Genomic DNA, 144,179 nt, shown 5'->3' on the forward strand with positions numbered 1-144,179 from the left:
CCTAAAATGTTTAACAACTGCAATTTTAGTGTGAAAACCTTTTCCACTGGAGCTTTTTTCCAAATTGTCTGGTCTTACGTCCTTCCTGCCTCACGTGCATACAAAAATGATATGACATGTTTCAATTTACTTTGAAAGTGACTTTCCATGGTTGCCTCCAACCCCTATCATCACTTAAAGAGACCATAACTGTCACATTAATGGTTACTGAAGTACAAGCTAAGCCTTTATAAGCAAAAAAAGACAAAATGGCTGTGAGATGGCTAATTTCATACATGTTTCTGGTACGCCAATATTTATTGTATAAACTGATCAAAACCTAACCAAATTACAAAAATCAAAGTGGAAAAGTTAGTACAACAACATTTAGCAGTATTAAGCAGTATTTAAACTTAAAATGAACTTGGCAACATCTTCCCCTTTCTGATTGAGGAGGAGTCAGTCTGGACTGTACAAAATGTTTTGAAAATCTAAAAACAATTAGGAATAATTTGTGAAGAAATACCATAGGATTTCAGGATTGTAGGACAATGTTTTGTTAAAACAGTTTTTCTTCAATCTTTAACAAGTCCTTGCTTTTGTAGAATAAGGCTGCCTGGATGAACAAAATCCTTATTTCAGAGGGTGGCCAACAGTAGCTCTCCGGATGTATTTTGCCTACGACTCCCATCAGCCCCAGCCATTGGCTATGCTGGCTGGGGCTGATGGGAGTTGTAGGCAAAAAAAACATCTGGAGAGCTACTGTTGGCCACCCCTGCCTTATTTAACCAAAATATACACGTTTTCAATTTCATCAGTCCAAGTCACTTCTGCTCTCCTGTTTGATTTCCCCATCTCGACCAATGTTGTCTTCCCCATCACTTTCCTTGTCCCAGTCTTTCATTGAGGCTCCCATCATGAAGTTGTCTCGCAAAATACTCCATGCTGGCCCCTCTTCAGATTTAGCGTCACCCTGAGAGTTGGGAAAATGAGTATTGGGGGAAAAGATAAATAAATTAGGATTATCAAGCAATCCCCCCCCACAACTGCCTTGGTTGTACTGAGATGTATTAGAACTAGAGTTATTAATCTGTTCATAAATTATTATTATTATTATTAAATTTATTTTATTTGTTTATTTCTTCACATTTCTATCTCGCCCTTCCCAAATGGGCTCAGGATGGGTCACATCAATAAAACAGATTACCTAATTCTAAAACAACTAACTAAACATAAAACCAAACAAACCAGTTAACTAATTAAAAATTCAGATGGTGACCATTACGAAAACCTAGTCCCTGGCTGAACAGTAACAATGAGTAAATGTAGTCATAATGAAGCACTACTCCAGAGTGGGCCAGTATGTGGCAGGGAGACCATACTGATGGTCGTGATGCCCACCGCCTCAACTAAAAGCCTGGTGGAACATTACAGGCCCTGCAGAATTGCAGCAGGCTCCGCAGGGCCCGGATCTCTAGTGGGAGCTTGTTCCATCAGGTATGGGCAAGGGCAGAAAAAGCCTTGGCTCTTGTTGAGGCTAAGATTTTGGATTTATATCCCGCCCTATACTCTGAATCTCAGAGTCTCTGAGCGGTCACAATCTCCTCTACCTGTGAGGTAGGTGGAGCTGAGAATGCTTTTACAGCAGCTGCCCTTTTAAGGACAGCTTCTATGAAAGCTATGGCTGACCCAAGGCCATCTCAGCAGGTGCAAGTGGAGGAGTGGGGAATTAAACCCGGTTCTCCCAGATAAGAGTCTGCGCACTAAGCCACTACACCAAACTGGCTCTCGAACAGGGGTGTCAAACACCTGGCCCGTGGACCAGATCAGGCGTCCACCAAGGCTTTGATCAGGCCTGTGGGGCTCTTTTCTCCCCCCTCCTCCCCCTCCTGTTCTTACCCTTTAAAGCTCCCAGGCTAAGACTCTTTCAGTTTCAGCAAGTTATAATAATAATAATAATATTTAATTTGTATCCCGCCCTCCCCACCGAAGCAGGCTCAGGGTGGCTCACAACATAAACACTTCAACAATCAAACAGTACATATTATAAATACATACACCTTATAAATCATACTTCTATAAAATTATTCATTTTTGTAGTTAAAAACCTTCTAAAATTAGATTGGTGCTAAAATCTTGATGTTATGCATCGTACAGTTTTTCTGCGGCGACGGTATACCTTCAACAGTAAAACTGATTGCTGTGAAATTATTAAGTAAAAGCTAGCTGGAAAAGAGAAATATCTTTAATTGGGTTTGTCTGTGTCCATTATAAAGTTTATATCTCCGCTACCTGACATATTTTATGACACTCGTGGTCCGGCCCCACAAAGTCCCATTTGTGTCAGATCCAGCCCTCTTAACGAATGAGTTTGAGACCCCTGGCTAAGAGGATATCCTCTGGGCCAGGGACAACCAGAAGATATTGCTCAGCAGAACATAAAATTCTCTGGGGGGAATATGGGGAGAAGCGGTCCCTTAGATATGCTGGTCCCAGGCTGTTAAGGGCTTTAAAGGTTAACATCATCACCTTGAAATAGATCCACTACTCAACTGGCAGTCAGTGCATCTGGCAGAGCACCAGCTGCATATGCGCCTGTATAGGGGTTGAAGTCAGCAGGCGTGCTGCCACATTTTGCACCAGTTGGAGTTTCTGGATCAGATTCAAGGGCAAGCCCACATAGAGTGAATTGCAGTAATCTAGCCTGGAGGTGACCCACTGTGGCGAGATCCTGTGCGGAGAGGTAAGGAATCAGTTGACTGACCTGCCGAAGTGGTAAAAGGCAGATCTGGCAACCACTGTGACCTGGGCCTCCACAGAAAGCGAGGCATCCAAGATCACCCCAAAGCTTCTAGCCATCAGCACTGGCACTAGTGGTGCTCCATCAAGGGTCAGGAGTCCAATTCTAGAACCAACTCCACCCCAGCTCAGACAGATTAAGTTGCAAACTACATTGTTTGAGCCACCCAGCCACAGCCTCCAGTGCCCGTTCAAGATCTACCAGGCCAGAGTCCAGATGGCTGTCCATCAACAGCTAGAGATGGCTGTCATCCACAAACTGGCAACTTCCCAGCCCATACCTCCATGCCAACTGGGTGAGGGGATGCATATAAGATGTTAAACAACATCAGTGAGAGAATTCCTCCCCGCAGCACTCCACATTCCAGTGGGTACCACTGGAAGACCAACTCACCAATCACCACCCTCTATCTTCAACCTTGGAGAAAGAAGGAAAATCACTGCAAGGCAGTCCCCTTAACACTGATGTCAGTGAGGTGGTGGGCCTACAATTCATAGTCGACCGTGTTAAACGCTGCTGTCAGATCTAACAGCAAGAGCAGTCATGACCTGCCTTGATCCAAGTGTCTCCGGAGGTAATCTGTAAGGACAACCAGTGCCATCTCCACCCCATGACCTTGGCAAAACTTGGACTAGAATAGATCTAGGATGGATGCTATAGCAGCGCCCACCTCACGGCCTCACTGGATCTCTATATTTTCGTCTCTTCGGGGTATTTTTACTTGTTCTGTTGATGGGACCCCAGCAGCTTTGTTTATTCTTCCCACAAAATATATAGGCTCACGAGAACTTTAACTTAAACCACAGATTTATTGTAACAAAAAGTCTTAACTGGGGATATGGGAGATATTTTCACAGGCTTATACTTTGTTCTGTTGTTTCAGGCTTTACATTCACTTTTACTTTCTTGGGATCTTTCACAGTTACACAGTTCACAGTTTCCCTTCAACTCACTCTCCACCTCTAGCCAAGGTCTGGCCTCTTGGGATTGATGTGTCTAGTCTCACCCCTCGACTGGAGTCTCTCCTCTCAGCCCTTCTTGGTGTCTCAGACCCACATCCACTCCCTCAACCTCCTCACTAGATCTTTAGAGTAGTTTCCCGGTGTCTGTGACCATCCTGGTCTTAACTGACTCACACACACACAGCCCTCTTGGCTGGTTTTGTCCAGCTGGCAGTCTCTGGAAGACTTCCCCGTCTCCGTCTCCAGCTTCTTCACAGGATCAACTGCCCTCTTAGCCCTTCTGGCCGGCACTAACTGACCCTCTCAGTCTCTGTCAGGTCCCCACTGACAGACTTCTCTGACAGGCCTCCACTCTGTCAGACTCCAACTGACTGAACTCCTGCCTCAGCAGTTTCTCTCACTCAACTAACTTTTTTTTCCTCCCTGAGAGCTCAGAGCACTTTGCCCCCCACCCTCAGATCACCTGACGCAGCCCTGTGCGTCTTCAGCTTATGCTTAACCCATTGCTTTCCGTCACAGATGCTTCATCCAGATAGGCCTAGAGCTGTTCAGCTGATGCTCACTCAGCCCAGCAATAGTAAGTTTGACACTGGGAAGTAGTTGGTAAGGACCACAGGGTCCAAAGATGGCTTCTTCAAGAGCATTCTTATCACCTTCTCCTTCAACCTCACTGGAAATATTCCAGATGACAGCAACAAGTCTTTCACTGAGTCCCGAAACCTATTCCCACGGGCCTTCACCAGCCAAGACAGGCATAGGTCCAGAAGGCAAGTGGTAGGTCTTACAGCACCAAGGACTCTGTCAACATCCTCTGCAGAGAATTGGTGAAATGATCCAAACGGGGACCAAGGACAAGGGTCTCTGGTTCTCCTACTGTTTCTATTGTGGGTGAGAGCTCCCGCTGGAGCGACAAGACTTGATCTGTGAAATGGCTCGCGAATGCCTCACAGTCTATAACCAATTCCCTATGATTCTGTCTGCCTTGTGGCAGAGTAAATAATGACCAAATGGTACTAAATAATTGGGTCATGCAGGAGCTCGCAGATGCAATGGAGGCTGCGCAGAAAGCTTTCTTCACAGCATTCACTGCCATCTCATAGGCTTTCATAAACATCCTGTAAGACTTCCAGAGTTGGAACATGGAGAATTGACCCGCTTCTTTCAGGAGGAGCAGACTGGAGCCTTTGTTTTGGGCATAAAAGGCGATTCCAACGCCTGCTGCCTACATTTTTCAGTGAGGGAAATGTCTAAGACATGCTTGAAGAATTTTGAGGGGGTTTACTTTGGCTGACGAGGATTCCCAGCGGGGTTCCTTTTCGGCTTTGAAGGGAAGATAAATGGCTATCATATAAACAACTGCTAAAAATACAAGGAGGCAAGGTGGAACTAAAACCGGTGGAAAAACTGCAGGATAAATTTAATTGGTACCAACTGCAACAAATTAAAAGCTTGGTGGAGCATGATATTAGAAACACAGAAATAAGACAAGATCAAACAGAAATGGAAAAAATGCTGTTGGGCAACAAAGAAAAATTGATTTCAAGGATTTACAAGCTTTTATTGAAATGGTCTACAGAAGATGAAGTAGTGAAATCTCAAATGATAAAATGGGCAATTAATATGAATAAAGAAATACAAATGGAGACATGGGAACACCTATGGAAGAACTCTATGAAAATATCGACATGTTATAATATAAAAGAGAACTGTTTGAAAATGCTGTACAGGTGGTATATGACACCTAAGAAATTAGCAAAAATGAACAATCAAATATCAGACAGGTGTTGGAAGTGTCAAAAACATGAAGGTTCTTTCTACCATATGTGGTGGACTTGTGAAAAAGCGAAACAATTTTGGCAATTGATCCAGCAAGAGATTTCGAACATCTTGGGTTATAATATTAAGAGAGCACCAGATGTCTTTCTAGTGGGATTACAAATGGAAAGTTTTCCGAAGCGAGGTAGGACTATGGTGTGGTATTTGCTTTCAGCTGCGAGGACATTATATGTGCAAATGTGGAAGCAAGATAAAATACCAGAGATATGGGACTGGATCTTAAAAGTACTACACTGGAGTGAAATGGACAAACTCACTAGAATCTTAAAAGACTGTAATTTAGAAAAATTTAAAGATGACTGGGAGAAATTTCAAAAATATGTTGAAAAACAATGGAAAATGAAGAGATACTTAGTGATTTTGGACAACATTAACTGAATTTTTAATGTGAAGATAAGGCTGTAAACATTGGTTTTTGATTTAATATGTAATTCAGCAGAGGGCTAGATTAACAGACAAATAGAGGGTTAACTATAAATCATTGCATAGGTTTGGTTTCTCTTGTGCTAAGGTGACTGTAATTTTTAGTGAAGATTCTATAATTGTGAAATTCACCTTTATTTTCTTTTTGTAATTATTTTAAACACCGGCGGAGGTCATGAAACAGAGGAGGTGGGGGGAGGAGGAAAATTGTAGTGTATTGGTAGTGTAATATCTTTAAGTATATGTTTGATGAATATTTTTTCAATATATTGCAAAAATAATAAAATTGGTTTACAGTACAAACATTCTGTAAGATGTTCTTGTCACCTTGTTGCGGGTATGCTGCCACCTTCACTCTAGCCATCTCAGCTCTCATTTCATCCTCTGTAGCTCCCGGTTATATCACAGGGCCAGTCTGGCATGAGCTCTTAAAGGAAGGTTCTTCCTAATGTTGAGCCGGAAACTCTTTCGATTTTATTTCAACCCACTGGTTCTGGTCCTACCTTCTGAGGCCGCAGAAAACAATTCCACACCATCCTCTATATAACAGCCCTTCAAGTACTTAAAGATGGTGATCATATCACCTCTTAGCCGCCTCCTCTCCAGGCTAAATATCCCCAGCTCCTTCAACCTTTGTTCATAGGACTAGGTCTCCAGACCCCTCACCATCTTCATCGCCCTCCTCTGGACCTGTTCCAGCTTGTCTATATCCTTCTTAAAATGTGGTGCCCAAAATGGAACACAATACTCCAGGTGAGGTCTTACCAGAGCAGAGTAAAGCGATACTATCACATCACATGGTCTAGACACTATACTTCTGTTGATATCTCCCCTGCCCCCCTATAAATGGTATTCCTGACCCCTGCATTGCCTCCCTGCTGGTATTGAAGTGAGCACACGCTTTCCAGGTTTATACATGACACTGATTTATTCAGGAAGATGAAAAGCAAAAAAGATTCTCTCCAAATGAGATGAGTGGTTAATAATATAGCAAATAAAATTAAGTGAAAAGTGATGCACACTGGGGCAAATATTCCTAACTTTACGTATGCATTAATGGGGCTGATCAATCAGGAAATAGTCTTGGGACTGTGGTGGATAGCTGAATGAAAATGTTGCCTCAATGCACAGTAATAACAAAAAATAAAATTCTTTAATGGGGTCGTTAGGAATAGACAGAAACAAAATAGCCAGTATCTTAATACCTTTATATAGATCTTGGACAGCCACATTTGGAATATTATATACAGCTCTTGACACCACATTTCAAAATGGATATCACAGAGCTGTAAAAGGTGCAGACAAGGATAACCAACCTACCATGGGCTTAGAAGAAAGTGGAGGTGGTGGTCCTTTCCCATAATGCCAGAACTTGGTGCACAAACGAAATATTTCAGACAATGAATAGTTAGAATGGACTGGCTACACAGAGTGGCCAAAGGCTGATGAGACAGTCACAGAAAGATCTATTAGTCATGATAAAACAGAAATCTCATATTCAACAGAAGTACTTCTGATTCTGAATACCAACCACTAGTGAAAAAACAGCAAGAGGTTTTGAACTTTGGATCTCTCTAGAGTTGGATTTCTCAGGTTTTAGCTACTGCAGGGAAGAGGCTGCTGGACCAGACAGACCAATGATTTCATCCAGCATCCACAGAGATGTTGCTCCTCAAAGTGATCTTAATAAAATTTTTAAAAACCCAATCAAATGCTACAAATATATTCTTCAAACAGTTGACACCTGATGAAATGCAAAGCTCCACGGAAAATATTTGAATGCTAAAAATTTTGACAGTAAGAAGACTACATGAGGGTGGACACCAAGGCTGCTTATGCAGCTAATGCCCTAACTGTAGAAAATTTCAGCATCACAGTAGTAAAAGGTTTGTGTGTGTCTATTAAAATTAATTGTACTAGGGTATTCTCTCCTGCAAGGTTTTTGTACACCTTCACAATTTATTTCATAGGTTAAGATCTATCAGTCTCCTCCTTTGTCACTGGATACCATCCAAAAATCTATTACCTGAGGCCACCTCACTTTAATTCATTTTAGGACTGCCTCTGCTTCCACACAAAACTGAACAGAAGAAAATCAGCACCAAGTCACCCTAAATACAGCTCAAGACATAGAGAGAAGAAAGCCACTCAACTCAGGTATCCCTTCATACCTAAGTGTTTCCCTTTTTCTATATATATTGTGTTAATACGTTAAGTTTTTACTCTCAATTTTCATCAGAACTGTTTGGCTCTAGCATTCAATACTTAGAATCATAGAGCTGTAAGAGTCTTCCAGGGTCATCTACTCCAACCCCTGCACAATGCGGGAAACTCGCAACCCCCTCCCCCCCAAATTCACAGGATCTTCATTGCTGTCAGATGGTCATCTGCCTCTGTTTAAAAACCTCAAAGGAAGGAGAGGCCACCACCTCCTGAGGAGGAAGCCTGCTCCACTGAGGAACCACTCAGGGCCACAGAAAACAATTCCACACCATCCTTTATATGACAGCCCTTCAAGTACTTGAAGATGGTGATCATATCACCTCTCAGCCACCTTCAAGGCTACTTGAAGAATGACCCTTGACACTTACCGTGAGGGGTCCTTCTTTTAAGAGGACAGGAGGACATCTTGGGTGTTTCCCACCGTCCAATCAGGGAGGCAGGAATTTTAAAATCTTCCTCTTCCTGTGGCTGTGGGAACCACCCCTCTCTCAGTTTGGGTGACTCCGAGAAGCAGTAAGCAGATATTGTAACTAAATACTCCTAATATAAAAAACTAACAGTTGGTCAGTAACAATGCATTACTACAGTAGACTGACTAACAAACTCTTATATGGAAAGAACAGGAAAACAAGTAACAGATAATAGCATGGAAGAGACCTTAGATGAATGTTGTTAGATGAGATACTGAAGATACTGCCCAAGGTAGGGCGAAAGAAGGGAGGGCAAGATGTCCTCCTGTCCTCTTAGGAGAAGGACCCCTCACGGTAAGTGCCAACGGTAATTCTCCCTAAGAGGCGGAGGACATCTTGGGTGCTCCCAGAGCAGTATGTTAGTCAGGGTGGGGTCGCCCTACTCAGGCAGCACATGTTGCAGGATTCGTCTACCGAAGGCAGCATCCGCCAACGCGTATGCATTAAATTTGTAGTGATGAATAAAGGTGGAAATAGATGGCCACGTAGCTGCTTTACACACCTCCTCGACAGAGGCGTTCTTGAAGGCTGCATTGGTGGCCGCACTTCTGGTTGAATGTGCAGTGATCCCAGAGGGTACCTTGAGATGTAAAGCCTTGTACCCTTCTGTTATGCAGTGTTTAATAGAAGAAGATATTGGATTTATATCCCGCCCTCCACTCCAAAGAGTCTCAGAGCGGCTCATAATCTCCTTTACCTTCCTCTCCCACAACAGACACCCTGTGAGGTGGGTGGGGCTGGAGAGGGCTCTCACAGCAGCTGCCCTTTCAAGGACAAGAGCTGACCCAAGGCCATTCCAGCAGGTGCAAGTGGAGAAGTGGGGAATCAAACCCGGTTCTCCCAGATAAGAGTCTGCACACTTAACCACTACACCAAACTGGCGTAACTAATGGCCGACTTGGACATCTTCTGACCCAATCTGGGAGCTACTATGTTAATGAATATGGAATCTGACTTACGAATCGGTTCAGTTCTGACTAGGTAAATCTTGATTGTCCTATGCATGTCCAGGGTATGCCACGCGCGTTCCTTGGGTGCTTAGGATCCAGACAAATCTACCATCTTAGGATCCAGATGATAGATTGATTTCTTGGCTTTGATGGAACCTAGATGAAATCTTTGGTTGGAAGGTAGGGTCCGGATAAAGAACAACTTTGTCCTTATGAAACACACATAGCTCCCGCTTGACCGACAAAGCTCCAATTTCAGAGACCCTTCCAGCCAATGTTATTGCCACCAGGAAGATAGTTTTCATGCGCATCATCTTTAAAGGCACTGACATTAAAGGCTCAAATGGTGGATTTGTTAAAGCTGAGAGCACTGGGTTCAGCCATCAGGTAGAAAAGCGATGAACTTGTGGTGGAGAACTCATGGAAGCCCCTCTAAGAAAACGATGAATATGAGGATGTGACGTTAGATTAACGCTGCCCACCTGCTGGAGAACCAACGACAGGGCTGCGACTTGACGCTTGAGGGTAGCCAGCTTCAGACCAGAAAGAAGACCGTCCTGGAGAAATTGAAGAACCTTAGGAACTGTAGGCTGTAGTGGGTCCACACTGTCTCCGACACCACCTGTGAAAGGCTTTCCATGTCATGTTATAAATCCGTGTAGTGAATTCCCTTCTGGAAGCTAGAATGGTATTCGTCACCTCGCTTGTATAACCCAACTCTAACAGCGATCTCCTCTCAACCTCCACGCGGTCAATCTCAGCCATTCGGGATGAGGATGCCACACCGGCCCCTGTAACAGCATGTCTGGCCAGGTTGGCAGGTGAAATGGTTCCTCCATTAACATCTGTTGAATTGATGAAAACCAGGGACGTTGAGGCCACCAGGGAGCAACCAGGATGACCTTGGCCCCCAACAGACTGATCTTTCTGAGTAATCTCGGGATGATCGAGATTGAAGGAAAGGCATACAGAAGGCCTTGTGGCCATGGAGATGTTAGAGCATCCATGGACTCCGCCTGACTATGGTATTACCTTGTGAAATATCGAGGGAGTTGGTGATTCTGATAGGAAGCAAACAGATCCAACATCGGTGGACCGAAGTGTTCCACTATCTTCAGAAAAAGAGTCTTGTTGAGGGACCACTCCCCCGGTTGAATGTTCTCCTGGCTGAGCCAATCTGCTTTTATATTGCAAGTCCCCTTGATATGCTCTGCCCTTATCGATTTCAGGCGAATCTCTGCCCATTTGAACAGCTTCTCTGCTTCCTTGTGGAGGGAACTGGACCTGGACCCCCCTTGATTGTTTAGGTATGCTTTTGCCACTATATTGTCCATCCGAATTAACACATGCTGCCCAGCCACCTGGTTCTGAAAATGCAACAGAGCCAAGCGAATGGCCCGGAGTTCCAGGAGGTTGATCGGGAGGCTCGATTCCTTGGCCGTCCACTGATCCTGTGTGGGAATCTCGTTGAGGGTCGCCCCCCAACCTGAGAGGCTGGCATCGGAGAACAGCTGTATCTCTCTCTTCGTGAGGTAGATCCTCCCCTGACGCAGGTTGGTGTTCTTGGTCCACCACAAAAGACTCTCCTTGACGATCGTGGGTACTGTCAGTGACATGTGACGCTTCTCCATGATCTGGAGCTGACAGGGGCGTAGAAACATTTGCAGCTGTCTGGTATGAAAACGCCCCCATTGGATTGCCTTGAGATTTGAGATCAGAAGACCCATGAGCCTTGCCAAAGTCTGAAGAGACAACGAAGACTCCCGCACCACCTGTTACCCTAACATCTTGGTCTTTAATACCTTGTCCTCTGGGAGAAAAATAGAGTTCAGGTTCGTGTCGATGACCATGCCCAGATGCTCCAGTCTCTGAGTTGGGCATAGATGACTCTTGGGCAGATTGATTATAAAACCGTGTTGTTGAAGACAAGTGACCGTGCGTCGAACGTCCTGTTCTGCAGACTTCCTCGACGTGGATCTTATCAACAGGTCGTCGAGGTACGGGTGCACGTGTATTCCCCTCTGCCTGAGGTGTGCTATCAGATTTACCAATACCTTGGTGATCACCCGGGGTGCCGTTGCGAGACCGAATGGCAGGGCTCTGTATTGGTAGTGTAACCCGTTCACACAGAAACGAAGGAATCTGCGATGCGCAGGCAGAATAGGAATATGAAGATAGGCCTCTGTTAGATCCAGCGATGCCATGTAGTCCTGGTGATGTAGAGCTTCTGTTACTGATTTGATGGATTCCATTCTGAAATGACGTAGCTTGATATTCCTGTTCAGAAATTGTAAGTCCAAAATTGCCCTCCAGTCCCCATTTTTCTTGGGAACCGTGAAAAAAATAGAATAAACAACTTGACATCTCTGCTTCAGAGGGACTTGTTCTATTGCAGCGATTTCTAGTAAGTGTTGTATCGCTTTGATGGTGATGTCTCTTCGTCCCGGGTTTGAACGAAGAGGGGATATGATAAAACGATCCGGAGGTGTGCTTTTGAACTCTATCGGGTATCCCTAAGACACAACTTCCAGAGTCCAAGAGTTGGCCTGCGATGCCACCCACGCTTGGTGGAAGTGGAACAGGCAACCCCTGACTGGGATGGGATCCCAGTCATGCTTTGTTGGGCTTGGAACCCTTCTCGAATTTGTCTGATCTGTCGGACTGATTCTTCTGAAATTGGGGGTTAGGAAAGTTCTTCCGGAAATTCTGTTTGGGTTGTCCCCACGATGATTTTCTATACTCCTGCTTAGGCCTGGAGATGCTGGCGGAGGCACGCAAGGAATTAGATCCGAACCCTCTTCTGTCGGTACGTCGCAGATACTTGGGCATGGCCTTCTTCTTGTCCCGTGTTTCCACTAGGATCTTATCCAGGGTGTCTCCAAACAGTTTTTCTCCTTGAAAAGGGTAGGCTGAAACAATCAACTTTGAATGAATGTCCGCCGGCCAGGCCCGAAGCCATAGGCCCCTCCTTGCTACAGTGTTCGATTCCATCGCTCTGGCAGAGAAGGTAAGAGCATCCAGAGAAGCATCTGCTGAGAATTCAGCCGCCCTAAGAAGCCTGTTGGTGCCCTCCAGAATCCTCCAGAACCCTCTTGTCTGCATCTGGCAACAGTTGAGTTAGACGCCTTATCCTGATGATTGCTGCTCTAGAAACTATCGAGTTGGTGGCAGATGCCTTGATGGCCAGTGCCGTAGCTTCGTGGCTCCTCTTCAAGGCTAAGTCAATCTTTCTGTCCCAGTTGTCTCGGACCGAGCCATGGCCGTCCTCGGCTAACAATTCATGGAACTGTAGGGCTGTGACTGGAGCGTCCACCAGAGGCACCTGTAGCATGTCATTAGCAAATGAAGGCAATTCATACAGCTTCTTAACAAAATTGGGCACTTGTCTGTTAGCGCAAGGTTTGGCCCACTCTGACTTTAACTGTCGAAGAACTCTGGGAAGGGAAAAACCTTATCAGAGGATCAGTATTGAGGAAAAAACTCCGTGTTCCGTTTGGGCTTATTTTGGGGGTTAGTTAGAGGGCTGGATGTTTCCTGTTCCTCAGGGGACACCTGGAGGTCTAAGGCAGATAGCACTTTAGCCAGGAGGGGTTGGAACTCTTCTGCCTTGAAAAAACGTGAGGAGGGTTCTGGAACAGTAATGTTCTCTATTTCCTCATCCGACAAGAATTCGCTCTCCTCCCGGTCTCCCCCATATGAGTCCTCGGACTGACCCTCATATAGGGATCTCTCACTCTCCAAGTAATCACTGACTAAGTTCTTCTTTTGAGCCTTAGTATGCCAGGCTCGATCCCTGACTCTCTTGGGAGATGGTGCCCTGGAAGAACATGAACTAGAGGGCCCTGGTCTCTTATGGGCAGCTGCCCTAACTGCCGCGCCCACAGTTTGTTTTATTGATTCTAAAAATTCCGAAAGAAAAGAAAAAGAAGACCCCATCATGGGTACGTTACCCGAGCCCCCCTTGCATACTGAAGTCACCAAGTTAAATAGCTAGGCTTGCTTACAGATTGTGATTGTTTACATATTCTCTTATAATTACAAGCAATCTTGTGTTGGAACTTACAACTGGCTAGTAGAAAACAATACTTGGCACTCAAGTCCAGTTGCAATCTGTCCAGACCCTTGCATACTGAAGTCACCAAGTGATGGCCCAGAATCATTATAATTGTTGTGTGCATGTGTCAGGCTCCAAGAACCACAGGAGATTCAATGATGATTAAAAATTGGATATATGATATCATAACTTGTCCTTTCAAAAATAAGGGACCGGAATACAAAGATGTAAGAACTGTTTTCAAGTAGCAGCTACAAATAGGAATATGGGACCAGTCCATTTTGGAGTGGAAATGCCCTAAACTGGTTTCCCCAAACTGCTAAAGGCAACTCTCTTTTCTCTGGCACAAGAAGTGAGTCGTAATGCATGTGACTTGCACATCAGTAGAAGGCCCTTGTGGGTGGAAGAAACTTCCACATTCAGATGCAGTATACTTCTGAATTCCAGCACTAGGAGGTAACATCAGGGGAAGGCTTCAACCTCTATACTGTGTTTTGGACTTCCAGAGGAATCATCTGGCCACTACATAAGATAGGATTCTGGACAAGCTCGACACTGGTCTGATCCAGCAAGATTCTTCTTATATTCTTATGAAAGAAACAGACCTAGGGGAATGGATATAAAATCTTTCTTGCAATCAAACCTGTCTCATTGTATCTTGTACTATTCTTAAGATATTGTTTTGTTCCAAATGTTTATGGCACAAGTATCACAGGTTTAACAAAGTCCTCAAGTAATACAGGCTAAACAAAGACCTCAAAAAAAAAAAAGTTAACATTCAGCACATTCTACTGCTTGTTAACCAAGTCCTCTTTTATCCAATCGTAATGCAGTTCAAGGCTTCCTCCCAAAAAAGAGAGCGATGCATTGAGGACTTTTATTTCAAATTTGTTTGCCTGGCAGCAAGTATTCAGAAACAGCATTTAACAGAAAAGTGAGAGAAGAGAGGTAAAGAGTCAGGCTTTAGCTGAGTATGTACATCAGCCTAGATGCCAGTTCTCTAAGCGGAGAAAGAAGAAAATACTTTGTACAGTGCAACAGCACCACTGTGTGGCCATAATTCGAAAACAGTGTATCACTATGGCGTTTAGCTCTTTTAGCATTTTGTGAAATTTAAAGGGAGGGAAGGACACAAGAGGAAAACACACAGTAAAATTAATCATCCATTAAATACAACTCATCAACACTGCAGTTAAATAAAAAATCCTTTTACTTTGAGACTACAAAACTTATAATAATAGTTACGATCATTCCAGAAAGAAACAGAAGGATGCTATCGAAGTGTGTTAGCTGCATTCTTTCTTCTCTTGTGTGAATAACACTTATAAGGCATTGTTGGGAGGTTCCATGTTTTAAGTAAATGCAATTAGGGCCCAGGAGTTTCTATCAGCTCTGACTTCAGAGACCACTTTAAAACATCAAATATTTTCACATTTGAATCTCCTAACAAGCAGCTTGATTTTAAGACAGCTTATCCACGTGTGTTGATATTCCCTTTCACTCTACAACTCTTCCCTAAAGTCCCCAGCATGAGCTACTAATTCTTTTTGTTCTATGGCTCTAGTATTTCAAAATGTTTCTGTTAGTACTTCAAAAAGGGTCTTCCCTTCAGTTTCCATAAAAGAAAAAGATGGTCCCAAATTTAAATGAATTTCTAATCCCTTTGTCTACACAAAATATCCCTTTACTCCAGTTGAATACTTCCTGTATTTATGTCCAAAACATTTAAACATTTCCCCCCCGCAACCTGATGGTTTCTTTTAAGATTTCCACAAAATGTCTAAGCGGGGGGGGGGGGGGGGGGGAGGGGACGACCCTAAACATTGGGAATCTGTTCACTGACTAATCCAACAAAAGGTCCTCATATGCACAAAATAATTAAATCTAATCTATCTCAAGTATTAAATCTAATCTATTTCAAACTCTCCTGTGTCCAAAGATTATCAAAAAATTTTGTTTTCATCCAAGTCTTTCATGAATTAGCTCCTGCAACTAGAGATACATAAAAAGTTTAAGTCATCACATACCTTTAGACCTTAATACAAACGTACTCTTATGATTAATGGTCTTTGACCACAAATAAACTATCATTCATACATACCTTTAGACCTTTAACAATGTTTCTAACATGGCTATGATGCTACTGCTTTCCAAACTCAAAAATCTGATGTGATCTTAATGTACAGGCTGTATCCTACTACTCTGCTCAGATAATGATGGCACGTTCCTTTAATGCACTGGAGCCATCCTCTGATGCAAGAGACTATGTTGCCAGGAAAGGAAGATACCAGTGTTACCAAGGGCAACAGCCCTCCAATCTGATGTGTTTTTTTCTTGAGAGCAGAGACACGCCAACCCCCTGAAAAAACTATGGGCCTTCAAAGCAGTGCCACCAGTGTAGCCAAATGATGTCAAATGTGAGCCTGAAAGGAACCATTGCTTGGACCTGAGAGAGATACAGGTACCAAAGACGGGGCTGGATGCCACATTCCTCTGTGCAGTTCTCCCTTACCCAGTCTCCTCTCTTCCTTGATGGAACAATTGATAAACAATTGCTATAACCCAAATGTCCCAGTTTCCAATGTGCTAAAAAGCTGGTACTGTCTGACAGCAAGCATAGACAAAAGATCATGCCTCTAGCCCAGGGGTGTCAAGCATCCAGTTCACCCAGGGCTTTAATCAGGCCCCCAGGTCTCTTTCTCCACGCCCCCCCCCCCCGGAAAAATCAGGCCCCCTGGGGGTTAGTTGACAGGAAGGGCTAAGATGCCTAAGTAAAGCTAAGATTGAAATAATACAGCTAGTAAGATCTGTAAATAGAAACAAATAGCATACAGATAATAAAATGTTAACAGATGTGAGAACTAAGTTTGAGTCCAGTGGCACCTTTACGACCAACAATGTTTAATTCTAGGTATGTGAGAACTGAATGACTTAGCATGAGTAGTGAGATATGCTATTTGCTACTGTTTATAGACCTTGCCAACTATATTTTTCCAATCTTAATGCACTTATGCATTTTAATTCTAATTAGCCCTTCCTGGCAACTAATTCCCCACTACCTATATGGAATGCTGGAGGAAATCTGTCCAATGTATCTGATGCATGCACACGGAATCTTATATCCAGAATCAAAATTTATTGGTCTTACTTAAAGGTGCCACTGGGCTCAAAATTTGTTCTATTGCTTAAGACCAACATAGCTCCCTACCTGGAACTTTTTAGGTTTATACACATACAAAGGATTTAAAGCTCTGGTGTTCAACTTTTATATATTCTGGACCAAATGAACTACAACCAAATGATGTCAGAGTCATATGGCAGGAAGAGAGGGGGGTAGTGTTATGAAGCTCTTGAGGTCAAGCCAGGAGACCTCAACTGAGCGACACTGAAACCTTAACTGGAGTTATGCTCTAATCATATTGTCTTTAATAGGCTTCAATTTAATGCTATTTAGGATTGCACCAAATTGAGCTAGAGACAGAAAACAACCTGAGCAATTAAAAAAAGTGTACCACAGACATTTGTAGTAGGCACTACAAGGTCATTTTATTTTCCAGGGCTTTTATTGACGGGCATTTTTGTAATTCAGACAGAGGGTGGTGGGCACATCTACAAAATGGTTGCCACAGGAGGTGGCGTCAACTACAAAGAGTGAAGTCATGCATAACTTTAATAGTAACTTATGTTTCAGGCAGAAGTTCTGTTTAATAGCAACATACTGATTAAAAGCATTTTCTCCATCTTGAATCATGGATCAGAAGTCCTGCTGGATAAAAGCCCTATCTGGCCCTAAAAACACTTGCCAGGCTCCAGGAAAGGTGTTGGTGAGCACTCATGGGCACATTGAAGATTCCTGCTTTATAGAATACAAGATGGCAAGTTCCGGCCCTAGGGAGCTTACAATCTAACATCAGACACAAGGAAGATGACCAAGACAGTGGAGAGAAGATAGAGGTGAGCAAAACTGGAGAAGAATGTGTGTTCATTCAAATGACATGAACATGGTCTTAGTATGGGTGGGAAACTAAGCGGTTTTGAAAAATCTTTGCAAGTTTTTCCTGGGTTGTGCATCTTTATGAAAAAATCTTCACATGCACAAAACATTTTGCACCCCATGTGAAAGAAGATAAGAAGGAAGCGACTCTGCACCTTATTCAGGAAGGCATTCCAGAGCTTTTGGCCAACTGCAGTAAAGGCCCTTCTCTGTTCAACCAACTGATGTTCTTACCTGTTAATGAAGAGCCTGACCTGCTGAACTTCAGGTTGCCAATTACTGTAAAAAAAAAAAAGTCTGGTCTCTTCAACAGGGGTTTAATGTTTGGAAACTGACTGCTGAAGCTTCTTTTGTGGCATGGAGGTAAATGATATCACCTGGTAATCCTCTATGAAAGGTACAGGACATTTTTCTCCAGGCCAATTGGCAACTTGATTCACAATCAATACTCCCTCTAAGCTGTTGAGTCTTGTGAGCAAAACTCTGCTTTGTGAGCTATGGCATTAAAGTTGTGAGCTACTGCATAAATTAGTTTGTTCTGGGGTCATTTTTTCTGAGCTAAGACAAAAATGAGTGAGAGGCTAAAAAATTGTGAGCTAGCTCACACTACCTCAGCTTAGAGGGAACACTGTTCACAACCTAAAAGCAACATTAAATTTGCTTAATATGTCAGAGGGAAAAATGTATTTCCTATAGATGAGTCTCCTTAAATTTTGGCTGGTACCAAGGTCCAAAGAAAATCTATCAGGTCCTAGATTACCTAGAAAGAAAAAGACTGTATCCAAATTAATGAACATATGAAGCTGCCTTATACTGAATCAGACCCTCAGCCAATCAAAGCCAGCACTGTCTACTCAGACTGGCAGCGACTCTCCTGGGCCTCAGGCTGAGGTTTTTCACCCCTATTTGCCTGGACCCTTTTTAGTTGGAGATGCCAGGGACTGAACCTGGGATCTTCTGCTTACCAAGCAGATGCTCTACCACTGAGCCACCATCCCTCCCTAATGTGCATCTCAAAAGAACTGGGAGACCCTCAGGAACAGCCTAGAATGCAGTGCAGGATGCTGAAGCTTAATCTGCTAATCTGAAGAAATCACAGATCCCTCATGAACACACACCCTTCATGAACATGAAATCACAGACCCCTCATGAACACAAACATGCCTTCTGTGCATCCAAAACCATGATGTTTTAACACAGCAAAAAAATTTATCGGACTACATTTTACCAAGAGAGGAATCCTGTCTAATATATTAATCCTATGGAAAGCTAGGCAAACTGCCACCATCATGAATTGGTCCAATAAAAAGATAACTTGGCAAGAGTTTCAATGAATTGTTTACAAGTTGGGATCAAAGACCTTGTCAGTGGCAGCTCAACAAAAAAAATGCCACCTAAAATCACCACCACCAGCTGCTACTCCTGGTCACTCTCCTCCTCATCACTCAGGAGCCAGAGCAGATAATGTTCCTTTCCTTCCTCATCCCTGAGGCATCTTCAAGCACAGACAGCACAGCAAGACACACATGTCCAACAGTGTTTCTCATATTCTCAAAACACTGCTTTGTCCTCATACACTGCCAAAATAGAGACTATCCTGCCTAACACTCCCAAATGGGTTGCACTGAAGCATTAAGCTTAAATAACATGACTTCAATCAGTTATTGGAAATACTTATGTTTCTGCTACCTGATGAGAACTAATGTACAGAAGAATAAGCTAAGAACTAATGTAACACCACTTTCTCGCAGTGACCAACTTTGGTAATAGAAACAGAACCTATTCCATGTGTACAACATCTAGTGGTCTCATCAGTGCACATGCTAGGTATACAAGTAATTGGAGACTCTGCATTCTCAAATGGGGCAAAACAGACATATGTGTGTTGCCATAGATAAGTGTTTATATTATATACATACACAGGAAGTTTGTCTTGTATGAGAAGACTTTTAGAATGAAACTACTAAAGGCTACTAATGTTTTTTGACACCAACAGAAACAGTTAGTACAAATGATGATCAAAACACTGGACTTAGTCATCCAGACAGGTTAGGTCATGCCCTCTTTTGCTCCAGGCAGGGTTATGCAAATGTTTGTATGCCTTACTGGATAGAGCGGGGAGTGCCCATCAAGACATAAAATAGCCTAACAATAAAAGAAGAAGACTGCAGTTATACCCCACCCTTCTCTCTGAATCAGAGACTCAGAGCGGTTTACAATCTCCCCCCCCCCACAACAGACACCCTGTGAGGTGGGTAGGGCTAAGAGGGCTCTCACAGCAGCTGCCATTTCAAGGACAACTCCTGCAATAGCTATGGCTAACCCAAGGCCATTCCAGCAGCTGTAAGTGGAGGAGTGGGGAATCAAACCCGGTTCTCCCAGATAAGAGTCCACACACTTAACCACTACACCAAACTGGCTATCCAGACCATAAAATTCCAAACCAGAAAAACTTTAATAGTAAACTCAAACACACAAAGCAAAAGACAAAAAGGTGAAGCAAACTCAGATAAGTGATTGACTGTCCAAGAAGAAAAACAAGTGGTGGGAGAACTGAATGACTTCGCCTCACTGAAGAGAAGAAACCTTCAAGTACATCCAATGTTTTGTTCTCCTTCAGTGGCAGAAGTCATAAAGACTGGTTATGCAACCAAGCAAATCCTGGGTAGGAAAAGAGTATATTACAGTTCCAACACTTGTTGTAATATCCTCCTCCTGAAGGTAGCGTCCATAGAGCTGAATTGATCTATTCTGCAGTGTTCAACAAACACGGAAAAGGACAACCAGATTGTTGTCCTTCAAAAATCTGCAATGGGGGCCCTGGTGGAGAAGGTTGATGATGTAGCAGCAGATCTGGTAGAATGAGATGTCCCCACAGTGGTCTATGTCCCAGAATTTCAAAGGTCTCATGAATACACAGTCTTAGCCAGAGAGCAATGGTCATCTTGAACACATTTCTGCCCATGTTCAAAGTCTCATGGAACTCAAAGAGAGCATCTGATAGTCTGAAGATCTCTCAATGTAGATGCAGAGGGCCCCTTGAGACACCCAGTCTTTGCCATAGTTTTCCCCTCAGGTGACAAGGCCTGGGGCAAAAATAAGGCAAAACCAACTGCTGATGAAAATTGTAATCAGAATTTACCTTTGGGATGAATGGGTCTGTTCTGAGCACTGCATAATCTTTGTGAAATGTGCAAAGCTCTTTCCTAACTGAAAGGGCTCCTATTTTGGAGACTTGTCTCAAGGAAGTGATGGTGTTTTAGGTCTATAGACTTAAGAGGCTCAAAAGGAGGCTTGTAAGATTTTAGACTCCAGGCTGGGAATCTATGTTACACCAGAGTTTCTAATTGTGTCACCCCTTTGAGATACCGTATGATAAATTTATTAAAAGAGAGCTAAACCCCTATTTCTCAAAACAGCTACAATGGCTGTCACTTGGCACCTCAGGGTATTTGGACAAAGACCTTTCTTGCACCCCATGTGTAAAAAGTCAATGACATTCTGTAGAGTTGGTGTAAACAGGTCTAAATGATGGTCAGCTGACCATTTACAAAAAGCTGACCAGGTATAATTGTATATCCTTCTTGTAGCAAGTCACCTGGCCTGGTACATAATATCTACTATGTCCTTGGACAAACCTGAGTGCTCTAGATCTGTCTACTCAGCCTTCATACCGTCAATCTCATCCAGCTCCAGATGAAGAATAAGGTCCCTGGCTCAGCTGACAAAGGTCAGAAAACCACAGTCTTCTCAGCCAGTAGGGAGCTAGAAGGATGTTTCTGTCTTCTCCTTCCAGGTTCTCTGCAGAAGAGGGAATTGGAGGGAATGTGTATAGCAGACCCTTTAGCCAACTGTAATGAAATGCATCTAGGCCCTCTGCTGTGGTGTCTGCAACTCCTGAGAGGAACCTCAGAACCTTCTTGTTCTTGGAATCATCAAGCTGAGTCTTTTGGTAATCTCTTTGAAGACCTCATGTTTAAGGACTGGGCCAGGTCCTTGTGACTTAGCCAATCTGCTTGTGTGTTCAGACTGCCTTGAACGTGTTGAGCTCTTAAACTGATCAGATGAATCTGAACTGAACCAAAGAATCTGAACTGCTTTTGGTGCAAGAATAGAGTTCTCATACCCCCTTGACAATTTATGCGAGCTTATGCCATTACATTGTTCATTCTCACCAGGACTGAACAGTGTAGAATCAGAGGGCTGTAAGGCAAACAGGGCAAGTTTGATCACTCTGAGTTCAAGTAGATTTATGTTGTCCCTTTCTCCACCGTTGACCACTTCCCTTACACTACTCATTGAAGGCAATGCACTCCCCAACTCCTGGTATATATTAAGCTTGAATAATTATAGCAGCAACAAATCAGTACTCCATGCTTTGTTTCACTCAATGCTTCTTCCAAGCTTTTCATAGAAAAGACAAAAATATAGGCAAGAAATACTCACAATTGCAATCTGCTTTCTCTTTCTAACAAAATATACATCATTCTTGAATTGGACTTAAATTTTTGGAACACACTATCAAGAACAGAAGACTCCCACCTAGTGAAAATTTTGTATTGGATTATTCTGTTCTTTGTTGTAAAATATGCTGTTCTTATTGGATGGATATTGATGTGAGAATGTAATTTTTTGTGTTGGAAATTTCTTTAGATATTGAGGCTAAGGTTGCATGGAAGCTTGCTTTGTTTCTCTTACCATAATCCGTGATTCTCATTGGGTTGCTTAACACTCTGACTGCATGGCAGAACCAAAGGCTTCAGGAAAAGGACACCCAGATATCTTCTTAAGTGGCTGTTTAAAACCCCTTTTATCTAGGCTAGAAAATGTAGAGGTAGTAGATTTTTCTGTCAATTCTAACAGGTACTTGAGAGTGGACACTACCTTCCTGAGAAGTCTATTGACGTTTTCCCCCAGAAAAAGTCTGACCAAAGTGTCTTTGATATCAGCTTCCTCCCCTGACCACGCTCCTCTTCCTTTATCTGAAGTGAAAACTGCAGAAGTGATTACAGATTGGCTGTCATCTAGCTCAAGAATCCACACAGCATAGTATTTGTTTGCTTCTATGTACAGATCTGGGAGGCAGGAGATTCCTCCTCCTGGTCTGCTGATCTTGCTGCAGATCTTTTATGATTCTAGGACACTTTGTATCTTTCAGGGCTGGGGCAGTCATCCTTGGACAAGAATGAAGAAGATGAGGACTTTGAGGCGTGACCTAACCACTTCCTGGGTGACTTCCCTCCACTGAAGAAGGAGGAGAAGAGTTCTGTTTTTGTGAAGACCTTTGCCTGCTTCTCTGTGTGGTGAAAGAGGATCTTCCTCCAACTGATCCTTGTCTGAACTGCTTTCTTGCTCCCCCTGTATCAGGCTATGGAAATTGTGCCATTAGGCAACCCTGTCTCCATAAATAAAAGTCAGTCCACTGGAGAACGCTCCATAAAGGCAGGGAGAAATGATGGGCCCACCATATTTGGATTCCTGATGCCATTGCTGCACCAATCTGTGCAGGGGCTGCGTAGCAGGAAAAGGCACCCCTCCAGTAAAAATCCAGTTTTAGGATCTTGTTGGACCGGGGGGGGGGGTTGTCGTCTAGGACATTCAGAGGACCCTGTGGGGGAGCAAACTCATCACTTCTACCATGTTGGGTTGGTTGGGAGACATCAGCCTCACTGGCTCCAGCTGTGTTGGAGTCACCGCAGCTTAACTCTTCCTCTTCTGTAAGGCTTCGACCCACCTCCTCCTGAGCGTGAAGGAGGAGGAATGGGGAGCCTGGAGGAGGAGAAAAGGGGAGGGGGAGGAATGGAAAACTGCTATGGGAGTGAGATAGGCCTCTGCAGTCTCTGAACTTTCCATTCTGCCTGATTTTAGCATGGGCACAGCCTGTGCATTCTGGCCCTCCCCTTTGTCTTTATCAGCAAACTATAATTTGTGATAGTTTCCAGGCAAACTCTGGTTTGTTTAAAACATTGTTTGTAGGGAAATCAACGCATGATTTGCAATTTCAGAGAAACCACTGTTTGTACAATATGCCTATAATGGTAAATGACAGAATTCTCCCCTCCCTCCGAAAATAGAAGAAGGGATAAGAATCACAACTGTAGCTTGGAAATTCAGAACATTACATCTGAACTAATCTAGTATGAAATGGACCCAGTTTCTTTTGAAACAGTCTGAAGAAAAAAAGCCCTAGGCAAAAAACAAACAGCAAATTGGCTGCAATTAGTTCAAATTTACATTCTCTCTGCAAGAATATCTATATACTATTAGCAACGTGTGTTTCCAACTTGCAGATGCCGCAGATCAGGGCCACATGGATGTTAAACAGGTTTTTCAGCAAACTTGGGAGACTTTATACCATATTATAGGAATGACAACACCCACACAAGCAAACACAACATATAGCTAATTCTTGCTGAATTATCATAGCAAAGATACCGACAGAATATATAAATCCAAGCCAGAAGTTCTTAAAGTTATAGACTGGGTCCTGCAAAATCTGAGCTAATGGTGCTTGTGAATCTTTCTGCTCTTCCATCTTTCCCCAGCAGCCTCTTGAGTCTGCCAAAAGGCTGATGCTTAGAGTCATGGGAGTCCCATGTATGACATCAGCTCCATTTCCACCTTGTACCAATGGAGTTTTTTACATCAACAGGAGCTCTTGTCAGCAGAGATACAAGCAGATTCAGTGTTGCCCTACTTCACTGCACTCACACACACCCTGTGGCCCATCACATTTTACACATAGGACTTCCATTGCTTGGAGCACTTGCTTTTTAGAGTTCAGAAGGTCGCTGAAGGATGTGATAAAGAACTGTATATGTGAGTGCCCTTGTGTTCATAGGATCCAACCTTTTGAGTTTTCATTTGATTATGCATGCAAACCATACAATTCTGAACCCACTCTAACCCCACTCCCCCCCCCAAAAAAACCTTGTGAGCACAGCTTCAAATTCACGTTCTCATGATAAGAACATGCTACAGCATCAAACAGCAGTTCCATCCAAACTGTCACTTCCTAAACAGAGCTCACTAGTCTACAAATTACTTAACATTAAAAAATCAATGGTGATAATCAATGTTCCCTCTAAGCTGAGTCAATGTGAGCTAGCTCACAGTTTTTTAGCCTCTAGCTCACACATTTTTGTCTTAGCTCAGCCTGCTCAGGAAGGATGGCCCCTGAGCACAGTAATTTATGCAATAGCTCACAACTTCAATGCCAGTAGCTCACAAAGTAGAATTTTTGCTCACAAGACTCTACAGCTTAGAGGGAACATTGGTGATAATGCAGCCCTGCCACATTTCCTAAGATAGTGGAGCTGGAGGCCGTAGAAACCATGTAACAGTCCTTGTGCAAGCTGAAGGGTGAAATTACTCTTCACTGTTTGCTTGAACTAAGTGATCTTTTTTCTTTATGCAAGACATTGTGAAATTTCTTTTAATAGAATTTCAAAAGCATATTAAATAAAATCATGTAAACCATCTACTGCTGTACATTAGACTGAACATAAGAGAAACCATGTTGGATCAGGCCAATGGCCCATCCAGTCCAACACTCTGTATCACACAGTGGCCAAAAATTTATATACACACACACACACATATATATATATACACACACACACACACACTGTGGCTAATAGCCACTGATGGACTTCTGCTCCATATTTTTATCTAACCCTCTCTTGAAGCTGGCTATGCTTGTGGCCACCACCACCTCCTGTGGCAGTGAATTCCACATGTTAATCACCCTTTGGGTGAAGAAGTACCTCCTTTTATCCGTTCTAACCTGACTGCTCTATATGCACCCTGTTAGTTCACTAAAAATTGTACTAAAAAGCAACATGCTTCTGTGGCCCTTGTACTATTGTTGTTGCAAGCAGAACTGTGTTGCTAGATACAAGCCTATTCTTTGACAAAAATTTGTCAAACATCCTTCTTCAGATTCTGCAAACCTAAGTACAATTATTTAAGCTATTCCACTGAAATCAAAATGAGCCTTTCCAGAAAACATGTTTTGGACCAGGGTATTAACAGCCTTTTTGCTCATACTCAGAAGACTCATTCACCAAGAAAACTAATTTTTTTTGTTTATTAGAAACATATTTGGCATACTATTATGCTCAATTAGAAAATAAAAATAAGGCAAAGATGACCCTTTGTGGACAATAAACACTAAGTCCAGTTGGGATATTATTTTTACTGGGCAATAAATGCAAAACATCAGATAATGTCCAAACTTAGATGTAACATTAGAAAAAAATAACTGCTTGTAACTAGTCACTGAGGAATCTGGAAATCTTTATTCAGCCCCTATGCAGGACTGCAGCCAGACTCAGAGGCCAGTCATTCACTGAGCAATTGAAAATACTTTTCTCTTGCAGTCTTAGTAACTGAGCTTAGCCCAGGGAGCCTTCTGCCCATTTTTCTGGCTACTTGATTGCATGAATACTTTTTAAATGTTTGGACAATAGTCAATCCAGTTTTTGAAAAGCTGTGGGTGGATACAGTACAAAATACTCCCATTAGGGCTGAAATCTTTCCTCAATGTAATAGGTAGCTTCAGCCACTAAAACTTTAATTATGGATTTAAAATTTAAATAAGTAGGACAGATATTGAAAGGTTTCCTCCTCTGAATATCAAGTGTACAGAAAATGTGTTTGTTTTTTTTTCCTTTCAAGTCTACCTACAAAGTTTGTGTTTCTAGTACAAACCACTGTATCTCATCTATAGTTGACAAACATCCCAACTCTGACTTGGGAAATTCAGGAGATTTGAAGGCACTACCAGGGGAAAGGCTTCATTTCTCCTAGGCTCTATGGTATACCATAGAATCCGCCCTCAAAAGCTGCAGAGGAACTGTTCTCTGTAATCTGGAGATCAGCTGCAATTCCAAGAGAACTTCAGCCCCTACCCTGAAGTTGGTAACCCTAGTCTTGCCTTCTTTCAATATGAATAAGCAACTGCAACAGGCAAGGCTCAGCCAAATCAATCTCAATCTCTGCTCCGCTCTATCTCAACCCACCCATTTTCTCTGTACCATTCCATCAACAGTTACCCACAATAAGAATTCCTTGAGTTGCCATCAAATGTTTTAGAAATGTTTCAGTGATGTTTGCAAACTAATTAAGTTTGCGTCATATTTCAAATGTGTTGTACGTTTTAAAATACTAAAGATGATCTTTCCTTCTGAGTGGTAACTCCAGTTTATTAAACTGTACATTTTCGAAGAAGAAGACCACCAAAGATTCATACCCCGTCCCTTTCTCTTAATCAGCATCTCAGAACGGCTTACAATTTCCTTTATCTTCTTCCCCCACAAACAGACACCCTGTGAAGTGGGTGGAGCTGAGAGGGCTCTCACAGCAGCTGCCCTTTCAAGGACAACTCCTGTGAGAGCTATGGCTGACCCATGGCCATTCCAGCAGCTGCAAGTGGAGAAGTGGGGAATCAAATTCGGTTCTCCCAGGTAAGAGTCCACACACTTAACCACTACACCAAACTGTTATTGATCTATCAAAGGTACCAAAAGAGAACTTCAGTTTCAGTGACATGCAAATTTATTTAGATTTGGTCAAAAGCCAAGCAATTTTTCCCCTTAATCTACTGAAAATATTGCAGAGTAAAAATTTAGAACTAGCCATAATTACCTTCCGAAGGACAATGCCTAAAGATCACATTGTTAGGCATCTCTAGCAGCAGCTGAACACACAATTACCTTGGGTCTCCAAACACATAAAATCATACACTCAATTGATCATCTGAAGCCATCAGCAGCTTTTAATCAGAAGGCTCTGCTGCAGATGATGGAAAGCATCACAAGCCATTGTTTATTGCACCTGGAATCTATTTGGTCCTGGATAACTTCATCTGAAACACACAGCAACTGTTCTTTTCTGCTACTCAGTGGATAATTAAGGCAGGACAAACACAGGTTTTCATTTCAAACATAGCAAAGGTTTTATTTATTTGATTTGAAGTGGACCACCCAGGGAACAGACCTTCTCCACCAATCTTTTCCTCTCCCCATTATTTTCAGCTTCCTTTTGGTAGTGTTGCAATGGTCTATGTGTGAATGAGCCAATGCTTCTGGCTGACATTCAGCACAGATTAAGGGCCCTGCTAAATTAATAAAGCTTAGCAGTGGATTACAGAACAGGAGTACTACACACACAACTAAAGAATACGTGCCTTGGTTCAGTATTTACTTTGAAAGAGTGGTAACAAATTTTAACAGTTGTTAAGAGCATTACTATTACTCAGCTCATGGGGGAGGGGATTCTACAATCAATGACAACTCAAGAAACCTCCACAGATATGTGCCTGCTCTGCCTATTCATGCATGGGTGTTAGTTCTTTAACTGGATCTGTGTACTGGTTTTTGACCAGATTCTCATGGCCGCTCACAATGGTAATAGAACATAACATTCCATTTACAAAATAAGCCTCCTTTCAATTTAAAAATGAAAAGCATAAAATATGTGGATTGATGGTTGGGGAGAGAAGTGGTAAAAAACAAGATCTTCAATAATGAACTCAATAACAACAGCTCCTCCCCATCCTATATTGTTTAGACATAAAGCACATGAGGATCCAGTCATGATCACATATATTCACAAAACTGGAAACAAGGCAAAGTATTACCCTGTGACACTGCATTTTGAAGTCTGAGCACTTCAAAAGTGCAGTATGACTGTTGGGGAAATCCCTCTCCTCAGCTTAGGAGGGGAACTGAAGTTCACCAATCTCACCGAGGATGGAGAGGGACACTCAGTATAATGAGTGCATTCATGGGTACCTTTCATTGGAATCAAGCCCTAGTGACCTTAGCTTGAAATTGAAAAGAAGCATACATACTTTCATCTACGATTCGCACACATTGTTCCTTTGTTCTCACAGAACACATTTTCTACCAACTAGGGCAGCTATCCTAAAAAGCCACACTTGAGAGTAATTCTCTCTGGAGTTAATAGCAATTTGTTCTAGGTAAGGATTAGGTTGCTAGGTTTCTACAGGCAAATGTATGCTTTTCAGCTTATAGAGCTGGAAAAAATGGTTAGAACGTTACCTGAGAGAAATATGCGTATGTGCAGTCCAAGTAGATAAAGTTAATGAGAAACAAGATACCAAAGAAACCACTGGATCACAATAGCAGTTTCTTCTTTTGATCCAAGTCACTACTCATCAGTTTGCTGAAGGGCAACTGCTAATCAGACACAGCTGACTAGCCAAGTGTCAAACTGCATCTCAGGGTTAATCTGAAGAGACTTACATGCCAGCCTTAGGGTAGGGACACAGCAATCTTTTCTACCTCTAGGACTTCATGAAACCCATAGAACTAAGTCTCATGTGACCATCAGTGGGTGGTTGAGCTGCCGCTGGAATTCAGTGTTCTAATTATATATATCACAACATTGTTCCAATGAACATTTTTTTTCTTGTCTGCATCACTGAGCTTGAGAGTCTCTGTAGAATTCCTCTCTTTAAAAAAAAAAAGTTTAGAACATACTCCTTATTAAGGGGATGTTTGTAGATTCAGTAAAGAGACTGGCAGTACTAAGGTCTGAATTCTCTGTTCACAAGCCAGGTAGGGTTAATGAAGCCTTAATGCTTTGTTGAATATCTTAATCCCGACCTGGAAAGATCAAACTGCCTATCGGAAAGAATCCATTTTTATGCTAGTTTAGCCCTTGGCCTCCCTGGAGAAGAGTCTGCCAAATCCTGGCTGTTTTGTACCAATTCCTAAAAGAGCTGGTTTGTGATACATACCATATAAAAAGCTTGAAGGAGATGGTACGTTGCCAGCAAATTCCAAAGCGTGTGATCTCTCCAGGTTGAGATTAAGATGCTTGACAAAGCATTTGTGAAAATAAAAGAGAGAACTATGTTGCCCTCTAAAACTAGACAGGTTTCTAGTTTAGGCATAATGGAGGGGGGAGTGCTGGATTCAAAGTTGTTGTGCTGTAACGTGAGAAAAAGATGCTGGGTACAATGTGTCATGAACAAACCAAATTACAATGGTAAGAGCCATGGAGTGCAGATGGGAAAAAGAATGACTACTCACCTAAAATTGGGTAGATGGGGGAGAAAGATTAGGGACTTGCCCAGATGAAGTCATCTAAGAAAGGGAACATCTTTCCCTTATTTATTACACTTATACCTCACTCTTCTCCTGAGGAGTTCTAAATGGCTTATGTATAGTTCCCAGAGGGATTCCCAGTTTAAAAGCCATACCTGCTTTGCTTCAACTATAGAACAATATCATGTGCTTTCAGACTATTCTCCAGTATTTTCCCAGATACATTCTAAATTTACAAAACACAGACAGCAAGGAAACTAAACACATCTGCTCATATTTTGTCATGCAGCCTACAGGAACAGCAATCACCAAACTGTTAAAGGCGGCACTGAATTGCAGAAAGGAGGGAGGGTTTGGAAGGCAAACATTTTGCCTTGCTTCTTTCCCCATCCCCAGCACGTTAAAAATCAAGCACGAACTCATTCTGGTGTTCAGACTCTACTTGAAATGAGCACACCACCAGCAACCCATTCTATTGCCACGATTTCCTACACTAAATTTTAGTTGTAAGAAAAAAACTGATGATGTCCTAAAACACAGTTTCAGTGCTCCAGGTGTCAGGTACTATAAGAAGTGTTGTTCCTAGCACACCACCTCCAATGTATTAACTAGGGATTGAGAGGTCCTGGAAACTAGAGCAATGGCCAATTCTGTGGCAGAGTTCTATGGATATAACAGAGGCTCTTGCAATTGAGCCTTGGTACTAATAATGGGTAGAGAAGAGAAACGTAGCTGCCCATTATATTCCCAACACCACTGTAAATACAAATAGGGCCAAGCCAGGCTTGCAGAAGTAAAAGCAAGATAATCATCTGTGCTAAACATGAAAAAACAAGGGTTCAGCCTGATAGGAAAACCATCCTGTAGCACTAGATAAATTCCAACCAAAATGAGTGGTGATCATAACCAGACTGGCAGTACTAGAATCCTAGTTCTTGAACTGATTTGATGTTACAAGGTTCTCTCAAAAGCCAAAAGTCAATTTGGCACCAGAAAGACAGCTAACTGAATGTTCAGGGAGTCTTCAATGAATTCATTTATTTAAAATATATTAGTGATGCTAACTAAAAGCTTCCGAATAATTTTACAGGACATTTGCCATTTTCAAACTCATGTGAAGAGCATTCCAGGAAAGGCGGCGGTGGGAGGGGGGGGGGAGAGAGAGACTTCAAGATCATAATCAAATGAACAATGAAAATGGCAGGTGTAATGTGGAGGTTCCAAATAAAATATCTGTGGTTATCTCACTTCTGAAGTTAAATAAAGCAATCGTAATCGGATTAGATACTTTGGATGTCTGTTCATTATGCATTTACAAGATCAAAAGATATATATCACTGGTTGATCCAAACTACCCCTCCCTGTACTCAGTTTAAACATTATTTTGTTTCAGTCTTACTTAGCAGATATATTCAGATGAGAGGGATGAGAGGGATAAGGCAGTCACCAGAGCTTGCAGTGAACAAACCATGGTATTCACATCAATTGTAATGTCAATTAGGTGACATACAAAAACAATTAACAGCCATTTGTTCATTGAAGCAGTGAAGCACCAACTATTTGATCATCTGATCTAGTCCTGCTTTCCAAACTGGCAAACAAATTCCAAAATCACCAGGTATTATCTTAGATCAATCAATGCACAAGTGAAAACATAAACGTTTGACTGCGGGGTGACATGATAGAGGTTTACAAGATTATGCATGGGATGGAGAAAGTAGAGAAAGAAGTACTTTCCTCCCTTTCTCACAATACGAGAACTCGTGGGCATTCAATGAAATTGCTGAGCAGTCGGGTTAAAACAGATAAAAGGAAGTACTTCTTCACCCAAAGGGTGATTAACATGTGGAATTCACTGCCACAGGAGGTGCTGGCGGCTACAAGCATAGCCAGCTTCAAGAGGGGGTTAGATAAAAATATGGAGCAGAGCTCTATCAGTGGCTATTAGCCACAGTGTGCATATATGTGTGTGTATATATATAATATATATAAAATTTTGGCCACTGTGTGATACAGAGTGTTGGAATGGATGGGCCATTGGCCTGATCCAACATGGCTTCTCTTATGTTCTTATAAATAGACTTAGTGCAGTACCGCCTGTGCTAGATCTTGTGCAACACCTAGTGCTTTCCTCCATATTTATTATAGTGTTCACACAAGATCTTGCACAAATGGAAACACAGGTGGGGATATAATACATTTGACTTCATGAAAATGGCTGCCACAATCTTTTTTGTGTGTGAATTACCACTTATGCTAAGAGCTCTAGCGCAAGCAGAAATTTTGCTCTGGATCCAACACATTGTGTGGAATTGATCAGCTTCTCCACCAATGGAAAAGTGAGGATGGGGTAGAGAGCACCAAAAACAGTATGCTGGAAACCATGGCACATTTATGAACAAAAGCATGTGGGACAGCTGGCTGGACCCAAAGCATATTGTACCAAGTCCCATAACAGTAAATGGAAGCATCAGTATACACAGCAACAGTACAGAAATGAAAGAGAAATTTGAGAATGAGTAAGTAAGTATGCTTTGCATTTACAGAATCATAGTTTAGATTGTGCTGATTTTCAAAGTAGGTCTGGTAGTTCTGGCATGACTTGTTAGGATTAAATGTGTATGCATATGTAGCTTTAAAAGTGCAGAACAGAAAATCTAAATACCTGAGCAGTGAATTGAAAGAGAGAGAGTGCAATGATTATAAGGCATGAGTCAGTTTCTCTAGAGTATACCTAATGGAGTGCATATATGATCTCTGAATTTCGCTGTATGAGTCTGCCATCAGGTATGCTCTTTCTGTACATTGGGTGGGATTAGAGGAGAAGGCTGAAGGATGCGGCTGTGGTTCAGTGGGGAAACATTTGTTTGGCATACAGAAGATCTCAAGTTCAATCCCTGGCATCTTTGTTTTTTAAAAAAGGACCAGGTAGCAGGTGATGCGAAAGACCTCAACCTAAGACCCTGAAAAGCTGAGGCCAGTCCAAGTGGACAATACTGACCTCAATGGTCTGACAAAGCACCTGTTCCTGTTTTTCTTCAACAGCCTCTCAACTGTCACAATCCAACATTATAACCATTAATATTAATACACATAATAAACAGTGGATCCCCAACTTTTCAGAGCTTGCAAGCATTTCGATTATTCTGACATAGTGCTAGAGTCCTGGGATGTATACAAGCTACATTTTCTGCCAGAAAAAACAAATATGTTCCCAATGGCAAGAAGGACAATTTTCACCGGTTTCTTCCTCCCTCTGCAGACTTCCACACTTTCCAGGGCATTACAATTCATGAATGCAAAGGATAACTGAAATTGGGCACAGGGAAATCTCCTTTCTATGAATAGCCCTCCACTCTTCTGGTACTTGGGCTCCAACCCACTCTGTGTTCCTGAATATTCTGATAGCTGCACAGGTCAGGAGCATAACAAAACTAGGCCAAATCTGACCCAGAAAAATACAGTGAATTGTTTTAGCTGAACAGGAACGAATTACTGGAGAAAAGCTTGTGACTATCCCCGTGGAATACTTCTGGTCTCTGGGTGATGAAGGGGGTACTGAGACAACTAGAGTGAGTTTGGCAGAGAATTCGTGACGAAGCTGCAAGATCATCTCATGGGACATTTGTGAAAACCTATGAGATGGCAGTGAAGGCTACTAAGAAGAAATTCTATGCAGCCCCCACAGCATCTGCCAGCTCCCACCCAGCTCAATTGTTTAGGGTGATTCAATCTTTGACTTCTCTTACAGAGAGGCCCCAAAACTGTAGTAATTCAGACTTAAGTTGTGAGGCTTTTGCAAATGTTTTTTCAGAGAAAGTCTTCTTGCTCCGCCACAGCCTCCCAGCCAACTTGGATACAGTAAATTAATTGGAGGCCCCTTGGCCACCTCTGGATTCAATCTGGGATTCCTTCAACTGACTCTTTTTGGCTGGTGTCAAAAGGATCCTGGGTGCTGCTAGGCCAGCCAAATGCCACTTGGGCCCGTGTCCCTCTTGGAAAGTGAAAGCTGGTAGAGACAAGATGCTCTGGTGGACATAAGCAATCTGTCCCTAGAATCAGGGATCTTCCCAGAGAACCTGAAAGAGGCTGCTTGAAAAAAAAAATAGATCCTCAGAATCATTCCAATTACTGCCCAGTTTCAAACTTACTGTTCCTGGGCAAGGTAATCCAGAGGGTGGTTGCTGAACAGCTCCAGAGCATCCTAGATGACACATCAGCACTGGATCCATTCCAGTCTGACTTCCACCCTTGCCACGGGATGGAGACTGCTCTGGTTGCCCTCACAGATGCGGTTCACAGACAGCTGGATCAGTGTGGGTCAGCACTGCTGCTGTTGCTTGACCTTACAGTGGTGTTCAACATGGTCAGCCACAATCTTCTGGCCCATCAGCTTGCCAACGAAGGAGTTAGTGGGATTGTCCTGTAGTGGCTCTTCTCATTCCTTCAAGGTCAATTATAGAGGGTGGTGCTAGGAGAGAGGATTTCCCTAGGCATCTCTTGATATGTGGTGCACCTCAGGGAGCCATCCTCTCCCCAATGTTATGTAATATCTACATGAGCCCCCGCACCCAGGTGGCAGAGTTTCAGGCTGGGTTGCCGTCAATATGCTGATGACACCTAGCTTTCTTTGTTGTTGGGCAGGTGGCCAGACACCATCCCAGTTAATTTGGGTGAGGGATTGGAGGCCGTGGTGGGATGGCTAAAGCAGAGCCAGTTGAGACTGAACCCTTCTAAGACAGAGATTCTATGGCTGAGTTGTGGGGATGCTGATATGAGGCCTCAGAAAATGGCTCTGAACAGTGTGCCATTGAGACTAGCACCTTCCCCCTGGAGTCTGGGGTTACTGGAACTTCACTGGCTTCCAGCAGAGTACCAGATCAGGTTCAAGGCCCTGGTATTGACCTTAAAGGCCCTTAATAGCCAGGGACCCATGTATCTTTGTGACTGATATCCCCCAAGAGAGCCTTGCGCTCTGGCGATCAACATCTTTTGGTGGTCCCCCACCCAAGAGATATCTGGCTGTCCTCAACAAGGGCCAGGGCCTTCTCTACCCTGACCCCAACCTGGTGGAACTCTCTGCCAGTTCCATCTGGGCCCTACAAGACTTATTATCATTCTGCAGGGCCTGTAAAGCAGATGTTACGCCAGGCATTCAGCTGAGGGCAGCCATGGCTTCATCTTGGCACTCCCAGTTCCGCTTCTGCCAGTTTAGTGTAGTGGTTAAGTGTGCGGACTCTTATCTGGGAGAACCGGGTTTGATTCCCCACTCCTCCACTTGCACCTGCTAGCATGGCCTTGGGTCAGCCATAGCTCTGGCAGAGGTTGTCCTTGAAAGGGCAGCTGCTGTGAGAGGCCTCTCCAGCCCCACCTACCTCGCAGGGTGTCTGTTGTAGGGGAGGAAGGTAAAGGAGATTGTGAACTGCTCTGAGACTCTTCGGAGTGGAGGGCGGGATATAAATCCAATATCATCCTCTTCTTCTGCTTCACCCCTTCTGTGTCATAACAACACTTTCAGCATCTGATGTCATCTTGTTTTTTTTAGGGGTTTGTACTGTTTTTTAAAATGCTATTTATTCTGTTTTTATGTTATAATTTGACTTTGCTGTGAACTGCCCTGAGCCCAGTTTCGGGAAAGGTGGTCAAAAATTCAAATAAATAAATGGAAACTACAGAAGGAAAGAGGGGTAGAGGAAGACCTACACATTACAGAAACAGATAGTCTGAACTAACATCTAAAATCCAGATTTCATGCCAACCTTTAGCCTTCTAACACAAAAAATAGATGTCATTCCTGAAAAATTGACAAACATTTCTGATATCCAAAACTGATTTTGTGAAACACTCGGGAAAAGCAAAAACAAAACAAAACAGGCACATCACATGCCAGTTACTCAACCTGTATTTTCTCACAAATAAAGGCAAACAGACTCTCTCAATTCTAGTTCCTTTTGGTTCTTTACAGTCCCACAGAAATCCAATGCTTACATTTACTGGCAATGATTTTTCTCTTCAGTTTTGCAGATAAGACACACTGCTTGGTAAATTTATTTCTATATACATAAATGTATTTATATGTACATCACCGCCAAGTGGAAACTATTCACATGAACTAGGTAATGTACAAAATATGTCAACTCTTTTGGTAGCCAAGACCCACCTGACCACAGTGTTAGCTATGCAATATATCCTAGTCAAGCCTTTAGTTATGTACCAACAGATCACGAAAAGCATTGTTGTAAGTGGAAAACTGCTATTACAACACCAGTTATTGTTCTTTCAGTCTTTGAAATGAAGCAAGCTGGATAGATTAAAGAAGAAATAAAACACTTGGCAACAGTCTACATTGCTCTTATTACCCATTGAATTTTTAAAATACTTTTATAGTACACTTGCGTGAAATTCAGAGGGTTCTTCATGCCACGGAGTGTTTCAGCATGCTTCCCGAAAGAACACTAAACAAAGAACACATGACAAACTGTTGTCTCCCAACTGATTAAAGTATGTTCTTGCTGGCACAGGAAAGCACTTAGTTAATTCCAATGGCTTGAAGCCAACAGAAGTATTCCACCCACTACCAAGCACAAAGTTCAAGCACAAATGCAAATATGCATTATAAAACATGTAGCTTCTGAAATCTTAAGAATCTCAGACCCCTGGTTCTGCTCCTTTTAGAATCTGACTGATCCAATATCTTTGTCCTTGCATGACTTTTAAATATATTGCTCTTGAAAGGAATTCAGGGTCAGCAACCAGCCTGCAGGTAGTAAAAAGAAAAACAGCTCCACATTCAGCTTTCAGTGAAAACAAACTAAACAGAGTTTCATCTCAAGTCAATGTAACCAATGGTCTTCCTGGGGTCAATCCAAAAATCTGTGTAGCCCAGTCCCATTACTATATGGCAAGGATGAAACTTGATAGGGCAATTGCTTCACCCCCCACTGTGTAGTTCCATTCTTCTAGCAGCCTATTGCTCAAAACACAAGCAGCTCTATGAGGTGGATGAATGACTTATCATCCATGTACCCATAATGAGAGATGTGTGCCCTTGACAACAGATATAGTATTTGATCTGGTTGGGCAAAAAAGAACAGTGGAGAATAAACACCACACATAGCATCGCTTGAAAAGAGAAGAGACAGACAGCCACAGGGCAAGAACAATGGTATGAAACTGGAAGAACAAAATTCCTTTATAACCTGCATCAGCAGATTTTTCCCTTTCTCCCTCCCCAACCAACAGTGGGCCTCAAGGACCCCTACATCAATGACATAGTAGGTTGGGCTTGTCTTATGTATGGAGTCTTCCTGTAGCAGAACTTCCTTAGCACTAGTGAAGAGGAGAGTGGAGGATCCAACCCAATGTCCCTTGTGCTAACAGCCTGATGCTTTCCTTAAAGACTAGAGCTACCCATATTTAACAAAAAAGGTATGAAGGGAAACCAAGTACATCTGGCATGCTTGTGATATCAAACAAATGTCCCTTTTTAACGCCTACAGCAAAATAACCAGGAGTCTCCTGAAAATGGAAATCAGGTGATGACTACTGCAAAGACAGTATCCGAACATATAGCTTTTGAACCCTCATTTAAAAAGAGGCAACTCCTATTTGATAGTATACTCAGATTTAGACAATAACTTAAGCCAGGGACATCAAACATGTGGCGCGGGGGCCAAATCAGGCCCCCGGAAGGCTTCTATCAGGCCCCTGAACAACTGGCTGTCATCTGCTTCCTTCTCCCTCTCTCTGCTTCCTTCTGCATAATAGCCTGCTTTGCCAGGCTTGTTCAATTGCACAGGAGCCAGAGATCAAAGCCTCTATTTTCTCCAGTGGCTGAGGCTCCTCCCTTGGGGAGGAAGGGGGAGCGGGAGAGTTTGCTTTGCCAGGCTTTCTCAATCGCACAGCAGAGCTATTGAGCCAAGCCTCTTCTCCTTCTACTGGCTGAGGCTCCTCCCCCTCCTGGTCCCCTGAGGAAGGAAGAAAAGAGCCAAAGCTTCCTTTGCCCAGTTTCCTAGATCCCACCTTTAAGACCAACAAGTGCTAATGTTTTAAGCATGTTTTAAGGGGTTTTTTAAAATGTTATGTTTGTCTGTGTCCTTTATAAAGTTATATCTCTACCTAACCTTAAATAGGTACACACATGGCCTAGCCCAACAAGGTCTCATTTATGTCAGATCCGGCCCTCATAACAAATGAGTTCAACATCCCTGAGTAAGCTGCTTCAAATCCATTTGTCATCATCATACTGCATCACAACAGAAAAGACAACTGTAAAGGTCAACTGCGGATTGCATGAAAAGCCAGTAAGATTTTTTCACTCCTACTTTAAGCCAGCTCACAATATTTTTAAGCATATCCAAGTATTCAAAACAGTGTTTTATCTTCTTGTGAAACACAAATGCCATTTGAAATTGCTGCAGGCCTATATCTGCAGGTGTCCGATTGCTTATGTTTCTCCGCATACCCAAGGACAGCTTGTGTTAGCCAAAAAGCTCTTGTGTGAACCAGAACCAAACAAAATTTATTTCTTTTATTTACCTTAGATTTATATACCACCCACTCTGCAAACGGACTCAGTCAAAGCTCCAGTTGCACACTAATTTCAGGTCAAGACAGCAAAATTACATGGATGCCCACAATGAATGGCTTATGTTATCATGCAAGAAAAATCTCTACAAAACATAGGACCCACCTGTTTGCTTTTCAAGGACTTCTTAGTGGTGTTTTGCTCCACTTCCGTTCCTTCCATCCCTCTCAGTACATTAATAAAGTCTCTCTTTGAAACAGATGATATCAATTTTGCCCGTTTTCTGTTGGAACTCCCTGCCTCTTTTGCCTTCTCTTCAACATTTCTTTGGTGCTTCCGGACAGCATTAAATAACTGGACTACTCCCCTGGAAATTAAGAAGAAAAAAGTTAGGCATCCAAGTCTTATTACTGAAACATTACCAAGGGCAGGCCTTTTATGGCATAACGGTATATCCGGCATACAGTGAGGCACAGAAAAACCAAGGCTAGCACAAAGTAAATGACTAGCACAGAAACTATTATTAAAAAACTAAAGAAATTAAAATCTGTCTAATCAACATATTTTTTCACAGAAGTTTGTATTATTCACATTCTATGAACAGTGTCATGGGCGGCAACAACCAGGCAAGATCCCCACTGAGCCTGTAGCTGGCCCCTCTAGCGCTTCCATGGTTGACAGCAGAGAAGGAGGGGGTGGAACAGCTGCAAGCAGGAAGCCCACTTGATTCACCCCCATGGGTAGCTCGGTTGAGGGAGTAACGCCAAGACTTAGCAACCTGGCAGAGGAACACACACCTACAAGGAAGGAGGTCACTGAGTCCTGAGTTTTAGCAGGAGCTGCTAATTGGAGCATCACCGGAGGCTGGGCTCTCCATGGAAGCAACAAGTCACTTTCGTGGCAACTCACATCCACCCCGGCTTTTGCGCTCTTGCTTGCAGCTTCCTGACTTCCGGTTCCAGATGACCTCACTCTCTGCCCCGACTTGGCTACCTGACTCGGCTTCGGTTTGAACTCCTTGGCTTGACCCCGGACTGGATTTGGACTTTGCTCTCACCTGCACCCAGCCTGCGACAAACAACTATGGGTTGGATCCAACGATCTGCAAGCATAGCTCCCTCATGGAAGGGAAATCCCCCCCTTCTTCTGCAGTCCCAAACACAGCTCCCCAGAGGCCAATGGCCTTCAGAAATAGCACTGGGTGCAGTGTGGAAATGTGTAATGATGAGGGAAATCAATTAAAATGCACCCTCTACAAGCTAACATAAGAAAACAATCAGAATGTAACTATTGCATACAACCCACTGTGTCCAGTTACCACCCAGATATAAGAGATAAGTAACTATGACCCTAATTTGTGAAAGCAAAACATATAACCTTCAACCCACTATAGACATTACAAAATCTATCTTCCACAACACCAGTTTGCAATTGTATATATTATGGGATAAATTTCTTTCTCAAGGATGCCTGTAATAATGACCACAGAGCAGCACTATTCCAAAAATGATGACAGGAAGCCTGCAGTAATCATCATAGATGTTCTCTATAGTGATGCCAAGACTGTCTTCCATGAAATTAGAGTCTTCCTCCATTAGACAAAGCCTAACAATGAGAGACTTGGGACTCAACCCACACAGTATAAACAACCTTAGCTCCTAGAACCAAGCAAGCAACCAAGCAAGCAAAAACTTTATCGAGTTACTGGTCACATATCTAGCAAATACAAGACTGAGTAGTCAATAGCAAGAGAAAGTACACACTGCTCTGCCAACCAAGATCAGAAGAGACCTGAGCAAAATTATTCCCCCCTGCCCTTGATTGTAAAAAGCCGCAACTGGCAGCAACTGATCTCTTTAGTCCAGAAGCATATTACATCTTCCTGCAAAGATAGTGGTTGTCCACCAAGTCACCCCATCAAGTCACAGCTGATTTATGGCAACCCAATAGGGTTTTCAAGGCAAGAGACATTCAGAAGTGGTTTACCACTGCCTGCCTCTGTCACAACCCTGATGCTCCTTGGAGGTCTCCCATCCAAATGGCTGATGCCGCTCAGCTTGAGATTGGGCTAGCCTAGAGTAAGATTGAAAACACTATTCTCACTGAGAAGAACCTGGACACATTTGTGTGCCTTGGCCTCATGGATGAAGTCAGCAAGGAGACAGTATTTCCTTAGTGCGAAATCTGCTCCTGCTGACACTGATTATACATCAAATATTTGTATACAAGCTCATGGCAGTGGCTCACAAAATATGTGCATACTAACTTTGATGAATGCATGAAAAACACTTTTATTCTCACACTATGCTGAGTCGTACAAAGTCTGCCTGAAGAGGTCAAGATGGCTCCCACACCTCCATCATTCCACAGAATGTGCAAAACAGTAATAATATTCAAGAAGGCATGTTGAAAGACAGATCAGAACTGAGTAGAATGGAGCCTTAATAATGGAATAGTGCTGTGGTCCACTACAGTGGTTATCGTAGCTATCACCCGCTGTTACTGCATTGTCTTATACCTTGCAATCACTTTTTAAATTTTTATACTATATCTTTGTCAGTTTATTGTTTGCTTGTTCTCTAATTCTAAAATCCTACTCCTATTGCACTGCTCACTGGTTGTCTAATGCTGCATATCCTGTAAACCATCTTGCCTTTGCATAAAAGCAGGACTATAAAGTGAACAAAATGAATGAAGCACAAAGATTGGTGTGGGCAAAAACAATGGGGAGAGTAGGGGGAAAGAAACAGCGGAGAAGAAATGGGCAGGCAGCCACAACCACTTCCATCACTACTACTGCTGTCTCCCCCATAACCAGAAATATTGGTCCAGCTATTTCTGCTTAAGAAGCTGTTTTGCAAGTCCCTCCAAATAACGCAAGTGCATGATCACATGGAATAAATACTAATTGTTTGCATGAACTATCCCTTAGACAGCCAACACAATTGAAAATCCCTGCACTAAGTTATGGTATGTACTGGAAAAGCAAGTCAAGGACTCACCATACCCTCCTAAGCAAAGGTCAGAGATGCCCTTTTAAAACAGCCTCTGCCAGGGTAAGGATGTCAAAATAAGCCCACAGATATGATCAAGAGAGCACATTGGCAAGCTATTATCCTAGAGACACACAGTTTACACAAGATGGTAATCGGACCACAAGAACAGCAAATTTTAGGGAATGCATTTTAAAGAAATACAAAGAGTGGGGCAACTGATTGATCTGTATATTTTGGAAGTATGGAATTAACAAAACGATGAGCTCAGGCACAGAATCCCTGCTGGGTGAACACTTAACACATTATACTCTCATCTAAATTTTATGCTTTCATAAAACTTCTGAAATCTTTTTTTGAACTTGATACTGTACGAGACAGAACCAAGTATAAATCATTTGACTCCCACGAGACACTTCTTAAGCATTCTATTTGATTAGAAGCAGATTACTCAGGCATGTCTTTAGATCTGTTTCAAAAGCACAAACACTCTCTCTTACCTCGTGGCAATTCTCTGAAGGTTTCTCTCTGTTTCTCTGTCTCTGACAACATCTGGCTTCACTCTGCACATAGCTTCCCACTCCAGCTTTTTATCAAGCTGCATCATAAATATTATTACGAGAAAGAGCATTAGGCATTTTAAAAATGTGGCATATTCATAGAAGATGTGTAGTAAGAAAGCAAAATGGATAGATCATTTAGAACATTAGGTTAAAGATGTGGAGCATGTACTTGCATTTCAAAGCATTACTACAATAGGGCTGGACAACGTACCAACAAGTTAAAATCTCACACTAGACTCTCCACTTACAACACTCTTATTGCCTTGGGGCTAAGAGTTCTAGAAAACAGGGGTATTGAGCACCCAAAATGGAATTCCCATGTTAGCCAAATATATTCCTTATAATAAGTGCAGAGATTACCCTTGTGCTCCGCTACTGGCCTGATTCTTCATTGAGAAGCTTGCAAGACTCCTTACTCTCTGTGGCACTTAGATTGAACTGTGCAAATTTTATTCTGGCAGATTAATATTTTCAGTTTTAACTTTAAACTCATCTGCAAGATATAAATAGTTTTAACTGGAGCATAGCCTTTTAAAAGGACAACTATATTCTACAGTAAGCTTCTAGAACAAAGATCGAACATAGTAGGCCATGTGTAGTCTAGTGCATCATTCCAAGATGATCTCCAGCACTGTCCAGCCACTATGATTTGCATGCAGACTCTGCCTTCTATTGATAATCCTAGTGATATATGGCATAATGACATACTCCGGCACATGCTGCATGCTGCAAGCTGGAAACCCATCAAGACCCTCAACCATCATTCACTGAGGATTTAAAAACTACCTATTAGTGATGGTCACTGAATACACAAAAACTTTAAAAAATTATATAAACCATTTAATAAAATGTGTCTTGCAACCAATGATATGATTTTTGATATTAAGCTCAAACACTATTATTATTATTATTATTAATTTATTTGTTTATTTATATTCTGCCCATTCCCCCGTTTGGGGGCTCAGAGCGGAGTACATCTAGAAATAAAATCACAATAAAATCATAATAAAACCAATTACAACATTCAGTAAAGTCCAACAAGATGATTCAGAAAGATGATATGACAGCAAGATGGTATAGCACAAAAATAGTACTACAATACAGCACCTCAATACAGTAGTGCAGTAGAGCAATGACATTTTCTGTCCTCATTAACAAGTATAACATATACTGGCTTTTATTTCATAAAAAAGCTGAAACAAAGAAGCTTTACAGGCTACTTTAAAGAACTGAATGGTGAGTTAACCTGGTTCTAGCTCCTTTTAAAACTAAGCCTGTATTACCTACACAGCCTCTTCCATGAAGTTACATGGATTTTTATAATCCAGGCAAACTGTGATGGATGCATGTGTTTATAAGTATGCTCTGGCCTGTGATCAAACAACCAACGCCGTTTTAGTTTTCCCTCAGCATGGGAGGCTGTTTTAAATTTATCTCATGGTGAACAAATCAGTTTATAGTGTAACAACCCACCACCAATTTGAGGTATCCCGTGTATTTATTAGATAAACCTAGAAAGCAATCTATGACTGATAAGATTACATACTGCAATGGATGCATCCTGAATGCTGAACACAATGGGAGCACCCAAGTAGTTACCACAGTCTCATAACACAAACTGCTGTTGGAACAGGACAATGAAATCGCCATAAGATCTCAGGAATGGAAAGGAAGAGGCTTAAAGCTACTCCCCCAAGCTGTGGTTTTCTCTCTCATGCTCACAGTTCACCTCTCAAGATCTCCCTTTACCCTCATACAGATCCTCCCTATCCAGCAGTTTTTACTCTGGAACAATCCTGCCAATCAAATACCACTCCAGTTTAGTTCTAAAAAGCAGCGTTCCACAAACCAGAAAATACTTTTAACATCACAAGATTTCTACATCTTCAGGCAAGAACAGCCCTTTTCCAAGTTAAAATTGCCTTGCCAGTCAAATTATGCTTTGAAATATCAATGTTTAGATTAAATACACTGGTAAATGCTTGTTACAGATAAGAGATAGGGACATGCAGACAAGTCTGTGGATGCAGTCTGATTATATCCACTAAAACCAGAACCATGGCAGCTCATTTGTGGATCAGACGGTTCATTTTAGACCACTGTTTTGTGCTAGTATGCTGCATTATTTTTAAAAAGTACAAGGTATAAATTTTTATCTCTTATCGCAGTAATCCAAAGAAGTCATTAATAAGATTTAAAAGTATCTTATTCATCAAACATATCAGCAATAACCCTAAATGATTATACTGGAAAGTCTGCTTCCCAGTACTTTATACTTACTAACACAGCTATGTCAAAAATAAGCCTCCATAATGACTCAAAGAATGGACCACAAAAGGTCTCCTCCCTAAGGCCCAGTGTGGTATGCTCCATCTCTGTTACACTCTATGCACATAACTGGCTTATCTTCAGGGCTAACAATCCATCCACCTTTGCCAGGAACTGATTCACAGTGGGACAACTATTCATGGCTTCAATTCCTGATGTGATAGGTAGCCTTAGAGGATAGGAACACTTGCTTGAGATCACTAGCACACGGCAAAAGCAATGCGTGTTTAAGAACAGATAACCTGCCACAGCCTACAGTAACAATTTTTAATGTTCTTCTATATTGCTGCCCAGTTGAAGGTGAACTGGTGGTTAGATGCTGAATTCAAATGACACATATTTTTGATGAACATTTCAGCTTATACCCTGGGCTACTGCTGGATTTATTTGATTTCTGTTCCCCTCAGTTTATGAAGCAGTGGTTGGTTTCATTCCTACTCCACCATAAAACTCCTTCACACTCCACAAGCACTCTGGCAACAAGAGGTCTTTTGTAATCAGTGCTTCAAAGGTCAGCCATTAGGCTGTTCAGAACCAAAGTAGAACTGGCATCAGCAAAGAAGGGCTCCACTCACTTGACGGAGGAAGGCAGGGTGCAATACCTTCCTCAGGTGCAACTTTCCCCTCATCTCTATGATATCAACAATACCCATGAAAGAAATCTCTGATGGATTTTGGCAATCTCTCTCTCTTTTTGCCATCAAGTTGCAACAGACTTGGGGCAACCCTGTAGGATTTTCAAGGCAAGAGACATATCAGAGATGGTTCTGTCATTGCCGTGGTCTCCCATCCAAATGCTAACCAGGGCTGACCCGTCTTAGCTTCTGAGATCTGATGAGATCAGGCTTGTCTGGGCTATTTAGCTCAGGGCTGGCGATCATTGTACTGTGCCTATTTCCTCACCTGCCTCCTCTTCTCCAACCTTTCTTGTTTCTCTCTCTCTCGTTCCTTGTCTCGTGATTTGTTTTTAACCAAGATGGTGTGTTTACTCTTGGGAACTGTTTTGTTGAGCACTTTAGCCATGGCATCAGCCCAGCCAGGGTTTGCTGCATCTTTGGACTCAGCTGCAGTTTCATCTTTGTCATCCAGGATTGCAGGTTCATCCTCCTCATCGCCTTCAAACTCTTCAACCCCAGAAGAAAAGCTGTCATCTGGGAGACCTGAGCTTTGTTCAGAGCCTGAAAACAGAAGAGGGACGTCAAATTCTTTGCTATTGTACAACCCATCCATTATGCAGAAGAAAAGATTGTCCTAGAGAATAAAAGTTACTGGAATTCAAGGCCAACCACCATTTCCTCATATAACTATTCCTACAATATGCTTAAGCAAGACAAGGCAGCATTTTGATGAATTTATGAGGAAATATGTTGTGCAAACAAACCCTCCCCAGAGCAATGATTCCAGAAGCCATTAAGGGGGAAAAGAAAGAACACTGGTTATTTATTATGCAATTAATAAAAGTCTGGGTAGAGCACACATTTTTGAGAAAAAAAGATTTCCTGGTATTTTAAAACAAAAAAATGAGGGTTTTTTTTTTTAAAAAAACTGCAATACTGACATCTAGTGTTGAAATCTCCAAGACAACATAGGTTAAAATGAGCATAACAGGACACATTCTGAATAAGCATGTACACACACTTACACCAAGCCGAACACTGAAATAGATGACAGGCCATCTAATTAACAGTGCAGTCCTAAACAGAGGTCACTGAAGGCTTAGAATGGGTGTAATTCTGTTTAGGATTGCACTGTATGACTCTCCACTACACCCTTTCACACAGAGAAAATAAAGCCTCACTGTTAGTTGTCTATCCCTTATGATGTCTTTTACAGAAAAGGCTGGAATCTGGCAGGCATCTGAAGTCTGCCTGATGCTGTTTAAGGTTCAGTAGTAAGGCAATTGAATACTCTTATAGATACCACTTCCCAGGGCCCAGGTGTGCAACTGAGAGGGAGTAGAAGCCACAAGATTTAAGCCACAGGACCACCAGAAAAAATAGTAAACTCACATGTAGAGTTAATGACCACATATAACAATGTACAAGTGATTTATATAGAAGCACCTTCCAAATGGAAATTTTATAACATAAAAAAAATCTCTAAACCTTCACCCAGGACTAAAACTGCTGGACATAAGTCACTATAGCAGGACTGAAATAAAAAAGTCTCCTGATACATCACTATGCAAAAGGATTTCCAGAGTATTTAATTTATTCACACATCTCCCTTTCTCCCTAAAGATTTTCAAAGTGTTTAATTTATTTACATGTCTCCTTTCTCCCTAATGGGGATTCAAAGAAGCTTACAATGTTCTCCTCTCTCCCAATTTTATCCTCGCAACAACTTTGTGATTAGACTGAGAGAGAGTAACTGGCCCAAGATCCTCATCCAGCAAGCTTCTATAGCACAAGTGGAGATTCAAACCTGCTAATCAAATACTTTTAACCACTACACCACATTGGTTTTCTGAAACATTTCAGAAGAAGGGAGCTTTGAATCTTTAAAGTTCATACTCTGAACACCTTGTTGCTCTCAGATGCTACTGGACTACAGCGCAAACAAACAAAACACTAAATGTTTTAGTTAATTTAAAGGACACTAATTTCTAAAGGAATCATCACTTCCACAGAACAAAGATATGAACTCACCAAACAAGGAAATAAAAATGTTTGTAAAAATGTCATGATTTTTAAAACAAAGTGTATGCCCCACTTTTCTGCCAAGAAGGGCTATCAAGAAGGAAGGAAAGGAAAGATCCCCTGTGCAAGCACCAGTCGTTTCCAACTCTGGGGTGATGTTGCTTTCACAACGTTTTCATGGTAGACTTTTTAAAGGGTGGTTTGCCATTGCCTTCCCCAGTCATCTACACTTTCCCACCAAGCAAGCTGGGTACTCATTTTACCGACCTCGGAAGGATGGAAGGCAGAGTCAACCTCGAGCCAGCTACCTGAAAACTCAGCTTCTGCCGGGGATCGAACTCAGGTCATGAGCAGAGCTCAGGACTGCAGTACTGCAGCTTTAACACTCTGTGCCACGGGCTCTCTAAGGAAAGGAAAGGTCCCCTGTGCAAGCACCAGTCGTTTCCTACTCTGGGGTGACGTTGACTAACAACTAAAACAAACAGAGCTAAAGAAGTCATATATAAACCGCAAGACAACAAACTAAAACAAAATATTAAAGCAGATTTAAATGGTCCTGTTCCCACTGCGGGTACTGAAAGAACCATAAACGGGGAAATGCGTCTATGAATGAAAATCGGGACCTGTTTTCAAAATCTGGTATTTCAGGCATCCAGGAAAACCGGGAGAATGCAGCAATAATGTAAACACGGACTGCTGTGAATAAACTGAAGCTGTCTGGAGAACAGAAACCAAACAATCGAGACAATAAACGACAAGGGACAGTGAGCGAGATTTGAAAGTCTGAAAAATAACAGCTCAAGAGACACCAATACAGAGCTTATCAAAAGAACTTGGCACACGAGTGAATGGAAGTGGGCAGGTTGAAGGCACTTAAAGCACGCGGGCTGCTTTCCTGCCTCCCTATCCCAGGTTCAGCGAGAAAAGTTCCTACATGCATGCCGAGCCACGCGCCACGTTATTCTTTACCATCCCCCCGTCCCCCTTTTTTCCCCTCAGCACCGAGAGACGTCATTACCACAATCACTTTCTGCAGCAGCAATCTCTTCTTCCACACGTGAAGCCGCCATCTTGTTGACTACGTGCATTTAGTCAAACTGTCCGATGTAGGCGCGCAGCCGCTAATGCTACGCATAAACGTTCCGGGGACACAGAGCAGTTCTGAATAAAGCAAAAAGAGCATGACTGTTACTGTGTATCCGGGTTCATCCCGGTGGCTGGCGACAAGCAGTCACAGGCCGAGAGAAACCATAGAAAGTACTTATGCACATTATCTGGGATCCATTTAATAACGTGGGATTTAACATGTTAATTTATGCCGATTTACTGCATTATATAGAAATAACTGGGTTTAGAGTGCTGTAATTTACACAGAATTGCAATATTAGTTCTGAGTAAACATGCAGAATTATGTTGCACGTTCATTAGGGCATGGTGGGCCGTTACAGCTGTGGTAAATGTCCTCTGTGATTATTTTGTATATTTTAATTTTGCACAGAAAATGCCATTGCATTTCTTTCCTTTATGCATTTCATATCTTTTGGGCTCCAATGTTTACAAGGTTATAGACTGCCAATACACAAACTATAAAATTATACCTCTGGTTCCAAGTTAAAAGAAACTTTTTGTTAGTCGCACAGTCGAGTCTGAGTCTTTGCGACCCCATGCCCCTCCCGTCTTCCACCATCCTCCAAAGTCTGCTCAAATTCCTATTAGCTACATCAGTAACGCTGTCCAGCCACCTCATCTTTTGCTGTCCCCTTCTTCGTCCTCTGTCTTTCCCAGCATCAGGATCTTCTCCAGTGAGCATGCGGAAACAAAAAGAGCCCTGTAAGAGTAACCAAATATATTAAAAGAGTTTACCATGGCTATTTGGAAATAGAATGGCTCCCCGTTTCAGTATTAAATTTCGACCCCTCATCTGCCTGTGTTCAAATGACAACCAGAAGTGATACAGGCATGCACATGTGGCTTTTTCTATAAGACTGGAAGATGCTAGGGCAGGGGTGGCCAACGGTAGCTCTCCAGATGTTTTTTGCCTACAACTCCCATCATCCCCAGCCATTGGCCATGCTGGCTGGGGCTGATGGGAGTTGTAGGCAAAAACATATGGAGAGCTACTGTGCTAGGGGAATTTTTTTCTTTCCAGAGAGCTTAATTTCTACACCTATAAGTGCTTCTGCAACTCAGACTTGCATATGGACGAAGTCTAGTAGCTGGTATTTTTCATATTTACTTAGGTGGTGTAAGCCATACAGAAGTGCTCAGATGCACAGAATCAGGCTGCAAGCAGTGAAGGAGATATTGACACACGCCTTGGATAACTTTTAGTTGCTGGCAGAAAATGTGCAGCTTTCCCTGAAGTGATGCCTTGGTGGAAAATGCTGCACATGGTATTACTGCATATAAATGTATTTCTTTTAAAAAACAAATTAAACACAAATGAGATTGGGGGCACCATGCAGTATTAGAAAAATTATATGCATACTCAAATGCACTGTCTTGATTTCATTACTTTATGTGTTCCTTCCAGTTCAGTGTATTTCAAAAAGTTTCAGGACTAGTCCATACCACAGCATCAATAAGAATAAAGCCTTGCCAGTTAGTGACATCAAAACCCAGAAATGTTAAATACGGGATTCGATGCATGAGGAGGCTCATTGCATAGTGATCAAAGCTCTTTATTAGTGATTCAGCATGTTTATTAAGTGACTATAAACTACTCCGAAGCACCAGAACATGTGGTAATATATACAGTGAGGGCAGGGGAAGCCCAGCCCCCAAGAGGCAGAAAACATCCTGTGATTGTGCTCTTTTTGAATCCTTCATTAGAATATGCATACTCATTGGCAGATCCTAGGATCCTCTGATACTGCCTCCCGATTGGCCAGTTTGAATTATGCAGCCAATTGGGATGCAGATCTTTGAACCCTCTCAGTCTATTGTGTTGCGCTTCAAGCTCAGGACACAATACCCAACATGTCCAGGCATGCCTTCACAGACATAACAAAAACCCAGAAATCTGTGGCATGGTTCACAAATGCAAATTAATCCGTTGCTTTACTTTCAGGCATGTTAGTATTGCAATTGTAACAAAGATAAGCTTGTTATATCTATGCACTCACTTTGCTAGTGGAAGTTTACTTTGTTGCTCTGACCTGAGATCTGCCATGCATAGTTACATATGCCAATGCTCAATGTCCACAGAAATGGAGGAAATCAAAATCTCAACCTCTCCTCTTACCATGAAACCTCTGTCTGTGCATACAGAAGAACATTTACAACAAACAAAACCTATTAATGTAAAGAAGATTTGGGTGCTTTATACATGGTGGAGATTGGGTGCAAGGGGAAAAAAAGCTAGTGCCATGCTCAGAATGCACTCTCTATGAATAAAGAATAAACCTTAGTCCTCACATAGCCTTGGAGAGGGAAGGTTCATGTAGATCTTTGTCTGCTTTCTCAGGACTAGTTACCCTTTTTCCTCCACAATGGGCAAAGGCCAGTGATGAGTCCTGAACTTCTCTGGAGCTCTAGATTCATTCCCTCATCATAGGGAATAATCATTCATCAAGCATACGCATTAAGCAAATGTCAAAGAGGCCATCCTGAGGGCCAAGTGAGGATAATTAATTTTACACAAGAGGGAAACTGTCAGCTACAGCCAGGGCCGGCTTGTCCGCTAGACAAACTAGGCAGTTGCCTAGGGCGCTGACAGGGCACGTGCGGCAAATTCAGCCTTCCTCCCCAGTCAAATGCCTAGTTTGTCTGCTCCCCCTCCCTTTCCCACCCCATGTCAATTTCAATGCCGAAAAGGGCTCTAGTGCTGTGTTCCCAGCTATCCAAAGGCACACACACACCCCGCCGCTGATCAGGTGATCAGCAGGTAAAACTGTGCCGCACAGCCACGCTCCCTCTCTGTCAGGACCAACATCCTGAAAGGGCAGCCCTGCTGCCGCTGACTCCTCCCCTCCCCACTTCCTGGATGGGAGAGGAGGCAGTGGCAGCGGGGCCACCCCTTCAGGACACTGGCCCTAACGGACAGGGAGTGCGACCGCACATCACAGTTTTACCCGCCGATCACCTGATTGGTAGTGGAGCACTTTGGGTAGCCAGGAATGCGGTGCTAGAACCCATTCCGGCATTGAAATTGACATGGAGGGGTGGGGAGGAGGCGCAGTGTCGAGGGGGGAGTCAAGGGGGTGCTGGGGAGGGCGCAAGGCAGTGAGTCTGCCTAGGGAGCCATGGGGTGTCAGACCGGTACTGCCTGCAGCATTGTATACTACATACATTTAAAATCTGATTTGTCACAAATGCAGTAAATGTAATACTGAGCTCTACTACACTGGAAAATTTCTGGACAGTCTCCAATGTTCCATTCTTAGCCAAGGTGTTAGAACAGGTTGTTGCTCTTCCACTCCAGGTTTCTTGGAAGAAACTGATTTTCTGGACCCATTTCAATTTGGCTTCAGAGCAGAGACTGCTTTGGTCACCTTGGATGATGATCTCTGTTGAGAACTAGACAGGAAGAATGACCCTGCTAGTTCTGCTGGAGCTTCAGTGACCTTCAATACCATTGACCATAGTAAAAACAACAACAACAAAAAGGGTTCTTTTCTTATGTTCAGAGTAAGAAAAAGAGCAAGGACACGGTAGGCCCAATTCGAGGGCAAGAAAGTGAAATTGTAACAGGTAATGAAGAGAGGGCGGAACTGCTCAATTCATTCTTTTCCTCAGTCTTCTCTTCTGAGGGAAACGGTGCTCAACATGACAAAAACAGTATAAGGAGGGTATGAAGTTCCAACCTAGGATCAGCATAGGGGTAGTACATAAACACCTAGTTTCTTTAAATGAAACAAAGTCCTCAGGGCCAGATGAATTGCATCCAAGGGTTCTAAAAGAGTTTGCGGATGTAATTTCTGAGCCTCTGGCTATTATTTTTGAGAATTCTTGGAGAACAGGAGAGGTGCCGGAAGACTGGAGGTGGGCGAATGTTGTCCCCATCTTCAAGAAGGGGAAAAAGAGGATCCAGGTAACTACCGACCCATCAGCTTGACGTCTATACCTGGAAAAGTTTTAGAACAAATCATCAAACAGTCGGCCCTGGAACATTTAGAAAGAATGGATGTGATTACTAAGAGCCAGCATGGTTTTCTCGAGAACAAATCATGTCAGACTAACCTGATCTCTTTTTTGAGAAAGTGACTACCTTGCTGGGTCAGGGGAATGCTGTAGACATTGTTTATCTTGATTTCAGTAAGGTTTTTGATAAAGTTCCACATACTATCCTTGTTGACAAGTTGGTAAAATGTGGTTTAGATCTTGTTACCATTAGGTGGATCTGTAACTGGTTGACAGATCATACCCATCCTCTTGGAGAGGAGTGACAAATGGAGTGCCTCAAGGATCTGTCCTGGGATCTGTTTTGTTCAACATCTTTATCAATGATTTGGATGAAGGAATAGAGGGAATGCTTATTAAATTTGCAGATGATACTAGATTGGGAGGGGTTGCAAACACAGAAGAAAACCTTTAAAGCCCTATATGGTCAAGGACCTGCCTACCTTAGGGACCGCCTCTCTCCATATGTTCCCCAGAGAGCACTGCGATCAAGCTCAAAAAAACTGCTTGAAATCCCTGGACCAAAAGAAACTAAATTGAAAGCTACCAGAGAACAGGCGTTCTCTACAAAGGCTCCCCAATGGTGGAATCAATTGCCGGAAGAGGTGCGGGCCCTACGGGATCTTAACCAGTTCCGTAGGGCCTGCAAACTGCCCTCTTCCAGCTAGCTTTTTAAGACAGAACTCCTGATAAGATCAGGAATACCGAGCCATCCTATATGCCATCTGATTGTATTTTAATGTCTTACTGTTTTATTGGTTTTATTGTTAATTGTTTATTGTTTAATTATTAATTAAGTAATTATATTATTTATTGTTTATCTGTATCATGGTTTTACCATGTCGTATTAGCCGCCCTGAGCCTGCCTAGGCGGGGAGGGCGGGGTATAAATAAAAGTTTATTATTATTATTATTATTATTATTATTATTATTATTATTATTATTATTAGAAGAAGAAGAAGAAGAAGAAGAAGAAGAAGAAGAAGAAGAAGAAGAAGAAGACAGGATACAGGATGACCTTGACAGGCTGGAAAATCTGACTAAAATCAATAAAATGAATTTTAACAGGGATAAATGTAAAGTTCTGCATTTAGATAGGAAAAATCCAATGCATGGTTATTGGATGGGGGAGACTCACCTTAGCAGTAGTATGTGCGAAAAGGATCTAGGGGTCTTAGTGGATCATACGCTGAACATGAGTCAACAGTGTGATGCGATGGTTAAAAAGGCTAATGCAATTTTGGGCTGTATCAACAGAAGTATAGTGTCCAGATCACGTGATGTGATGGTATCGCTTTACTCTGCTCTGGTAAGACCTCACCTGGAGTATTGTGTTCAGTTTTGGGCACCATATTTTAAGAAGGATATAGACAAGCTGGAACAGGTCCAGAGGAGGGCAACAAAGATGGTGAGGGGTCTGGAGATCTAGTCCTATGAGGAAAGGTTGAAGGAGCTGGGGATGTTTATCCTGGAGAGGAGGTGGCTGAGAGGTGATATGATCATCATCTTCAAGCACTTGAAGGGCTGTCATATAGAGAATGGCGTGGAATTGTTTTCTGTGGCCCTGGAAAGTAGGACCAGAACCAAAGGGGTTAAAATTAAATCAAAAGAGTTTCCGATTCAATATTAGAAAGAACTTCCTGACCATTAGAGAGATTCCTCAGTGGAACAGGCTTCCTCGGGAGGTGGTGGGTTCTCCTTCCTTGGAGGTTTTTAAACAGAGGCTAGATGGCCATCTGACAGCAATGAAGATCCTGTGAATTTAGGGGGAGGTGTTTGTGAGTTTCCTGCAATGTGCAGGGGGTTGGATTAGGTGACCCTAGAGGTCCCTTCCAACTCTATGATTCTATGATCCATCCTACTCAGCACTTGGTCTAAGGGGCACCATATTATGGTGATCTATCTGAAGGATGCCACAGGGCTCCATCTTATTCCCCACACTATTTAATATCCATTGGAAGCCACTGGAAGTGGTCAGCAGGAAGAATGGGCTGTGATGTTACCAATATGTGGACAATACCAACTTCTACCTTTCTTTTCCATCTGATTCCAAGGATGCTGTTGTTGCCCTGAACTGGTGCTTGGAGTCAGTAATGGGCTGGATGGGGGTGAACAAGCTGAAACTTAATTCTGACAAGACAAAAGTTCTCTGGGTCAGTAGAAAAGTAGAGCATGAACTTCAGATCTTGAATGGGGTTATACTCCCATTGAAAAGCCAGCTTCATAGCTTGGGAGTGCTGCTTGACTAGGGTGACCATAATGTCTGAAGGCCAGCCAGGGACACTGGGGGGGGGGGGTGCGCGCGCGCGCACCGTGCGCGCCGCCGGAAACAGGAAGTGACGTCACTTCCGGTGACGTCACTTCCGGCGATGTCATGCCACCACCGGAAACAGGAAGTGGCATCACTTCCTGTGACATCATTTCCCCCGCGTCACCTGCCGGAAACAGGAAGTGACTTCACAGCACTTCCTGTGACGTCCCCAAAAATCCCCCAAATATCACCGCCGGAAACAATTTTGTTCTCAAATCCTGTATATACTTCATCAGTATATGGGATAAGGCACTTTCTCAACTGTGCTGCATAATGCAGCCTATTTATTTTGTCCTGTTGGCTCTGTTGGCTCTATCTGCGCCACCTTCATCACTTTCGGGGTGTGGATCCCCCAGTGGGGTGGTCTCCCGACTCCCTCCGCCGACTGTTTCTGATAGCCCTGCGCCCCCTCTTTCATTTGATATGTGTCCCGTGCGGGTGCCACCCTCCCGCCGGGAGATGCCGCAAAATGAGCCCCCTTGAGGCTTATGGCGGCAGGGCTCGGGGGAAGCGAGCTAGACTGCTGTTCTTTTGAGGGGTTATAGAGTGTTTCGAGCCCGTCCCTGTGGCATCGGTCCCATCGTTGTGGGACCCAGGGGGCCGGCGCAGCGGCACGCCGAAGCAGCCTGTCACTAATAACACCGGTCAAGATGCAGGACAGGAACCTGGAAGTGACCGACAGGCTGCTTCAGCGTGCTGCTGCGCCAGCCCCCTGGGCCCCACAATGATGGGACCGATGCCACAGGGACGGAGAGGCCTCCACCACTGCCGCCGGGCCCCGCGCGCGGGCGGGGAAGGCGGGAAGTGAGGGAGGGAGCGTCCCTGCGCGTGCGCAGGGGCCCTGCGCAGGCGCAGGGACGCTCCCTCCCTCACTCCCCGCCTTCCCCGCCCGCGCCCGCGGCCCACCGGCTCCGGGGCTGCCTAAACCGGGACCTTTAATGGTCCCGGTATAGGCAGCCCGGGATCCGGGATTGGGTGGCCAGATCCGGGAATGTCCCGGGAGACCGGGACGGTCTGGCCACCCTATGCTTGACACAGCAGTCACTTTAGGAAACCAGATGCAGTGGCTTGAAGTGTGATTTCCTAGCTTCAGCTAGGAGCTGTGTATGTTCCTGGTTTCATCAGAATTAGCCACAGTGAGCCATGATGAGACTGGACTTTGCGCTATACTCAAGGCTACCCTTAACAAGTGTTCAGAAACTCCAGCTAATGCAGAACGCTGCAGCTAGACCACTGGTCGGGGCCAGCAACCAGGAGCATATGTCCACGATACTACGCCAGTTATGTTGCTCAGACGCACAGTCAAGTCTGACTCTTTGCGACCCCATGGACCACATCACTCCAGGCCCTTCTATCTTCCACCATCCTCCTGAGTTCACTCAAATTCATGTTTATGTCAGTATATTCAGAAGCCAAGCAGTTTCTATGCACATGCTGGGAAAGTGAAAGTAGCAGAACTGCCAGGTAGATCATCTAAGTGACAGAAGGTGGCTGGTTGCCAGATTGCATCAGCCTGGACAATGTCAGCATGACTCAGCAGCAAGCTGATTGGTTACCTGGGTGGATAGTATGTATAAATGTACAAAGACACTTTACTGTGTGTGGGATATGTATGGTGGAGGTGCAGCGGAGCATTCTGTCGGTTTGGAGAGTGGAGGTGTAAATAAATTGTATATAGTGGTTTTAACACTGCTGTGTGCAAGCCTTCATTCTTTGCGTCACTAAAGACCACCCTCACTAAGCACAGGCGCATCAACAGTTTGTTGCATTGATAACACTGTCTTACCATCTCATCTTTTGCTGTCCTCTTCTTTTACTTTCAATCTTTCCCAGCATCAGGATCTTCTCCAGTGAGTGCTCCCTTCTCAGTTTCAGTATCTGACCTTCCAAGGAACAGTCAGGGTTGATTTCCTTTAAGATTGACTGATTTGATCTCCTTGGTGTCCAAGGGACTCTCAAGAGTCTTCTCCAACACCACACCAGTTATACTGGTTACCAATTAACCCGTGAGCCCAATTCAAAGCACTGCTTTTGTCCTTTAAAGCCCTACATGGTTTGGGACCGGGGTATCTAAAGGACTGTCTCCTATATGTTCCTGCCTGGGAACTGAGATCACAGGTAGAGGCTCTTCTGACTGTCCCACCAGTCAAAGAAGGTGATCTGGTGGGCACATGAGAAAAGGCCTTTTCAGTGGCAGCCCCATGGTTATGACACAACCTCCCCAGGGGGGTGCACCTAGCCTCTTCATTGCTAGTCTTCAGGAGGCAGCTGAAGACAGGTTATTTAGGGTTGCATTTGATTGATTTAGTTTCTTATTGGCATCCCAAACTACAATTTCTAAATTGTTACTGGGCTTTCATTATGTTTTTTTTAATTTTAAATGTTCATTTATATTTTAAACATATCAAGTGCTGCAAGTGAGAAAGGCAGCTAATAAAGCTTTTAAATAAAATAAATAAATATAATGAAGTTTACACAGCTGTTGCAGACCACTTTCCATATTTCTGAGATATATTCATCTCTGGTGTAAACCCCATTGTATCCCATGTCTTTACACCACAGCAACACTAGTTCCATGTAAGTTCAGTTCAATTTAAAGAAATCCACTAAATAAGAAGAAATGAGATAGACTGAAACAATTCCATGTTTGCTACTCAATCAGAAAATCTTTTTAAAAAGACAGATGCAACATTTACTACAACCTCTTCTAAAAATAAAGTTTTACATTTAATATGCATAGCTTTTGTGGGCTATTCTTTGTTTCCATCATAAATATTTTTGCAAGAAGAAAATAGCTTTATCGTTGCTATGTGAGGAGTAATAGTACATTGAAGAAATAGAGCCTGGGGAGGACAGAGAACTCAGTGGGGTACAATGAGCTCACTCTCCAAAGCATCCATTTTATCTACAGGAACTGCTCTCTGAAGTCTGGAGATGAGCTGCAATTCCGGGGGGGGGGGGGGGGGGAGGGAATTCCATAAGAGACATTGTATCATAGTCAGCACTCTGTACAAGGGGTATATGGAGGCCACAAAAATGCATCCACTCCCAAAACAGGATCTAATTCCCATGTGCCATTAAGTGATGGTAGCTCATGTCCAGTATGAGGATTTAATCCAAGTGCTGAAAAAGATTTAGAAATTCAAGGTTAACATTGATAATACCACTGTTGTGCCTATAAATTGCAATTTCCTCAACAATATCAATGCCTTCTAAAGAGAACAACAGTCTGTGAGCCTCTAAACATGGAGTATCAACCTGTCAGGGGGACCACCTCTCTATTAATATTCCATAATTGACCCTATAGATAAATATAAAAAAGACCGTGGGGCATATATGGATCTTTCTTGTGTTACAGGCAATGCTTTTAAGTCTCTTATTTTTAATGGGGAAATTAGCTAAGAAATCAAAAGAATGTATATGCACATACACATATGTTGCATAAACACATACACACAAGAGTCTAAGAAAAATAGAGGTTATCAATAGAGGAATTCTAGGATTGTTGAAGCGGGTGATATTCGCCTGATCCAGAAGAGGAGATGTCCGTCCAAAGGAAAAATACACGGAGAGGAGCACGAACGACCAGCATAACATGTCCTATAGACCCAATTGTAACGTGTGGTACAGACTGCAAATGGCGCCCTATAGAATGCACACCGAGGTGGGGTTCTAACTCACACTTTATAGGGGTATGAGAATGGGAGTCAGTAGTTACAAAAGGGTCTTTTAAAGTCTCTTGAACTGCTATGTTGGGAAACCTCGCACATTCTGGTAGGATGATAAGTTTAGAGGAAATGCATAGTTTGTCACCGGGCTTTGTCTGACACTCAGAAAGGGTTCCAAGACTTGAAGGTAGGATCAATCAAGTTATGCATTAGATTGGATTTTAGCAAGGTAGAGACTGGAGGAAGAGACATTTGGCACTTCCAGAAGATCAGAGTGAGAGTACTGCTTACCCATAGTTCCCATGTTATTATGCATCCCTTTTGGGCGGAGACGCTTGAGGGGAAATGGGTGAGATTGTGCTGAGATACAGACTGCAGGCGCCAACCAAACCTGGCTCTCTACTGGGTCCACTCTACCTATTCTAGATGGAGTGTTGTCTTGGCCTGTCTTTCAGTCAGACTCCATTTTGTTCACCAAGAACAGGAGACCCTCTGCACTGGGGTACTCCGTTTATATCAGGCAGCGCTTCTCAGTAACACTTGTGGAATTAATATTCTCAGGCTATAGTCCTATATTCCTATATACCATTAAGCCCTGGCAGCTCCTGGCATTCAAATACTTCTTTCAAGATGATAGAGTCTGTAAGTCAGAGAGTTTTATGATATTTGAGACTGGGCAAACATAAGTAATGTTTTTATAGGTTGTAGACCCATATGCGATATAAGGCAAACCCAAATATTTCTTGAAGAAGAGGTGAAGTTGCGCACTACTCTCCTGATTTCCCCCCAAAATAGAGATCCAGGCCTCCAGAGGTAATACTTCCTGATTCACTGGATAAACTTGCACCATGTTAGGCTTCCCAATCCCCAGGTCCCAGCGGGGGATCCCCTGGTTTTACAGGCTTCCCCCCGCCCCCAGCCAGCTCGCCTGCAGGGGAAGCACCCCACAGCCACCATGCAGCTCTAGATCTCCGGCAGGTTTAGAAACCTGCAAACAGGTCCACTTCAAAATATGTGTGTCTGTGTGCCTTTAAAGTTGAGCAGGAAGTACTTAATGGGAAGAGTCAGCAATACAGTCCCTCGGTTTGTTTTGCTTTCATTTCAGAGCAACTACGTGTGTGTGTGTGTGTGTGTGTGTGTGTGTGTGTGTGTGTGAGAGAGAGAGAGAGAGAGAGAGAGAGCAGCATAGCCCCTGTTCTTTTCAGATGTCATTGTGGAGGAACCAACCGTTAAGTGTGTGTGTGTGTGTGTGTGAGACAGAGAGAGGGTTACCAATCCCCAAGTTTGGAGGCCACCCCCCCCTGCCTTAGAGTCATCAGAAAGCGGTGGGGGTGGGGGGAGGGAAATGTCTACTGGGCAATTATTCCCTATGGAGAACGATTCCCATAGGGAATAATGGGGAATTGATCTACGGGTATTTGGGGCTCTGAGGGAGCTGTTTTTTGAGGTAGAGGCACCAAATTTTCAGTATAGCATCTAGTGCTTCTTCCCGAAATACCCCCCAAGTTTCAAAACAATTGGACCAGGGGGTCCAATTCTATGAGCCCCCAAAAAGATGCCCCTATCCATTATTTCCTATGGAAGGAAGGCATTAAAAAGGTGTACTGTCCCTTTAAATGTGAAGGCCAGAACTCAACTGGAGTTCAATGATGCTTGTCACACCCTTGCTCCTGGCTCCGCCCCCAATGTCTCCTGACTCCACCCCCAAAGTCTCCTGGCTCTACCCCCAAAGTCCCCATATATTTCTTGAATTGGACTTGGCAACCCTACACCCTGTAAATGCACTTCTTCCCAAGCTCTTTCCTAGGGTTCCAATCCCCAGGTGGGGGCAAGGGATCCCCCGGTTTGGAGGCCCTCCCCCCACTTCAAGGTCATCAGAAAGTGGGGGAGAGGGAAATATCTACTGGGCACTCCATTATTTCCTTTGGAGACCGATTCCCATAAGGTATCATGGAGAATTAATCTGCAGGTATCTGGGGCTCGGGGGGGGGCTGTTTTTGGAGGTAGAGGCACCAGATTAGCAGCATAGCATCTGATGCCTCTCCTCAAAACAATCTTTTCAAAAAGATTGGACTAGGGGGTCCAATTCTATAAGCCCCAAAAGAAAGTGTTCCTATCCTTAATTATTTCCAATGGAGGGAATGCATTTAAAAGGTGCACGGTCCCTTTAAATGTGATGGCCAGAACTTCCTTTGGAGTTCAATTATGCTTGTTCAACCTTGCTCCTGGCTCCACTCCCAAAGTCTCCTGGCTCCACCCCCAAAGTCCCCAAATATTTTTGAATTGGACCTGGCAACTCCCACTCTCTTTGGCAAATTGACAATCCCTGCGAATATCTAAAGAGGAACACAAAAATTATAACAGTCAATACACAGCAGATTATAAACCAACTTCCCAATAATTCATTAAATTACTACCTATATATGTTGTTTCAGATCGTTGTGTCCAAGACCCAGGATGGTACAATTTTCTTGAGATGTTAACAATTTGTAAAGAGAGGGACAGGGAGATTCTGTTGCAATAATCTGATTGAAAAGAAAGACTGGTCATAGGGAATGAATCAGTCCCAATCTTCCGACACTCCATTTAAGGTGGGGCAAACCTCACAACCTCAATGAGTTTTATGTATTCTCTCCCAATTCCCCTAATTAAGAAGTACTGGATGGTTTCACACTTCCCTGCTGTGGCACCCCTCAATTCTCTATAAGTAAACTGTTGATCAAACAGAGTTTTCAGGGGTAATTTTGTAGAAAAAGAGGTGCTGGGGCTTATTGGCATAACTCATTAGCATAACTTATTTGCACATGCCACACCCCCAACATCACCAGAAGTGTATCAAAAGGCAACACCCACTCTGCACTTGTACAGAGAATGCTCTTTTATTTTAGTGGGAATTTAGCCCCCCCTTTTTTTAAGGAAAGAGTCCTGTGGTGCAGAGTGTTAAAGCTGCAGTACTGCAGTCCTAAACTCTGCTCACGACCTGAGTTCAATCCCCGGTGGAAGCTGGGTTTTCAGGTAGCCGGCTCGAGGTTGACTCAGCCTTCCATCCTTCCGAGGTCAGTAAAATGAGTACCCAGCTTGCTGGAGGGAAAGTGTAGATGACTGGGGAAGGCAATGGCAAACCACCCCGTAAAAAGTCTGCTGTGAAAACTTTGTGAAAGCAACGTCATCCCAGAGTTGGAAATGACCAGTGCTTGCACAGGGGACCTTTCTTTTTCCTTTTTTTCTAAACACCAGATTTTTCTGTAAACCTGCATGTGGGCAACATCAACAACTGCCCGTACGCCTGTCTTTTCTGTTGTGGCTCCCACCTTATGGAATGGCCTGCCTCAGGAATCAGATGGAAAACTTTAAAATGCCTTGTCTTCAGAACTTGCAGGTTTTCAGAGTGCCTCTGATGATGCACTTATAACATCAAAATTTACAAGGAAAAGAAAAGATTATAATCCATGAGTATCAAGAGTACATTTAAAAGAAAGGAAAAAACTTGAGTAGCCAACAAGCTATACATAATGTGAGTTCTATTCTTTTTGGATATACATTTCAAAAAGAAAAAAAAGTATATTCAAAACCTAAGCTTTAAGCCAAGCATAGAAAGGTACCCAAATGTCTTTAATTCTCTGAATATCCCCTTCTTTCAAAAGTGTTGAAAGAATGTCCATCTCAGCTGTATCAAAAATCTTCTAAATAAGTTCAGTTTTCAGGGGTGTTACTGTCTTATTCCACATTTATGCCAATAGAATTCTAGCAGCTGTTATTACATGAATCAATAAATGCTTTACATTTTAATGAAAATTAGTAGGAATTATATATTTTTTAAAAATTCTGGTTTCTATGGTATTACTTTTCCAAGCATATTTTGTAATTATTCATGTATCATTTGCCAGTTGTTGGTTTTTTTGTTACATCGCAAGACCACCAGGCATGATAAAAAGTTCTAGTCTGGGTTCTACATTTTGAACAGTTACTAGACATATTAGGATACATCTTTGCTAGCTTTTCTGGAGTCAAGTGCTAGTTTGGTGTAGTGGTGAAGTGCACGGACTCTTATCTGGGAGAACCTGGTTTGATTCCTCACTCCTCCACTTGCACCTGCTACAATGGCCTTGGGTCAGCCATAGTTTTCATAGGAGTTGTCCTTGAAAGGGCAGCTGCTGTAAGAGCTCTCTTAGCCCCACCTACCTCATAGGGTGTCTGTTGTTGGGGTGGGGGGAAGGTGAAGGAGATTGTGAGACTCTGAGATTCAGAGTATAGCGCAGGATATAAATCCAATATCTTCTTCTTCTTCTTCTATAAATCATCTTATAAATGTTTTCTTTATAGGTTACAGATTTAGTCATTCTCACATTATATTTCCAAATCTGCGTCCAAGTATCAAGATCAATATTATGGTCCATATTTTGTGCCCACTTAACCATACAATCTTTAACTGTTTTGTCTTCCATTTTTAATTTCAAGAGTAAATTATAAATGAGTTTAATTATTTTTACCCCGACCACAAATTATTTTGTCAAAAGAAGATTGCTCTAAATTAAAACCTATTTGTTTATCTTTTACATAATGCGATTCTATTTGGAGTCTTGTTCACCAGTCCAACTCAATGCCCTGCTCTTTTAATTTCTCTTTAGATTTCAGATTTTCATTATTTTCTAATAAATCATAATATCTCACCAGTTTATCATGACATATCAAGGACGGATATGAAAATGCTTCCACTGGTGACACCCATGTTGGAATTTTCTGATAAATTGAAGGTTTGACCTTCTCCCATATAGCATAGAAAGATATCCTTATCTAAGGATTTTTAAAGTAACCATGACCTTCAATTTTCTGGTACCAAAGGAATGAGAATGCACTTACAACATTTCAATTTTCAACCTGTTGAACCTGGGGCCTGCACAGCCTTGCCCCTGGAGAAAGCTCCACTGACAAGGCTGCAGAGGTCATGGGCGCTCTTGTCCCCCATTCACCCCCCTCCTAAGAAGGCTCCCTCCCACCATCCCATCCCTGAAGCGCATGAGGCACCTGGGGCCTGCACAGTCTTGTCACTGGAGAAAGCACCACAGGCAAGGCTGCAGAGGTCACAGGTGCTTCATTCTCCATCCACCCTGTCCCAAGAAGGCTCCCTCCCACCCCTCCCCATCCCTGGAGCAGCCTGCACAGAACCTACCATTCTGGCTTCCAGAGGCAAAGCAAGAAAAGGCAGCATGTGCAGCTCTCAGCTCTTCCTGGCTTGACTGTTGGGGGTGGGGCTTAGCTGATGGTGGCTGGCTGCTCTCCCTCCCTCCCTAACACACACACACACCACCAGGGCTTTTTTTGTTGCAGGAACCCCTTGCATATTAGGCCACACACCCCTGATGTAGCCAATCCTCAAAGAGCTTACAGGGCTCTTATTACAGGGCCTGCTGTAAGCTCTTAGAGCAGGGGTATCAAACTCATTTGTTATGAGGGCAGGATCTGACATAAATGAGACCTTGTCAGGCTGGGCCATGTGTGTACCTATTTAAGATTAGGTAACAGAGATACAAACGACTAAAAATTTTTTTAAACAAAAACAAACTTAAAACATTAGCAGTCGTTACTCTTAAAGGTGCTTTCTTTGTATTTCTCCCATAGGATCCAGGGAACTGGGCAAAGGAAGTTCTGGCTCTTTCCCTCCCTCTCCAGGGGGCCAGCATGGGGAGGAGCTCAACTGATGGAGAAAATCAAAGTTTTGCTCTATAGCTCCTGTGCAATTGAGCAAGCCTTGCAAAGCAAGCTGAGATGCAGAAGGAAGCAAGAGAGAAGGAGAAGGAATCATACAAGAGCTAGTTTCTCAAGGGCCTGATAAAAGCCCTCTGGGGGCCTTTTGACCCCTGGGCCTCATGTTTGACACCCCTGTCTTAGAGGATTGGCTACGTCAGGGGTATGTGGACTAATATGAAAAGGAGTTCCTGCTACAAAAAAAGCCCTGCACCCCACTTTCAAATGCAAAAACGCTCAGCTTTCAAGGCAGGGGGAGGTGGGTTGACATGGGGTTGGGCTGGCAAGTGTTGGGAGCCATAGTCTGGCCAAATATAGAGCTTCCAGAGTGCTGCCCCAGAGACCTCTGCCCCCAAATGAGACCTGAAAGTTCTCCACTTTCCTGAATTATAAGTATCAAAGAGAATAGAATAGAATCTGGTCATTCATTTGTGCTTGAAGGGCAGTTTAAGTCCATCCAGAGGTTTAGCTTCCCACTTTTTTTCTGAGCTCTTTCCCTGCCTCTCACCAGCTGCTAGGGTTTTGGCTACCTTGATGTCAGCTTCTAGTCCTGGCCCATTGGTGAACTGTCAACAGGAACTAGGGCTCTCTTTACTTGAGTATGGTGCAACCAGCTGTTGTTTTCCTCTACCTTCACTGTGGCATGGCTGGTTAAAAGAATCTGCACTGGACCTTTCCAATCAGGGTTTAGAGGCTCATGCTTCCAAGTCTATGTAGTCGCAATCCCCAGGTTGGTGAACAGGATTGTCAAGGGTGATGGACTGCTGGATTACTATGTACCTGGTGAGAGAAGAGGAGCAAGACTGCAAAGCAATTACATATTAACATTGCCTCTCCTACTTCTAGAGTCACCCTCCACAGCTGTCTTGCCATCAGAAAACTACCATGCATAAGCTTGAATGGGGGCACCCCTAGATTTTCCCTGGGGATAACTGAAATGCGTGTAAGGGCGTGTGGTAATGCTTATAGCCATGAAAGCTTAGTCTCTTCATATAGTTTGATAAGAGTCATTTTAAATGTCCTGTTAACTTTTTTGATTTGTTCCCTAGACTGGGGTCTCCATGGGGTGTGCCACTTCCAATTAATGTCCAGTACACCTATTGGAGTACCTGGGCAACAAAGTGAGACCCTGGGCAACAGAGTGAGTGGTGGATCTTGTGACCAATCAAATGTCAATAGAAGCAGCATTAACAATAGAGTGGCATGCATTGCTGCCTACTTTGTTGCTAAATCCACTCTCCTATTTCCCTTCATTTCTTCTGTATGTCCCTTGTGATGTGCTCTGGTGTGGATTACTGCAACCTGCTTAGGCCTCATGAGTGCTTCCAATAATTTGATAACCTGGGAACCATTGGAGATCTTGTCTCCTGCAGCTGTGATGGAGCCCATTTCCTTCCATAGAAGGCTGTGGGCATGCACAACTCCAAATGTATATTTTGAGTCCATATAAATGTTAACAGTCTTTCCTTCAGCTAATTCAGGAACTTTGGGTTTTGCTATTTGTGCCTTAGTTTTTGGACACTTGATATCTGCATAACAGATTCTACCTAGGCTAGGGTTTGCCTTAATGCTGAGTCTCAAGTGGAAAATCCAAATAGTGCCTCCTTACAGTAAAATATAATACTGTAAATAACTAGTTGTTGCTTTTTAATAGTGTACAGAATCTGCTTTTATCCAGTGCTAGTTAGCCTTCCTTCTGCTGTGGAGATTCCATCTTCCACAGTCATTTATGCAGCAAAGCAAGGCTCAGTGCAGGCTGAAAGTGCTCATCCTGCGAATTTCTAAAAATAGTTGGTGGACATCAGGAAAAATGTGGTGGATGCTGTGGTGCCCATGGGCACCAAGTTGGAGACAGCCCCATAGCCAGGATTTGAAGAATTGGGGGGCCCTGATTTTTTCAGGGGTCACATAGTGGCCCCAACCTCCATGGCCTTCTCTCCTACCACTGCTGAGGAGGAAAGCTGTCAGCTTGCTGCCATACAGCCTCCCCCCCTTTCCACCCCTTTTCCTGCAGCTCTGGTGGGGAGCCACCCAGAGGTTTAGATACGTGCCGCACGGTCTCCTGCCCTTTCCTGTAGCATGATCCAGCAAGGCAAGCCTAGCGGGTCAAGGGGGTGGTGTGTGGAAGGCACCACCAAGTCGCAACTGACTTCTGGAGCTACAAGACCTTGAATTTGGATTTCTTCCTGTTGGAGGGCGAGCTGAGGCTGCCCAAGCACAGCTCCCACCCTCGCTCGGGTGGCCAGCGAGACCAGGCCAGAAAACCCCTGCAGGCGAACATCACCTCTCCACTGACCCCCAGCCCCGGACTGCAGCCGGGATCTCCACTTGTGTGCGCCAGCCTACCCTACCCTGCCCTATCTGCCCCCTACCCCCGCTGCCCCACTTGAGGGCCAGAATGGCCTCTTCTTGCAGGCGCCCTCTAGCCCAATGTCAGCCCAACATGGAGCTTAACTTAGTCCTGGGCGCTGAAAGTGCCCAGTTGTTTCTGCTTGCTGGGGGGGGCGGGGTCAGAGATTTCTTCCAGCCCCTAAGCAAGCAGAAGCAACAGGGAGCTTAACTTTCAGTCCTGGGCTCTGAAAGTGCCCCGTTGTTTCTGCTTGCTGAGGGGTCAGAGATTTCTTCCATCCCCTAAGCAAGTAGAAGCAAGGTGGAGCTTAACTTTCAGTCTTGGGCTCCGAAAGTGCCCCTTTGTTTCTGCTTGCTGAGGGGTCAGAGATTTCTTCCAGCCTCTAAGCAAGCAGAAGCAGCAGGGAGCTTAAGTTTCAGTCCTGGGCTCCGAAAGTACTCTGTTGTTTCTGCTTGCTGAGGGGGTCAGAGAATTCTTCTAGCCCCTAAGCAAGCAGAAGCAACTGTGTATGATCACATCCCCTAAGCAAGCAGAAGCAATGGTGTATGATGATGGTAGAATGGAGAAGGATGCAGCTGAGGCACTGGAGGATGGTTAGGGGCCCCAAGTCAGGGGGCTGTGCCCCCACAGGTCCCCTCGTAGCTACGGGCCTGGTTGGGGAATGTAGTAGCCAGATTGTTAACTGTTACTTTCTATAAGGAGCATATTTCTCTGGTGCTGAAATAACTTTTCTGGCCACCAAATCTATTCTGGACCCAATTCAAAGTGCTATTTATTATTGTTAAAGCCCTTAGGACCAAGATACCATATTATTTGTAACAAATAATCAAAGGATATTAGAACAGTTTAAACTTTATAAGGTTAAAGATCTCCTTTATTGTAAACAACAGCTCAAACATCCTATAAAACCCTCCCCAAAACTTATCAGAGCTAGCACAGACTGGTCCATGGACCTGATTTCATCACAGATTGGGGACCAGTTCCTGGTCCATTTGCCCAGTCTGTGTATTTGCTGTTTTGACAAATCACCCACAGACTGAAAATTTGTGGTTCATAAAACAGGAAAGTCTGTGGGAGTTCATGAAATTCAGGAACCACGAACCACTGTAGACCTCAGTTTTTCTGGTCCATGCCCATCCCTAATCAGAGCTTCCTCAATTAGACGGTTAATTAATGATAGGCAGGATATTCCACATCCTGCCTATCATTACTGAACTTCTCTTGCTGCAGCAGAGTGATGAGATATATGGGTAGTTTAAGATCTCAGTTGGGATGGCAGTGGTGGAATATTAGTTAGAACCAACAGGCCTAGCCTCTATATGAACAAAAGTTGAGTCCCTGGTAATATGAGCATTCCAGGGCAGATAAGCAGAGGTTCTGCAACAGAAACATTACTGCACAATGTTTTGTTGGAGAGTGAAAGTTTGAAAACCCTGCTGTTTGGAACCTTAAGGGCAAGATTAAATCTTCCTGGTTTAAAAAAAGGTCGCTGCTGAAAGCCCGGTTAAAGTTTTAAAATACAGCATTTTCATGAATGAAGTTATTTGCTCTTCTAAGTGTCCCCCCCTCTCCTGAATTGCTTACCCCATTAGATACAGGCCTGACTGGAAAAGGCCAGTATCTACCTACCTAACCAGACCTTCTGAGTTATTGGGCGGGGGGGGGGGCAAGCCATTCTTGACCAGTTATCACGTCATTCTCAAGGATTACCCATTAATATGATTCAATGGGGAACTGGGAGCTATGAATAGCAAAAAGGAAGATGACACAGTTTGGCTACAATCCAAAATATAAGGCAGGTTTTAGGTAATGTGCAATACAAGAAGCCATTCCATTTTTCTTTCCAGTGCTACAGACCTTTGTCAAATGCCTTTAGTGAGTTACAAACGTTAATTATCATTCATTTTCAGCAATGCACAGTTCCTGTCTCACATGCAGCAGAGGTGCTAAAAATTTTACCAAGGATCAAACAATAGGAATTATAACATGGGGTTTGTGACAATGTTCCTAGATCAAGCCTGAAAAATGAGCCCCTTTGCTTTCAGGACTCCTGAAGAAGATAAGAAAATATTATCCAGAGCCATTTTTAACTGCTTATAGGAATGGTGATAATCCCCAATGGAACCATGAAAGGCTGCTTTATTTTGACTTCAGAAGAGGCTGTTCCTTTATAGTCTCTGTACAAGTCCATGGCATGTAGCTATGTAATGGATTCTCTCCTTTTTTATTTGCATGTGTTAGCCTTTTTATTGCAAATAGGGTTTTAAATCTTACTTTAGAAAAGAAAACTGCACTGAATGGGAGTGCGTCTGCAAAGGAAGCTATCAATAACGTTAGTTATGAAAACCCGATCATAAGTGTTTTTAGTCCATTAGCCATTCCGCTTTATTTATGTCCTCTTTCTGCCAGAGTTTGGAGCCAGTTATTCAAATATGAAATTTGGAAGAGGAGCAGCAGATGAGGGTATAGAACATGGATATGTTCTTTGTGTTAGAAAATCCTTTTAAAATATTCTTTTATCCAAACTATGCAGACATCTCCTTTGAAGTACATGCAAAATATTCATTCTCATCTGTTCTTTGTTTCCCTACCCCTCACCTAGCATTATTAAATATACGTACTTAAAAGTATTTTAAATAGAAGTACAAACTAGAATACTGAAATTTAAGAACACTTAATTTCATATGTATATTAATGGGATGATTATATCCATGATTTATGCCTCTGAATCCCCCTGCACCAGTGGAATGCAGCATTATACTGGAAGAAGAGAAAGCCCAGAATGGAGAACCCAGTGGATGTCAGATAGGAATGGAACCACTTTGGTCACTTCCAGATTAGACTATTGTAACTCTCTCTATGTGGGGCTACCCTTGATCCTGCTCCAGAAACTCCAGTGAGTGCAGAACGCAGCAGCATGGTTGCTGACTTCAGTGTCTGTACGGGTGTGGATACACTCAGTGCTGTGTGAGCTGCACTGTGGCTACCCCTTGAGTACCAGATCCATTTCAAGGTGTTGGTTCTTACCTTTAAGGCCCTATACAGCCAGGGGCTGGCATATCTTTGGGACTTCCTCTCCCCATACGAGCCCCTCCAGGTTCTGAGATCTGATGTGCAACATCTTGTGGTCCATGGTCCTAAGGACATCTGGTTGGCTTCAATGAGGGCTAGGACCTTCTGGATTCGGGCCCCTACCTGGTGGAACCAGCTCCTGCTAGAGATCCGGGCTCTGTGGGACTTATCAAAGTTTTGTAGAGCCTGTAAGATGCAACTCTTCCATCATGCTTTTAACTGACCTGGCAGGCATCCTCTTGTTACCAGCTGGCCTCCTAAATATTTCCTACCATTACTGTGACTGTGCTGTGTTGCCAGATATTGAGCTATATGTTGCTGTGTGGACATGCCTTCTTACACCTGTTTGTTGGTATGTTTTACTGACCTCAGATTTTTATGCTGTATGCTTTTATGATGTTTTATATTTTAATCTGTAAGTATGTTAAACTTCTGCTGTAAGCCGCCTTGAGCCCACTTACAGGAAAGGGCAGGATATAAATTTAAAAATTAAATTAAATTAAATTAAAAGTGTGGCATAGTATGGTATAGCAGTTAAGAGTACTAGACAGATTGAGGAGACTAAGGATCAGCTCTTCAGCAGCCTTGGAGCTCACAGAATGACCTTGGACTGTCACTCAGCCTTGTAAGAATAAAATGGAAGAGGGGCGAACCATGTATGCTGCCCCAATTTTCCCATAGGAGGAAGGGTCAGTTAAAAATGTAATTAATAAATAAAATTACTCAACAGAAAAGTTATTTACCTAAGAATATAGCAAAGAGAAAGGCTGGGGACTTTTCTAGCAATTGGTCCAAATGCCCTAACTCCAAAAGAAGCTCACATTGGCCAGCCTATTCTACCCCCCCCCCCCAAAAAAAAAAATAGCTGAAAACTGAGTGAATGGACTGGTGAAATAATATGCAGCTGCTGTTTTTTAAAATACTACTGATTCTTCCCTCTTCCTGTCTTTCCTGTCTCTGAAATGTTAAAAAGTGGCATTAATGATTTATGAGTCTAAAACAGTTTGCTTGCTGTTGCTATTTTATCTGATAATACAGAACATATATGTTGTGAGGTTGAGCTTGAAAGACAAAAATGTTTCTTATGACTTTCCTGGAGTATGGTGAGTGTCTCTGCTCCTGAGATTTCATGTACCTGTTTGCCATTTTTAATGCACCCCTGAAGCTACAGCTTGTTGAATACAGCAGTGTGTCGAGGCTGGGATTTGAAATATCATCGTGGGAGCTGGTTTCAGTGTATCACTCCTGCCATAGGTAATGCTAGATGTAGCAGACATTTCCAGAAGCTGGTGCTGTTCATATTTCACAAAGCCTAAGGGCAGACAACAAAGAAAATAGGACACTGAAACTGAGTGGGGAGGGGGAGTCTTCATATTTTAAAGAGTCAATTGTGACTCTTTAAAATATGCATGTAATTAATAATGTCAGTGCTCCCCCCCCCCCCCTAATTTGTACACATAACAGTTTGGATCTACTGGATTATGTATGTAAATAGATGGACTTCTGCCCACAGAGTGCAATTTTCAGGTCTTACTCTTCTGCTGCAAAAAATGTTCCCAGAAATGCTATTCTGGGAAGGTGGTCACATGTAGCACTTGAGGACTTTTATTTTCTTTGTACCACCTTTACCGTTTTTCCTTTTCATGATTGCACTAATAATTAAAACCTACTAGTTTGTTCTACTAGTTACCTACTAGTTACACTTACAATAAACTTATAATTGTTATACTGCCTGGATCCTCTCTTCAGTCTCTTCAGTCATGGATAAAAGGTACTTGCTAAGAAGGAAGACACAGGGGTCAGGTGGATACTCTATAGGGTTGCCAATCTCCAGTTGGGGACAGAAAATTCCCCAGTTTGGAGGCCCTCCCCCTGCTTCAGGGTTATCAGCAAGTGTGGGGGGAAGAGAGGGAAATATCTCTTGGGCACTCCATTATACCCTATGGAGACTGATTCCATTATACCCATTATACCCTAGGGCAGGAGTGTCAAACTCACGAGGGCTAAATCTGACATAAATTAGACCTTGTTGGGTCAGGCCATGTGTGCCATAAAATGTTATGTCAGGTAGCAGAGATATAAACTTTATAAAGCACACAGACAAACACAATTAAAGATTTTAAAAACTTAAAATAAAACATGCTTAAAACATTAGCACTTGTTGGTCTTAAAGTGCTTTCATTGTATCTCTCCTGTGCAATCCAGGGAACTGGAAAAAGGAATCTCTGGCTCTTTCCTTCCTTCCCCAGGGGACCAGGAAGGGGAGGAGCCTCAGCCAATAGAAGGGAGGCTTGGCTCAGTAGGTCTGCTGTGTGACTGAGAAAGCCTGGCAAAGAAAGCTATCCTTCCTCCCCCTCAGCCAATGGTGAAAATAGAGGCTTTGCTCTGTAGCCCCTGTGTAATAGAGCAAGCCTGTCAAAGCAAGCTGTGATGCAGAAGGGAGAGAGAGAGAGAGAAGGAAGCAGATGACAGCCAGTTGCTTGGAGGGACTGATTTGGCCCCTGGGCTGCATGTTTGACACCCCTGGAGAATTAATCCATCAGTATCTGGGGTTCTGGGGGTGCTGTTTTTTGAGGTAGAGGCATCAGATTTTCAGCATAGCATCCAGTACCTCTCCTCAAAACAACCCCCCCCTTTCAAAAAGATTGGACCAGGGGATATAATTCTATGAGCCTCAAAAGAAGGTGACCCAATCCTTCATTATTTCCAAATTGAAGGAAGGTTCTCGGTAATAGCCCCCACTCTATGGAATGCCCTCCCCGAAAACATCAGGGCCCTGTGGGACCTGCAACAGTTCTGCAGGGCTGTAAGATCAAACTGTTCACACTTGCTTTCAACGGTTAAGGGGAGATGGCTATTATTCCACAGCACTGACAATCTCACTGAACTAACATAGTTGAAACCAGAAACATCAAAATAACCAGAACATCATGACTACAAAATGTATGGAAATGATTTTATTGTATATTTTGTTTTTTAATATTTATGTTGCTTTTATTTGTTGTTAGCCGCCCTGAGCCCCCAAAGTCTCCTAGCTCCACCTTTGAAGTCCCCAAATATTTATTGAGTTAGACCTGGCAACCTTAATACTTGGCCCTCCCAGACAGACCTGTACCAGAGCAGTGGCAGCTCTCCCTGAGGACAGTTAATAATCGTAGTCCAACAGTCTTCAGCGAAGCTGATCTACTATTATTAATTTCATTGAGGAACCTCTGAAGAAACTCAGCCTGTCCTGAGCACACACTGGGATGCCAACCTCCCCTGAAATTATAGTTCATCTCCAGACTACAGAGATCAGTTCTTCTGGAAAAAAATGGATGCTTTTGATGTATGGCACCACTGATGTCCCTGACCTTCCCAGGCTCCATCCCCAAATCTCCATGAGTTTTCCAGCCTAGATCTGGCAACCCTGTCATCCCCCACCAGTGGCCAGGAGGGACTTGGCAACTCTAGCACACAGTTTGAAAAACCATGGATTACCACCAGAATGATCAAGTTTAGATTAATATCTGTTTTAAATCCATATTTTAAAATAAACCAGTCAGTTACAGCAATGAATCAGATAATGAAGTCAGGAGTAATACAAATTGCATTTTGATAACATAATGTTTCAGGATTGAGTCAAAAGCTAAGGCAGAACATGGTAACAGAGTTTATTTTTCTTTGCACAGAAGAAACTTGCCTTTGCACAGAAGAAACTTGTTCTAACTTCCCAACTAATTTAGGTTGGAGACAATGTAGATGCAATGTTTCTTGTGTACAATGTAGATTAAAATTAATGTGAAGGCAAGATGCTTGAGTCACCATCACCTAGTCCTTCTCACTGGAATGGATTCTAATTGAATGTTAAGATCAAAGTTTAAGTTTATAAGAGAGAAAAACAAGCACAGATAAATAGTTATTATCTGATGTCCTTATGAAAATTCATGACCTGCAGCTTTATCGGGGACCTTTTAAGAATTCTAATTGTGAAGTATGCAGAACTATTAAATGGCTGGAGCACTTCAGTCTCTTGATAAGAAGCGAGTTAAATAATTGTCCTGTTTAACTTGTGCTTGTTAACCTTTAAGGTCAACTAGTTTGAACATACGTTTAATGAAATCCTGGAGTCAGAATTTATGATACTGCTACTGAATGTTAAATTGGACAATTTACATAAGCAGGACATTAACCTTCTGAGTACTAAATAGCATTTTAGCACTTAGCCGCTGGGGACAATAAGGGACATGTTTTATATATTTGTGATTAGCTTGCCTGGAAACTCTCATGATGACCAATTGGCCTACCAAGTTTAGCAGCATAATTAAATGAATGGACTCAGCCTAAGTAAATTATCACTGCTGTGTACAATATATCATTATAGTCCTAAGGAGGAGGGGGAGGGGGAAGAAAGGATCTGAATAATTTAATATTACATTACTAATTTATCAATGCTAAGTGACTGTGAGGAGAGACTCTGTAATTCGTTGGTTTAAATTTGATATTTGATTTACTGGTGGTGTGATTAAACTTGTGCCTACTTAATTTCTTTATCAGAAATTTATGGCAACTCAAAATTTATGATAACACTCTCTTCCCTCTACACTTCCTTGCCTTTTCCAGAAACATATTTTTTTTTGTTTCTTCCTGCTTCAATGATAATGGCAAATATTAAGGATCACCACCATACATGTAATCAAGTCATTTCTCCCAGTGAGGTGCCCCTAGCTTCTCCTGGATGGCAACTCTGATAAAAGGCAAAGACTTCAACTTTTGAATGTCTCTGTTTCACAAGCTTGCCAAAGAAAATGTTCCAGTCAGGTTTAAAAGACGGAGACAGACTAACACCCTACTGTATCTAGGCTTGCCAGCCTCCTGCTGGGGTGAGGGAATCCCCCACCTGCAGCTTTCATTGCCCACTGCCTCTGCTTCGGCCACTGAGAAGACATAAAACATTTTAAAATTGCCATTGGCTATGATGAAATGTGACTTCTGGGGAAAACCCAGAAGTGACATCAGTCCTGTCTAGGAATCACCAGGCAATTCTTGGAAGGTATGATCTCTCTTCCAGGTTCCCCTCCCCCTGAAGTGACATCCTACTGTTGCCAACCATGCCCCCCTCATGTCCCTGTTCCCACAGTGTCCTGCTGGTTGCCATGCCTGGCAACCCTAGATCGACTTCAACTTCTCTACAAAACATATTGTAGAATCTGAATATTGCTATATTGCTGTCACACTCATATGAATGTGTGCAAAGGCATTTATAGGAAACCCCCCCCCCCCACAAGAATGGTAATGTAACTATCCCATGAACACTTACTTTAAGTCTTATTAAGGTCAGTGAGCTCTACTTTTAAGTAAATGTGCATGGACTTGGACTGGTACTAAATGTTTTTGTGAACTGGAACTTGATTCTAACACACACCCCTCTTCATGTATCAGTGAGCAAACAACGGTATTTATTTATTTATTTGATTTATATCCCACCCTCCCGCCGAAGCAGGATCAGGGCGGCTCACAGCATAAAATCCCAACATACAGTTAAAATCAATAAGAATTAAAAATTACACATTCAACAATAGAGAATGAATGTACAGACTAAAGGAAGGTGAGTGGGATTACTTTCAATGGTCTCTGTGGAGGAATCCTTTGACCTCCATAGCTTTTATCCAAATTTGAACTCATGCAAATGCAACAAAATACAAATAAGAACATATTATCATGCCTACTTTCACTTCTCTGCCAACACTGTACCTGCACAAGTAGTCCACTGGAGCTTTTTTTGAATTGTAAAAGAGGTTTTACCCCAGCCCTTGAAAATATGGACCTGTAAGAACCAGGCCCTTGAAGATATAGACCTGTAAAAACCAGGCCCATTGTGTCTCTATGGCAGTGCATTTCACAGGTAAAATCACTGACATTCACCATAACTTAGGTGCTATGGTTGTTTCAATTCAGTGTCAGAATTTTATTTGAGTTCAGTCTGGTCCTAACTGTATGGATGACTTTCAGTACGTGGGGCCTGGTGAAGTGAATAAGTTCCTTACATGTGTGCATCCTGCCATGTCTTGACTTGACCCTTGTCTTATTGAGCTGATTATATTGATCTGTGGTGGGTTGGCTGTGTGGATCCGGGAGGTAATAAATGTCACACTGTGGATGGTGTATTTCTGATTGCTTTGAAAGAGGTAGACAACTATATGATTCTTTCTGAAAAAGGCATCCCTGGACCTGAATTACCTAAATAACTACCACCCAATGACAAGCATTCCATTCTAGAGTGGATGGTGCTTGAGTGGGTGACAGTCATGTAGCTTCAGGAAGTACTGGAGGAGACAGATTATCTAGATCTGTCTAGATTCAGGCCTGGGTTTTGAATGAAAACAGTCTTGGTTGCTTTGACATGATCTTCACTGGGAATGTGTGTCAAGTCTGCTGTATTTTGGTCAAACTGCATCATCCTAACATTGGTTCAGAAGTAAAGGGTTCTGGGTAAACCACACTGAACATCGAATGCTGCTAGCTAACTTTCCTCATCCCCCCACTGTACCTTTGTTGTGTAGCCTGCTTTGAAATGGTGATATGGGAACAAGATAGTGGAGCCTTCTCAGGCAGAGTGTCTGTGGGAGTGTGAAAGCGCCAAGGCCTCAGCTTGGGAACGAAGTAGTAACATCCTGATGTGAATATACACTGCATAGAATGCCCCTCCCTCAGGAATCCTTTTGATCTATACCTTAAATGCTTGGTTAATGTCTATGTACCCCAGTCCTTCAATCTCTATCATGGTCTATAGTTCTGTCTCCAATAAACTAGTAACTTTGTTTCAACCAAAGATTCGTATTGAATTCAGCCGACTTAACATTTTGAAGGACTCCCTATCTTGGAGTTCAACCTTTCCGGCAACTTGAAAGGCTATGACTGACCAGATTCCGGACAACGGAGAACTCCCAGCCAGAGTGGAGGGGGCCGAGACACCCTGGCACATCCACAGTGCCAGAAGGACCGCGGCCTCCCCCCCCCCCCAGTTTCAGCTAGTGGTCACCCCCCGGCAATACCAACCGAGGACGTCCATCACGCTGATGGACCAGGCCCCGATCCGCTGGGAGGCGATCATGACCCGCCACACCAAGCGGGTTCAACTGGCCGAGGCCGCGGCCGCCAACCCAGGCGAGCTGGGCGAAGGAGCCGAAGCGCCCGCGACCCAACCCCCGGGCGGCGGAGGTGAAGGTGCGGAGTGCGGGGCTGAGGTCGTAGGACCGAAGCCCAAGAACCCAAACGATGAGGACTACAAGATGTTCTGGTCGATGGTCCACCGTGAGGTCGATGGAGCAATAAGGGATCTCAAGGAAGAGATGCAGACCCTGACCGCGCAACTGGGGAGAGCACTGGGAGTGACTGGGACGCGCCCGCCGCAACCAGGGCCGACGGGGCCCCGAGGCCGCCCAAGCCAAGCGGCGGCAGCCGCCCCTGCGGGAGGTGCGGCTCTCCAAGCGCCGGCAGCACCCCCCGCCGCCCCGGCGGCGCCACGGGACCTGAGAGGGGGCCGAGAGCTGGATGCCACCTTCGACGGGGACCCGGAGGAGGTGAATTACTTCGCAATCCAGGCGAACAGCTTCATGTACTACTGGGGAGATTTGTTCCCAGACGAGATCAGCCGAGTGGACTACCTGGGATCGAAGCTGCGGGGCGCAGCCAAAAGATGGTACGTGAACCTGTGCAAATCCAACAGCCCAGTCCTGCACTTCGTGAACACGTTCATGCAAGCCCTGCTGACCCAATACGAGGACCCCCTGCAGGAAGCCCGAGCGCTATCGGCGTTACGGAACATGAAGCAGGGGGCCCGATCCATCCGGGAGTACGCGGCGGACTTCCAAGCCAACGCCGCCAGAGCCCGGAACTGGAACAAAATGATGAAGATTGAGCACTTCACTAACGGGCTGAACCCCAGCATCCTGGACTGGGCACTCACCCAAGCCAGTCCAGATACGCTGGTGGGATGGATCCAACTGGCGGGCGAGGTGGAGACCAACCTAAAACGAGTGGCAATGCTGCGCCAAGCGTTGGCCGGGAAAGGGGCGCCAAAACCTACCCCCGGGAAGACCGAGCACACCAAAGCCAAAAAGCCGGCGGCGGCTGCCCCGGCAGGGCCCCGCCATTGCTTCCGGTGCGGCGACCCAAACCACCTCACCACCAACTGCCCGCAGCCCCCAGCAGGAAGTAATCCACCGCAGGGGCCGCCGAGACAGAGCACCCCGGTTCTCAAGAAGCCCCCCAGCCGCCCTAAGGACGTGGCGAAGAGCAGCGCACTGATGGTGCAGGAGGAGCTGAAGGAGGAGGAGGTTCGGCTCTCCGCGGAGTTGGCTGATCTCGCGTGGGAAGAGGAGCTGGCGGGAAATGGACCTGACCTGCTCTGAACGGTGCCAGCCAGCAGGTTGACCGGAAAAAGGCACCACTGACGGTGAGAACTACAGGAAGACTGTATTTTGTAATGGTGAAGCTACTGAACCCAAAATTGAGGAGGTTCCTGCAGATACGGGCCCTCATAGACTCGGGGTGCAACAGAGAACTAATTTCTCCCAAGGTGGTGGAGGCCCTTGGGCTGGAGTGCTCGCAGCTGCCCCACCCTATGCTGTTTGAGCAGATGGACGAGTCAGTGATGGGGGGGGCCCTGTACAGAAGAAACGGAACCATGCCCCCTGGGGATCGAGGGCCATTGGGACCAAGAGATTTTTGTAATTGCCCCTGCGTGCGCTTACCCGGTGGTTTTGGGGGTGGGGTGGTTAGAAAAACACGAGCCCCTCATCCGCTGGAAAGCCCAGACCATTAGATTTCCAGACCCAGACTGCAGCAACCATCTGTGGAACTCGGCGTGGGGGCCGCGGGCTCCCGCCGCCAGAGAAAGGGCTTGTGTCCTGGTGGAGGAGGTGCACCATGTCCCGAGCGCCTACCGTGACCTGATGGAAGTGTTTAGCGAGCGGGAGGCCAATCAGCTACCCCCCACCGGAACACTGACTGTGCCATAGAGCTGATCCCTGGGGAGAGTCTGCCCCGGGCCAAACTCTACCAGATGGGTTGGGCCGAGAAAAAGGAACTGCGCAAATTCCTAGACTTGAACTTGGAGAGGGGCTTCATTAGACCCGCTACGGCCCCCCACGCAGCCCCCGTACTGTTCAGAAAGAAAAAGGACGGATCGCTTAGACTTTGCACTGATTTTCGCGGGATAAACGCGATCTCGACGTCCAACGCTTACCCCATCCCCCTCATCAAAGACTTGTTGAACACTGTGTCGGGGGGGGGGGGAGATTTTTACGAAACTCGATTTGAGAGACACGTACTTCCGAGTGCGCATCAAAGAGGGGGATGAGTGGAAAACGGCATTTAACACTCCAATGGGGCAGTTCGAGTATTTGGTCATGCCGTTCAGGTTGCAGGGGGCGCCAGGGGTGTTCATGAATTTCATAAATGATGTGTTGAGAAAATTTCTGTATAAGGGGGTGGTGGTGTACCTGGATGACATCATTATTTATTCCCAGGACGAGCAATCTCACGTGAAATTGGTAAGGGAGGTACTGAGCGCCCTGCTAGAACACCAATTGTACGCAAAATTGTCAAAATGCGAGTTCCACCGCACCGAATTGGACTACCTTGGGTTCAGAGTGTCCAGCGAGGGGCTAGCAATGGATCCCGCCAAGGTGCAGGCAGTATTAGAGTGCCCCCCCCCGAGGACACGCAGACAGCTCCAATCATTTCTCGGGTTCGCAAATTTTTACAGGGGGTTCGCCCAGATCGCCCTGCCCCTGACTGAGCTCTTAAAGACAAAGGGGAGAGGTGAGGACGCGAAGCACCCCGGGGCCAGGTTAAACTGGACGCCCCACTGCCAGTCTGCGTTCAACCGGCTCAAGCAACTTTTCACAAGCGAGCCGGTCCTGAGCCACCCTGATGAGCAAAAAGCCTTCGTGGTGCAATGCAACGCCTCCGACGTCACCGTAGGAGCCATTCTCATGCAGAGAGATGGGGAGGGGAAACTGTGACCCTGTGCCTATATTTCGCGGAAGTTCTCAGACGAACAAAGAAACTGGTCAGTGTGGGACGAGGCGTTTGCAGTCATGTTTGCGTTGAAAACCTGGAGGTCTTGGTTAGAGGGAGCTAACGTGCCATTTGAGGTCTGGACAGATCACAAAAACCTCGAGGCACTCACAGGGAAAAGGAAGCTAAGCGAGAAACAAATCAGGTGGGCGGGATTCTTTTCCAAATTTGATTTCACCCTAAAACACATCCCGGGGACCCGGAACTTCCTGGCTGACGCTCTGTCCAGACTCCCACAGCATGAGAGCCAGAGGGAAAAGGTGGTAGACTCGTTAATATCCCCCATGCAAGTGGCGGCTATGGTCACCACCCGCTCGCAGAAGAAAAGGGAGCTGGATGGGATCAGTCGGGATCGCATCGCCTTAGAGACCGAAAGGGAGGGAGGAGGGCGGCCTGAGGGGGTGCAAAAGGGGAAAGATGGGTTGTGGTACAAAGGCGAGAAACTTTACATCCCGATGCCCCTAAGGAGGGAAATCCTGCAACTCTGTCATTCGTCCAAACTGGCGAGGCATTTTGGCTATGTAAAAACCTTGCACTTAGTAAACCAGCAGGTCTGGTGGCCGTCCCTTAGAAGGGACGTGTCGGAATTTGTGACAAGCTGCCCGGTGTGCATAATGGCGAAGAAGAGGGGGGGGAACCTCCCGGGCTACTACAGCCACTGGAGATGGCCAATCGCCCTTGGGTGATCGTATCCATGGATTTCATAGTAGAACTCCCCTCTTCGAGGGAGAAAACAGTGATCTTAGTGGTGGTGGACACTTTCTCAAAGCAAGCCCATTTCATCCCTTGCACACAACTACCCACCGCAAGGAAACTGGCCGCTTTGTTCTTTGATCACGTGGCAAAACACCACTCAATCCCCGACAAAGTCATTAGCGACCGTGGGCCTCAGTTCGTTGCCACCTTCTGGTGGGAGTTCTGTAAATTACTAGGGATGGAGCAGGAGCTCAGCTTACCACCCCCAGACTGACGGACAGACGGAGAGGGTGAACGGGGTGCTGGAGCAATATTTACGATGCTTCGTGAGCCAACGCCAGTCCGACTGGGTAGACCTACTCCCATTTGCAGAGTACGCTTACAACAACAGCACTCATAGCTCTACCAAAGCCTCCCCCTTCTCAACGGTCTTTGGGTATGAGGGCAAATCGATCCCTACCTGGGGGGGGACCCAGGGACATCCTCAGCCTTTGAGCAATGGTGGCAGGGACCCAGCCAGTGCTGGCCGGCCATCCAAGAGAACTTAAAAGCAGCCAAGGAGGCTTACAAGAAGCAGTATGACAAGTCCCATGTGCCAGTTTGGGAGTTAAAGGTTGGGGACTCAGTGTTTCTATCAACGAAAAATCTACCCCTCTCCCAGCCTTCAAAGAAGCTGGCTTTTAAGTTCCTTGATCCATTTAAGATCAAACGAGTAATTAACCCAGTGACGGTAGAGTTGGATTTGCCTCCTGCACTTGGTAAAGTCCACCCTGTGTTTCATTGCAGCCTGCTCCGCCGAAGTCCGGAACCGTCCAGTTGGCACCCGCAAGCACCAGCAGCCCTCCCCCTTCAAGGGGGATGCCGGAGCCTACCGGCCCAAAAAGCCCTGGACTGTAAACGGGAACAGCTCCTTCCTCGGGCCCGTGCCGTGGAGGGGGCTTAGGGGGGGCAGTATGTCAAGTCTGCTGGATTTTGGTCAAACTGCATCATCCTAACATTGGTTCAGAAGTAAAGGGTTCTGGGTAAACCACACTGAACACCGAATGCTGCTAGCTAACTTTCCTCATCCCCCCACTGTCCCTTTGTTGTGTAGCCTGCTTTGAAATGGTGATATGGGAACAAGATAGTGGAGCCTTCTCAGGCAGAGTGTCTGTGGGAGTGTGAAAGCACCAAGGCCTCAGCTTGGGAACGAAGTAGTAACATCCTGATATGAATATACACTGCATAGAATGCCCCTCCCTCAGGAATCCTTTTGATCTATACCTTAAATGCTTGGTTAATGTACCCCAGTCCTTCAATCTCTATCATGGTCTATAGTTCTGTCTCCAATAAACTAGTAACTTTGTTTCAACCAAAGACTCGTTATTGAATTCAGCCGACTTGACATTGTGATGGGAAAGTGTGTCCCTAATTTTCCTTCTTAGCAGTTTTCAATAGCACCAGTTATGACATCCTTATTAAAAGACTGGCTGTCTTAGAAGTAAAGGACAATGTGCTTTGATGGTTCTGTTCTTCTTTGATTGGCCCATTCCAAAATGTATTGCTGGATAGGATACTTGCTGCTAAGCCCCAAGTCGTTAATACTTCAGAATCTACATTATCCTTAATCTATTTAACATATACATGAAACCGCTGGAAGTGACACCTAGCCCTATTTCTTCTTAATAGATGAGTAGGTATAACAGTTGGGTGAGTTTCTGGAAATCCTGAATAAATGACTGGGAAAAGTTATGGGATGGATGAAGGCCAGTAAATAAAGCTCAGTCAAGACAAGACTGAGATGCTGTCAGTCAATAGCAAAACTGTTTGAGGACTATCTTCTCCCATACTGTCCATCCCTCTTGTAAAGACAAAGCTTCTTCCAAGGATTATCAGCTCTTACTCTGACTTAAGGAAGACCTACATGATCTGAATTCAGATCTGAAGGAGACTCACAGCTTATAACATCTGCTTAGCCCTTTTTCTATTGGTTATTTTTCTGCTCAGAATTGCTGCCCATCTGGTTTTTCACTCCCTGGGGTGAAATGCCCTTATCCTTTCTCCGATGTGGAGACGATCAGCTGTGATGAGTATTCTGAAAAGAAAAACAGACTGAAGGAAAGAGGTTGATCAGCTTCTCCTCCACCAGTGTCTGTTCAGCCTTAGCCTCCCATAGTTGCTTTTTATATTTTAACACAAATTACATGTGATTGTGTGCTATGTAGAGTATGCTCCTTGGCAATTAAGGTAATGCAAAGAATCTGTTATGTATGTGGACCCAAGTGAAGACTACAATGTGTGTTCCTGCCTGGCCCATTGGAGCCATATGGACTGAGCTTGGGGACTCAGGAACAATGGGCAGCAGGATCCAAATACCTCTTTCCCTGCTCCAATCAGGGCTCCTTGCTGGTTTGAATCATCCAATGGTATGCTAGCTAGCGTGGGAACCTTAAAGTGTATATAAATTGGCCCCATTGGCCCAGTTCCCCAGTCTTTTAGTGCAGCCTTGTAATATGCTGTACTTAATAAAGAGCTATGATCACTACCACCTCGCCTCTTCCTTGCGTTGAACCCACTATATTATAGAATCATAATTGGAAAGCTGAGGAAGTTATATAATGAATGACATTTCAAGAGACTGTGCAGACTCCTCAGGTGTTGCCCTTCTGCCTCATATGGATGAGCAGGACAATTATTCGGCCCTGAGCACAGGTTAGGCTTGTGTAGGTGTAATGAGAGGGTAAAGAAGATTGGCACTCATGACTTTTTTCCTGGATCCTCAACTGTAGGTGGTCACGGATGCTGTGGGCAAAGAGCTGCAAGTCTCTCTGGTAGGAATGCATTTCCAAGGGCCTGCTGCTGTTCCCCTCTCAGAGGGGAAAGGGGAAGCCAATGGGTTGCAGTCCCAGACAAAACCAAATCTGTCACTGTCTAAACACAAGAACAGAAACCTTGCAGGATGATTTATATGCTGCAGTCTAGATTTGATGGATCATGCAGATGCCAAGCCACCTGCGTTAGTTGGTTCAGCAGCCTCTCTGGGTAAGAACTTGATACTAACCATGCCAGTTTACAGGAGAAGGAAAGGCAATAGATGCCAATGTTAAAAAATTGTTGAAATTTCAAGCTCAAGCTTGCGAATCACAATACATATTTACAGGGCTTTTTTTTTTAGCAGGAATGCACAGGAACACAGTTCTGGCTGGCTCGGTGTCAGGGGGCGTGGCCTGATATGCAAAATGAGTTCCTGCTGGGCTTTTGCTACAAAACAAGGCCTGTATATTTACAAAAACTCAACACATTTTGGATTCTATGTGTAATAGGGGTGGCACATGCTGATTATACCATGTCTCAAGAAACACATTTATAAAGGGGTAGAGATTACCATGTTTTAGATCAGAATACTGACTGTTTTATATGTAATCCACAAAATCAGGGTTGGAATGGACAGAGTACTATGCTGGAACACTTTCCAGGATTCCTCACTCTAATTAATAGAACAATGCATGAGTGCATCTGTCTTTCCATCACAAGCTGTGAGAATTTTCAATTAATTACTTAATTAATTATATTTATAGTCCACCTTTCTCATTGAGACTAAAGGCAGATACTATGCGAATTGATGTAATCAATCAGATGAGTTGTTTTATTTTCTTCATTATATCTTGCCATTTTCTCCAGTGAGGACCCAGACTGACTAACAATATTCTCCTCTTTCTCCATTTTACTCCTACAACAATCCTGGGAGATCAGTTAGGTTGAGAGTGTGACTGGCCTAAAGTCACCCAGTGAGCTTTCATGGCAGAATGGGATCATTCGAACCCAGATCCTCAGATCCTACTCCCACTCTAAAAGCTCTATACAATGCTGGCTATTAAAAGTAAAAAACAATGCAATAAAAATATAGCAACACCTGTGAACAATGTAAAAAGTGGACTCTAGATTTTTTTGTCGTTTTTGCTAGTGCCATTCCAGTGCAGATACTGTTTTCAGTATGTGCTTGGGGTTTCCACTTTTGGCCTTCAGACGCCAAGTTCCAGAGATCTTTGACATGGGTGCAATCTTAGCACAATATCTCAGATGAAAGACAGAGGCAGCAATGGTTTTTCAGTCTTTATTGAAATGAACAAAAAAAGGCAAAGGAAAAGTAGGTAAGTAAAGAAAACCAAGTACTAAGTTTGGGGACTTACTATGATATGTGTGATATAAAAATCACACATGTTTTTGGGAAATAAGCCATGAACAAATCAATCAGATGATCCATAGTGGAAGCTGTCTCAGTAATGCTAGGAAAGAAACCCCACTCTCATGAAAAAGACTCCATTGAGACAGAGGGAAATTGCAGGGTGGAGACAGTTTTTAGATAATAGGGGAAGAATGAATCCCTGGGAGGAGCAACAGAGGCCATAGGGTGGACAGTAAATCAGCTGGCTGAACAGCAGGAAAGGAGTGGGGAGGGGACAGCAAGTAGGTTCCAAACACAAGAAAGTAGAATGGATGCCATGTAAAAATTCAATACAATTAAAAAACTAGACAAGTGAATTGTAGCAGAGCAACAGAGACTGGGGAAAGGGCTAAGCACTCCTTCCACTTTTCAAACTAAATCCCCCTCCCTTCCTTCTAGAGGTGTTTTTTAAATCTTAAAAATCTATTCATAGTAGGGCTGCCAAGCCTCCGGGCCAGGTAGGGGTTCTACCACCCTGAAGGTTCCCAACCTGCTGGCCCACATTGGCCAGCGGGGAGAACCTCCCCCGACGTCGCCGGTGCAATGATGTCACCCGGAAGTGATGTCATCGCACCAACGATGTTGCGCTCCGACCGCTCTAGGCGCTTCTGGGAAAACTCTATGGTTTTCCCAGATACTCTAGCAATTTGGGAAGGAAATCTCTATGGTACAATAGGATGGTGTCATTGCACTGCAGGGGACTTTGCAACCCTAATTCATAGAGTAGAACCTTCTGAACTCTTGCCAGACTCCTCCTCTACACAAGAGTTCAGCCATCATTTTGGTTGCCTAAGCCACTATGGTAATTAAATAATTGTGGAGAAAAGCAAAGAGCTATGCAATTCAATTCACCAAGCCTGTGATCCCAGGTCATTGGAAAACTATCCAGTAAAACCCATTTCTGCGGGCCGTTAGAATTAGAAACCTGCTTTCTTAAATTAAAGCATCTAATTAATTAACTGATCTACATTATCTAGCTCATCAGGATATTTCAGTTAAGACAATGGGACTAAGGCAGGTATTTTAGACCTGCAATCCTTACAATATAGGGGGGGGGGCGGGATCTTCAAAGAAAACAAATCAAATCAGGATAGTTTCTGAGAGTAGCCATGTTGGTCTGCAGTAGAACAGTCAGATCTGAGTTCAGCAAGATTTTCAGGGTAGATTTCATATAAAAGGGGGAGGGATACTCATTCAGCAAAATTTAGATTTAAAAAAATCAATTTCAGCATCTACTGTAATGAATATCATGACAAAAAACTGAATCACAACATTCAAGGAGCACTTTCCCTATATACAAAGTCAGTACACATTCTCCAAACTCAGCTGTCAGACTCAAAACTGGGCACTGTTCCTAGCATTCCTCATCCTTTCAACGTACATCTTTGTTATCCTGTCTTGATTACCAGTTTTGGTATCATTTAGTCTCTATTAGACAAACTTACAGAGAGCTGTTTATTTAAAATAATATATGGGATACCAATAGGAATATGGATACAATAAGGCATACATGCTTGCAAACACAGATAATATCCCAGGCATACTGGAAAACACATATAATTCAACACACATCAGTACTTCCAATTATCAGACACTATATGCCATGCCATCTAATACAGATACCTTCAAAGGAGTGAGATACCCTGTGCCTAGCATGCTATGGAAATGAGTCCTAGGAACAAAGACAGAGGCAACTCTTTGAGACATCACATGCTCTGCCCTCTTTCTAGGAGACTTAAGTGCGCAGCCCAGTTTCTCCATCAATACAGACAAAGACATGCACAAGAAAAGATGTTACTAAAAGAAGTGTTTGTTCAAAGGCCACAGTTTTGCTCATGTTTGTGATTGTTTTTTGCTAGTCAAATGGATTCTATTCTTTGTGTATTTTCATTTGCAGAATATGTAGCTGAAGAAATAATGTTCACAAACTAGGGTTGCCAAGTCCAATTCAAGAAAGATTTGGTGACTTTGGTGAAGCCAGGGGACATTGGGGTGGAGCCATGAGCAAGGGTGTGACAAACACTATTGAACTCCATAGGGAGTTCTGGCCATCACATTTCAAGGGACCACACTCCTTTTAAATGCCTTCCCTCCATTGGAAATCATGAAGGATAGGGGCACCTTCTTTGAGGGCTCATAGAATTGGACCCTCTGGTCCAATCTTTTTGAAACTTGGGTGGTGTTTTGAAGAGAGGCACTGGATGCTATGCTGCAAATTTGGTGCCTCTGCCTAAAAAAAAAATCCCCTCCAGAGCCCCAATCAATTCTCCATTATACCTTATGGGAATGGGTCTCCATGGGGAATAATGCCCAGCAGACATTTCCTTCCCCCCCACCCCCCCCCCACTTTCTGATGATCCTGAAGTGGGGGGAAGGCCTCCAAACCAGGGGATCCCCTGCCCCCACCTGGGGATTGGCAACCCTATCACAAACGGTAATGCCAGAAATGCCACTAATCAATTGGAAGCACCTGCTGTTGCTTTTCTTTCTTCCTTGGGTTCCATCTTACTCTCTTTCTGGGCCTTCCCATTGCTATCGTTCTATTCAGCCAATATCTTCTGCTCTGTTGGCCTGTGCTGTCTTCTTTACTACCTGCAAAGTTTCACAGTTGTTCACAGTCCCCCATGGTTTGCTCAGATGAATAGCTTTTTGAATCACATAGAGCTTCAAATCTTGCAGACCCCATGTGTCTCTACCTCATTGCTTTCAGTCTCAAGCTCCACATGTAGTATTGCCCTTCTAAGGCTGCTCTTCAAATAGATATGTTGACTGAATTTTAAATATTCCATGACAAACTATGCTGAGACGACTTGTTAGGGGAAATAGCACCCCAGTCATAAAGATCATCATCAGTTCTTGACGTGGAAAGAGTGCATGACTGGATCTGGAACTTTCATTTGATTAACTATTCGAAAGGAAGATTAGTCATCTCTTGTGGAAATTGATGGCAAGAAATTAATGGCAATATAATGGTAATCTGTTGGCATCACAGTTTAAGTTCCTTGGTGCCTTGGATCTACCAAAGAATTTTCATGCACATGCCTGTAGGGAGGAGGAGTGATTTTTTTGCCATAACTGACCTGCAGCTACCCCCTCATACTATTTGCAATGGGAAAGGGGAGACAGGGAGGTCCATGAAGACAAATCTCTTCCATCTGGAAAACATCCAATAACTCCAAGCAATTCATCCCTCCACATCCCTCCCTTTGTCTTGTACAGTGATGGTGCCCTATAAATAAATACACAACAATAATAATGTTTTTCTTCATATGTGGACTCTACCTATTAATTCTACTGTTTGTGAAATGCAGTGCTTTGAACTTCCATTAGAAATAACTGGACTAAAACCAGAAGTCATATACTAGCCATCTTTAGCTGGAGAGAGTAGAGCTGTTTAAAAAGATACATTGTATGTGCCACATGACTCTATTTGTCTGTTTTGCTGTTGATGTCACAGCAGTGCATTGGGGCTTTCAATCAGCTGTCATGGGGAGTATAAGGTGCAGGGGTCCTCAGAAACAATTTGAAAGGGAACTCTTCTATGTCAGGCATTCTCTTTTCACATTCCCTGCTCTGCAATGGGAAGGTTATTGTTCATCTGAGACATTTCTTTGTATATCTGAACACATTTTTTTTTTTTAAAAAAAAAATACATTGCGATTCAAAATGTCAAATTATGTACCTTTTCATAATTTTCATGGAGGGGAGAGCCATCACAGAAAATTAACCAACAGTGAATAGTAAAGTGGATGCATAGTAAGCGATGAGCTATTAAAAAATAAAATTTCTGAAAGTCCAAATTTAAAGGGACAGTCACAATCATGTAGAAAAAGGGGTTCAGCAGGGCTTTTTTGGTAGAAAAAGCCCAGCAGGAACTCATTTGCATATTAGGCCATGCCCTCTGATATTACCATTTTTTTGCGCAGGGCTTTCTTGGTAGAAAAGGCCCAGCAGGAACTTATTTGCATATTAGGCCACACCTCTGACACCAAGCCAGCCGGAACTGCGTTCCTGTGCGTTCCTGCTTAAAAAAAAAAAAAAAAAAGGCCCTGGGGTTCAGTGTGAACAATACTAATGATATATTGGTGAGGAGTACTGAGAAACCCCCCATGGGGTATTTCTGTACAGCCCATCTTTACAAGTACTTATCTAAGGAAAAACTGCTTGGCAAAAGAAGCTGTGGAGACAGGGGAAGGGAGGTTTCCAGGAATATGTAATTGGAAATCTAGTTTTCAATATCTGGGAGCCAATAGTCAAATTGCAAAGTCCTTGTGTTTATTGAGGGACAACCCAGACCAGATGTGCAATGGGAGTTTTGTGCCTCCCAATTACATGCCACCTCTTATCATCTCACAACTGTGACTGCAACCAATTTTACACCTTGAAATTGCCTTATAAATAAGAATACTACTGTGATGGACTGCACTTTTTAAGAGGCTTAAAGGTGCTGTACCAATGACTAAAGGACTGTGAAGGGTTCTTCACAGAGCCAGAGAACGTTGAGTAATATGCTGGTCTGAGCAATCTGATTGGTTAGCATTGGCTAAATAAGAAAAAGTCTTAAGAGAGCTGAATGCTGAGGAGATTCAGTCAGATTTCTGCCTTAACTGAGAAGAAAAGTGCTCAAAGACTATCTGAGAGTATCCCTGACAGAAAAAGGGTTTAGTGCTGACAAAGTAAGATTCCAGCCTTGACTGAATGCAGTCTGAATTCAGCATTAGTTGGGAGCAGTTTGAATACAGAAAGAGAACTGGGGGAGAGTTTGTTAAGGAAGTTTGGGTAGTATAGAAGAATCTCATTCAGGCTAAATGAAAGGAGATAGATCTTCTAGAGAGAGAAGATTTCCTACCCAGTCAAACATGGAGAGATATCTCTGAGGAGTGCAGAATTCCCTGGTCTGGTGTGATTAGAAACTGCCTGTAGAGACCTTAAAAGTCAGTAAAAGACTCAAGAAGAGTACTGGCGTTCCAAAGAGAAGGGATTTGGGTACTGGAAAGAGGGTACCAGTACCAAAAAAAGTCAGCAAGTATATAAATAAAGTTAATTCGAGTGTTTGGGAAACACTGGAACAAAAGCCTCTCAATACAAAGATCTAAGTTAACTGTGAATAATTTAAGAACATCTCATTAGCCTGATATGTAAGAACAAAAGTTTGTGCTTATACAAGTTTTACCTCAATACTTTCAACCCATGGTTTTACCTGCCCTTTCCCTTTGATGTTAAATAAAACCTTTTGTTATTTTTGAACTTTAAAAGTGTCTCAAGTGCCATTTTCAAGGGTTTAAGATAAAGGGTGATCCTATCCCTTTCCTCAGGTTCCTGGGCTGAGCAAATAGCCAAAATATACCTTACTGGCATGGTGGGACAACCAAAGTTTCTTTAGGGGAGAAGAAAACACATTACCAGGGCTGCTGAATCAGTGAAGGGACAGAGAGATGGAGGGGGAAATTTGCCTCTGAGGGAAAAGCAGACAAGAAGGAGAAGAAGAAGGAGAAGGAGGAGGAGGTGGTGGTGGTGGTGGAGGAGGAGATTGGATTTATATGCTACCCTTCACTTGAAGTCTCAGAGCTACTTATACTCTCCTTTCCTTTCCTCTCCCCACAACAGACATCCTGTGATGTAGGTGGGGCTGAGAGAGTTCTTTTGAGAAGTGCTCTTGAGAGATCAGCTCTTTTGAGAACTGTGACTGACCTAAGGTCATTCAGTAGGTACATGTAGAGGAGTGGGGAATCAAACCTGGTTCTCCCAGATTAGAATCCACACTCTTAACTACTGCATCAAACTGGCTGACAGACAGACAGAAAGATATAGGGAGCTGGTTGGACATCCTAAAATAGCATCATAGTATTTTTTCAGGGACTGATACTACTTGCATTTGATTTCTTTAATGGTACTTAATCCTGTGTTATTTAGAATCAGAATTTCAGTTTTACTCGAGGACATTAATTTTGTATGCTTCTCTTTTTTCTTTCCTTCATTTAGAGAAATGTATTCATTTGTCAAAAGGTTACAGTTTCCTACAGACCCTCTTTCTACTGAAGTATGTAGAAGCATCTTCTGATAAAATTTCTCAAGAACTTTTTGAAACAGAAGTAGTCATGTTACAGAATGTTTGAAGGTAAAATATTTTTAAAATGCTTTCAATTTTTTTCTTCTCCAGGACATCATCTCACAAAAACATGCCTTCCCTAAGAAGAATGATTTTTTTCTCCTGACATGTTTTTTCCACACCATTAAAAAAAATCTAATCCCTTCTGTTGCTTTGTTAAGTCAATCACACTAACAGGTATAGGTTCTTTCATGACTGCCTCAGGCGAAACAGAGCAGGTGACAAAAACACTTTCAGGTTGTCATGTGTTAATGCTAAATGCCCCCCAGACCCCACTGCTTATTCATCTTCATTGGCTTGACTAATGCTTTCCCCATGTTGTTATGTGTTGGTAAATTAAAGAAGTCTTCCAGACAGCTCTGTCAACAATTTACTGAAATGTACCTCATTAGTGAGGCTGAGCTGTCACATGAGCATAATTTAATCCTATTGAATTACCACTCAAAAATGCCTGAATATCCAGACTGGGAAGGCAAGGTTTCGAGTCAGTCTATCAGCTTTCCATCAATGGACAAAGTTTAACAAGCACAATAAAAAGGTTACAGCAAAACATGTGCCAATTCCATCTGTGATGCATAGGTTAAAGGCCTGATTCACAGAAGTTTTGCTTGCTGTACTGGTATGGGTGGAGGAATGTGCTTGAGCAAACTACCATGTGTGATCTTCACATGTATTTGTGTTTTGCCTTATTGGGCACATGCAGCTTACTAAATTGTAAATGATATTGTTGTAAATGAGAAGGCGAGGAAAAGGTTTTACTGTGTAGTATTTTGTATTTCCATTAGTTGGTATTTTATTTGAATATCTGAAGCTGTCTTATACTGATTCATACTGTTGGTCCATCTAGCTTTAGCCCTGTGCTTACATGGTTTAGCCCTGAACACTTTCTCCCTCATAACTGTTATCTCTCTCTCGGCTTGGCTTCGCGAACGAAGATTTAAGAAGGGTGCAATAGTCCACGTCTGCTGCAGGCTCGCTGGTGGCTGACAAGACCAATGCGGGACAGGCAGGTCCGGCCACAGTGGCTGCAGGGAAAAGTCTGATTTAGGGTTGGTGCTGTAGCAGTGCGATTCTTCCTCAATCTCCTTTTGTCCTCAAGACCAGCTATGCGTGCGTTCTCAAAAGAAGAAACAGCCTGGTGGATGGTGTGCCTCCATGCTTTGCGATCTGAGGCTAGGTCAGACCACTGGTGATGGTTGATGTGACAGGTGCCAAGGGATTTCTTCAAGGAGTCCTTGTACCTCTTCTTTGGTGCCCCTCTATTTCGATGGCCGGTGGAGAGTTCGCCATACAGGGCAATCTTGGGAAGGCGGTGGTTTTCCATCCTAGAAATATGCCCTGCGCAGCGCAGCTGCGTCTTCAACAGCAGTGCCTCGATGCTGGTAACCTCCGCCCGCTTGAGAACTTCAGTGTTGGTCACAAAGTCACTCCAGTGGATGTTGAGGATGGTGCGAAGGCAGCGCTGATGAAAGCGCTCAAGGAGTCGCAGGTGATGACGGTATAAAACCCACGATTCGGAGCCGTAGATGAGGGTTGTCATCACAACCGCTTTGTAAACATTGATCTTTGTGCCTTTTTTCAGATGCTTGTTGCTCCACACTCTTTTGTGCAGTCGGCCAAAGGCACGGTTTGCCTTTGCCAGCCTGTTGTCAATCTCCTTGTCGATCTTAGCATCTGAGGAGATGATGCACCCCAGGTAGCTGAACTGCTGGACTGTCTTCAGAATTGATTCACCCACAGTGATGCAGGGAGGGTGATTATCTTCCTGGGGTGCAGGCTGGTGGAGAACTTCTGTCTTCTTCAGACTAACTTCTAGGCCGAATAGCTTGGCAGCCTCTGCAAAGCAGGACGTCATATGCTGCAGAGCTGATACCGAGTGGGAGACGAGTGCAGCATCATCAGCAAACAGTAGCTCTCGGATGAGTTTTTCCATTGTCTTGGAGTGGGCCTTTAGTCGCCTCAGGTTGAACAGGCTGCCATCGGTGCGATAGCGGATGTAGACACCATCGTCATCATCTAGATCTACTGCGGCTCTTTGAAGCATCATGCTAAAGAAGATCGTAAAGAGAGTTGGCGCGAGAACGCAGCCTTGCTTTACACCTGTGCCTATTTGGAAGGTCTCCGAGAGGTCGTTGCAGTGTCTGATTTGGCCTCGCTGGTCTTCGTGTAGCTGGATGATCATGCCTCTCCTCTCCCATAACTGTTATAGTGCTCATACAATAGAATGACACAGCAGCCATTGCTTAATTGGGGCATAGTGCAGTGCCTGGCAATTGGTGGGAGGGAGATTTGAGGGGCATGTTGGCAGTTGTGGTATCACATCACTTCTAGTAGAAAAATGAGAAGTGGCATGGGTATCTATAGGGATCAATGGTATCTCTATTGTAAAACCATAGTTTCCAAGTGATTCATATAGCTATTCCATGTTACTTTCTGTTTTTTAACCAGAAGTGATGTGACCTTACATTTGTGTTTAAAAAAAAAAAAATCTTCCACCATCACTCTGAGCAGCGGCAGGCAACATGCTAGGGATTCCTGCCTGAAGTGGGGTTATGAGACCCCTGCTGGTGGGATTAGGTATTCACCTCCATTCACCCTCCCCTAGACTGTAGTAGTACCTACCTTACTGAATGCCTGCCAACATGTGAAACTAAAACATTTGCTTCTCTGCTTCAGGTACAGACTGATTAGGGCTGCTAATCCTCCATTGGAGGCAGGGAATCATCCACCTCATAGGCATTGCCGTTGGTCTGATGGTGTGATGTGACTTCCATAGAAAGCCCAGGAGTTATATCAGTCCTTGCTAGGATTTGCCAGAAATTCAAGTAGCTCCTAGAGATGTGCAACATCACTTCTGGGTTTTCTGTAGAAGTGACATCATGCCCATTCCTACAGTGCCTCCCCAGGCTCCTGCTGACTGCCAGGCCATGCCTGGTAACCACCCTAACCCTGAGGCAACATTGTAGGTGAATAGGAGCACTCCTGATTATAGGTAATGAAATCAAAGTCCTTCTATCAAGACAAAGAACTGGCAATACAATTGATGCAAACAATCCTCTTGGATCAGGTATTGAGTAGTAGTAGGAATCCAGGAATCTAGCTTCTTTCTATTTTTAGTGGTCTCCATATCAATTTTGTAACTGCTCTATTATTTAACTAGTACAGTATTTGGTTATAACTTAATCTTTTACATTCACTCTGAGTCCTTCATACTTTATACAAAGCCTTAGAGAAGGGCATGCCAAAACTGAAGAAGGAGATCCTTGTGGGGCAGAGGGTTACTGGAAGACCTCCCTAGTCCAGCCCTTGAACCAAAACAGTGGAAGCCATCAAGGTCCTTCCTTGCTTGCTCTGAGACAGTAGGAGGAAGAGGGTGTAGTGTATCAGTAACAACATTCGCCCCGCGCGGAGGCTACTGGGCGGTCCCAGAAGCCTCCAGCGCCGGGCGCAGAATCACCCGCCAATCAACAGCTGCGGCGGGAAGTTCAACAGGTCAGGATTGGCCTGACCGACCCAGTAGGCTGTACCGGGAATTGTATATAAGCGGGGCCCGGCCCGCGCTCTCACTCTCTTGCAACGTGCTCCTAATAAACTATGTTGCCCTACTCTCGTCTCCGCTTCGAGTACGTTACACTGGCGACGAAGGTGGGATTCTAGCCACGTCGGCTACTACCGGAGATCTTGGGCAACGACGACCGGCCATGACCGCCGCCGCCACCATGGCCAACCAGAGCGGGAACACCGGTTACATTGAGCCCTTCGACCCTGCAAATCCAGAGGGCTGGGAGTCCTACTCGGAACGGGTCGAGTTCTACCTCCGGGCCAACAAGATCACCGACGCCGGATCAAAGAGGGATGTTCTCCTGAGCGTCTGCGGGCCAGCCACGTTCGAGATCGCCAAGCGTCTCTCGGCTCCCGCCCGCCTCACGGAGAAATCCTACGAGGAGATCATCAGGCTCCTCACGGGCCATTTCTTGCCACAGCCCTCACGGGTGGCCCGCAGATTCCTGTTCCACAAAAGGGACCAGACTGCCGGAGAGTCAGCCGCGGACTACTTGGCGGCCCTCCGCAAACTCGCCGGGAACTGCAACTTCCCCCAGTTGGAGGAAACCCTGGCCGACCGATTCACGTGGGGCCTCCGCGACGAAAGGCTCCAGCAGAAGCTCTTCGCCAAAGAAGAGCTCACCCTCCAGGGCGCCTTCAGCGAGGCGGTAGCGTTCGAGAGGGCTGCCCGGACCTTCCCCAGGGTCAAGACCGAGACCGCCCACCACGAGGAGTTGGACCCCGAGCACCAGGACGAGGGGGAAGCTTTCCAGACGCGCCGCGCCGCAGGACCAGCTGCCGGAGCTCCACAGCGCCCCCGAGCCAGCGAACGGCCGAGCCAGCGCACTAACGAAAGGGCCAAATGCGCCAGCTGTGGCGACCCCCACGATCGGAGGGACTGCCAGTACCGGACCTGGGACTGCAGGAGCTGTGGGAAGACTGGCCACATCGCGCGAGCTTGCTGAGCCAAGCACAACCGCCCGCGACCGACCGCGCACCACGAGGCCACAGAGTCCCACTCAACAGCCTCCACCTCACTTCAGGTACTGAGTTTGCCCCTGACCACCCCCAACAAGATAAAGATGGCGGTCCTCATAGACGGGGCCCCCTGCATCATGGAAGTGGACTCGGGCTCCTCCATCTCCATAATCGCGGAGGAGACCCTGAGAAGGCTACGCCCCGGCCAGGGGCTGCAGCTGCGTCCGGCAAATTTCATATTGCGGGACTTTCAGCAAAACCCGGTCCAAGTAGCGGGGTGGGCACGGGTGCAGGTGGAGCGGGGGTCCTTCAGAGGCCCCCTAGACATCCTGGTGGTTAGGCGGCCGCTTACCACCCTCCTGGGTCTTGCATGGTTTGGCCCCTTGGGAATCCGAATAGAGGTGGCGCGCACGACCACAGCGGGAGGGTTCGGGGAGGTGTGCAGAGAGTTCCCCGACGTATTTGATGGGTCGCTGGGTAGTTACAAGGGACCGGCCATCTCCCTACCGCTCGACCCGACGGTCAGACCGATCCGGCTCAAGGCAAGGAGGGTCCCATTCGCCTTGAAGCCCAAGATCGAGGCAGAGTTGGACCGCCTAGTAGCACAAGGGGTCCTGGAGCCGGTCGATTACGCCATGTGGGAAACGCCCATAGTGACTCCGGTCAAACCCAATGGGGACGTGCGGATATGTGCAGATTACAAGTGCACAATTAACAAAGCGCTCCAAGACAACCCATACCCGGTGCCTGTAGTCAGCCACGTCCTGGCCGCCCTGGCGGGGTCAAAGATTTTCGGGAAGCTGGACCTGGCACAAGCCTACCAGCAGCTTCCGGTGGACGCCAAAACGGCTGAGGCACAGACAATAGTTACCCACAGGGGGGCGTTCAGGGTGAACAGGTTACAGTTTGGGGTCAGCGTGGCTCCGGGAATCTTCCAGAGCATAATGGATGCTCTCCTTAAAGGGATCCCCGGAGTCCAGCCGTTTTTCGACGATGTTTTAATCGCCGCCCCGGACCCTGAGGAATTCCGCAACCGACTCCGGGAGGTGCTCCACCGTTTTCAAGCCGCTGGACTAAAGGTTAAAAGGGAGAAGTGCATGCTGGGGGTACCACGGGTGGAGTTCCTGGGCTTCGCAGTGGACGCGGAGGGAATCCACCCGACCGAGGAAAAGACCAGAGCCATTGTTCAGGCCCCAGCCCCCACGTGTAAAGCGGAGCTACAGAGCTTCTTGGGGGTCCTCAATTTCTACCACACGTTCATACCCCACAAGGCGGCCCTTGCCGAACCCCTACACCGACTACTGGACAAAAAAGCTCCATGGGTGTGGGGGAAGAAGCAAGCCGCCGCCTTCCAGGCAGTTAAGGACGTTCTGGTCTCCAACGCGGTGCTGCACCACTTCGACGAGCGCCTCCCGGTCATCCTGGCATGCGATGCGTCGCCATATGGGGTGGGCGCTGTCCTGGGGCACCAGTTACCTGATGGCCGGGAGGTTCCGGTCGCATACTACTCCCGCACCCTGACGTCGGCGGAACGGAACTATGCGCAAACCGATAAGGAGGCCTTGGCCATAGTCGCGGGGGTCCATAAATTCAACGACTATTTGTATGGGCGCCGGTTCACAATAGCGCCGGACCATAAGCCGCTGTTGGGTCTGTTGGCCCCAGACCGCCAAACTCCCCAAATCCTGTCCCAGAGGGTGTTGAGGTGGAACCAATTCCTCAACTCGTACACTTACGTTTTGGTACACAGGGCGGGCAAGGCAATGGGTCACACGGACGCACTCAGCAGGTTGCCACTCCCAGACACAGGCCCCGATCCAGCCCCGGCACACGAGGTCATGTCGATCGAGGCACTCCCGGATCAGCCCCTCCACGCGGCGGAGGTGGCCAAAGCCACCGGAAAAAACAAAACCCTAGCACGGGTGCTCGACTGGGTGGTGAGGGGGTGGCCAGAGGGGGACATGGGGAAAGAGTTCAAACCCTACAAAATGCGAAGGGAGGAACTAGCAGCCCACAAGGGGTGCCTACTATGGGGGAGCAGAGTAGTGGTCCCCCCCCTACAGAAACGGGTTTTGGAATCACTGCACGAAACGCACCCAGGCATAGTGAGAATGAAGGCCCTAGCCAGGAGCTACGTATGGTGGCCGGGAATGGACGGGGAGATAGAGAACTGGGTCCGGAGATGCAGCACATGTCAGGAGTCGCGGCCGGACCCACCCAGCGCCCCAGCTACACGGTGGGAGACCACGAGGAAACCGTGGTCCCGGCTCCACATTGACTTTGCCGGGCCGTTCCAGGGGCAGATCTTCCTAATCATTGTAGATGCATACACAAAATGGTTAGAGGTCATCCCCGTAGGGTCTACCTCGTCAGCAGCAGCCATTAGAGCATTACGCAGGGTCCTGTGCACCCCGGATACCATAGTCTCGGACAACGGGGCCGCGTTCACATCGGGGGAATTCCAGGCGTTCCTCCAGAGGTACCTCATTAGACACATCCGGTCAGCTCCCTTCCACCCGGCCACCAACGGCCAGGCCGAGCGGATGGTCCGGACAACAAAAGAGGCCCTGGGCAGAATAGTGCAGGGCGATTGGGACCACCGGCTAGCCGCGTTCCTCTTCGACAACCGGGTCATCCCAAACCCAGTCACCGGGGTCAGCCCAGCTGAGCTCCTCATGGGATGCAAGCTCACCACACGGCTAGACCGCCTACACCCCGACAGAGCCTCCAACGCGCAAGGGTCCCCGGAGGTCAGAGACGCGGCTAGGGGGTTCTTCGCGGGGGATCCAGTGTTCGCCCGCAACTATGCTTCCGGCCCAGAATGGGTAGCCGGGCGGGTACTACGGGTTGTGGGTTCCCGCCACTACGAGGTATCCACCGAGGGGGGCCAGATCCTACGCCGGCACATCGACCAGCTGCGCCGCAGAACTCTCCCAGAAGTACCCACGGAAACGAGGGAGGGGGAGGGGGCCGAAGAGCACCCAATGACACCCGCGCCGGCATCAAGGCCACCCCCACCGGCAGAGGCGGACCAACCTTCGGATCCAGACCCACAGCCCCCCAACGCTCAACCCCCCAGGGAAGCCCCAGATGCGGAAGGAGCCCCGGCACCACAAGCAACCCCAAGGCGTTCAACACGGGAACGTCGACCTCCCGCCTACCTCCAGGACTATGTCACTAACTAAGGGGGGAGGAGTGTAGTGTATCAGTAACAACATTCGCCCCGCGCGGAGGCTACTGGGCGGTCCCAGAAGCCTCCAGCGCTGGGCGCGGAATCACCCGCCAATCAACAGCTGCGGCGGGAAATTCAACAGGTCAGGATTGGCCTGACCGACCCAGTAGGCTGTACCGGGAATTGTATATAAGCGGGGCCCGGCCCGCGGTCTCACTCTCTTGCAACGTGCTCCTAATAAACTATGTTGCCCTACTCTCGTCTCCGCTTCGAGTACGTTACAGAGGGAATGGAGTGTCTGGGTGGGTGGAGGTCTCCTTGGAAGGGGCTTCCCAATCCACAACAAAATACCCCACTCCTTTCTGGAACAGCAAGATAAAAATATTTCCTAACAGCCAGAAACCTTTTGCTGAAGTTGTTTGACTCAAACAGAACAATTAGCTTTTGTTGGCAACATCATACATAGTATGTTTACCTGCTGAACACATTTACTGTGAAATTTGCATCTTCCTAGCACTTGCTCATTTAAGAACCAATCTCAAACTAATGGTGTCAACTGAACATGGTGCTTGAGGAAGATCCTTCACATGCAGCAGCATCAACAAATCTCACTGCTGCACATGAGGGAAAAAATGTTATGACAAAACCTGAAAATTCCTGACTTGGCTGATTGACTTCGGCTTTGCATATTAGGATATTTTTTTTAATCTACTTTTTATGTCATATTGCTATTGAGGGTCACCTGGCAGCCTCTGGAAATGAGTCCTCAAGTGCTTGGAGTGTCCCTATGTTACTTGCTCTGCTGGTAGTTCTGCTGGCTTTACATATTTAATGAGATTTTATGGTTTCAGGCATTGTAAATTAGTTGCCTTCTGAGACCTCTCAGACCTTCCTCCACCTCCTCTCCATGTACTTGTCAGGTTTCACAGGATGTGTTCTAAACTGTAAAAGGGAGAACGCTAACTTTGCATAATATGAAGAAAGAAGTCACAAAAACATTATATTTTCATAAGGCTTGCACAAATGGAATCTTTGCTTATGAGGAAGTAAAAGAACAACATTTCATTCAAAAAGGGCTGAGTTGATAAAAATATAGAATAAAATGTATTCTGAGTTTGATGATGCAAAATTACATGTTACAATGACAATGAAAAGTTGTTGTGCTTTAAAAAGGTACAAGAAAGCACTTTCTTAATGGTCACGGTTGTAGCTTTTGAACTGTATTCTGAAGATCTGTGATTTACTTTCAGGCCTAATGATCAACCGAGTTTTGTGCAACAATCTCTTGTTCACTCTACCAGGTGTAAGGAGTACATCCCAGTTTGTATGTTGTGTTAGCTTTGTTGGAACTAATTATGACCCCAAAGGATTTCCCATCATAATTTTCCACCAACCCACTGCAGCTTCTCATTGGAAAGAATAAGCCAAACTGACAGATGCTTTATCTTTTACATGACCAAGCATGAGGTTTATTAAATAGGAAAAAGCCCACAGCAGATAAATATTAATAACCAGCAAGGAGATATAGGATGTCAGGTACACATCCAAGGGGAAAACAATCCTTCCTAGGCAGGCATATTATATGTCATACTGCACTGCTGCTTAGTACACAGTAGACACACACAGCAAACTATACTGGAATATAGCTTTTCATAGTGACCCAGACATTAAAACGTAACCTTAGCAACTCTTTAAACCACATTCCAAATCCATCAGCTGCTCTTCTTTCTAGCTCCCAACTTCCAACCTGTGGTCAAAATCTTAACATCTTCTTTCTTAGCATTCAGCTACAATTGGTTGTTTCAGAGCACCACTCTCTGAATTTTTGCTACAAAAAAAGCCCTGTATTTAGGTGTCAATAGCCCACACTGATTTTATAGATATCCAGCCATGGGGGAGGGGGGGCTTGGCCCCCCCACCCAACTCCCCCCCTTGGACCTTTATGGCCCCTCGTTTCCTCAGCCCCCACTCTCTCCACTGCCACTTTTCTGGTGACCCCGATCTCTGCGCTGCTCTGGCAGCCCCCATCCCACTGCACGGGTGCCTCCTCCCTCCCTCCTAACTCACTCACCAAAACAGTGAAGAGCGGGCTCCTGGGGCTCCTTCAAAGCACCTCCCACCGATCACATGATCTGTGGAAAAAGCCAGCCTCAGCTGATCACGTGATTGGTGGGGGCGGGGGCACCTTGAAAGAGCCCCAGGAGCCCACTCTTCACTGTTTTGCCGGGTTGGTGAGTGAGTTGGGAGGGAGGGAGGGTGTGGAAAGTGCCGCACGGAAGGGGGTGGGCTGCCAGAGTGGCGTGGATATCGGGGCCACCAGAAAAGTGGTGGTGGAGAGAGCGGGGGGCTTCCAGAGGGGGGCCTCCACCCAATTTTTTTTCTGTGGCTCCCCCAACTGGAATTCTCTGGCTATGGGCCTGTAGATATCACTAGCTCCCACTAGCCCTCACTAGTTCATTCCTGTTCAACCAACAGAAATTACTGTAATGGAATTCACTAGAGTTAATTACTGCTAATACTGAACCACTTTCCCTTCATAGATAGTTTGCATGCCTAATGCAGTTATATCATGCAGACTTTAGAACATGGTGTCTGCTCTTCTGTAGTATCATGCTAAATGAGAAACAAGAATTTTCAATCATCTCATGAATTTTCATTGAGAGTACGCTGATGTGGCTTCAGAGAAAAAACAGCACAAATTTTTCAATGGTAGACATTCGTATATGTCACATAGGGAATGAATCCTGCTGTACAGCCAAGTTATTTTTAGTACTGAATTTCACCATTTTTTAAAAAATATATCAATGGTTTCTGTGTTCACTTTCAATGACATTTAACAGTTCAACTTAAAAATACAGAAGATAGCATTATAAGTTTTGCCCAAAATGATTATGACAGCCATTTGAATAAAATACAGATTTTGCAAGCTGTAAAGCATATCATTAGAACACATCCTGGCCTAAGGTTTGGTTCACAAACTAGAGTGCTCGAACCAAGTCATTAAATCTATCTAAAAGGGCCTCATTTGAGAAGCAATAAAATTTTTAATCATTTTATTATTAAAAGAGTGTTTAATATGTAGCTAATTAAATGCCAAAGGCAGGTTATCTGAGTTTAACCTTCAAAAAGAAAATGATGTATCAAAGTCTGCCTCTGGCATCATGGGATAGAAATGTCATCCTCATAATCATTGCGTGACAACTAGCTGGTGGCCTTTTCTGGAGGTATAGTTAAATTACCTGATTAAATTAATAGCCATTTAGATGTTTTAGGAACTGCACAGGCCTATACTAAATGAAAATTAGGTCCATTACATTTTCTGAGTGGACTAGATAGACCCTAAAATAAAACACGTATGCCGTTGTCCACATTTCTTAGATTAAGCAATTAAAAGCCCTTTCTGAAAAGCGGCTCATTTTCTGTAATGTGCAGGCTACTAGATCTGCCTTAACGGTCACAGGAATGTTTTCACCTAGCCTGTTTTCCCACACAATTCTTGTAACAGCACAGTAGCTCAGTGTATGGGGAACAGTATTTAAGCACTGACATTTTCATCCTACATATAAAGACAGAGCTACACAGGATTTAGGAGAGCTACCAAAAAAGGCACTCCGTCTCAAATCTTGCTGTCCTTTTAACGTCTGTAATAATTTGCCCTGTGTCATGATGCCTTTCCTTTCCTCAGTCTGTGGCAGCTAATGCACAAGAATTGGAGGGGGGGATGGAAATACACATGATTATATCATTAATTATATACTTTTGGCCAAGGCTTTTTTTTGTAGCAGGAACTCCTTTGCATATTTGGCCACACACCCCTGATATAGCCAATCCTCCAAGTGTTTACAGGGCTCTTAGTACAGGGCCTACTGTAAAAATCCAAGAGGATTGGCTACATCATGGGTGGGTGGCCTAATATCAGGGTTGCCAAGTCCCCCGTAGCCTCAGGCAGGGGACTTTTTTCACATGTGCGATGTTGCCAGAGCAATGACGTCTCTCGTAAGTGACATCATTGTACCGGCAACATCAGGAGGGGATCCCCCACTGGCCCACTGTGGTCTGGCAGGTTGAGGACCTCCAAAGTGGGAGAACTCCCACCCCACCTGGGAGCTTGGCAGCTCTGCCTAATATGCAAAGGAGTTCCTGCTACAAAAAAGCCCTGCTTTTGGCCATAACTACAATCACCAGCAGTGAATTCCACAACTTAATTGTTCTGTAAAAAAAAGAGTTTATCTGTCCTAAATCTGTTGCTCATAATTTCATTGGGTGCCCCAGGTTCTAATATAGGAGAGGAAGAAAGCATTCTATCCACTTTCTCCACCCCATGCATAATTTTATAAACTTCTATCATATCCTCCTTCCTGTAAACCTTTTTTCTAAACTCATAGCCCCCAATGTACAATATGGGGATCATAATACTTTGTTGTTGTTGTTCAGTTGCACAGTCAAGTCCGACTCTTTGTGACCCCATGGACAAAGTAACGCCAAGCTTTCCTGTCTTCCACCATCCTCTGAAGTCTGCTCAAATTCGTGTTAGTTGCATCAGTAACGCTGTCCAGCCATCTCATCTTTTGCCATCCCCTTCTTCTTTTGCCTTCTCTCTTTCCCAGAATCAGGGGCTTCTCCAGTGAGTGCTCCCTTCTCATTTGGTGGCCAAAGTATTTGAGCTTCAGCATCTGATCTTTCAGGGAACAGTCAGGGTTGATTTCCCTTAGGACTGACTGATTTGATCTTCTTGCAGTCCAAGAGACTCTCAAGATTCTTCTCCAGCACCACATCTCAAAAGCATCTATTCTTCTGCGCTCAGCCTTCCTTATGGTCCAACTCTCACAGCCATACATTACTACTAAGAATACGATCACTTTGACTATACGGACTTTTGTTGACAGGGTGATGCCTCTACTTTTTATTATACTGCCTAGGTTCGCCATAGCTGTCCTCCCAAGGAGCAAACGTCTTTTAATTTTATGGCTACAATCACCATCTGCAGTGATCTTGGATCCTAGGAATGTGATGTCTGTCACAACCTCAATGTCTTCCCCTTCTATTTGCCAAGGTGTGATGGGGCTGCATGCCATGATCTTAGTTTTTTTGATGTTGAATTTTAAGCCTACTTCTGTACTCTCCTCTTTCACCCTCAACAATAGGTTCTTTAGGTCCTCTTCATTTTCTGCCATTAGAGTGGTGTCATCTGCATATCTGAGGTTGTTGATGTTTTCCCCGGCAATCTGAATTCCAGATTGTGCTTCATGCAGGCCAGCATTCCGCATGATGTACTCTGCATATAAATTAAATAAGTAGGGTGATAATATACATCCTTGTCGAACTCCTTTTCCTATTCTAAACCAATCAGTTGTTCCATATCCCGTTCTGACAGTTGCTTCTTGACCCGTATACAGGTTTCTCAGGAGACATGTGAGGTGATCTGATGCTCCCGTCTCTTTAAGGACTTGCCACAGTTTGTTGTGATCCACACAATCAAAGGCTTTAGTGTAGAAATAGTGTAGAAATGAAGCAGAAATAGATGCTTTTCTGGTACTCTCGTGACTTCTCCATAATCCAACGAATGTTGGCAATTTGACCTCTAGTTCCTCTACCTCTCCGAAACCCAGCTTGAAGTTCTGGTAGTTCCCGATTTACATACTGCTGAAGCCTAGCTTGTAGGATCTTTTACATGACCTTGCTGCCATGTGAAATGAGTGCAATGGTGCGATAGTTTGAACATTCCTTGGCATTACCCTTCTTTGGGATTGGAATATAAACTGACCTTTTCCAATCCTGTGGTCACTGTTGCATTTTTAAAATTTGCTGACATAATGTGTGCATCACTTTAACAGCATCGTCTTTTAGGACTTTGAATAGTTCAACTGGGATACCATCATCTCCGCTTGCTTTGTTAGTAATGCTTTCTAAGGCCTATTTGACTTCACACTCCAGAATGTCTGGCTCAAAATCAGCGATTTCACCATCATGGTTGTCAAGGACATTGAGATCCATCTTGTATGATTCTTCTGTGTATTCTTGCCACCTCTTCCTAATCTGTTCTGCTTCTGTTAGGTCCCTACCGTTTTTGTCCTTTATCATGGCCATCTTTGCATGAAATGTTCCCTTGATTTCTCCAATTTTCTTGAAGATATCTCTTGTCCTTTCCATTCTGTTATTTTCCTCTATGGGTTTGCAGTGTTCCTTCAGGAAGACCTCCTTATCTCTCCTTGCTATTCTCTCAGGAAATCTGCATTCAGTTGGGTGAATCTTTTCTTTTTACCTTTGCCTTTCACTTTCCTTCTTTCCTCAGCTATTTGTAAAGCCTCATCAGACAGCCACTTTGCTTTCTTGCATTTTTTTTTCTTCAGGATGGTGCTGTTTGCTGCCTTCTGTACAATGTCACGAACCTCCGTCCATAGTTTTTCAGGCACTCTGTCTATCAACTCTGGTTCCTTAAACCTATTCTTCACCTGCACTGTATATTCATAAGGGATGTGATCAAGGTCAAACCTGAATGGCCTAATGGCTTCCCCAGTTTTCTTCAGTTTAAGCCTGAATTTTGCAATGAGTAGCTCATGATCTGAACTGCACTCAGCTCCAGGTCTTGTTTTTGCTGACTATAAGGAGCTTCTCCATCTTTGACTGCAGAGTGATGTCCATGTGTAGAGTTGCCTTTTAGATTGTTGGAAGAGGGTGTTCGCTATGACCAGCTTGTTCTCTTGACAAAACTTTGCTAGCCTTTGCCTGGCTTCATTTTGTTCTCCAAGGCCAAACTTGTCAGTTGTTCCAGTTACCTTTTGACTTCCTACTTTGGCATTCCAGTCTGCTATGATGATGAGGACATCTTTTTTGGTGTTAGTTCTAGAAGGTGTTGTAGATCTTCATAGAAATGGTCCACTTCAGCCTCTTCTGCATCAGTGGTTGGGGCATAGACTTGATTACTGTGATATTGAATGTTTTGCCTTGGATACAGACCGAGATCATTCTGTCATTTTTGAGATTGTAGCCTATTACTGCCTTCCTCACTCTCTTGTTAACTATAAAGGCCACACCATTTCTTCTACAGGACTTTTGCCCACAGTAATAGATGTAGTGATCCTCTGAGTTAAATTCACCCATTCCTGTCCATTTTAGTTTGATTTCCAAGATGTCAATGTTCAGTCTTGCCATCTCTTGTTTGACTATATTTAGCTTACCTTATAATACTACCCTGCCTTAAAGACCCATTATATATCATAGCTCACAACATGCACCTTTTATATAGATTATAGATTCAAGTGAGTAACCGTGTTGGTCTGAAGCAACAGAACAAAGTTTGAGTCCAGTGGCACCTTTAAGACTCAAACTTTGTTATGTAGATTATGTTTATCACAATAAAATATACACTGGATGTTTATATTGACAACATATTTGCTGGCATTCTGGATCCATAGCAATCAATACATAATATTCCCCTTTGGAACTAAACTGTCTCCTTATTAGAGTGGGCTTTTTGCTGTTTCTGTTGTTGGTTGGTTGTGTTTTTGAGAGAGGAAAGGGTGGAAGAGACAGCCTGCAAAGACTCAGGCACCCAGAGAGGCAAAGATAAAAGATAAATCCTCTTCAAATAATTTTTATTAGCCCTTGGGATAAAAGTCATCCCTGACAGTGATGATTTTATAGTATCCAGAGGGTGGGATAGAAGCTTGCTAAGAAGCAGCAAACACATATTTACTTTTTCCAAGAGCTGTCTCCCTTCGGTGCACTTCTACTGTTGACACTCAAATGTTATCCTTGTCTGTGGGGTCAAATGGGAGTAGCACCAGCACAATCCTAGTGGAGAGTAAATCCTTCCTACGAATTACCGGTCTCTTCACCACCCATCCTAGGAAAAGAGAAGGATTGACTCACCAATGGATATTTTAAATAACATAATAGCTGTTGTTTAGAGAGGGAAAAGAGACTTTCATCTCACCAGATCTCAAAGTACTTCATGGCTTTGGGGAGCTAGCATGTGCAGAGGAATCTCTTCAACACCACAGAATGGCAGCCTCTATTTATCAGAACACAGCAAGCCAGCATACAACAATCAGTGACAAGATCTGAAGAACGAACAGTGTGAAGTGTGCAATTACCACAGCAGGCATGCAGACACTGGTAGATGTTCCTTTTTTGTTGATATTCATTCCCACCAAGCAGCCAGCAGTACCCTTTAGGTCATAAACCATTACTTAAGGGTTAGGGTTTTTGTATTTTTTTAGAACGAAGTAAAATGTGTAAATAACAAATTCTAACTGTGTTCTACAGGAAGATTTGTACAGGCCCATCTATGATGACAACAGAGAGAATTGATCCCCTTTCTCAGCAAGCAGAGATTATACAGCCTGAAGTAAAGCCCTCAGCTTGGTGCAGGGTATTCATTCTAAACCTCTAGAAAATAACAACCAAGAGATACTAAACAAAACCCCTTAAAAATACTAATCAGAAGAAATGAACAAACAGCTCTTGTAAACCAGATGAGGGGGAAAAAACTGTTGAATGGTGTTAATTATACCAGTTGTACAAGAATATCACTCAGTGAATTTCCATCAGTGATTCCAGCATGCTTTAGATAAATTACTTAAATAATGACACCATAAAGAAGACTGGAATTTTTTTGGTCCTCACAGGAACAGGTGAATACTTTCTAATTATGCTAGAGCCCAAAATTAATGCCTTTGAGTTATTTCTTCAAAATCAGTTTAATAATCTATGTTCTTCCCCTCAGAAAATAAGGTAATTTTGTGCTTAGAAAAATACAGTCCAGACCATTATATTTCCTTACTATTATGAAAACCCCACCAAGATACATATTATTAATGTTGGGAAACTGGGTCTTGAAAATAGGGTTGCCAGCCTCCAAGTTGACCTGAGATTATAACTGATCTCCAGGTGATAGAGCAATTCACCTGGAGAAAATGGCCACTTTGGAAGGTGGACTCTCTGGTATTAAAGGTAAAGATAGTCCCCTGTGCAAGCACCGAGTTGTTTACACCAGTAAAGCCCCTCCCCTCCCTAAACCCTGTCTGGATGTGTGAATTCAAGCAATGGTCCAAGAAGTTTGCCAAATGTGTATCATCTTTCCAACATTATATAAAACATCTTTGGCTCTTTTTTGCCTGATTCTGTGTAAATGGAATTATACTCAACGTGAGTGGATAGCTCATTAATTTTCCTTTAGATGAGATTTTTCCATCGGTTCTGCTTATTTGCAATGTTGGAACACATAAAGGAAAACGATCAGTCACAGAAACTGAATAATACAAAAGTTTATTCTAAAAGCAACATGCTACAAATTCAGATATTCAAAAGAGAGAAACATTTCTGCAGTTCTTATATTAAAAGATCATAGTTTTAACCCCAAGATATTTTTTAAAAGCGAAAGCTTTTTTCAGGAAGAAAGGCAGAACTCATTCATAGCCCAATAAATATGACAGTGGACACTGACCAAACCAATGCAAAATGCCTCTCAAGTAGAACTGTGCAGCAGTCTCGGCAAAGACTCTTCATTATACACCACTGGCCTTTTAAAGAAAATAATCTTTTGCTTTAAAGAAGCACTAGACAAAATGCAAAGCATTTGAAAACAGCTAAGGATGAAGAATGACACATTTTCCTATACAGAGCTCCTTTTAAAAAAGCCGATTTCTCACCAGATCTTTGAAAACAACAGCAAAGAGATACTCTTTAACACCCCCCTGCCCAGTTATCAGGAGAGGATTGTTTTCTGAAAGTCTGAACAAAATAGTTAAGAAATATCCTAGAAAGTCATCTGCCTTCTTCACCCAGGAAAGTCCCACTGAAATGTTCTTTGGCATGCTGTCATGATTTTTAAAAGTTTTAAACATTCCTTCTGCTATGCACTTCTGAGGACAAATCATACTGTTCTGCCCTTTGCTTCATCTCCCTTTTGCCTCAAACAGCACTCCCACTCTGATGCCCTCCCTCTGCACACCCAAACCATTTCTGCTGTTGAAGTGGCACAGAACACTGCAGCGTGTTTGGCTGTCTCTTTCCCCAAGGCAGCTCTGGATATCCTGTCTCCTTGTTGTTATACTGATATAGTGTGAACATGAGTGTCACAAAGAGAGTGTCCAGGTGGGCAGCCGTGTTGGTCTGAAGCAGCATGACAAAGTTTGAGTCCAGTGGCACCTTTAAGAGCAACAAAATTTTATCCAAGGTTTGAGCTTTCGTGTGCACATACGCTTCCTCAGATACATTGAAATAGAAGTTACCAGTCCATTAGCATACAACATAATGAAGATGTTTTAATAGATGCAAACAGGAGTAACAAACTAAGTTGATATGGTCACCATTTGTTTGGATTTAATTCTGGGGGGAGGATCAGTGAAGTAAATAAATATGTAAAATTGGAGATAAATGTGTATGTTTCCTTCTTAATTGTGGAATGCTAAGAACACTCAACTGAGACCCTGTTGTTACATTCCTCTGTCTCTTCTCAAACATGGAGGTAACTCACAGCATCCTTTTCTTTGAGGTAGGGTGATTTGTATCCAAACAAATGCTGACCATTTCACCTTAGCTTGTTATTCCTGTTTGCATCTGTTAAAACATCTTCATTAGGTTGTATGCTAATTTGCGGTTCAACCTCTACCTATATGTTTCAACTGGTAACTTCCATTTTAATGTATCTGAGGAAGTGTGCATGTGTGTGAATAAAACATTGTTGGTCTTAAAGGTGCCACTGGACTCAAACTTTGTTCTACAAAGAGAGTGAGCTTGGGTAACAGTCTATATACCTCTTCATATTAATTTATTGGGGGTTTTTTTCCTTTGCAAGATCACAGCAAAACCAGGTTTAAATATGACCCTGGAATGACTAAACCTCTCACCCAGAGCACAATGCACTTGTTTAAACCAGGGTGTTACCTGTACAAAGCTGCTATGGTAGCAGCACAGGTAGCAGCCTGGTTTAAATAAGACAGTGTGCGACTGCAAAATCCCATGGGTGAGTGCTTTTGCCTCACCAGCACCATGTTTAAATCAAACCTGAGATGCAATTCTTGATGCGACTTATGTTAGCTGCACAAGCATAACCTGCACCTTTTAAATTCTTGGCTGGGAGATAAAAAATATGCATAGCCTATCATGCTTTCCAGGAAGTGTGTTTATCATTTTTATTATTTAAGGGCCTCTCTTGCAATGTTGATGCAAATGTATTAAATATTGTTAAAACCTGTGTGTTTTAGCATCAGTGTAATATTGTCAGACCTCCAAGGCTAAGCCTGAAGCTATCGCTTTTAAGAATTTATGTGGCCATTCTTCTTTCTCCCCCTCTCTCAGTGTGGCAAAACTAATAATGAAATGCATAACTGAGATCCTTAGAAAATATCACCAGCCTATTTGTGATTTTGATTCATTGTTTAGTCACCAAAAATATATTGTTTTACAGGTATGTGTCTTTAATATTTATGGTTTAATAGTTAAATCCCAAGCATCTCTCTCTTTTTTTTTCCTACTGCAAGTGGCCTCCCTATGAAGAGAAAATGAGGCCTTCACATAAGTTTATTTCTTTCTGGGACTCACTTCCCCCACCCACTTCATAAGTGGGCCCTTACAGTATTTTCTGTTACCATCTTGTCAGGGTTCAATTCATTATTTCATTCATTTTTCAATTTGTTGGGCTATGAACACCTGAATAATTGAAAACAGAAGAAGTATTATAAATTATCATGTCTCAATGAAATCCTCCATTTAGAGGCACTGCAACACAGCTAACTATTGGATATTGGTCCTCAAGATTTTACTTTGAAAGGAGAGTTTCATGTATTTATGTTGATGGGAAATGTATACAGTGCCTTTCTATCACATATGTCACACTCTATGCAGCCATCCAGAAACCAACAAAAATAACAAAACAAATATGAAAGTTAAAATTGCACAAAAGAATTAAACAAAAATAGATTAAAAACAGCAGCTAAAATCCCAACAAATACAAAAGCAAAGAAAAAGCAAGACTAGAACAGCAACAGAGCAACATTAAAACGATGTATGAGGAGGGAACCAGAGGACGTTCTAAAAATGTTTTGTATGGATGGAAAAATCCACACAGCCCCTCATGTGTGCTAAAACTCATACTTGTTATGTACACCTTACATTATTTTAATTATACTTGCACTCACAGCGAACATTGTAGTTCAAGATGGCAACATAAATAAACAATTCACACGTATTATTAATGAAAGCAGATTTCCCCCCTTTCTGAAGCATGTTTGCACACAGGGTTGCCAATCCCCAGGTGGGACAAGCAATGAAAGTTAAACAACTACTGTGATATGTTGGCTAACAAAGTTTAATAAAACCATTTTAAAATTTTCATATATTTTAATACAGTAGTTTAACTTTCATTGCTTGTCTCATTAACTGTGATTCCTTTTTTGTTTATTATAATCCCCAGGTGGGGGCAGGGGATCCCCCAGTTTGGAGGCCCTCCCCCCTTCAGGGTCATCAGAAAGTGGGGGGAGGGGAGGGAAATGTCTGCTGGGGACTCTATTATTGCCTATGGAGATTTATTCCCATAGAAAATAATGGAGAATTGATTGGCGGGTATCTGGGGCTCGGGGGGGGGCTGTTTTTTTGAGATAGAGGCACCAAAGTTTCAGTATAGCATCCAGTGCCTTTTAATTTTTTTTAAAAATTTTTAATTTATATCCCGCCCTCCCCGCAGAAGCAGGCTCAGGGCGGCTTATATAGCATAAATACATCATTACAATAATACAGCAATAAAATTCATAATAATCAGTTCAATATATGATTACATCTAAAACAGCATTTAAACTAATATTTTAAAACCACGGTATGATATGGTGCTACAGTCTTGATATATGCATATAAACATAGTTTTCACATAGTTTTCATGGCGATGATACAATGGTTCCACATTAAAAGGCCAGTGGAAGAGGATGGTCTTGCAGGCCCAGTGGAACTGATTAAGGTTCCACAAGGCCCGCACCTCTTCTGGTAGCTGGTTCCACCAGTGGGGTGCTGTAACTGAGAAGGCCTGCTCCCTTGTCACTTTCAATTTGGCCTCCTTCGGCCCAGGGATTGTCAGCAGATTTTGTGAGCTAGATCTCAGAACTCTCTGGGGAACATATGGGGAGAGACAGTCTCTAAGGCAGGCAGGTCCTCGGCCATATAGGGCTTTAAAGGTAATAACCAGCACCTTGTAACGAACTCGGTACACAATTGGCAGCCAGTGCAGTTCCCGCAGCCTAGGCTGTATATGTTCCCACCTAGGGAGTCCCATTAACAGTCTGGCTGCCTTGTTCTGCACTAGCTGCAGTTTCCGGGTTCAGCACAGGGGCAGCCCCATGTAGAGGGCATTACAGTAGTCTAACCTCGAGGTGACCGTTTCATAGATCACTGTTGCCAGATCATCATGCTCCAGGAAGGGAGCCAACTGCCTCGCCCGCCTAAGATGAAAGAAGGTGGATTTAGCAGTGGCTATCTGGGCTTCCATTGTCAAAGAAGACTCCAGTAGCACCCCCAGGCTCTTGATCCTGCGCACTGCTATCAGTGGTGCACCATCAAAAGCTGGTAGGGGAATTTCCCTTCCCAGACCGCCGCAGCCCAGGCAAAGGACCTCTGTCTTCGCTGGATTCAACTTCAACCCACTCAGCCTAAGGCAACCTGCCATGGCTTGCAACACCAGGTCCAGATTTTCAGGGACATCGTCAGTCTGGCCGTCCATCAATAGATAGAGCTGGGTGTCATCAGAGTACTGGTGGAAACCCAGCCCATATCTCTGGGCAATCTGGGTGAGGGGGTGCATGTAGATGTTAAACAACATCGGGGAGGGGACCGCCCCCTGAGGCACCCCACAATTAAGTAGGTGTCTCTGGGATAGTTCTCCCCCAATCGCCACCCTTTGTCCCTGACCATCAAGGAAAGAGGAAAGCCACTGCAAGGCCAGCCCCTGAATCCCTGCGCCTTTCCCCAAAATACCCCCCAAGTTTCAAAAAGATTGGACCAGGGGGTCCAATTCTATGAGCCCCAAAAGAAGGTGTCCCTATCCTTCATTATTTCCAATGGAAGGAAGGCATTTAAAAGATGTGTGGTCCCTTTAAATGTGATGGCCAGAATTCCCTTTGGAGTTCAACCCTTGCTTCTGGCTCCACCCACTATGTCTCCTGGCTCCACCCCCAATGTTTCCTGGCTCCACCTCCAAAGTCCCCAGATATTTCTTGAATTGGACTTGGCAACCCTATTTTCACACCAATGTGAAAATAGGGTTGCCAAGTGCCCTATCCTTTATCATAAATGGAAGGAGCAATAAGATGCTAAAAAAGACAGGATTCCACTACCATTTAGACTTTAGAGTGTTTTGAAAGAGGGAGTTTCAGCAGGTGAAGCTTTGAATGCAGTACAAAATGAACCAATTAACTTTGTGGATTAACAAATTTCCCCCATCCAATCTAGTGCTGCAGCCTACCGTAATTTGATTGCATTCCATTCTTCTTTATTTCTAGTTCAAGTAGGAACATTTCTAAAATAAATTCTGAAATTGTATCACATGACATTCATCCCCTTTTCTGATCCTGATCCTGGCATACAGATGGCACTCCTCCTGCTTATGTGTTTTGTTTAATTGTATATGTGTGTGTAGGGATATTAAAAATGTTTCAGTGTTTTTGACTGCTGTCTTGAATCATTAATTGTGTGGCACAAAACATTTTAGAATAAATAAATAAATAAATAAATCAATTTATCTAAAACATAAAAATATTTTAGAATAAATAAATAATGATAACATATTACTAGTAAGGTTATCTGCAGGTGCCCCTGCCATCTGAAGGTAGATGGGTGGCAACCCAAGAAAGGGCTTTCTCAGTCATAGTACCAAAATTATGGATTCCTCCACCCTCTGGGAAGTTTTGTCTGCTCCCTTCTGCCATTGTCTTTCAGTAGTGTTCCCTCACTGACCCCCTTTTCCTGTTTAATTGTTGTGTTAATTGTCTTATATGTGTGTGCATGTGTATTGTAGTTGTTTTAATGTCTTTGATTATTTACAAAATAAAATAATAAATCAATAACAAATCAATCTCTTGGGACCTATAACTTTATGGCTTCATAAGATGCCTATCAGAAAAACAGCATAGTGGGAAAGGGTTAAATTATTTCCCCATGCCATGGTCACACTTTAACCTCCACTCTCCTGAAGCCACTTCTACAACAAACTTAAAGTGATAGAATCAGAGAGTTGGAATGGACTTCCAGGGTCATCTAGTCCAACCCCTTCCACAATGCAGGAAATTTACACATATCTCTCCCCAAACACCCCATTGACACCTGCTCCACACCCAGAAGACAGCAAAAAACAAACAAAAAAACCCTTCCAGGAAACCTGGAAACTGGCCTGGAGAAAAATTGCTGCCTGACCCCAAAGTGACAATCAGCATTTCCCTGGGCATGCAAGAAAGGACCCAAAATCGCATTGGCCTTTTTAGCTATCACATCACACTGCTGACTCATGTTCAGTGTATGGTCCACTAAGGTTCCTAGATCCTTTTCACACATACTATTGCCAATACAAGTCTCCCACATCCTATAATTGTGCATAGGATTTTCCCTACTTAAATGCAGAAGTTTACATTTATCCCAGTTAAAATTCATTTTGTTTTAGCCCAGTTTTTCAGTCTGAAAATATTAACAACATTGACAATCATATTAACAACAATAGATAATCATATTAACAATATTGGGTCCATTTCAGCCCTGACCAGGGCTTTTTTTGAGCAGGAATGCACAGAAACGCAGTTCCGGCTGGCTTGTTGTCAGGGGGTGTGACATTATATGCTAATAAGTTCCTGCTGGATTTTTTCTACAAAAAAAGCCCTGTCCCTGACTGTTTGTTGAAAAGAAGCTGTAAATTAAAGTGCCTTATTACTTCAATCTTAGTAACCGCTTTCTATGTTATGCTGTGTATTGTGCTTAAAATTCAACTGCCTTGAACTGAGGAAAGGTGTTATATACATGTTTTCATAGATATATAAAATAAAAAACCCTAATGAATGGCATTAATAGTTCCAGATTCATTAGTCCAGAATTAACAAATGTGATACTCACTTCTTCCCTAGTATAAACCAATGAGATTTAAATCAGAGATACTTAACCATGTGTAGCTCACATGGGGTGCAGCCAGACGTACCATTAGTGGCGACACAGCTCCGTCGCTGACGGATTAAATGTGTTCGTTCAGACATCCACATCTGGCAATCGAGCATCATCCAGGGTCATTCCGATTTGCTGTAGATCAGTGCCACATTAATTTGACAGCGCAGAAAGTCCGGCCCTTTGTCAAAACAGTGGCACAAAATTTGCTTTTTCCTGTTTGGACAGCTCATGCGCGATACTGCCCCTTGGAATGTTTACCGCCGCTCCCACCTTTTTTTAAAAAAAAAGCCCCAGCAGACATGCGCATTGCCAGATCATCCGGGAATCTGAGGTGACGCTTCTGCTTCTCCAATCAACACAGGATTGGAGGGGGGCGGGAACGTTATCCCACTCTTCAAAACAGGGGAAAAAATCTTTTTTTCAATGTGGAGGATTTCCAGATATCATTGTCACTGCCAATTTCTAGGAAATCAATTCCTGGCAGTTTTCTGGTTTGAATCCGCAATGTTAATTCCGGAAATTTCCCCCCTTCCCCCCTGCCTCTGAAGCATTGAAACTCCAAACAGTTGAGCGCATGTTCAATGGACCCCCCCTCCCAGAAATCAACATCTGATCAAGCATGCTCCAAGAAAAGAGCGTGATAGTTTTGGATGTGTGATCGCTCAACAACAGAATGAGTCGCATTCTTGGATGCTCGTCTGAACAGCCCTGCATCGAATCAATATTCAGCTGTTCAAATTTGAGCGCTACACACCCACTTTTAATGTGAGGTGTGGCCGCACCATGGTATTGTAGTAAACAAATATTGTAGATCATGATGTGTGATGATGCATCAAGCCCAACACAGAAGAAGAACTGCAGATTTATACCCCGCCCTTTTCTCTGAATCAGAGCAGCTTACAATCTCCTATATCTTCTCCCCCTACAACAGACACCCTGTGAGGTGGGTGGAGCTGAGAGGGCTCTCACAGCAGCTGCCCTTTCAAGGACAGCTCCTGCGATAGCTATGGCTAATCCCAAGGCCATTCCAGCAGCTGTAAGTAGAGGAGTGGGGAATCAAACCTGGTTCTCCCAGATAAGAGTCCACACACTTAACCACTACAACAAACTGGCTCTCTGCTGTCAGCCATGTTTGTTATCTTGCCCAATATTTCACAGTCCCTGATTAATGGCAAGTTTATCATGTCCTTTGTGAACTGTCAACTGTGGCAGGGAACTCTGTATATTCTCTGAATGGCTGCTGATCCCAATCATTTCCAGAAGTCCCCCTCCTACACACCTGTTTTTGTTTTTGTTTTTTTTATTATAGACTCATTATAATTCATACCTATTCCAACAGAAAAGTGTACAACAATAACAAATCAAAAACAACACAACTTAATAACATCTCACCTGAGTTAACATAAACTAAAGTTGATCTATCTCTTTGGAGATTACTTCATGGGTTACCATTCCACACTTCTTAATATGTATATATGTATGCCTATTTATATTTATTATTATTTTTTTAGTAGAGGAATGATTAAGCTTAATAATACTATCTTCCCTAACACATTTTTAAAGTTTAATACCACAATCATTCAATATTTCCTTCTTCTTCTATAACTTCATTATTCCTTCTAAAAAAAATCAATAAAATTAAATTCTAACAAAATATCTCAGTCCCTGGAGACCTCGAGGGTTGAGGTCTAGAAGAGATACTTCCCTCCTTCCACCTGGACTGAATTAGCTTATGGAGGGAAATTACCCAAATGCTCGTGCCAGCTGACCCCACCCAACCATAAATCCCGAAATAAAAGTCTTTAGATATAAATTATAAATTTCGTCAACTTTTCCATTTTCTTGTTGCTTCAGTTTCTTTTTAGATAGAATCCATACTGTGTGAGTGAGTGAACAGTGAAGTGGCCAAGTTTGCGGATGACACTAAATTGTTCAGGGTGGTGAGAACCAGAGAGGATTGTGAGGAACTCCAAAGGGATCTGTTGAGGCTGGGTGAGTGGGCGTCAACGTGGCAGATGCGGTTCAATGTGGCCACGTGCAAAGTAATGCACATTGGGGCCAAGAATCCCAGCTACAAATACAAGTTGATGGGGTGTGAACTGGCAGACACTGACCAAGAGAGAGATCTTGGGGTCGTGGTAGATAACTCACTGAAAATGTCAAGACAGTGTGCGTTTGCAATAAAAAAGGCCAACGCCATGCTGGGAATTATTAGGAAGGGAATTGAAAACAAATCAGCCAGTATCATAATGCCCCTGTATAAATCGATGGTGCGGTCTCATTTGGAGTACTGTGTGCAGTTCTGGTCGCCGCACCTCAAAAAGGATATTATAGCATTGGAAAAAGTCCAGAGAAGGGCAACTAGAATGATTAAAGGGCTGGAGCACTTTCCCTATGAAGAAAGGTTGAAACGCTTGGGACTCTTTAGCTTGGAGAAACGTCGACTGCGAGGTGACATGATGGAGGTTTACAAGATAATGCATGGGATGGAGAAAGTAGAGAAAGAAGTACTTTTCTCCCTTTCTCACAATATAAGAACTCGTGGGCATTCAATGAAATTGCTGAGCAGACAGGTTAAAACGGATAACAGGAAGTACTTCTTCACCCAAAGGGTGATTAACATGTGGAATTCACTGCCACAGGAGGTGGTGGCGGCCACAAGTATAGCCACCTTCAAGAAGGGTTTAGATAAAAATATGGAGCACAGGTCCATCAGTGGCTATTAGCCATAGTGTATGTGTGTATATAAAATTTTTTGCCACTGTGTGACACAGAGTGTTGGACTTGATGGGCCGTTGGCCTGATCCAACATGGCTTCTCTTATGTTCTTATACTTTCTTCCAAGTTTACATGAACTTCCTCAGTACAAGCACGGGTTGTCCTTAAAGAGACGAGAGGAAAGCATTCCTTTCTCTTGTTTACTCTTGATGCAGGGGAGGAGGGAGTTAACTTGGAAAGCACCTGTTTTAATCTATCTATCCTTATGTGCAAACAAGTGAAGGGGCAGCATGTATTTTCATATGGCTTCTACTGTACTATATTGTAAAACCATAGCAAATTTCAGACAACCTCAGTTCAAATCAGTGGGGCTTGGTTCTGCAATTTTAGGGCCAAACTATACATTACATGTTCTATGGGTTGGGTGTGCTTCCCATCCTAACTCTCAGTCAGTCACACAGCAAAAACAAGTTCCCTGCTGGGAACTTAATTCCCAAACAGATGAAGATCCAAGGGATACTACTGGCTTTGTTGAGGGACTGCTTGTGTAGTGATGGTCTATGCATACAGCCTCCCTCCAGGTAAGGTAAGTTAATATCATGTTCTCCATATTGCAGATGATGGCTGAAGCCTACTAAACTTGCCTAGGGCCACCTAATGAGTTTATGGGAGATACAACATTTGAACCACAGTGCAGTTACTTATCTAATATGCTATACTAGCTCTCATAATAATGCATACTGTCATAATTCAGGATACTTTCACAATATCCAGATGTACACAGTTTAGAGCCATTTGTCCCTTGAGCTTTTCAAGTCATTTTTTAACACAACTTTCCTTAACAAACACACAGAGCTTGTAGTCTGATGCATGCACTCAAAACAGAGAATTAAACATAGCAAAAGACTAGATCCTATGCAGTTTGGTTCCAATTTGGTAGCAGAAAGGGGACATCTAGCATTCAACTTTGTCATATCTTCATGAAATGAGCATACCTTAAAGCATAGAAATTCAATCCATGCTAATTTAGCTTCCTATCAAATTATATCTATATTCCCTAAGCATAAGCATCCCATTGCTATTCCCATGAGAACAGAAAGTCTTGGTGGTTCAGAAAGATTTTACAGGTTGGTCACATATTTCTATAATGGAAATATAGCTTCAGTCAACTAGAGAGAGCCTGTTATAATTCCACATTAATATTATAATTTTTGTAAGTATAATATTACTTACAAAATTGAATCTAAAGCTATTTTGTTTACTATTGGAAACGGATTGTGATATGAAGACATAAAAAAGCGGAGGGGTTTTTAATACAACTTTTGCATAAATCTTATATCTATAACCTGATCTTAGTGACATAAATATTAGCAGCCTTGTTTCCATTTCATCTAACATAGAACCAATGCTGTCCTACAGCAATAACCAGCCAGAGAATAGAGCTATTTGCTGCTGTCATAAATAAGAAAGGGTGTCACGGATGTTTTCATTTGACTGAGCAGTAATGGAGTTAATTATACTTCCAGTCTCTTTGTTTTTGATCTGTGTTTCCAAAGTCATCTCAGTGTCCTGAGTTCTCTCAGCACTTTTAACCTTTTCCCCATCCCCCACTGCCTATACTATTTCTGATATGTATTTTTTTCTGGATTTGTGATGAATTAGACACTCTAATTATTGGTGAAAGGCTGTAATAAACTAATTCTACAATAAATAACATCTGAAACTCTTCATAAGAATGCATTGAAAATAAAATATTTTGCCAGTAACCATGGACTGATAAATGACATTGTTAGAAAATTATTTTGATGTGTAGCCATTAATATATAAATGTGCTGTTAAGAAAAAAAGTGTCTTCTGGCATAACACTTGGGGTTCACAGTAGGATCTTCTATAGCTGCTCTGTGTAGGTACAATATATGTAGAGTTACATTAGAATTAGTTTCCCTTATAAAGGATATTAGAGCAAGCTCTGACAGCAGTTGAGGATTCTTCTCACTGAATTATTCCTGAAAAAAATTCCATGTACACTTCTCACATACAATTTCAATTTTTCTTGTGTACCTTATATATCCATGGATTTACTTCAAATGGTCATCCTTGAGCATAAACGCAAGCATAGGCTGCCAATATGGAAGATTTTAAAAGGGGAGTGGACAAATTCATAAAGGATGAGGCTATCAATGGCTACTAGATGTGATGCATATCTTCTCCCTCCAGTACCATAGGCAGTTTATATCAGTTGCTCGAGGATGCTGTTGTAGTCATCCTAGGGTGCGATCACACATCACATTAGAAGTGGGCATGCAGCGCTCAGATTTGAACTGCTGAATATTGATTTGACGCAGAGCCGATCAGACAAGCATCCAAGAATGAGACTCATCCCAATCTCGTCCTGTTGTTGAATGATCAGACATTGAATGCTATCACGCTCTTTTCTTGGAGCATGTGCACAACTGATCAAGCTGATCCAAAGTCAGCTTGCTCTCATTCAGTTACTGAGCAATCAGATAGTGATTCCTGAGAGCCAGTTTGGTGTAGTGGTTAAGTGTGTGGACTCTTATCTGGGAGAACCGGGTTTGATTCCCCACTCCTCCACTTGAACCTGCTGGAATGGCCTTGGGTCAGCCATAGCTCTGGCAGAAGTTGTCCTTGAAAGGGCAGCTGCTGGGAGAGCTCTCTCCAGCCCCACCCACCTCACAGGGTGTTTGTTGTGGGGGAGGAAGGTAAAGGAGATTGTGAGCCACTCTGAGACTCTTCGGAGTGGAGGGCGGGATATAAATCCAATATCTTCTTCTTCTTCTATCCGTGCGGGATATCATAAATAGATCCCTAATGGAAGGGCACTTTCCAACGCCACTCAAAGAGGCTGTGGTCCGACCCCTCTTAAAAAAGCCATCTTTAGATCTGGCCCAATTGACACACTATCGGCCGGTTTCAAATTTGCCCTTTCTGGGTAAACTTATTGAGAGGGCAGTGGCGATGCAGTTACAGACTTTCCTGGAGGACACTTCCATCCTTGACCCATTTCAGTCCGGCTTTCGCCCGGGACACGGGACGGAGACAGTGCTGGTTGCCCTAGTGGATGACCTTCAACGGCATCTGGATCGGGGTGGCTTGGCGGTGCTGATGTTGTTAGACCTGTCGGCTGCGTTCGACACGGTCGACCATCGGCTACTGACGTGCCGCCTCGCCGACGCGGGGATTCAGGGGTTGGCCTTACAGTGGCTTTCCTCTTTCCTGGAAGGTCGGGGACAAAGGGTCGCAATTGGGGGGGAGCTATCCCGGAGGCGCACACTCGATTGTGGTGTGCCCCAAGGGGCGGTTCTCTCCCCGATGTTATTTAACATCTACATGCGGCCTCTTGCCCAGATTGCCCGAAGGTATGGGCTGGGATGTCACCAGTATGCTGATGACACCCAGCTCTATCTACTGATGGACGGCCAGCCTGTCTGCGCCCCGGAAAATCTTGACCAGGCATTACGGGCCGTGGCTGAGTGGCTCAGCGGGCTGAAGCTAAATCCTACGAAGACAGAGGTCCTTTGCTTGGGTCGCCGCGGCCCGGGGAGGGGGATCCCCTTGCTGGCTTTTGATGGTGCGCCGCTGATGGCGGCGGACAGGGTCAAGAGCTTGGGGGTGCTATTGGAGCCTTCCTTAAAGATGGAGGCTCAGATAGCAGCCGCTGCCAAGTCCGCATTTTTTCATCTTAGGCGGGCAAGGCAGCTGGCCCCCTTTCTGGAGCGCGACGACCTAGCAACAGTGATCCACGCTACGGTCACCTCGAGGTTGGACTACTGCAATGCCCTCTACATGGGGCTGCTTTTGTCTCGGACCCGGAAACTGCAGCTGGTGCAGAATGCCGCGGCCCGGCTGCTATTGGGTCTCCCAAAGTGGGGACACATCCGGCCGGGTCTCCGGACTCTGCACTGGCTTCCAGTGATATACCGAGTCCGGTACAAGGTGCTGGTTATTACCTTTAAAGCCCTATATGGCCTGGGACCTGCCTACCTGAAGGACCGTCTCTCCCCACATGTTTCCCAGAGAGCACTGAGGTCAGGAACACAAAATCTCCTCACTATCCCCGGGCCAAAAGAAGCCCGTTTGAAAGCCACCAGAGAAAGGGCTTTCTCTGTTATGGCCCCCGTATGGTGGAATCAGCTGCCGGAAGAGGTGAGGGCCCTGCGGGACTTGGCGCAGTTCCGCAGGGCCTGTAAGACGACCCTCTTCCGGCTAGCCTATACTTAGCTAGGACGACAACTCGATGTAACTGGCCAGCCATCTGTTTACAGGAAATTGAAATATTTTGTTTTTAAGGTTTTAACTGTTTAAATATTTAATTGTTTTATACTTGAAATTGTTTAAATTTTATGTTTGATTAATTGTTGGAAGCCGCCCTGAGCCATTCGTGGGAAGGGCGGGATATAAATCTCGAATAAATAAATAAATAAATAAATTCTTCTTGCTGTGGGGTTGTCATTGAATATGCACCCAATCATTGGGAGGTGGAAAATCAAATGTTGCTTCAGAGGCAGGGGGCGGGGGGGGAGGGAGTTCCAGGAATTAACATTGCCGATTCAAACTAGGGGACTGCCACGAACTACTTTCCTGGAATTGGGCAGTGACAATGATATCTGGAAATCCTCCACATTGAAAAAAGCTTCCCCCCTCCTGTTCTCCCATGGATCCTGTGTTAATCGGAGAAGCAGAAACCTTACCTCAGATTCCTGATGATTTGGTCATGCGCATGTCTGCTGGGGCTTTTCTTACAAAAAAAGTGGGAGGGGCAGATGGCAGGCGTCAAACATCCCAAAGGGCAATATCACACGTGAGCTGTCCAAACAGGAATACCCCAAATGTGTGCCACTTCTGGAAAAAAGGGTCAGACTTTCTCTGGGGTCAAATAACGGCAACATCAAACTGGTGCAAGTTGGGATGCTGACGAGTTGCATTCAAGGGACAGATGTGGTTGTCTGGATGTGTTCATAAAATTCAAACAGGAACCATTCGGAACAGACAGAACTAAAGGAGTGTATGACTGCACCCTTACTTCATAGAGAAAGCTGGTTGGCCACTGTTTGAACAAAAAGTTGGACTAGATGAGCCTTTGGTCTGATCCATTGTGATTCTTCTTATGCCTGAATCAGGCTTAAAAATGGTTGACATTTAGTAAATTCACTGGAATTATACGGGCTTCTTATGTAGGCTCCTTCACACAAACTGTCATCTGGGTCAAGATGATCTAGGCAACAGCCTAACTGCCAAACCACTCTAAAGCTTTTCCTTCAGGACTTTCATTATGTAACTTTGCAGCCCACCACACACAGGCATGAACTGTCATGTGAGTGAGCTTTTGTCATCTTTCCTGGGTGTCTCAGAACACAATGGAGCATAAACTCCATTAAAAAGATCTGAGTAGGATTCTGAGTAGATTTGCTTAGAAGTGCTCCTTTAAGAAGATGGAGGGAAAATCTGTGAGTCTGGTGTTGTTGCTGTTTTGTTTTTCAGAAGAACAGAATATGTGGGCTTTCAAGCATTTTTCTCCCATCCTAGCTTACTTCTCAGATTGGACACTGGCTGAGAGAAAAGATGCTTCGAACGCTGGATTATGACACAGGATGGCAACAGATTTAGTTTTCCCCATCTCTGTGTTCTAATTTTTAAAAAGAAAAACACCCATACAGTGTATTTTTCCTCTACCAGGAAATATCAGAAGGGAGGCATTTTGTGTTAGGGAGGCAGGGACACACTGGGACATTAAAACAGCCCTAGAAGTAGTGAAGTCAAGTGGTCCCCTGAAGTTCTTGCAGCACCACAAGGACTGCTTGGCCTGGTCCTGGACTGTGATGGTGATGTAATCATTGCATCCTGGGTCTGAAATGTGTGGGTCTTGTGGCATTTCCTTTGTGGCCCCTGAGCTGTCATAACCATAGTTTTGAGGCATGATGTGTTGGGTGCTCTACCTATTGAGCACCTTGTAATAATATGAATAAAGGCTATTGCTGCAGTTATGCTTTGTGGCCTAAGGTGGACAGTGGTATTGAAGACAGAGTTGGGAGTACAATGAGTGTCAAGGTTCAAGACCATCTCCACCACATCCCCCAGTGCAGCAGTAAGACTCAACATAAACAACATAATGCCTTCATACTAACTTGGCTGGCCTATTCAAAATGAAGCCTTTTCTTACATTATTTAGAGCATTTTTATGCTGCCTCTCCAGCTACTTGCCCAAGGTGGCTTACAAAATAAAAATAATAAAAACAAAGCATCAAAGTATATTAATTATCCAGCATTAAAAAGTTCCAGTCCAGCATTAAAGGATAGATCATAAAGGCAGACTACAGACAGCTTAAAACAAGTTTCCAGGCTAAAATGTTGTTTTTTAAAAATTAACCTCTTAATTAAAAATCTGGATGAATAGCAAAATTTTGGCTTGGTGCCTAAACGAGAGTATTATAGGTGCCAGGAGAGTCTCAAGGTGAAGGGCATTCCACAAGCAAGGTGCCATAACTAAAGAGCCCCTTCTCTGGTTGCCACACACATCACCCTTGAAAGTGGGGGCACAGAGAGCAGGGCTTGTGAGGCAGATCTTAACTGGGAGGCTGGACAACACAGACAGAGGCAGTCCTTCAGGTACCCTGACCCCAAACCATTTAGTGATAGTGGCTGGTGACCATTTTCTGATAGTGGTTCACATATCCCAAATTGTTAGAAGTGATTTCTGCTTCATAAGTAACATCCCAAATCATATCAAAACCTTACACTACCAGATACTATCAGCTTAGATTCTGAGGCCCAGTTAAAATAAGAGGAATTTCAGACAGTCTTTGACAATGGCATAACCTGTTCCATCATGTCAGCTCCCTTCCACACAGCAACAAATGACCAAGATGGTCTGAACAAATGACTGATGAGGCTAATTGGAATCACACAATCATTGATAGAAACTATGGATCTGCCTCAGCATGGATCCCTGCTTTTGTGACTCATACTCCACATGTACTGTCCTACTCAACTGAGACACCAGAGTTACTATCTGCTAGGGTTGCCAACCTCTAGGTGGTGGTTGGATATCTCCTGGGATTACAACTCCATCCAGAACAAGTCCTAGTGTGAAATCAGTATGAATGTCCCTGCAAACCTCCAGTCCTGACTCCCAGGTGGATGGATAAATCACACTGTTGAATATAAATATGCTAGAAAATAATAATGCAACAATCCTGCTTCCTGTGAAAGTTTCTAAATCAGACTTGATCTTTGCTCTGTTACTAACATTGTGACACCCAGATTTGCTTGATCCCAGGGTCCTGCCAGATGCCATGTCTGACAACATGAAATAGGCTCTGGAAAATCATGTACTGGACATATATTATACCTGTTTTATTTGTATTGTCTGGAAATGACCTAATTGTGTTTTTATGCCAGTTTAACTGTGCTTTCTCTGCCAAGAAAAGACCGAGTGTTGGTGAACTTGTGAGTTGAGCTGCCTCAAATAGAATCAAACTATTAGTCAATCACACACCACACACAACATACACCCAGCTGTTTGGGACAAGAATGTTATATTCAAGTTGGGAAAATGTTTTGATCAATGCTGATTTTGTGAAGAACAAGAAAAAAAAATGCTACATTATAGAGATGGGTCCAATCTAGATAATAAACCCTTTCAGTGAAACACCATAATATAACAGACAACTGTCCATAAGATGTATTTATTTTATTTAATAAATAATATATAAAATAAATAAACCATTATTCAAAACATTGGCTATCTTTCTTCCTTATTGAGCTCAAGGTGGCTTACAGTTTAAATAAAATACATAAAAATACATAAAACCAAAACTTATAATCACAGTTTCAGACTGTTTTAATCAGAAGTATGGATGAGCATGGACCGAAAAAAGACAGTTCAAAAAGAACCAAACTGGCCTCACATGGACAACTGGTCTGGCAAGTTTGGAATGTGACAGAACAGGGGGGATCTCCTGGGAAGGGACTTCCCTGCCTCCTTTCTTCTGGCTGTGGCCCACTGCAGCCAGCAGAAAGGAGGGGGATTGCCCAGGAAGAGGCTTCCCTTCTCCCTTTCTCCTGGCCGTGGTGAGCTGTGGTCAGGAGAAAAGGAGGGATCACCTGAAAAGGGGGTTCCCTTTCTCCTGGCCACAGCTCACTATAATCAGGGCTTTTTTTGTAGCAGAAACTCCTTTACATATTAGGCTACACCCCTGTGATGTAATCAATCCTCCAAGAGCCTACAGGGCTTTTCTTACAGGGCCTACTGTAAGCTCTTGGAGGATTGGCTACAACAGGGGGGTGTAGCCTAATATGCAAAGGAGTTCTCACTACAAAAAAAAAAAGCCCTGACCATGGCCAAGAGAAAGTGAAGGAAGGGCAATGGCCTGGCCAACCTTGTTCTGACTTCATCCATAGAAAGAAGGAAAGTTTAACCCTTCCTGTACTTTGACCTACACAAGAATGCTGAGAGTCTTGGAATGTGCTGACCGTTTCACCCCCTTCCTGGAATACGCATTTGGGGTAACAAGCTAAAGTAAACATCGGTCATTTCATTCTGCATGTAGTTAGTGAATGATTGTGTAAAGAATAATGAATATAAATAAAGCAACGCAGCCACTGACAGTCAGAAGAGCAGCATAGACTGAACAGACTGGTGGGTGAACCTCATCTCTGAGTTGTGTGACGTTACTACATGTGGCGCAGAGAGCAGGGCCCCCTCTCACAAACAACTGGAGCAGACCCCTTGAGTGCACTCTGTCGTTCTAAACGACCCCTTCATTTGTGAGTATGGGAGGACAGTTCTCGCAGACCCAGCAGAAACACTTGGAGGAGCTGTGTTTCCTCATCCAAAAGTCTGGCGGGTCCATGACTTCTGGCCAACTTAAGACTGTCTTACAAGAGATCAGAAAGCTATGTCCCTGGTATCCGGAGGGAGGTTCTCTTAAACTTTGGGACTGGGAGAAGATAGGGAAGACCTTTCACACAGAGCCTCAAGCTTCTGTTGAACTGCTTCATGCTTGGCATCAATGTAGGCATGCAGTAGAGAAATTTATGCCCGTTTTTAACACAAGCCAGCTCTCCAAAGGTGCCCACCAAAAGACACTGGTGTTCAACTTGTGCCTCCTGCCCCTCCTTTTCCCCCTCCTCCGCCAACAGCTCCACCCATGGGCCCACCATCTAACGCCCCAGGATGAATGGTCTGTGAAGTTTTGGAAAAGGAACTTGGTCACGCTAAATTGGAGGATGTCCCAGAATTGGCAGAGATGTTGTCTATTTCCCCTGTACATTTGACAGATCAGGTTGACAACCAAGGTAGATGCATTGTGGAGTATAAGCCCCTATCTTACCCAATGCTTACTGAACTCCGAAAAGCCGTTAGGGACATGGGGATTAGCAGCACTTATGTGCAAGGCATGCTAGAAGCTACCATGAGAAATCATACCTTGGTCCCAGAGGTATGTTCGCATACTGTTCGCATGCTTTTAACACCTGCACAATATGTGGTATGGGACAGTGAATTTCGCCATCAGTGCATGCTCCAAGGAGCTAATTCAGGGGGGAGCTTATACAGCTGAGCAATTTTACGGAGCAGGTGACTTTTCTGCTACTGATAATCAGATAGTCTTGCCGGCTTTCTCAGAGTGTGCCTTTCGAGCATTTCAGCGGATGCCCTCATCTGGCAAAACCATTCAGACTTTTTCTAATGTTCGTCAAAAGGCAATAAAGCCCTATGCTGATTTTATTAACCGTCTGCAGGAGGCTCTCAAAAGACAAATTGACAACCCCGATGCACAGAGCGAGTTCCTTATGAAACTTGCCAAAGAAAATGCTACTTCTGAGTGCCGTAGAGCAATCATTGGGTTAGGGAAAGATCCAGATCTTGCAGACATGCTTAAAGCTTGCCAGGACGTGGGGACCTCCACTCATCAGGCTTCTCTGCTTGCCGCCGTTCTCCCTCAAGGGGGGTGGCCAGCAGGCAATTGCTTTAACTGTGGGAAGCCTGGCCATTTTAAAGCAGAACGTCGAGCCCCGGGTGGGGGAGCCCAGAAAGGAGCCTCAAAACCTCAGGGTGGTAACCGAGGAAAGCCTCGAACTAAGTGTCCAAAATGTGGGAAAGGATTTCACTGGGCCAGTGAGTGCCATTTGGGAAACTCTCAAATGGGCCCGTCTCTGGCCCCAGTCCAGACAGAGACTGTCAGCGAATAAATCCCCCATCAAGTGTACTGAATACTCCCAGTGCTACGACAGGTAGTGCTGGTATGGATTTAACCTTACAGCAAGATGTAAAATTTGAGTTTCCAGGGGAGGTCCAAGTAGCTCCATCACAAATGACTGGGCCTCTTCCTGATGGTCATGTGGGTTTAATTTTGCCCCGTTCTTCTAGTGGGAAGCAGGGTGTCTTTGTGATTCCAGGTGTAATAGATTCAGATTATACGGGCGTTCTTCAACTGGAATTGTGCACAAATCTCCCTCAGATACTGCCTAAAGGCATGGCCCCTGCTCAGCTGATTCTCGTTCCCTATCTGTTACCCACAGGGGGGACAGATCAGGAGTGTAGAACTGGCAGTTTTGGGTCTACTGAGCCTTCCAGCCCAGTGGTGGGCATCACCTCCACTATTACACAAAAGTGGCCAACTCAAAGCGTCATTATTCAGGGTAAGCGCTTTGAAGGGATTATTGATACTGGGGCAGACGTTACTGTAATCAGCCACCTTCAATGCCCCCCCGAATGGCTGCTGGAAAACTGCCCTAGCGTGTGGGGTGTGGGAGGAAAGCAGGGAGCTCGCCAAAGTTCAGCATTTTTGTCTGCTTTCTTACCAGAGTCACGATATCAGGTACAATTTCGGCCCTATGTATTAAATACTCATGTAAATCTTTGGGGTCGAGATCTTCTTGGTCAGTTCGATACCACCTTGAGCATTGAAGAGCCATGTCTTTAACTGCATTGCTCTTGACTTGGCTAACTGACGAGCCTGTGTGGGTCGATCAGTGGCCTTTGCCTGCTGAAAAGATTTAGGCATTGCACTCTTTGGTTCAAGAGCAACTTCATGCTGGTCATGTTGAGCCAACAACTAGCCCTTGGAATACCCCTGTCTTTGTGATAAAAAAGAAAAGTGGAAAGTGGAAAATGTTACATGATATCAGAGCTGTAAATTCCTGCATCCAGCCCATGGGTCCTCTTCAATGTGGTATTCCCAATCCAAATTTGGTGCCCCATGATTTCCCAATGTTTATTGTGAATCTTAAGGATTGCTTTTTTACAATCCCTCTCAGTGAAGCTGACCGTCCACGGTTTGCTTTTACAGTTCCCGTCATTAATCTTCAAGCCCCCACACAACATTACTACTGGAAGGTTTTAGCCCAAGGCATACTTAATAGCCCAACTCTTTGCCAACATTTTGTGGATCAGGCTTTAAGTCCTATTCGAAAACTGCACCCTAATGCCTTAATTTATCATTATATGGATGATATCCTTGTGGCTGCCCCCCAAATTCCCCCAGAATGGCTTGGTGAGCTAATCCAGTCCCTCCAGCCTTTCGGTATAAGGGTGGCTCACGAAAAGGTGAGGATGGCAGAACATTATCTCTATTTGAGTCATTGAATGCTGCACTCCTTTGCAGTCCCGGTGGTCCCCCGTTTGCAGTTCCCTTCTCCCTTGATCCTTGTCGCTCTACAACAATTGCTGGGAACCTTAAATTGGGTCCGACCTATTTTTCGTTACCCACCAGCCTGTTGAGCCCATTATTTTCATTGTTAACCACTGCTCATCATCCAAGTGATGTGTTTGTGGTGCCCCCAGCAGGGCATCAGGCCTTACATGACATTAACCATGTCTTAGGGCAGCAGTGTGTGGATCGCTTGCCCTCTAACATCAAAGGCCTGTCTCTTTTAATCCTTCCCATGCCTCAGACCCCTACTGGTGTTTTGGCCGCCCTTGAAGGGCCTCAAGTGTTTTTGTTTGAATGGCTTTATCTCTCTCATGGGTCTCATCGAAATATCCTCCCATATCCACAAGCAATTGCTGATCTGTGTGCCCAAGCCCGAGAAAGATCTCTGGATCGAATTGGCAGTAATTTGCCGTACTATGCCTTTCCCAAAGGCAGAGTTTGATCAGTTAATGCACGTGTCCCTGCCTTTCCAAATTGCTTTGGCTGATTTTGTTGGCAAAATTAAGTATCACCTTCCAAAAGATCCTCGACTGTCTTTAGTGCAGTCTGCTCCTATGTTTCTTAAGCCCATGCAGTCTTTGATCCCTCTACGGTCTGCTGTCACAGTATTTTCTGATGGTGGCCGCAGTCGAGGGGCCATTGTTTACCAAAAGGATTCACAATGGATTACTAAATACTCTGCTGTTCAAGCATCTCCACTGCGCGCAGAACGCGTGGCTGTGATTTTGGCTTTCCAATCTTTTCCTAATCAGCCTTTTAATCTCATCTCTGATTCACACTATGTTTGTTGTCTGGTAAATAATTTACCAGGAGCCTATCTCACCCCTCTCATTGATTCTAATTTGATGGCATTATTTCTCACATTGCAAATACTTTTGGAGCAACACACGCATGAGTTCTTTATTGCTCACATTCGCAGCCACAGCTCTCTGCCTGGAACTCTGGCTGACAGTAATCAGCATGCTGATCAGGCCGTACATTCCCTTTTCTCTGACCTCGTATCTAGTCATCAGTTTTTCCATCAGAATGCCAAAGGGCTAGCTAAAGCCTTTGACATTCCCCTTTCGCAAACCCAAGCCATTGTTTCTGCTTGCCCACATTGTGCAGGGTTTTCCCACATCTCTGAAGGTGGGGTGAACCCTAGGGGTTTGGGGCCTAATGAACTGTGGCAAATGGATGTCACACATGTTCCCTCATTGGCCCCTTGGAAATGTGTTCATGTGTCTGTAGACACCTATTCAGGTGTCTTATGGGCCACTCCTCAAAGAGGGGAGTCTGCCACGCATGTTATTGCTCATCTAATTGCTGCCATTACTGTCCTGGGCAAACCTCATAAACTCAAGACAGACAATGGCCCTGCCTACTGTTCCGCTGGTTTCCAAGAATTTTGTATACAATGGGACATCAGTCTCAGTCATGGTATTCCTTATAATTCTACAGGTCAAGCAATTGTGGAACGAGCTAATCGCTCTTTTAAAACACTTTTGGAAAAACAATTAAAACAGGGGAAATTCTGGACTCCTAATTTGGCTTCCATAACACAAGAAGTCCATAAAGTTTTATTTACTTTTAATCAATTAAATTTTTATCCAATCCCAGGCTTGAGAACTTCTTCTCTTTCAGGTTTGGAGTCACCCTATGATGGACATTTCTGTGCTCGACCATTACTCCCTCAGCCGTTGGTGTTTTATTGAGCCCTGCCTGATCGCACTTGGATGGGACCTGTGCCTCTTATCACCTGGGGACGTGGTTTTGCTTCTGTTCTTACCCCTAAAGGTCCTTTGTGGATGCTGGCTAAGTGTGTTCATTCTGCTTATGGCGTTGCCTCAGGCAGCTCCCAATCCAGTGCCCAAAATGGAAGAGGTCAGCCTGGAGAAAGCTCAGGGACCATTCCACCCCCTTCCAAGGGGGCCCAGAGCTCTGCTGGTGACATGTGGGGCTGTGAAATGGACCACCAGGGAAGCTCACCAGGTGCTATGGGCCAACAACCAGCTGGAAATGCCCGAAGACCTGTGTGCTGCCATCTTTGCAGTTATCACTGCCAATTCACTTTTCACTCTTGGTGTGCTGTGTTGTTTCGTGATTCAGGGGGAAGCAGCCCCAGTAGGGATGGCCTCCCTTGAATCTCGGTTGCAGTATAATCTGTGGAAACATCTGGCTGAGCAGCAAGCAAATGCTTCCTCTTTCTGTTTAAAGGATTCCACTGATATGCATATATTAGCTACTTGTTTAATTCCTGTCTGCACCCCTCCCCTGCTCATAAAAAACTACACATTGTTCAGAAATTTCAATGAAAGCATGGTTTACCAACAGTCTCCTAACTGGGGAAGCACTGGTTATCAACTTCCCCTGAATGCAGCCTCCTTTTTTACCCCTTTTGTTGCTGCAGAGAATAACACAGAATGTGCCCGTGTTGTCAATTGTAGTAGTCATCCCTCCAAGCCCTATTGTGTGCCTACTGGTCCAACTAATTTCAATTGTTCATCTATAGACAATATAACCTTTAATTATGGTCATGTCTTCCTACCCCAGGATGGTTTTTTACCTGTGGCTCATGTACATTTAATTACTTTCCTGCCAACCTGTCAGAAACCACTTGTTGCCTGAGCCATTTAATCATTGTCCTCCCCGCAAAGGAGGAGGTGGCTGGAGAGCCTGCCTCTCGGGGGAGACGGGACTCCTCTGTCACGTTGGACTCTTCTTGTGATTCCAGTGTTCAGCTCCTCAGCCAAGCTGAATATGTGTCCCTTGCTACTTCACTCGTCGGGGTGCCAGTCTTAGCTGTTCTTAATCACAAAACATTAAGTAAAATTGCTTGCAGCTTAGCAAAGACTATTAATTCTACCTCCATCGCCTTGGCTGCTTTGAATACAGAACAGGTGGAGCTGCAACATGCTGTTTTAGACAACTGTGCAGCTGTAGACTACCTGCTCCTTCTGCACCACCAAGGAAGTGAATCATTACAGAATATGTGCTGCTTCAATATCACTGACAATTCTCAGAGAATAAACCACCAGCTCGATAACCTACGGCAGTTGGCTGCTTCTATTCAAAAGGACATTCTACCATCCTGGTGGGAAGCACTACGGTCCTGGCTGCCTACAGGGTTGTTGGGCACTTTGTGTCAGTGGGGTTTGGTAATGATAGCATTATGTATAGCCGTGTGCTGCTTTGTACAATGCTTGCCTTCCTTATGTGTCTTGTGTACAAGAATATGTAAACCGTCAAGAGAAGAATATACCTTGCAAGCCAATCATGCATATGTATTAGCGAAGCAACTGGAACAATAAGCCCCTTTAATATAATCGATTCCAGAGAGTGACGGTGAGGGGTTAGACATCTTTTAACAAAAAACAAAAAAGAATGAGATGAAGGAAGGGCAACGGCCTGGCCAACCTTGTTCTGACTTCATCCACAGATAGAAGGACGGTTTAAACCTTCCTGTACTTTGACCTACACAAGAATGCTGAGGGTCTTGGAATGTGCTGACCTTTTCACCTCCTTCCTGGAATACGCATTTGGGGTAACAAGCTAAAGTAAACATCGGTCGTTTCATTCTGCATGTAGTTAGTGAATGATTGTGTAAAGAATAATGTATATAAATAAAGCAATGCAGCCACTGACAGTCAGAAGAGCAGCACAGACTGAACAGACTGGTGCATGAACCTCATCTCTGAGTCGTGTGATGTTACTACAAGAAAGGAAGGGAAACCACCTGGGAAGGATCTTTATTTAAACTTTTGGTTTTGTTCTCCCCTTTAAGATGGAGGGGAGCAAAACTGCTCCCCAACACTTTGAGGCAGGGAGAGCAAAGCCAGAGAGTTAAATATGGGGGTGAAGTATCTCTTTGGAGCATCTCATCCCTTCTTTCTGCTGGACGTTCTGTCTTGGGCTCCCTCCCACAGTTAATTTAAAGGGGTGGGGCAAGTGAGCCCAAGACAGCTGAGCCCTCAGAAAAAGACTGAACGCCCCTCAAGGGCCAAACTGAACAGGTAGAAGTTCAGTAAATGTTTGGGGAGAATGCCTTCCCCAAATATCACTTCCCAAGCCCTGAACCGGCCCAAGTTCAGACTGAATTTTGGCTTATGAGCTGGCTTGTGCCCATCCCTAATTAGAAGCAATCCTAAATAAACCATCTTCAGCTGCCTCCTAATGACTGAAAACGAGGGGGGGCAAGTGTAACTCCCTGGGGAAGCTGTGCCATAATCATGGGATTGCTATCGAAAAGGCCCTTTCTTGTGTACCCACAAAACAAGGATCTTTGATTGATGGAACAGTCAGAAGGGCTTCTCCCTGTGATCTTAATTCCTGGGCAGTAACACATGGGAAAAGATGGTCCTTAAGATCCCCTGGTCCCAAGCCATGTGGGGCTTTAAAGGACAAAAACAACACCATAAATAGGGCTAGTAGGGAGCAGATCTGTCTTTCAGGATTAAGTTTCAGCAATCTTAGAAAAATTGCAGAGACTGTTTTAGAGATCACATATATCTGATGCAGAGTGAGAGCCTGGAATCATAGGGTTTTAAAGTTAATGGCTAGAAGTTCCACAGGGGTAACAATAATAATAATAATAATAATAATAATAATAATAATAATAATAATAATAATAATAATAATAATAATAATAATAATAATATATTTTATTTATATCCTGCCTTCCCCATCGAAGCAGGCTCAGGGCGGCTCACAACATGTAAAACTTACAAATTACAATATAAAACATTGTCAAAATGATATATATAATTTACTAATTAAAACCATTATAATTAAAAAACATAAAATTACAATAAAAATTAACATTTACAGTGCTATACTCTAGATGTTCTCCTCGGTAGTTTATGATGGCCGAATATAGTGGATCAATCCACATTTAAGTGAAGGCCATTTGAAAAAGGGTAGTCTTGCAGGCCCTGCAGAATTGATCAAGACTCCACAGGGCCCGCACTTCATCCGGTGGTTGGTTCCACCAGTGTGGAGCTGTGATCGAAGAGGCCCTTTCACGTGTACTCTTCAGTTTGGCCTCCTTCAGCTCAAGGATTGTCAGTCAATTTTGTGCACCTGATCTCAGTACTTTCTGGGGCACATATGGGGAGAGACGGTCCCTAAAGTAGGCACGTCCTCAGCCATATAGGGCTTTAAAGGTAATGACCAGCACTTTGCAATGAATCCGGTATACAACTGGCAGTTAGTGCAACTCGCGAAGCCCCGGCTGTATGTGCTCCCACTTTGGGAGCCCTAATAACAGCCTAGCCGCCACATTCTGCACCAGCTGTAGCTTCCGGGTTTGGCACAAGGGCAGCCCTTGTGGGTTTGGCATATAGAGGGCATTACAGTAATCCAATCTTGAGGTGACCGTTGCGTGGATCACTGCTGCGAAGTCGTAATACTCTAGGAAAGGGGCCAACTGCCTCGCCCGCCTAAGATGGAAAAAAGCGGATTTGGCAGTGGCTGCTATCTGGTCCTCCATTGACAAGGAAGGCTCCAGTAGAACCCCCAAGCTCTTGACCTTGTGTGACGCTTTCAATGGCACACCGTCAAAAAACTGAAAGGGGGATTTCCCTTCCCAGACTGCCACGACCCAGGCAAAGGACCTCTGTCTGCGTTGGATTCAGCTTCAACCTACTCAGGCTGAGCCAACCTGCCATGGCTTGCAATGCTAGGTCCAGAGTTTTTGGGACATAGTCAGGCCTACCGTCCATTAGTAGATAGAGCTGGTATCATCTGCATATTGATGACACCCAAGCCCATATCTCTGGGCAATCTGGGCAAGGGGATGCATGTAGATATTAAATAACATCGGAGAGTGCACTGCCCCTTGTGGCACCCCACAATCTAGTGAGTGCCTCTGGGACAGCTCTCCCCCAATTGCCACCCTTTGTCCCCATCTGTCAAGGAAGGAGGAAAGCCATTGTAAGGCCAGCCCTCGAATCCCTGTGTCAGTGAGGCAGTGGGTCAGCAGCCGATGGTCGACCGTATCGAACGCAGCCGATAGATCTAACAACAACAGCACTGCCACACCACCTCAATTCAGATGCCTCTGGAGATTATCCACCAAGGCGACCAGCACTGCCTCGGTCCAGTGACCTGGGCGGAAGCCAGACTAGTGAGGATCTAAGACGGAAGCGTTATCCAGAAAACTCTGCAATTGTAACGCTACTGCCCCCTCAATGATTTTACCCAAAAATGGTAAATTTGAGACCAGCCGATAATGTGCCAATTTGGCCAGATCTGATGTAATCTTTTTCAGGAAAGGGCAGATTACCGCCTCTTTAAAAGGTGTTGGAAAACGCCCTTCTGAGAGGGATCTATTTACGATGTCCCATATAGGATATCTAAGTTCCCTCTGGCAGGATTCAATTAGCCAAGAGAGACAAGGGTCCAAATCACAAGTTGTTGGGCATACAATAGAGAGGATTCCGTCAATTTTCCCCAGACTAAGTGTGTCAAAGTGATCCAGAACTGAACCAGAAGACAGGCATGGAGCCTCGAGTTCTTGTACTGTATCCAATGTGGTGGGGAAGTTGTGGCAGAGCAACATGATTTTATCTGCAAAATTTTTTGCAAAAGCCTCGCAGCCAATCTCTAATTCTCTAACATTTGGTTTGCCTTGAGGTAGTGTTGTAAGGTTCCCAATTATCCTAAACAATTGTGCTGGGCGCGAATTTGCAGATAAAATCTTAGCTGCAAAGTAATCCTTCTTAGTGGCTTTGACTGCCATCTCATAGGACTTCATAAACTCTCTATAAGATGTTCTTGTCGCTTCATCTCGAGTACGCCGCCATTGCCTCTCTAACCATCTGAACCCTTGTTTCAGCTGTCGCAGCTCCGGAGTATACCACGGAGCCAGCTTAACATGAGGGCGCAGAGGGCATCGAGGATAGTCGGCCATGCCAAGACTCAACCAGGTCATCAAGGGAATCTATATTAGATGTTGAAACTTCCAACCCTGCCCTTCCCTCACCACTCAGATTTGGCTAGCTCACTAATAATTTAATCTAATAGTTAATTAATTTAAAAATCCCAACCCTGTAATCTCCCCTTTAATTGACTAGCTAAAAATCTTAATTTAATCAGTAGCTCCTTAATAGATAAAACCCTCCCAATTAATATCCTCCATCAATTAATTTGCTAAAAATATATATAAATTTCATCAAAGCCAAACAATTAACAATAATCCAATTAATTAACTAAAACAATTTTCCCAATCACTTTAGTAGCCAGCAATATAATTCTATGTTCATCTTGGTGAGTAGGGAAGGTTAAACGTCAGTAGATAAAAGCGCTGTGGTATTAAAGTGCCAGATGTTATCCTTTTTTATTGTAGTGCAGACTGCTTTTTAAAGTGCAGCTGTTCATAAAGTGTTCTTGAAGTGTGGTCTAAGGTGCAGTTTTTTAAAGTGCGGTAGTGTTGTCTAAGGGCCCAGCTGACCCTGAATAGCTCAGGTGACCCGGGGGGGGGGTGAAACCTCCCCCGTATCCTCCCCAGCCATCCAGATTACACCCTTCCGAGTTCCAGCTGGAGACTTGCCACAGGTTCCACAGCTGTCTCGAGGATGTAGCCTCCAAACGCCACTTGGGTCCCAAACAGGGCCTCGTATTCGTGGGGCTCCCGGCTGTCAACTCAGCTGAGCGTCTGCACCCCAGCGGATGCCGGCGGCATGCAGGGAAGGTGCTTACAGGGATAGACTGCCCTGGGAGAAAGGAAAATCCACCACTCCCCTGAACAGCCAGCGGAAAGAACTCCGTCCGCAGGAAGCGCCAGCCATACCGCACCGTGTCTTCGCCGCAGCCCAGCAGCCCCCTGCTGCCTCCTTCAGCCGACCTTCTCGGCACCTCGCACTCAACTCCATGACCCAGCTTCACCGCACCTCCAGCCCGCGGCCGCGCCCAACCTCCACGCCAGTGCCAGGCCTGGCCGGTAGGTAGCACTTTCGATTTCTTTTGACAGGCATAAGACTATCAAGTTTTTGTTTTTAAAAGTCATACCCCGCCCTTCTCCAGCCACTTCCTATCTCCTTTGTTGTTTTCTTAGTAGTGTGGTGCTGCGATAACTACTAGGTGTTGCAGGAGCCTTAGCACTTCACTAGAATTTCACTAATTACATACATTGAGAAGGATCAAGAATTTGAGCCATGAGACTTTGTTGCAGAAAAGTCAAGAAAGAAGACTTGCAGCCCCTCAAAGGCTAATAAATCTATTTATGGGCAAGGACCCATTTCATCAGACACATTGAGTTGAATGCAACCAGCTTTTCTGCTGGTGAGAAAAAGAGGGGGGGGGGGTTCCCATTGACCCCCAAAATGCTATGCAGAGGATCACTGGACCAGCATGGACAAGGATCAGAAGGGATGCAAGCTGCAGTAGGGAGAATATTTGGTTGAAACTAAATGGGAAGGCTGGCTGGATCCAACCCATTAAGTGAACTTTTAGTCATCCACATATGTACAGATACACACATACAGTAGGTGGAGAAAATGTGAAAAGTTGACCATGAAAAGAAAGAATAGTAATATTTCTATTCAAAACTCAAAAACTATACAAGATAAGTATAGCATCCAGTCTCAACAACTGCAATTGGTGATGAACAAGTATGGTATCTCCTTAAACCTTGACTGATGTATTAAATTTATTGATAAATACTAGTTTAGCAATTTCTTACTCAACTCCCCCTTTGAAGTTCCTTTATTGAAGTACACTTTATAGTTAGCCCTATTTGGACTGAGACTTACTTCCAAGTAGATATGCACAGGTCTCAACTGCCACGTGGATTATTCCTTAACACTTGTGGTTTCTTTCTTCTTCTTCTACTTCATGGCATTGGCTGCCACTGTTGTGTCCAAGATAGCAGCTGGGCTAGCAGTGAGTTGACTCTTCCCTCCCCCTCATCACCTTGCACACAAACACAAGCACGCACATGCACACACTTTTTAGTCTCAACTTTAGGCAAAAGCACAGAAAGAGCATTGCAATGAAGCACTGCACTCTTTGAGATCCGAAAAGCTCTCTTGTCAGTATAGCAATGGATTTATCCAAGCTTTGCCCTTTGTTAGGGAAGGTCAGGCTGGTTTCTTCCCCCTCCCCCCACTCTTTCAAATGTTTCAGGCTCTGAATCCAGTTTGCATATTGAGCTTCCAGGAACTATTTTCAACTTCCAAGGGCATTTGAGCATGAAGAACATATTTCTTGATGTCTTTAGCTACAAATTGGCATGCAGCTGGGCTTGCAGTAGTATAGTGAGGAGGGGGCCAACATCTTAAATCCGCTGTTTATTACCCAGGAAGTTCTGATCAAGTTTATGGTTCTAAAGACTCCAACATATCAACTCCACTGAAGAACAGGACAAGCTATTGTAAATATGAACCATCAAAGCACCAGCCATTTCAATGAAATGAAGCAAATCAATTGTTTTTCATAAAGGTGCCTTTCAGATCTCCTTTTTCAGGTTCTCTGTTTCTTTATTGGTTTCAGCATTTTAGTAGGTTATGCTATGGAATGAAATAAACTAACTGCAAGGCTTTGTTTGTTTGTTTCCTTGATTTATTATACTTCTGAAAATTATCATCTAAAGGCTCCTGTGTACTAATTGTTACTTGGGCAAGGCTTCAATCCTAAGGACACTTTTCTGGGCATAAACCCCATTGAATAGATATGAGTAGGATTCTGGGTAGGTCTCTTACACTAGCAAAGTATACATGTAGAAACAAAGATCACAACTAATGATCTTGTATAATAATATAATCCTCTGTAAATCTGTCTGCCGGTCTTTATGGGCCATTTTGACTGTGTAATTCAGAGAGGTATAGCTGAGAAAGGACAAAAGAGGATAAACTGTGTTTAGAGAACCCGAAGAAAAGAACTTCCATTTGGTTCATTACTTTTGCCTGTTTTAGAGATACACCATTACCTTTGTGTCTTCAGTAACCATTATTCCAGGTACCTCCTTCACCTCATACCTATTTGATGCTTAACAACCAATATGTCATAGGAAGAAAAGGCGTAAAGACTGTCTTGATTAATATGCTTGAATGCAAAGAAGGTAAAATAAATATCAGCACAGAGAAATGAGTAACAGCTAGGGTTGCCAAGTCCAATTCAAGAAATATCTGGGGACTTTGGGGGTGGAGCCAGGAGACATTAGGGGTGGAGCCAAGATCAAGGCTGTGACAAGCATAATTGAACTCCAAAGGGAGTTCTGGCCATCACATTTGAAGGGACGGCACACCTTTTCAATTCCTTCCTTCCATAGGAAATAATGAAGGATAGGGGCACCTTCTTTTGGGGCTCATAGAATTGGACCCCCCTGGTCCAATCTTTTTGGAACTTGGGGGGTGTTTTGGGGAGAGGCACTAGATGCTATACTGAAAATCTGGTGCCTCTAACATACCATATAACATGTTTTGAGCCATATAACCATGTTTTGAGCCATATAACATACCATGTTTGGCAAAGGACAGCTTCTCTTGCAATTTGTCATACCCAGGCACAGATGCCCAAGTACAAAATACACATGCTGTAATCAGGGCAGAGGGAACATACACACATTGTTCATCATTTCTCCTTTAAAATGAGCAGAAACAAAGTTCTAGTCCTTTCCCAGTCACCACTTCCCTATAGTTTACAGGCATGAGGTGTATAGTGAACCCTTTGCAACCAACAGAATGTGTGTATATATGCATGTATATATTTACTGTGTCCCAGAATATGCAAGATTGCATGAGAATGGCTGCTGAGAATGATTACTTGGTAACTTGAAGACATTATAGATCCAGGTGACTATCTGAAGAAGTGGGCTTGCTCACAAAAACTTGTGATCCACCCTGAGCCAGCTTGTTGGGAGGGTGGAATATAAATTTGAGTAATAAATGAATTAAATAAATAATATACCTTGAGTAAAATATACCACTAAATTCAGTCTTTGAAGACAATATAGTCACTCTGTCTCAGGGTACCCTAATACAGGGTGCATAGCACCATCAGTCAGTATGGTCATCAGTTTGTTAGCAGCCAGTTTCATTAAATTTATTAAAACTCTCCAGTTTGTAGGGCTTCCAGTTTGCCTATTGTTTGAACTGTGGTATGTTTACTTGCAGTTTGTTCTACACAGGGCTTTTGTGTGTGTGTGTTTTTAAAGAAAAAGCCCAGCAGGAACTCTTTTGCATATTAGGCCTTACCCCCTGATACTAAGCCAGCCAGAACTGAGTTTCTGTGAGTTCAGACCTGATTCTACACAACCTCCAAATGCACAGCAATTAATAGGCCTATGACTGTTTAAGATGCCAAATTTGCCCTAAAGCTTATATAGCTGCAGTGTTTTAATCTTGCTGCTTACTTCTTCGCCTGAGAGCACCATTCTCTTACAAGCATTTCAGTTTGGGATTCATCTTATTTTGTGTTTGCCCAACCTCTATTTTTGAAAAAAGCACATGTAGCACAAAACATTAGTGATTGTGACATCAGTCCATGACAGAACCAGGGGATACAAATTCTTCTTCTATTCAGGAAGGAAGATACATCATTTGGCAGCTTCCATGGAGGAATTCCCTTGCTAGAATGGAGTGCATACACAGAGACTGCAATCACACACACACTAAATAATGCACTTTCAATCCACTTTCAGTGCACTTTCCAACTGGATTTTACTTGTGTGAACTGGCAAAATCCAGTTGGAAAGTGCACTGAAAGTGGATTGAAAGTGCATTATTTAGTGTGTGTGATCACAGTCACAGAGATGCAGAGATACACTCAGGATTGTCTCTGAATTGCACTATACATATGAATGTGAGGTACCTGAGGTAGGCTCCATCCATACCACTCAGTGTCATTGTGGTTATGAATTTCTATTTGCAGTGCAGTGGAGATAAAAATGCACATCCTTGTTAAGGATCTCTTGGCTATCGTCTTGCTATGCATACTCTGTATTTATTTCTCTCTCTCTCTCTCTCTCTCTCAGCTTGGCTTTGCGAACGAAGATTTAAGAAGGGTGCAATAGTCCACGTTTGCTGCAGGCTCGCTGGTGGCTGACAAGACCAATGTGGGACAGGCAGGTCCGGCCACAGCGGCTGCAGGGAAAAGTCTGATTTAGGGTTGGTCCTGTAGCAGTGCGATTCTTCCTCAATCTCCTTTTGTCCTCAAGACCAGCTATGCGTGCGTTCTCAAAGGAAGAGACAGCCTGGTGGATGGTGTGCCTCCATGCTTTGCGATCTGAGGCTAGGTCAGACCACTGGTGATGGTTGATGTGACAGGTGCTAAGGGATTTCTTCAAGGAGTATTTATTATTTGTATCTGTATTTATTTATTATTTTATGAAAAGATTTATACCCTGCCTTTCCTCTTGGCTCAAGATAGTATGATTGGAACCATAGAACAAATTCTGTAAGTGCATCAAGGCTATTTAAAGAAAAAAATAGTAGTTTGGGTGTGTGATCTCCCATGATCTATGAGGAGGTATAATCTACACTTTATCTGTTGACATAACAGATTTCTTCTTCAGTTGTGCAGAAGTTCCTCCTCAAATGTTTGTACATTCTTACTGAGGTGCAAAATGTCACAGGTAGTAAGGACATATGTGCACAACTGAAAAGATACTAGATTGACAACAGTTGTATGGGTTCCACCTCAGAACTCCAGGATTTGTAAAGTGGCAAGGGGGCTGAGTTTCCTTCTGAGATCTCTAAAGTTTTCATGTTTCTAAAGGGTCTTCAGTTGGGAACCAGGTTCCAATGATGGTTCATGTTTCAGAACATCTGACTTTCTCTGACGTGTTACTTATATGCCACTAACTAACTATACCGTTGAATGTTTACAGTGCAGTCCTGTAACAGCAAAACCAGATATGTGTTATTTCAGATAAAGCAGAAGCCCTTGATGGCAGAGTGAGCAATGGTGCCCAACTCCCCTGGGCAGAGAATTGAAGCTCCAGAAGTTGCTGAATGACCTTTTGATACTATCCAACTAAATACCTTCCTGCTTAAATTTTGCTCTTTTTGATTAAGAGGATCAAAAAGATGCCCAAGCAGATAGTACTGTGTATTTGAAAATCAAGGTGTGATGATGGCAAAGGATTTTTGCCTTGGGGATTTTCCACCCCCTGGATTCTAGCATATGAAACAATGGTTTTATTCTTTAAAATATGGAGAGTTGGATGGAAGAGGAGAATATAAAAGAATCAATATTGTTACTAAAGATGTTATATTGCTTAGATTGCCTTGTATATTGATTCTGAAAATGAAACACAAAGTTTTTGTTTCCTCCAGGATTAAAGAACAGCTGGTTAAATGAAATGATGCAAAAATGAAGTACAAAAGTACAAGAAGGTATATCAAAGATAAGGGTTACTGTAAACAGCAAATGGAAACATTACCTGAACCTACAATATGAGAAAATATATGTAACATGCATACAATAATAAATAAAAAATATGAATACACAGGAATAAAGCAGAAAACAATTGACAGTATAAATGTGTAATGGTAACTTCCTCCAGTGTGGTATAATGGTTAGAATGTCAGACTAGAATCTGGGAGACCTAGGTTCAAATCCCATCATTCTGCCATTCTCTACCTAACCTATCTCACTAGACTGGTAGCTGTGTTAGTCTCTCTGTAGCAGTAGAAAAGAACAAGAGTACAGTAGAACTTTAAAGACTAACAAAATTTGTGGCAGCTTTCATGAGTCACTGCTCACTTCTTCAGATACAGCTAGAATGGGCATTTGTCATATCTTGGAAAGTGGAATGAAGATAGAAGAAGAAGAAGATATTGGATTTATATCCCGCCCTCCACTCCGAAGAGTCTCAGAGTGGCTCACAATCTTCTTTACCTTCCTCCCCCACAACAGACACCCTGTGAGGTGGGTGGGGCTGGAGAGGGCTCTCACAGCAGCTGCCCTTTCAAGGACAACCTCTGCCAGAGCTATGGCTGACCCAAGGCCATGCCATCAGGTGCAAGTGGAGGAGTGGTTTCAGATGCCAAATGACAATAGCAGGTAAATGACAATAGCAGGTGTGATTGGATTAGGTGATTGGATTAGGTGTAGTAGGCAGAGGGGTAGTAGGCATATCAGTAGTGGTGGAGAAATCAGCATTGGTAATGAGACAGGAAACCTAAGTCTCAATTAAGTCCATGTGGATGCATTGACTTGATGTTCATTACCATCACCTGCTATTGTCATTTGCCTGCTAATGTCATTCAGCATCTGCATTCACTTTCCAATATATAGGACTCACATTCTAGCTGTATCTGAAGAAGTGAGCAGTGACTCATGAAAGCTTACCCTGCTACAAATTTTTGTTAGAAACTAAGGTACTACTGGACTCTTGCTCTTTTCTACTATCTCACAAGGTTGTTGTGAGGATAAAATGGAGGAAAGGAGAATTATGTAGGTCTCCTAAGGTCCCAGTTGAGGAAAAAGGCAGATCATACATGAAGTAAGTAAATAATAAATAAATTTGCTATCATGGTGGTGCAACTAGCTGCCCAAGTCTTGTGTTAACTTCAGATTGCTTATGTTATTTATGCATTTCTTCTTATTTACTTGCTGTAGGGGAGGATGTAAAATGGCTTGTTTGTGTTTTGGGATGTCGCTTGCCTCTTTATTAAAAGTGCTCCATTGATTGAGGCATTTTACATTCTCCCTGTGGCATGCACATTATGGCAAGGCTAAATGGATATTAGAGAAGAACAATCATAAGGATAATGGGGGGGTTACAGAAACAATTATGCAAGGAATAACATATGACAGGTAACCTGCTCAGAAATGTATAGATCTGCTACCATTGGCCAGAGGCCAAATGCATTTTTCTTGGAACATTTCACATATTGTTTGTATTAATGCTCGCTATTTGTTATCCATTCACCAGAGCTTGCATCCTTCCTTTCTTCCATTTAAAGGTCTATCCTGCTGCATCTTTCAGGGCTGGAGCACATTAGAGTCTAGATAGAGAACATTGTATTAATGTTGGATGGAAAAACCAGCTCAAATGTAGTTCTTGAAATCTTTCTGGAAAATGTTCAGGCTTTGGTTGGGTTGCCATCCAGACATGGCAACTTGCTAGGATATTCTAGAATAGGAAACCATATAGCATAGGTTGGAAGAATAGAGGGGACGTTCTAGTTAGTTAATATTGTCAGAGATTTTGGCCATTATATAAGTGTTCCAGAGTTTCTAGTGCCAGAGGTTTAGATCAGGAGACTTAGTAGACTTCCATCTGATGGCCACAGTGGAGTGAGCAGCTGATAAAAGAAAGGAGACTATCTCTTTTTTATGCAATGGATGTGTAGAATCAAGCCCCCCGGTTATCAGTAGTCGATCAGGAGTATAGGCAATAGTTACATTAGTAATTTCTTTAATTTTTTCCAATTTTTTCCCCAGAAGCCACGTAATTTAGGGCAGAGAGCCCTACAATGAAGGTAGTTACCCTGAGAGCCATAGTTTTTCCAACAAAAAGGTTTCATTATGGGTAGCATATGTGCCAACTTCATTGGAGTTAAGAACCAAAAAGAAAGCAGCTTAAATGATTATATTTTTGTTTCTGCCGCAATAGATTTGAAAGGTGGTGAGGACCAAACTTCTTCCCATTGATCCTTAGTGATTTTGCACTCACAGTATTTATTCCAAAAAGATTGATATGTAAGAATCTTAGAATCATCCCAGGAGTTCATAGCTGAATATGTTAATGAGATCAGATGTTTTTTGGATGACTGAGCATGCTTAATAACTAGTTCGAGAACATAAGAACATAACATTTTTGCCACTGTGTGACACAGAGTGTTGGACTGGATGGGCCATTGGCCTGATCCAAC

The 144,179-nt window shown here is 43.9% G+C and overlaps 1 protein-coding gene across 1 annotated transcript; it reads right to left on the reverse strand.

Moving 5' to 3' along the window:
* Positions 1-264: 264 nt before the first annotated feature.
* RRP15 (ribosomal RNA processing 15 homolog) lies at positions 265-47,968 on the reverse strand. Its single transcript, XM_060246616.1, has 5 exons — positions 47,837-47,968; positions 45,083-45,357; positions 41,789-41,886; positions 38,461-38,662; positions 265-952 (listed from the first exon to the last, which is right to left on the reverse strand). The coding sequence occupies exons 1-5, from the start codon at positions 47,904-47,906 to the stop codon at positions 794-796; spliced, it is 804 nt and encodes a 267-aa protein (XP_060102599.1). The 5' UTR covers positions 47,907-47,968; the 3' UTR covers positions 265-793.
* Positions 47,969-144,179: the final 96,211 nt, after the last annotated feature.

The sequence above is a fragment of the Heteronotia binoei genome, chromosome 1 (genome assembly GCF_032191835.1).
Source record: "Heteronotia binoei isolate CCM8104 ecotype False Entrance Well chromosome 1, APGP_CSIRO_Hbin_v1, whole genome shotgun sequence".
NCBI lineage: Eukaryota > Metazoa > Chordata > Lepidosauria > Squamata > Gekkonidae > Heteronotia > Heteronotia binoei.

Bases quoted from the DNA above. Each gene is read 5' to 3' on its own strand.
- RRP15 (XM_060246616.1), bottom strand. From the start codon at position 47,906: ATGCACGTAGTCAACAAGATGGCGGCTTCACGTGTGGAAGAAGAGATT. The intron at 45,358-47,836 runs GTAATGACGTCT...TTCTGTTTTCAG, and splicing joins TGCTGCAGAAAGTGATTGTG to GCTCTGAACAAAGCTCAGGT. The intron at 38,663-41,788 runs GTAAGAGAGAGT...CTTAATTTCCAG, and splicing joins CTTCAGAGAATTGCCACGAG to GGGAGTAGTCCAGTTATTTA.